This window comes from Oryza glaberrima, chromosome 8 (assembly GCF_000147395.1).
Source record: "Oryza glaberrima chromosome 8, OglaRS2, whole genome shotgun sequence".
NCBI lineage: Eukaryota > Viridiplantae > Streptophyta > Magnoliopsida > Poales > Poaceae > Oryza > Oryza glaberrima.
The window spans coordinates 1,900,921-2,029,250 of NC_068333.1; the positions used below are offsets into that span (position 1 = coordinate 1,900,921).

At 42.6% G+C, this 128,330-nt stretch overlaps 11 protein-coding genes and 2 pseudogenes across 12 annotated transcripts; 6 read left to right on the plus strand and 7 right to left on the minus strand.

The window, feature by feature from the left end:
- Positions 1–1,113: 1,113 nt before the first annotated feature.
- Positions 1,114–3,540, minus strand: LOC127782008 (uncharacterized; annotated as a pseudogene).
- A 5,527-nt stretch (positions 3,541–9,067) lies between these two features.
- On the plus strand, positions 9,068–13,399 carry LOC127781305 (uncharacterized). Its single transcript, XM_052308245.1, has 3 exons — positions 9,068–9,705; positions 11,474–11,697; positions 12,700–13,399. Exons 1-3 carry the CDS (start codon positions 9,219–9,221, stop codon positions 13,360–13,362), a joined length of 1,374 nt encoding a protein of 457 aa, XP_052164205.1. The 5' UTR covers positions 9,068–9,218; the 3' UTR covers positions 13,363–13,399.
- A 4,446-nt stretch (positions 13,400–17,845) lies between these two features.
- LOC127782859 (uncharacterized) lies at positions 17,846–22,320 on the plus strand. Of its 2 annotated transcripts, none has more exons than XM_052310133.1 (4): positions 17,846–18,382; positions 18,763–19,115; positions 19,682–19,904; positions 21,445–22,320. In XM_052310133.1, the coding sequence occupies exons 3-4, from the start codon at positions 19,695–19,697 to the stop codon at positions 22,093–22,095; spliced, it is 861 nt and encodes a 286-aa protein (XP_052166093.1). In that variant the 5' UTR covers positions 17,846–18,382; positions 18,763–19,115; positions 19,682–19,694; the 3' UTR covers positions 22,096–22,320. The 2 variants fall into 2 exon arrangements, with proteins under 2 accessions (XP_052166093.1, XP_052166094.1); XM_052310134.1 differs by having other exon boundaries at positions 18,874–19,115.
- A 3,124-nt stretch (positions 22,321–25,444) lies between these two features.
- Positions 25,445–31,178, plus strand: LOC127782009 (uncharacterized). Its single transcript, XM_052309080.1, has 2 exons — positions 25,445–25,549; positions 30,525–31,178. The coding sequence occupies exons 1-2, from the start codon at positions 25,445–25,447 to the stop codon at positions 31,176–31,178; spliced, it is 759 nt and encodes a 252-aa protein (XP_052165040.1).
- Positions 31,179–57,423: 26,245 nt separating this feature from the next.
- On the plus strand, positions 57,424–60,340 carry LOC127781895 (vesicle-associated protein 4-1-like). The gene is made up of 7 exons (XM_052308958.1): positions 57,424–57,946; positions 58,404–58,474; positions 58,972–59,053; positions 59,141–59,259; positions 59,529–59,606; positions 59,691–59,810; positions 59,920–60,340. Exons 1-7 carry the CDS (start codon positions 57,424–57,426, stop codon positions 59,977–59,979), a joined length of 1,053 nt encoding a protein of 350 aa, XP_052164918.1. The 3' UTR covers positions 59,980–60,340.
- A 1,593-nt stretch (positions 60,341–61,933) lies between these two features.
- On the minus strand, positions 61,934–67,115 carry LOC127781894 (external alternative NAD(P)H-ubiquinone oxidoreductase B2, mitochondrial-like). The gene is made up of 10 exons (XM_052308957.1): positions 66,845–67,115; positions 65,280–65,544; positions 64,712–64,918; positions 64,206–64,456; positions 63,829–64,045; positions 63,648–63,752; positions 63,018–63,290; positions 62,788–62,909; positions 62,418–62,537; positions 61,934–62,305 (listed from the first exon to the last, which is right to left on the minus strand). Exons 1-10 carry the CDS (start codon positions 66,937–66,939, stop codon positions 62,218–62,220), a joined length of 1,743 nt encoding a protein of 580 aa, XP_052164917.1. The 5' UTR covers positions 66,940–67,115; the 3' UTR covers positions 61,934–62,217.
- A 7,078-nt stretch (positions 67,116–74,193) lies between these two features.
- Positions 74,194–75,461, minus strand: LOC127782941 (uncharacterized). The gene has a single exon (XM_052310221.1). It carries the CDS (start codon positions 75,384–75,386, stop codon positions 74,814–74,816), a length of 573 nt encoding a protein of 190 aa, XP_052166181.1. The 5' UTR covers positions 75,387–75,461; the 3' UTR covers positions 74,194–74,813.
- Positions 75,462–91,948: 16,487 nt separating this feature from the next.
- Positions 91,949–92,613, minus strand: LOC127781084 (uncharacterized). The gene has a single exon (XM_052307990.1). It carries the CDS (start codon positions 92,611–92,613, stop codon positions 92,047–92,049), a length of 567 nt encoding a protein of 188 aa, XP_052163950.1. The 3' UTR covers positions 91,949–92,046.
- A 3,065-nt stretch (positions 92,614–95,678) lies between these two features.
- LOC127782012 (uncharacterized) lies at positions 95,679–96,253 on the minus strand (annotated as a pseudogene).
- Positions 96,254–98,006: 1,753 nt separating this feature from the next.
- Positions 98,007–98,663, minus strand: LOC127781101 (uncharacterized). The gene has a single exon (XM_052308007.1). It carries the CDS (start codon positions 98,661–98,663, stop codon positions 98,016–98,018), a length of 648 nt encoding a protein of 215 aa, XP_052163967.1. The 3' UTR covers positions 98,007–98,015.
- A 7,427-nt stretch (positions 98,664–106,090) lies between these two features.
- On the plus strand, positions 106,091–109,762 carry LOC127781675 (4-coumarate--CoA ligase-like 3). The gene is made up of 6 exons (XM_052308680.1): positions 106,091–107,613; positions 108,036–108,225; positions 108,459–108,598; positions 108,778–108,845; positions 108,968–109,070; positions 109,347–109,762. Exons 1-6 carry the CDS (start codon positions 106,477–106,479, stop codon positions 109,494–109,496), a joined length of 1,788 nt encoding a protein of 595 aa, XP_052164640.1. The 5' UTR covers positions 106,091–106,476; the 3' UTR covers positions 109,497–109,762.
- A 121-nt stretch (positions 109,763–109,883) lies between these two features.
- LOC127781674 (lysine-specific histone demethylase 1 homolog 2) lies at positions 109,884–113,594 on the minus strand. Its single transcript, XM_052308679.1, has 2 exons — positions 112,021–113,594; positions 109,884–111,003 (listed from the first exon to the last, which is right to left on the minus strand). The coding sequence occupies exons 1-2, from the start codon at positions 113,555–113,557 to the stop codon at positions 110,249–110,251; spliced, it is 2,292 nt and encodes a 763-aa protein (XP_052164639.1). The 5' UTR covers positions 113,558–113,594; the 3' UTR covers positions 109,884–110,248.
- A 469-nt stretch (positions 113,595–114,063) lies between these two features.
- On the plus strand, positions 114,064–117,459 carry LOC127781676 (beta-glucuronosyltransferase GlcAT14B-like). Its single transcript, XM_052308681.1, has 4 exons — positions 114,064–114,896; positions 115,431–115,506; positions 115,619–115,734; positions 116,634–117,459. Exons 1-4 carry the CDS (start codon positions 114,254–114,256, stop codon positions 117,197–117,199), a joined length of 1,401 nt encoding a protein of 466 aa, XP_052164641.1. The 5' UTR covers positions 114,064–114,253; the 3' UTR covers positions 117,200–117,459.
- The last annotated feature ends 10,871 nt before the right edge of the window (positions 117,460–128,330 follow it).

Consider the following 128,330-nt stretch of genomic DNA (forward strand, 5'->3'; position numbering starts at 1 on the left):
GTAGGTACGTAAAGTTGATTACTACTTACTCTCGAACTAATATATGGATTCAAGATTTTGTTTGAAAAAACAATTACATGAAACTGACTTGATACCATTGGCAACTGATTTTAATATAATTAAAATGTTTTTTTATTATACTACTTCTTTTAACATACCCAGATTCAACAACCGAATCTACCTTCCTTCTCCCGTCCTCTGATCAAACCATAGCCAAATTCACTATCGTGCAGCGATTGGGGAACCCAGCAAAGCTAATGACCGAGATCTTCGACCTTAATTAAGTTCACCTCCAAGTTGCTCAATGTGCGAGGAGGAGATCGAAGAGCACTCAAGGTGAAGAAGGCGATCGAGAAGGGAAACGAGTTAAATAATTTCTTTGGATTTAAATAATATAATTCGTTTGAATTAAATATTTTAAAAAAGTTTTCAGGTGGGGTCGACAGATAAAAACTCATATCCTTAATTCTCTCAACACATTCATTCTTTTAAGTTTTAACCTCATATATCTTCGGTCCTATATAGATCTCTACTCATCTGAGCTGCACGGTGAGCGGCGGCGTGAATGCCCACTTGTATCTCTACTCTAGCAACGAATTAAGCAGCAAAATATAAACCTTGCGATGAAGACGACCTCTCACGCAGACGGCATTCTATTTCCTTGACTTCTCTGCTCTGGCAATGGATTGATGTGATTTTTGTTCTTCCTTTTCTGGGATTATTGGTCAGTGTACTTCTGATACTTGTATAAGGCAGTGATGATTACCTGATTGGTTTTTTAATTGATATTTTATCTTTTTATTTGTCAGTTGTGCGCGATTAGGATTTTGGATCGATCTCCGATCTCTGAGGGCGCTGCTCGGTCAGACTTATGGACAAAAAAAATGAAAAGTTACTAAATTTTAAATAGTCATTAAGATAAGATAAGATAACATGCGGACTTGTATAAGGCAGGCAACATTAAGGCAGAGAATTACCAATCTGACTTGTATAATATCAGCCACAATCTTACAAAAGCTGCATCAACCATACTAACAATATATATATAGAACCAGTTCATGTGTTTCACAACGTTTGTTATGACCATCCGATGCCTGACATGCAAACTTTCTGCTACATTACCGAATCAGCATAAACAGGCTTCCTCGAAATGAGCGACCAAGCTACACTAACTCCAAGCTTACAGAAGCCCATGTCTAGCTCACCATTGCTTAAACCGGCTTTCAATGCTGTGAAAACCATCTCTGCTTCCACAACACTGTCATCAACTTTCCATGCCCTGACATGTACTTTCAGCTCGCCCTTATCTTCAACAGAAACAACACACCGTGAAAGCACAATCTTGCCATCATCACCAGTAACAACTACTTTCTGATCACCTCTAGAATCAAGCAGGAGAATTCTCTCATCATCAACACTGGCAATTTTCTTTTCACGGGCCAAATCCTTCCAACGAACACCAGTGGTAAAGGCAGCAAATTGACTATGAAAATCATCAGGCCATGACCCACAAATGACTCGCACGAATATTGTGGCCTCCACAGATGACACGATGTAGCCAAGTCTGAACTCCAGTGTGCTTAGCTTGCTTGTGTAAGAACCAGAATTAAGCAGCATACATGAATAACGCTTACCATGACATAAGAGTGGCACAGCTAGGAAGCTCAAGTGTTTGTCCTCAGATTCAGTTGTACCCTTCACCTTCAGTTCAACATCGACGATCACAGGTTCCGGCATTGACAACACAATAGCACGGGTGGGGCCTACCAGTAGTAAATTTCGTTCCTACATGCATGAAATTAATTAACACCACTAATGAATAATCATGAAACTGGAGTAAAAGAAGACATAAACATGAGCAGCATAATCCATACTACAGAAATCACATGAGCGTAAAGGCCATGGTAATATAATTTTCAGGAAACAATTATATCTGATCACCATGCATAACATCTTCATGATATATAGCTGTGTTAAGCAGCACAGAAGGAGGCAATTAAACAGATCAATGGAATGTTAAGTAAAAAAGAGGCCAGAAATTAACCTGTTCAGTGAGGGTTTGGCAGTTGTCTCTTGTGCGGTGGAAGAGAACATTGCGATTACGATCAACGCTGTCGCGCATGGAAACTATACCAAACACATCAAGCGGCCACTGTAAGCCCCCACTTGTCGCTGCAACCTTGACAGAGAAGATCTGTAGAGCATCCAAGGCACAGGCTTATGAGTGAAACGCATTGGGGGGATCCTTGCTGCATGTTCGAAGTTGTATCAGAATTGGAGTTAAAGATCAAATCCAATTGCAGCTGCAGCAGTAATAGCAGTAACAACACTAGTGAATATAACTAACAAGCAAGTCCATGTACTACTAGAAAACAAACAATTAATTAATACTCCATCCGTTTCTAAATATTTGATGTCGTTGATTTTTTTAAAACATGTTTGACCATTCATCTTATTAAAAAAAGTAATTAGTAATTCTTTTCCTATCATTTGATTCATTGTTAAATATGCTTTCATGTATACATTTAGTTTTACATACTTCACAAAATTTTTTTGAATGAGATAAACGGTCAAATATATGCTAAAAAGTCAACGGTGTCAAACATTTAGAAAAACGGACGGAGTAGTATTCTGGACAGACATTTGAATTTTATAATTTTATTTTGATGTTGATTTTGGTGGGTTTTCATCGTGGTTTACTTTTTAGAGCCAAAATTTGAATTTTATGGGTTTTCCATCGTGGTTTATTCTATAGTATTTGCTGGAGATAAGCCTATGCATAAGCGAAACAATGGACATGGAGAGAACACAATTCATGGTCTGGGTTATGAGTCTTGTAGTAGCAGCAATTGTATGGTGACACAAAATCTTACTCCCTCCATATTTTAATGTATGACGTCGTTGACTTTTCAAACAACGTTTAATCATTCGTCTTATTCAAAAATTTTGTGCAAATATAAAAATTTTATGCCATACTTAAAGAATATTTGATGGTAAATCAAGTGATAATAAAATATATGATAATTATATAATTTTTTTTGAATAAGACGAATAGTCAAACGTTGATTAAAAAGTCAACGGTGTCATACATTAATGAGACTGCTAGTTTACTTAGGAAGGAGGGAGGAGATGAATATTGATTAATGGAATGGAAAACAAATGAACTCACTCACTGGCGTCTTGGAATGAACCATGATGAGGGGAATGCACATCGTTCCAGAATTTGCGATACTGGACAGCCTCCCAGTTGGATTCATCCTCGTCCTGCGACCGCATCGTCTCTAGGTATGCCTTGTCCTGCTCCTCGATGTTCTTCCTCACTCTCGCCTCCCACTCCTCCGCGGTTTCTATCCTCCTGGGTCTCGACGCGAAGGCCGCCTTCGATGCGGCGTACTCCTCCGCGGTCTTGCCGATGAATCTCAGGAATCCCTCGCTCTTCTCGAAGTCGGCGCTGGTCCAAACCCTCTGCATCGACGCCGGCTTGCGCTCTTGTTTCTCCTCCTCCTCCTCCTCTAGGTCGGCCTGGGGCTTCATCTCCATCTCGCCGGCCACCGCAATGACCTCACCTGGGTGTCTGGGTGGTGCTCGCCGCCGGCGCCCTTCGAAAACCCTATATCTGCTCAGCCACGGTGCGAAGCCCAAAGGTGAACGTTGGGCCCAAAGCTGCTCACCGGATGTTGGGCCCACCGAGCAAATAAACCTCTGGAACAGAAAAAAGTTATTCCTAAGGGTAAATTTGATAACGCCATTATAAATTTGTCATGTAAAAAAAATCCCATCACTGTTCATTAAATCTGCTGAAACTCAAATCGTGCCATTGCCGTTAGGATTTCTGTCAACACCTCCGTCTGAGGAGGGAAAAATGAAAATATTGCACTTTCATTCCACATTATCTCCTTCCTCTCTCCTCCCTTATTATCAGAAGGAGACTTGGAGCATCTCCAACAACTAATCCAAATTTTATCCTCAATATGCCCATATGATGGTCAAACAAAAAAAAATAAGATTCATCCTTCATATCCCTTCCCATTTCAACTTATCATCCATACTATATTCTCCATATCACACCTTTATATATTTTAGTAATTTAGTAATATTCACCAATTACCGTAAACTTATATTATATTTGAAGGACTATATTTCATATTTTATCTCCTTTTCTCTCTTCTTCTATATCCTTCTATGCTCTTTTCTCAAATACGTATATGCAGAGCAGTCAGGGTGGCCCGTAGGAGTAGAGGTGCGCAGACAGCGACGGCGGATGCTAAAGCAGGCGGGCGGGGAAGCGGCGGCAGTGAGTATTGAGTTGTATGCATCGACCAGTTCAACCCAAAAGCTTAAGCTGATGAGAAAAGGCGGGCAATTCACTTTATATTCCAACACTCCCTTACGCGAGGCCCCCTCAAGCCTCTAGCGTGGAATAGAAGTGGGCTGCAATTTTTATTTAATTGTGCGCCAGTCAGGATTCGAACTCGATACCTCTGGCTCTGATATCATATTGAGTTGCATGCACCGACCAGTTCAACCCAAAAGCTTAAACTGATGAGAAAAGGCGGGCACGGGCAATTCACTTTATATTCCAACAGTGAGCGACGGGCGTGGGTGCTGCGCAGGAGACGACGGCGGATGCTGAGGTGGGCATGCGGCGCAGGTGGGTGGCAGGATCGGAAGCGGCGGCGACGGCGACAGTCGGTGGGCACGGCAGTGACGTCGGCGGCCAGTAGGTGACGATGACGATGGAGGGGAGGTTGATCCGGAACTTCGGATGGGGACGAGAGCGTGGACGTTGAAATATGGCATGAGGAGAGAGAATCACTTTATTTGGCCGAAGTAAGTGCCGAACACTTCAATTTGGTGCATCGTCTGTTTTTGAGGCCTCAATGCCGTATCTGCTGGAGCACCGTTTTCTCCTCCCGTGCGCTATATTTTGGATGGAGTACCGGATGAGGGATCCACTGGGGATGCTCTTAGAGCAGGTACAATAACAGGCTATAAGCCAGTTATAAACATATTTTAAAGAGATAAAGGAAGAGAGAGAAGAGCAGCAGACTACAGATCTGTAGCCAACTGCAGCACAGGCTCCAAGACGTAGTGTGTTATGACAGGTGGGACTAGTTATTAATAGCATAGTAAGCAACTATTGTATGAATTGGCTATTACATTAGGTATAGATGATTTGTAGCTAGTAGTTGGCTATACTATTAAACTTGCTCTTAGAGCAAGTTCAATAGTACAGCCAACTACTAGCTCCAATTCATCTATAGCCAATGTAATAGTTCATTCATACAATAGTTACATACTACACTATTAATACCTAGTCCCACCTGTCACAGACACACTGCGTCTTGGAGTCCGTGCTACAGCTGGCTACAAATCTGTAGCCCGCTGCTCTTCTCTCTCCTGATTTATCTTCTTAAAATATGTTTGCAGCTGGCTTATAGCCTGCTATTGTACCTGCTCTTAGTTGGCACACATGAGGGGGTGGCTTCAATCCAACTTTGAACTGGAAAGAAGAGCACCGACATACTGGGTGGTGACTCTTAGAATCCCTGTGTCAATCGTGCATGCTCGAATTCATCGCCGGCCACCTATGATAGCCTCGATGAGATGCTCCGCTCTCTACTCATCGAGAATGCCGAAGAAGATGACAATATGCTTCAGTGAGATCTGGATGGAACGGGTTTGGGAAGAAGATAACAAAAATTTTGGCGACAATGGTATGGTTATACAACTTTACAAAAAATTCTAGTAGCATGCAGTAGGTTTTACGAATAGTAATGATATTTTTTTTAATATGATAAATTTGTAATGGCATGGCCAAATTTGCCTAATTTTAAAGTAGCCAAAGTTATATTCCCTCAAAAAAATTTTAATCTCTGATGAGGATTTAGGAGTAAGCATTAAAACAATGTATTTCTATTGACGGGAAAGCAGTGATTTGAGAGAGATGGGATGGGGACCGACCGAGGATCGCTATAATTTTGAATCTATGTAGCGACCACTGCTGATCGGGCAACAATTAATAGTCGGCATATCTTATAAGTTTACTAATACTCCTTAAAATCTTAAAATTTTGAGAAATAATTATGTAACTGTCTAAGACTGAAGTATTATTATCTTGGATATAACGTGAGAATACTTTTACAGGAATAAGTCCACTCGCCATAAATATTACGTCAAATTTGTTTAATATCCCTCATCCCAAATATTAGAAAATCTTCTGCTCTAAAGTATATAGAATCGTACAACTTAGGTCCTGTGGTAGTATCAGCAGCTGGTTTAGCTGACATGACATCTAGTTAAAAAAAATGATGGGGCCTAATGTCAACACCGCGCACGCGAGGTCAACAGCTTGGTGGCGCGGGGTGGAGGTGGCGGCCTCAGATCCGCGAGGGGGCGTTGGCTCGTCATCTTGGTCAGAAACGGACGACAGCTCGTCGGCGATGATGCCGCTGTTGAGATTATAGGCATATAATGATTTAATCTATTCCATAAATAAATCATGACATTACAGATGTAAACTAGCATGAACGTATTATTAGATCTACACATGTAAACTACACAGTATAACATGAACAGATCAAATATGCGCAACATATTGAACACGTACCGAGGTAGTGGAAAGACCGGCTACTCGGCAGAAACTTTTCGCGATTGCAGGCGTCTACGAAGGCGCGCAGCACGCGAGCGAAGAGGAAGACGAGCCGTCGTGGACGAACAGGGAGCAGTCGCGCAAAGTGCTTCCAAAAACCTTATTGTCGCCTTCTCCCGGTACAGAACGTCGAAGGCAGAGGTTCCGGAGACCTGCTCCCCCGATAGCCGGTGCACGTCGGCGAGCGGGATGGAGTAGTCTACGAGCGACGGCGCAGCACAGAGTAGGAGGCAAACCCTAGATTGATTTCGCGTGTGTTGCATGAAGGCAGCAGCTCGGTTTATATAGAGAAGGGTCGCTTGATCAGGGCGCCCGCACGATCTCCACGGGATGGAGTAGTCTACGAGCGACGGCGCAGCACAGAGTAGGAGGCAAACCCTAGATTGATTTCGCGTGTGTTGCGTGAAGGCGGCGGCTCGGTTTATATAGAGAAGGGTCGCTTGATCAGGGCGCCCGCACGATCTCCATGGGATGGAGTAGTCTACGAGCGACGGCGCAGCACAGAGTAGGAGACAAACCCTAGATTGATTTCGCGTGTGTTGCGTGAAGGCGGCGGCTCGGTTTATATAGAGAAGGGTCGCTTGATCAGGGCGCCCGCACGATCTCCACTGCGCGTAACCGAACTGGATAAGTCGCGCGTAATTTATCCATACTCTACGCCGTTTGCACGCACCGGATTTTTCGGAACGTTTCCAAAACAAAAATGAACCCGAATTTGTAGCAAAACAAAATTGCAAAAGGAGGCTGCATCTGCGCAAGGTGAGGAACCAATTTTGGCGGACCATTCGACGCGTACGTCGTGCACGCGCGCCGCCTGCCCGGTGAGGCGAGCGAGCGCGCGCATGTGTTCCCCCTCTTCTCTCCACCACACATGCTTCAAGTGGCTAGGAGGGTATCCTCCCTTTTAAGGAGATCCCCCTCTCCTAGAATAAGCAATCCCATAAGGTGAGCTTTTGTGATTTTTCAAAGAATTAATCTTCGAGTGGGCTAAGACCCATCCATTAATTCCAACAGCCGCCACCACCCGAGTTCGACGCGGGGAACGGCATGCCAGTGCCGAGGCAGATGGAGTAGGAGGTTCTGGAGCTGGCGCTCGCTCTCCACTGGCTCTGACAACCATGACGCCATCAACCTCGGCGAGACGTTAGGCATGCATGCAGGTCGACGCCAGTCGCGGTCGTAGCCTCACCGTCCATCATCTTCATCTTCACCCTCGGACCAACTCGATGAGGCGAACTAAGAACATCAATTCCTGCATCACCAATCCACACAAGCTTTGCAGCTTCCTCGAGAGGGGAGGGAGATCTCCTCTCCTCTCTTCTTCTGTTTCTTGGATTGGTCCACAGTTTTTGGGTAGCAGTGCCATTGATCTGGTTTTGTGAGGAGAAGAATATGCGGAGGCTGGTCTTGTTGAGTTGTGATCCAAATTCATTTGCATTTAATAAACGCTAGCTTCTGCCGTAGTGGAGCGGAGGCCCATCGCCGAGAAGCTTGGGCCGATATACCTCTTGTAAGCCGCCGTGCGCCCGTGGTTTTTTCTCTCCTGCTTTGGGAGGGTTTTCCACGTTAAAATATCGTGTCTTCTATGATTGATGTATTGTTCTTTATCGTTTGTCTGTCTATCGTTTCCTAACAAGTCTCTTGATCTGATGATGGCGAGCATGACATCGATGACGACCGCGGTAAGCGGCGCGTGCATGAGGGTCACTACTTGCGGCCAGAGGCGGTCAAATGTGGTGTGGTGCGATGGCAGCGGGGGCGTTCGCCGCGCGCTTTCGCCGTGAACTCGGATGGGGTCGGTGGTGGCTGCATGTAGCCGTGCACAAGGCGTGGTTCCGTTTGCGAAAAAGAGAAGAGGAAGGCGTGGGCGCTGACATGTGGGTCCCACCATATATGATTTATTGTTTTTTATGTTAGCTGATTAGGATGCCACGTCAGCTAAACCAGTTATTGATAGGGTTCGACTTACCGTCGGTAACCGCGCGGTTACCGGCCTTACTGCGGGGGTACGGTAATAGAAATACCGCGGTAACCTCCTTAAATTTAAATAAATTTAAAAAATAATTTAAATTTTTGATAAATTTTGCACGGTTTTGTACGGTTTTTCACGGTTACCACGGTAACCGTGCTTACCGTAGGGGCACGGTAACCTCGGCCCCGGCGGTTTGGGAAACCCTGGTTATTGATACTTCCATGAGTCCTATGTTGCACGGTTGGTTCTGTATAGTTCATGGGTTGAACATTTGTGTGCTATTGGAATAAGAGATGTCAATTAAACAAACTTTACGTACAGTTGAGAGATGAAGAGTGGACTTGTTCCGACTTGTAGATGGCCACTCATGGTCCACCGACTTAAGTTGGTTGGGCCTTGGCACTGTTTTTTGGGCCTAACCGGACCGGGCACAGACTCATTGCTTATCTATCTACCCCTAATCATCCGACTCGCACCGGCGGCAGAAGAGGCGGAGCGGAGGGGATCTAGGGTTTCCGAGGGTCGCCGGCGGCGAGGACCACCACCGCCTAGGTGAGTCGAGTTTTGCGGTGGCCGTGCCCTCGCGAGACCGACATGGAGGCCGAGCGGTGGAGCGACCGCGAACGGGACGACGGTGGCTGGATGGCGGCGGGCTCGTCGTCGGGGGCGATGGTGCGGCGGGAGACGAGGAGGTCGGAGGTGGGGTTGGAGAAGTCATCGTCGTTGCCGCCGCCTTTGCCCAAGGAGGCAGTCAAGATTGACAAGAAGAAGACGAAGAAGAGGAGTGACTACAGTATCGAGGATATTCTGAAGATTCTTGATATGAGCGAGGAGGAGTTGGCTGTAGTGAAGGAGGAGTGGGCTGAAATGGAGGCGAAGGAAAAGGAAGAGGCACCAAAGGTGAAGGAAACCATGGTGGAGTGGGAGGCGAGGGTCAAGAAGAGGATTGAGGAGGAGAACAAGGCATATCGAGAGATGATGCGGTCGCAGGACGACGATGAATCCTCCTGGGACGCTATCCAGTATCGCAAATCCTGGAACGCTAGATGGTCCGGCACCCGTGGTTCCTTCGAGGACACCAGTGAGTTTGTTTTGTTTTCCATTCATCGATCCTCTGTTCCTCCTGCCTTTGTAGTATTAACCTAGCTTCAGATTGACCAAGCATTTTTGTAGCCATTGCTGTTGTCTGTTACTTCCTCAATTTCATATTATATAAATTGTTGCTTTGATTTTTTTTCCTAGTCAAATATTTCTAAGTTTGACCATATTTAGAGAAAAACATAGTGGTAATATCTCCAACACAAAACATACATATCATCAAAATATATTAAATGTTAGTTTTGACAAAACTAATTTAATGTTCTTGATTATGTAATTTTTTTTATAAATTTGGTCAAATTTAAAGAACTTTGACTAAAAGAAAAGTCAAAGCCTTATAATATAGTATGAAATGGAGGAGTACTTCCTAGTATCATGCAGGAATTGTTTGTTTTCTCCATCGACAATAGTTCTAATTGCTACTCCATATTTTGTTTTCTCCATTCACAACATGGTTGTTAAGGCTATAAGGCGTCCTAAGGCGACCCCGGACTGCCGTAGCGGTAAGGCGTAAGGCGAGGCGACGCCTTAGGCACTCCATACCAATTAGATGACAAATAAAATAATCTAATATGATAGCAAATCAAAGATGCATTTTAAGAGCAGTACAACACACACACACACACACACATATATATATAGATGGTTGTAATAATTACTTAACCAGATATCAATTTATTAACTAAAAGAGCACCATCTTATAAATACAGAGTGAGGGTGCATGGGGGAAGAGCAAACAGGGTAAATATGTGCTAAGTACTAACTACTAATAGGGAGTCAGGGATGTAGGGGAGGGGCAGGCAACAAAACAGAGCAGTAGAGGGAGGAGTATAGTATATGAGATGTAGAGGAGAGGGAGGAAAACCACAACATAGCAGCAAATGAGGAAGCAGAGTAGATAGGATGTAGAAGAGGGGGGAGGAAACACCAAAACAAGCAGCAGAGGAAGGATAAGAACAGGGTAGAGGAAGGAGCAAAGCAGGATCACGTAGAGCAGAGAAAGAAACAGAGGAAAGTAGAGGGTGGAGGAAAGAGGAGAAAGAAGAGCGTGCCTGCTTAGTTTTTGTGTCAATGGTGAGGACCAGGATCATCGCGCAGGTGCAGAGGACCAGGATGATGGTGCAGCCACAGGATAGCCGCAGGCAACAACTGGGATCGCCGCCAGGGATGGAGATGTCGCGAGGGATGGATCACCACAGCTTCAGACTCCAGCGACCCTCTTTCTGTTGTTTTCTCCTTGATTTGGTGGGATATGGCGCGTGGGGACCTTTTCACCCCAATAATTGGCGCTTCTGTTAGTTCTGTTTCGCGCCCAGGGCCCATGGCGCCAATTTTTTTGGGCCCTTCAACCAATCGCGGCAAAAACCATGCCCTCGACTTCCTGTGGCGTCGCCTTTAGCCATTGTAGCGCCTAAGGATGCAATATCGACACCGTAGCGACACCTTGGGCATAAAGCGGACGCCATAAGCAATATGGTAAGGCGGGCCAGACGCCCTGACTCCTGGCAGCGCCTTACCGCTATAGCGACGCTATGGCGACGCCTTGACAACCATGATTGACAATACTGACAATTGCTACTTTGTTAGTTGTTATGATTTTATAAACTGCAGTTATCTGCCTGAGGTGTGCAATAGCGCACTTGCTAGTTGTTTATTGTCACTGTTGTTGTTACTGCTTTTATTGCTACTGCTGCTGCAAAAATTGGGTTAGGTCTTTTAACTCATTTCCACCATTTTACAACTTTGTGCAGCGAGAATACCCCCCATGCGTTTCACCCACAAGCCTGCACTGGATTACAGTGCCGCTGGCACGCCTACTCTGCAGGTCTTCTTCGTCAAGGTTGCAGTGGCAAAGGGGGCCTTACAGTGGCCGCTTGATGTGTTTGGTATTGTTGCCATGCGCGATGTTCTTGACCGTAATCGCAACATTGTCTTCCATCGCACAAGGGACAACTGCCAGACCCTCACTGAAGAGGTATGTGTCCTTTTCTTTATGAAACATTCAGTGGCTTGCTTGTCTCCTGCTGTGCTGCCATATGCTCTTCCTAATTTTCATAACCGTGCAGGCATGAGTACTGTTAATTACCATGTAGTCTTTACACCTGTAGTTTAGTTTCTCCACAACCATTGAATTGTGTAACAACTTTATGGAAAAGAGCTCGTCAGGCTTGGTGATCAGATATCATTGCTTCCTGAAAATTACTATGGTTCACATGCTTTTAGATTTACATGCCTTTTGCATGCAGTGGAAATGTGGAATCATGTACATAGACAGCTCAACATATGTGTAAACAAGCAATGAGAAGGCATATGATAATGTCTGTGTTTCATCACAGAGAAATAGCCATTTCCTAGTACAACACAAGTCAGGCTAAAAAAACTAATAATTAATTCAAACTCTCGCACTTGTGTTTGAGTCAACTATTACTGAATCAGTACATTGAATGAAGTTTCTTAAATTAACTGTTACCTTCATAATATCATTTGGATAAAATATCTAGTATTAAGTGATCCTAGGGAAGATGGCTGGTTCTCTTTTCAACTGTCTCACACTGTCCCTACAAATTCTGGGTACTTTATCATGTACTTACCACAATGCATTGATATACCTCTTTAGTCCATAATGCTTATATTCTGCACTGTTGTTCTATAATGACTGTTTGATAGTTTTTGGTGCTTTATTGTTCTGAATTCAGCCCTAAGAATGTTTCAGCTTCGATTGCAAGGTGTTGTTCTGAGTAAAGCCACTTTATTGACTCTCGAATATTGATTGTTTGCACATAACAAACATCTTGTTCGTTTTGCCACTAGTACATTGTGCTAATATGTTTCTCTCAGATTTTGTGTTATGCATGCCACATTTATGCTATGTGGTTTTTGTTCGTTATACTGTGTTGTATGGATTATGCTCCTCATATATACCTCTTCTTTCACTCCAGTTTTCTGATTGTTCATTTGTGGTTTTGCGTTAATGCAGGACCGGAATTTGGTACTGGTAGGCCCTACCTGTGCTGTTGCGCTGTGGATGCCGGAACCTGTGATCATCGATGTGGAACTAAAAGTGAAGGGCACTACTGAATCTGAGGATAAAGGCTTGAGCAATCTAGCTGTGCCGCTCTTATGCGATGATACGAGTTATTCACGGTTGCTTCATTCTGGTTCGTACACTAGCAAGCTAAGCACACTGGAGTTTAGACTTGGCTATATTACGTCCTCTGTTGAGGCCACAATATTCATACGAGTCATTCAGGGGTCATGGCCTGATGGTTTGAGTGCTCAATTTGCTGCCTTTACCACTGGTTTCTATGGCAAGGGTATGGCCTGTCGAGACAGCAATATGAGTATTGATGATGAGAGAATTGTCCTGCTTGATTCTAGAGGTGAGAAAGTAGTTGTTACTAGTGATGGCAATATCAAGCTTTCACGGTGTGTTGTTTCTGTTGAGAGTAACGCAGAGCTGAAAGTTTCTGTCAAGGCATGGAAAGCTGACAACAATGTCGTCCAAAATGAGAATGTTTTCACAGCATTAGAAGCTGGTGTAAGCTATGCTACACTTGACATTGTCTTTTGTAAGCTGGAAATCAGTGTTGCTTGGTCACTCATTTCGCAGTATCCTGTTTCTGCCAACTCGGTACTGTAGCCACTGGTTCCGAAAGGTTCATTATAGATATTAGTAATATGCTTGTGCTAACGCTATGATAATATTTAGTAATACAACATATCTTTTACCAATCAAATATTAAATAAGATATATTTATGATTTAAAAGGTAGAGAGGTCTCCACCAACGTCGCACCAAGCTGACACGCACAAAGCTAACAAGATTACACCCAAACGGCACAACGTCACAGGTTGGATTCAATTCAACCAAACATACCTATGAAATTGGACTTGGATTTCTACCATGTTCGCCGGCTGCCTATGCCACCTGCGTGGTTCGGATGAGAGAGCGGATGGATAGGCAGATAGCGCGGGCTGGACCGTCGATTGGACACCTTCGGTCATCGATCTGTACAGAAAACTAATTACTACATCCGTTCCAAAATATAAGCATTTTTAGCTATGAATTTGAACAACTGTGTATCCAGATTTATAGCTAAAAGTTGTTATATTTTGGGACGGATATAGTATATGAAAATGAGATAGACTCAAATTTTTGACAAGTGCATATTTTATACATATGAAAAAAGCATTTCGTTAATACGGATGGAGTCATCCATATATACAGAGAACTAACTATATCTTGTTTCAACCAAGTAGAAGCTTTTTTTTAACAAGGATGTACTACTTTTTAATAATAGAAATGCTATCTAACATGATCCCGTCCCAACCGTGATGGACGGGATAGGGATAGGGCAGCAACCAACCAATCCATCGATTCTATCTCCTTCTACCGTATCCATTCTACCACATCTCTCTCAAAGCATGCTTACTGCTGCATGAGCTCCGGCGCGGCATGGGGTGTAGATGGCGGAGGACGCGGTCACTAGCGACAAGCTCTGGCGTGGCCGCCGACGTCGAGCTCCCGGCGTGGCATGGCTGTGGATGGAGGACGCAGCCTCCGACGACGAGCTCCGGCGTGGTGCAGTGCGTGGATAGCGGAGGACATGGCCGCCGGCGACGAGCCTGGTGAGGGGCGTGGCGGCGGAGGACGCGACCGCCAACAACAAGCCTGGTGTGGGGCGTGGCAGCGAAGGACAAGGCCATCGGCAACGAGCTCCGACGTGGGGCGTGGACGACGGAGGATGCAGCCGTCGGCGACGACCTCCGACATGAGGCGTGGACAACGAAGGACGCGGCTGCCGGCGATGACCCCCGACATAGGGCGTGGAGGGTGGGGCCACTGGCAATGACGCCTCGGTGCTCAGCTCCTGATACCTAGTAGGAATCACCTGATACCTGGTAGTTATCATCTGATACCTCATGAGTATCACCTAATACGTGGTAGGAATCGTCTGATACTTGATAGGTATCATTTGATACCGGTTAGGTTTCAGGACATGATACCTCAGAGAGGTATCAAAACATGATACCTAATCGGTATCATCACGTTCGAAAACAGGATTCCGTTGTATAGCAGCCCTCTTAAATAATCCATTGAAATGCTAAGTACTTCATCCGTCCCATAATATAATAACCTAGTAACCTCATGTACTAGGTTGTATATTATGGACGGAGGGTGCAGTAAAGATAAAGAAATTGCACTTTGGTCCATATTTCTTTACCCTTCTTTCAATTTGGACTAGGGTAAAGCAATCTTTTCATTTTGGACCACCTAAATTTATATGTTGTTTCACCTCCCAAGTTGTTGGGAGGTCAAGCTCAAGCTTGAGTTGGAGTATGACAAAAATGGAACTCGATGTAGGCTGAGCATGGCTCAAAGCTGAAGATTGTGCCTGCGGGAAGTTGATCAGGCTGAACGCGACATCGAGGCTAACAGCAATGTAGTGTGGCACCAACAGAGCTTGAGGTTGAAACGACAAAGGTTAAGGTCAAGCGTGGGCACTGGCTAGGCTCGAGGTCGAGGTTCTGTGCGGTGCCTGTGCCTGCGAGGTCCGAGGTTAGACATTACTTGGCTTTGGTGATATTGAGAAGGGATGGGGTGGAGAGAGAGAGAGAGGGAGCTAGAGGTGGAAGAAGAGACCCAAAAGGAAAAAACGTATAATTTATGTAGTACAAAGCGAGAAAAGGTTGTTCTAACTCCTGCCCCTAGTTTAAGTTGAAACTATGGTAAAAAAGATGGACCAATATGCAATATTTTTTCTTAAAAAACAAAATTCTTGTAGGCACTAAATGACACGAAGGCCAAGCAAAAAAGTCATATAGGAGAGGTACTTTGCACAGATTTGATAGTTGTGGAGAGGTACTCAATTTACATTGATTTTGATAGTTGCGGAGAGGTATTTAATTTGCACTGATTTACTCGGTTTGTGGTTGGGGGACACGTATAAAACTTGACCCATAGTTGAGGGACGCTAATGAACTTTACTAAAGGTAAGGTCCAATTTCTGTTTTGCGCTTCGCACGGTGAATTGGCCTATTTTATTTGGGCTGATTTTAGTTTAGAGAATTTTTACCCAAACCAGTCGCCACGTCTTCCTCCACCGCCGCCGCCGCCCGCATCTGCGGCCTAGCCGCCGCCACCCGCGTCTGCCGCCGCCGTCGCCGCATCTGCCTCTACCGCCGCCGCCCGTGTCTGCCGCTGCCATCGCCCACGTCTGTAGCCGAGCCGTCGCTGCCGCCTGCGTCTCCTCCCTTCCTCTGCCTTCCTTTGTCTGTGTCAAGAGGACGGAGAAGATACTTATGTAGATGACATGTGGGGTCCACTCGTAAGGGGAGAAGCTTTTTCAAAAGCCACTTGAGTGTAACCAAACAAGCTTTTGGCTTCTTCACAGCTACTTTTCCGAAGCTACTTTTAAAAAAGTCACAGCCCACAGCTGGTTTTTTAAAAGCCATAGCCCAACCAAACACACCCTAAGTTCACTTGGTGGCACTCAAAAGTGATTGAAATCTAATCCGTGACCTTAAACTATAAAACCGGAAATCTTGAACCCTCAACTCTTAAAACCGGTACAATTTGACTCTCTCAGCGGTTTTGGATGGCGGTCTTGCTGATGTGGTGTCCACATGGCATCCCAGTCATAGAAAAGTTAAAAAAATAAAGTGGGCCCACCTATCATCTTCCTCTCTCTACTAACCTATCTCACTTCTCATCCAGTCAACCCCCCTTCTCTCGCCCCCCTTTCTTCTCGGCGTGACATCCGCAGCGCCGGGATGATGATGGGCGGTGACGGGGCTCTCCTCACACCCCGGCTCTTTCCACCCCGTCACTGGTGGCGGAGTGGTCGGATATGCAGCTTCCTCGTCGGAAGTCGTTGATGGGCCGCGGCAGCAAAAGGGGGTTGAGGCGGGTGGATAGCTTGCCAAGGTCACCCATGGTGCTGGCGTCGAGGGCGTCGCTGGCCAAGACCAAGTCGGTAGTCGACACGCAGGAGCTTGGTGCTATGGACAGGATGTTGGCTACTCATCGCCGCTGCAAGGACGTCAGGATGAGGGGGCGGCGCAGGCGGCGTGCCCCGCGCGCGGAGGCGGTCCTCGAGGGGCCTCGAGCACGGCGCGGAGGCGAGCGGCCACGGCCGAGGCGACGGTCCATGTGGTGGGCCCGTGGCATGGCCGCCTCGCGCATCCTGATCCGGGGTGGCGGTGGTGCTCGGCAACGGCCCAGCCATCTGCTGCCGCACCTGCGTCGCCTAGGAGCGCGTTTGCACCCAGCCATCTGGGCTCCTGTCCTCCCGACTGCCACCGCCACCGCCGCCGCTCCGGCTCTTGCGCACCCGTCGCCGCTGCCGTTCCATCGCCCATCCTCTCCCGCGCGAACAACTCCTCCGCCTTGGTCCTCGTGATGGAGTTGAGTATCCGCAACGCCATGGCGTCGTCATCGCTGCCCTCCTCGTCGGCGCTGAACGGCGCAAGTGGACGGAACGATAGCCGAAGGTGGCCTCGACCCCGTTGGTGCAGTTGAAGGAGATGTGGTCCAGCGACTCGCAAGCCGTCGGAGACCACGCAGGTAACCGCGAGGGCGAGGATGACGAGCAGCAACGCGGGCCGCCGCCACCGTTCCCCTCATCCTCCCACTACCGCCAGCCTCTGTGGCCGAGCTGCCGACCGCCGCCCCCTATTCCGCTGTGCCTTGATGCCACCAACCGCCGCCGCTGCCAACAAAGAGAGAGAATATAGGAGGGTGTCAATGATAAGCGGGCCCCACTTTATTATTTTAATTTATTTGACGACTGGGATACTACGTAAGCATCACGTATCCGGTTTTGTGATTTAGCGTTACGGATTAGATTTCGATTTTGATTACTTTTAAAGATCACAAAGTGCACTTATTCCTACCACTAAAGAGCTGAGACTCCCGGAGAGAAGAGCGAGCGCAACACAAGAAGGGAGCAGATCTAGGATGTCTAGAGTCCGAAGGCCGCCGGCGGCGAGATGGAGATGGACACGGAGGCGGAGCGGCGGCGGAGTCGCAGGAAAGGAGGAGAAGGGGTGCTCGGGAAGCGGCGGGAGACGAGCGATCCCCAGGCCGCCGCCGCCGACGAGGAAGAAGCCGCGGAGCCGGAGTCGTCGCTGTTGCCTCCTTCGGTGGAGGATGGACTCAAGGCAGGGGCGGACGTGCCCATTAGGCGGCATGGGGCGGCCGGCCCAGCTACGGCCCGCGTCGCCCCACGCCCCCACCTCCCATACCACTACTTCGCCTTGTCGCTACCGCATCATTGCGCCGACGCTTCGTCTCCGCGAGGACCGCGACTCCGCACGCCGTCTTGCACTCTCGCTCGTTACCGCCGTCCCGCACTGCCACACCGGCCACCGGTGCACGCGACGGTGACGCCTAGCGACGGCCAACGACTGGCCCGATGCCGCTCGCAGCCGGCGCCCAGCAACTCGCTTCTCCTCGTCTCCTCCTCGCCTCCAGCCTCCTCCTGCTCTGTGCCAACGCAACGCCGTAACTGTCAGCCCGTCACCGTCGTCGCCTTACGTTTGGTCCGGCCGTCCCGCTCCCTGGCCTGGCCGGTAGTCCGCAGCACAGGCACAGCAGCAGCTAGCAGGCTGCAGGCTAGCGCCTAGACGCCTGGCGCCAACGAGTCAGCGACCTCAGGGGTAAGCCGGTAGGGGCAGCAGTAGCAGTTGGACCATTTTAATCAAATCATCCTCTTCCTTGGACCATTTTATTGTAGTCAAGTAACAAGCAAATTTGTTTGTTCCTCTTGCAAATGATCATGTTCTTGCTGTCTAGATCAGTTAATCATCTGTTTAGGTTAATGGAAATAGTAGGTACTCCTAGCTAACACTGTTCTACTGTGAAAATGGAAGGCATGCGCAGTTACTTGTATAATATTTACTTGTCCTACTGCATCTTTTGGTGTATGATGAATTATATATGATGCAAATATTATTTCTTTGTTATAAAATGGTTTTTTTTGCCTCAAATATATTTTTATGCGATTACGGTATAAATACGGTATTTTTTTTGCATCTAGGTGTCTTTATAAAGCGAACATTTTCGTCCCATCTTATTTTTAATCCTGCGTCCGCCACTGACTCAAGGTCTGGGGCAAGGCTCACATCGAGGTGGATGACGAATTTCTCAGGATCGCTGGGATGACCCTGGAGGAGTGGGCCGCGTTCAAGGCCAAGGAGGCCGCGAAGCCGAAGAGGAGGAAAGAAACCGCGGAGGAGTGGGAGGCGAGGGTGAGGAAGAGCATCGAGGGGCAGGATAGAGAGTATCTGGACAAGGTTGGGTCTGTGGACTATGAGGACTGGAGAGTTATCCAATATCGCCGTTTCTGGAACGATGTGTGGTCTCGCACCCATGGTTCATTCGAGGATACCAGTGAGTTCTCCATCAACCATCTCCTACAATTTTTGAGTAATTTGTATCACAACGCATTCATGAATGCTTTGTTATACTTCATTAAATCTTTGTATTTGTTGTCATTATTGTTTTTTTAGTGTTTTGCAGTATTTTGACCATAGCGAACCATGGCATAGCCATCCTTTTCACTTAACACCATATAAATTTTCATATGTTTGATCTTCTAAAATTATATTGTTATGGTCTTATGAGGTGCTAAGCAGCAAGTATAAGATAGAGAATACGAACTTATAGTGATTGAATTTGTTACATTGCATAGGTTTGAGTTGCCAATTTGGGGATTTGGTGCGATGTTGCTCGCCTTGGTACAATCTACAGGACTGCAACTCTATGTAGTATTAAGTGAAAAGGATAGATAAGTCCTAGTCCAATGCGAAAATACTGTCAAAATATCTAGCCCAATGTGCAATGAGGAAAATTTTGTGGTTATTGTTATTGGTATTACTGCTGCTGCTGCTGCAGCAGCAACAATTGGATTTGATCTTTTACTCATTTCAATCCAATCATTTTACAACTTTGTGCAGCGAGGATCCCCCAATGCGTTTCACCCATAAGCCTCCGCAGGATTGCACTGCCTACCCCTTGCCTACTCTACAGATCTTATCAGTCAAGGTTGCAGCAACAAAGGGGAGCTTGCAGTGGCCGCTTGATGTGTTTGGTATGACTGCCATGCGCGACAGTCTTGACCATAATCGCAATATTATCTTCCACCGTACAAGGGACAACTGCCAAAGCCTCACTGAAGAGGTTCGTGCCCTTTTCTATGAAACATTCATTGGTTTGTTTGTCTCCTGCTGTGCTGTCTAATAAATCTGTCATAATTATGTACTTGAAGTCCTTGACCATGCAGCCACCAGCCCAGTGGCGGAGGCAGCGCCTGGCCACCATGGGCAATTGCCCGGGCTCCATGCATGCATCAACACGTTACACCAATGCTTATGCAGCGTATTGCTTTAACTATGTACCTAATTACCTTGCTTAATAGGTTCTAATGAAGGTTAATTAGATGATCTGCTTGCAAACGAGCAAAGCAAGGGCCAAACTACCATGCTGTAGCCATAAAGGCCAAGGCAACACAACTCACTAGCACCCATTTTCAAGATAATACTACTCTTATAATCGAATTTATCGTCGATAATATTAAGCTTGCCCAGGCTCAAATAATTCCTGGATCAGCTACTGCACCAGCCGTCCGCTCTTCCTACTTTTCATAACCGTGCAGGCATGCGGGTAATTCATCAACATGTAGTCTTTGCACATATAGTTTTTTTACACGCCCATTTGAATTCATCGACATGTAGTACTCCCTCATTCCCTAAATGTTTGACACCGTTGATTTTTTTAAACATGTTTGACCGTTCGTCTTATTCAAAAATTTTTGTGAAATGTGTAAAACTATGTGTATACATAAAAGTATATTTAATAACAAATCAAATGATAGGAAAATAATTAATAATTACTTAAATTTTTTGAATAAGACGAACGGTCAAATATTTTTAGAAAAGTCAACGGTGTCAAACATTTTAGGACGGAGGGAACAATTGTTTATGTGCAGTAGAATCATGTAGACAGACGGCTCAGCCCAAGTGTAAACTAGCAATGAGAAGGCATATAATAAAAGACCAGTCATATGTCTATGTATTTGATCACAGAGAAATAACTGATTCCTTGCACTGCATAAATCATGCTCAGCTAAATTGTCTCAAGTTTTAATTCATACCAGTGCACTTGAACTCAACCTTTCCTTTTTAGCACATTGGCTGAAGTACTTTTTAACACATTGGATAAGAGAGCAGATCCATGCTATCGGATATGAGGGGATCTTTGGGAAGACCTGCTTGCATCAACTGTCTCACACTGTGCCCTTACGAACTCTGGATCCTTTTATGTGCTTGCCACAATGCATTGATATACCTCTTTTAGTCCACAATACATGTTCTGTTTAAAATTGTGCCATATAATGACTGCGCTTGATAGTTTATGGTTTTTTTATTGTTCTGAATTCGGGCATAATAGCGTTTCTACTTTGTTTGCGGGACATTGGCAGCCATATATTCAAATAAGGCACCTTTAGTGACTCCTGATTGTTTGCACATAATGAATACCTACTCTTTTTGCCACTAATGCATTGAGCTAATATGTCTCCCAGGTTTTGTGTTATGCACGCTAAATTTATGTGGTGCAGTTTCATTCATTATACTGTGTTGTATGGATTATGCTAATCATATTTACCTCCTCTTTCATTCCAGTTTCCTGATTATTAATTAATTGTATGACGTGCATGCAGGACCGGCATTTAGTACTGATAGGGCCTACCCGTGCTATTGCACTGTTGATGCCAGAACCTGTGATCATCGAGGTTGAACTGAAAGTGAAATGGACTATTGAATCTGAGGATAAGGACTTGAGCTTTCTAGCTGTGCCACTCTTATGCGATGATACATATTATTCACATGTTCTTAATTCTGGTTCGTACAGTAGCAAGCTAAGCACAGTGGAGTTCAAACTTGGCTATATTGCCGCCTCTGTGGAGGCCACAATATCTTTGCGAGTCATTCAGGGGTCATGGCCTGGTGGTTTTCGTGGTCAATTTGCTGCATGTACCACTTGCACCCATCGCAAGGATATGGCCGTAGCTAATGTCGGTAATGAGAGAATTGTTCTGCATGATTCTAGAGGTGAGAAAGTAGTTGTTAGTGGTGATGGCAAGATCGAGCTCTCAAGGTGCGTTGTTTCTGTCGAGAGTGAGGGAGAGCTGAAAGTTTCTGTCAAGGCATGGAAAGCTGATGACAATGTCTTGGAAACAGAGGTGTTTTTCACAGCATTGGAAGCCAGTTTAAGCGAAGGTATGGTTGACATTGGCTTTTGTAAGCTGGAAATCATTGTTGCCTGGTCGCTCATTTCGCAATATCCTGTTTTGGCTGGCTCGGTACTTTAGCTGTTGGTTGTGAATTGTAACTATGGTGGAAGGTGAAAGTTTTCTGTGAGGCGTCGGATGGTGATAACAATGTTGTGAAGGGTAATTGGATGAGCGGTTGCCAGGAATGGAGAGTAATGGTGGCGGAAGAGCTGTAGCGGATTGTTTGTTTTTTTTTTTTGGAAAGTAAGGCAAAAGCATTGCCTTATACTCCCTTAGTCCCTCTATCTCATAATATAAGACGCGGTTAAAGTTGGTACGGTCTCCAAAACTAATCTTTAATTTATTATTTCTCATATACTATAAGATTTGTAGCAACAAAATTATAACCATATGAAAGTAAATTTAAATGTCAGTCTAATTATATAATTTTTAACAAATAAAATTTATTTCATATTATACTAAGTGTTGGTCAAATGCTTAAAAGTTAGAATCTTGAAATGCGTGCACGCATTATATTATGGGATGGAGGAAGTATATTGACAGAGAAGAAATTTGGCACAGCGGCCTATATTTATTTATAGGGGTGATAGTTTTGGGTCATCCCGGACCAAAAGCATAGGGCCTAATCTCCTAGCGGAGGAACCTCAGAGAGATACTTCGATCCGGCGAAGAGCCATAGTCACGCTTTCTCCTTGATGCTTGCTAGGATGTTCGTTGGCGTGTTTGCGGTGTGTCTGAAAATTCTAGAGTTCCTCTCCTTTGAGACTTCCCAAGATATCAAGATGATGACGGATTTTAACGTTTTACTTAGGGAAATAAGTTCACTTTAGGTTCCTTCATTTGTCACCGGAGTTTAAAATTCATCCCTACACCGTAAAACCGGATACAACGCATCCTCTAACTTACAAAACCATGCAAATGAGGTCCCTCGGTAGTATTATCACCGGTTTTAGCTTATGTGGCGTCCGCGTGGTTCCTTTGACTAGGTCTTCATCACACGTGGCATTGACATGATGCTTATATGTCAATTCGATCAAGAAAAATAATAAAACGCATGGACCCACATGTTAGTTTCACACGCAAAATAATGAAAAATAGTGGGGCTCATGTGGCCCCACATATTATCCTCACTACTCCCCTCCTCGCTCTATCATGTCTACCCTCTTCTCTCTCTCTCCTCTCTCTTCGAGCTCCTTCACCTCCTTCCCACACACCAGACATGGCCGCAGTGACCTGGATTCAAACGCGCAACCATGATGCCCCGATTTGGTTCCCAACCATAGAGAAGAACCCGTCCATCCACTCCGCCACCATCTTCGATGACAACGTGCCCATGTCGATGAGGAGCGGGATGAGGTACGCGCCATCGATGAGCCCCACAGCACCGAACACCGCCTTCAGGAATGCTTTACTTAGCTCCTGCACCTTGTAAGCGAGCATGCTCGCTTTGTCCCAGTAATTGAGATTCCATAACATGGAGTTGAAGTAGGCGCGTGGCTCGACGGCGAGCCATGTAGACGGGCGTATCTTGGGGACGACGAGCCACCGAGAGGGGTTGGACCGATGGGGATAGGACGACCCCACCGCCGGAGAAAAGGTAGTCCAGGAAGAGCACCGGGTAGAGCTGTTGTTGAGCGTCCCCAACTCCCACTTGGAGAACCCTACGAGGAAGGTCGTGGTGGGGCCGAACGCCGCGGAGACCTAGGCGACGTAGCTGCTGGCGTTGGTTGAGGAGCTCAACGATGCTTCTTTGGGGGGCGCATAGTTCGCGCCCCCGACGCGCGTTTCAGCCTTTCGGGAGGTACAGTTAACTAATCAATTAATTAGTTCTAGATAATTAAAATTTAAGATAATTATAGTAGTTAGGATTTTCTTTTTTTCACGAGATTTTTTTAACTAACAAATTGAAAAGAAATCTATATACGAAGTCAAATTTTCAAAATTTTAAATCCAGATTTGAAAATTTTAACTCGAAATTTGAATTTTTTTAAGTCAAATTTTAAAAACTTTTAACTTTTTATCTCAAATTTGAAAAACTTTCAACTCAACTTTGAAAACTTTCAACTCGAGATTCGGAAACATTCAGGTCCAGATTTCAAAAATTTGAAAACTTTCAACTTGAGATTTAAAACCCAGATTTGAAAACTTTCAACTCGAGATTTGAAAACTTTCAGCTCAGATTTAAAAACTTTCAACTCCAAATTTGAAAACTTTCAATTCCAGATTTGAAAATTTTGAAAACTTTTAACTCGAGATTTGAAAACTTTCAATTCCAAATTTGAAAATTTTTAAGTTAAGATTTAAAAATTAGGATTTTTTTCTCCCGTGCGGCAGAAAAAAGAAAAAAAAGGGAAAAAAAAGAAATGGCGGTGCGCTAAAAGAAAAAGAGAAAAAAAAGAGAAAGAGGGGCGCGTGCGCGCGTGGGCCGTGTGGGCCGGAGTGCGTGCCGGCAATGCGCACGCGCGGATTAGCTTTTCCGGCTGCTTTGCGCCCTGAGGACGCGTAGCGAGGAGGTGCAGGAGCTCGAGCCTGCACCCTATGGCTCTGCGCGCCACACGTGGCAGCAAAGATGAGTGCAACACGGGGCTGCGGCGGTGGAGAGGAGGGGTGCCTCGCCGGCCTCCCGTCCTCTCTCTCTGCCATTCGGTCTGATGAAGAGATGAGGAAGAAGATAAGGTAGAGAGGGTGAGGTGGAGGAAGTGAGGCCCACTACAATGGCGGATCTAGGATTTAGGATATGGTGGTCCCATCCAAAACTTTTTTTAAACACAATAAATCTAATTATAATAATATATACAATGCAAGTATAGATAATAGAAGAGATCAAAAGTGTACCATGATATATTAATAAAGCATCTTATAACATATAGAATTAGTATTTAAATTAAATTTTGACTTAAAAGAAGCTTATATGGCTATAAAAGTTTAAAGAAGATTACCATACTACTTTTTCTTAAGTGTGCTCCTCTACCACAACCGGAGAAGAAAACGATTTAGAAGCATTCTTCTTTGCTGTGTGTTTTCGGAAAAAGATGCAATATCTCCATCTTTCTTCATGTTTCAACACTATAGTAGTACAAATTAATATCACAATGCACAAGACTTAAAAATTTTAAACTGGAAGTTGAGAAAGTCTCTTGTCAGGACACTTGCGACGCACAAGCTTTCTTTTTTTAGTAAAATTTACTACACATCTCCGAAAGATCGTGGTCTTAGTTACGGGATATCCAAAAAAGGGGAAATATGTTCCTGAACACCACAAAATCATGGTGTAAGACACTCGGCGTATTATTTTATTATATCTAGTAGAGATGAACAAAAAAAGAGGATGAAAAATACCAATTTACCCCTATGTTTATCAACTTGTAAGGCATCTCGGCCCGTGCGCAATGATGCGGCGAGGGGGGAGAAGAGGTAGGTGGAGGCGATGTGGCAGAGGATGCAACATTACTTGCCGCTGGGGGCAAAACCGATGGCGCGCGTGAACAGCAGCTCCCGCACAAGCCTTCAGTGGGCGGTTAGCGAATGCCAGGTGCTCAATCGAGCAGTAGCACCACCTTGACAGCGACATGCTAGCAGGGGTCTCCCTGACGGAGGACGCCGATGAGCTTCCTTATCCAAGCAGCACGGGCCATGGCGGCGTGGGAGGCCGCGAGATAGCACGAATACGTACGCTCCCAAGCACGGGGAGCGGGCCATGTGGGCCGGCGATGGGCGTCGCGCCGAGGCGGCCGCGACCGTGTGCCCATGCCAGCCTTGTCACACCCTAAAAATCCTAAATATATAAATTGTTGTTTAATTGGAATTATTAGAAATGATTTTAAAAGCCTAGAAGAGAAGATCTAATTTTAAATAATAAATTCCAATGTAAAATGGGGCCAAATAAAATTTCATTAAATACTTTGCTTGATTCTATAATTCCTAGATTTTTCTGGGATTTATTTGAGCCAAGGAAGTATTTTTAATAAATGGAATTGCATTTCATGAATAATTTAAATGGAAAAAGGTTTTTAAAAGTCTCTTTTGGCTTTGGGCCGAACGTCGGCCCAAAACCCTCTCTCTCTCTCTGGCCCAAGCCGTCCCAGTTCGCAGCCGCAGCCGTCGCTCGCGCGCGCGCATCCGCCCGCTGACAGGTGGGGCCCACCTGTCAGACTCGTCGTCTTCCTCGCGCCGCCACCGCCCGAAACCCTAGCGTCGCGCCGCCGTCGTCTCCTTCCAAATCCAGCCGCCCCTTTCCGTTTCCGGTGAAATCAATAGAGGGGAAATGATCTTCGGGACCTCCTCTACCTTTTCCCTTTTGGAACTTCGGCTAAAATCGTTTGGAAAGCGGAGGATTCGATCTCGAATCGGATTCGTCTCTCTCTCCTGAACCCTAACCTTTCCTTCGCGTCGCCGGTCGCCGTGGGCCTTCGCCGCCGCCTCCTTGCCCCTTTAAAAGGATCCCCGGTGTCTCCGCTACCCGTCGCCACCCTCGCCTTCGCCTCTCGTCGCCGGTAGAGCTCTAGCACCGTGTAGCTTAGCGCCGCCGTCGCCGCCGTCGCTCCAGCCGTGCGCCGCCGTCGCTCCGGTCGTCGCCGTCGCTCGGGAAGGCCGCCGTCGTGGTCGCCGTCGCGTCGCCGTCCTCGTCCGCCCCTCCGCCGTCGCTGTCGACCGCCGGAACATCGTCGCCGTCGTCAAGCCGGAGGTCGCCGCCGCTTCTTCTTCGCCGCTGTCGCCGTCCGTTGTTCTTCCGCCGCTTCTTTGGTCACCGGTGAGTTCGCCGTGCCGTCCTACCCGTAGGTGCTCTCCGTTCGCGCCGCCGCGCCGTCGTTCGCCGGCGAGCTCGTGCGGTTCGGTCGCCGCCGGAGATGACGTCATCGCCGACGTCATCGATGCCGTCCGCCGTGGTCTGGCTGTGGACCGATCGATCTCGGCCGTTCGTTTTGGATGGATCGATCTCGGCCGTCCGTTCCTGTGAACCGTCGCCGTGCACCCGGTCCACCGCAAACCCTAGCCGCTGACGCAATAAATCCTCTTTTCCTTTTCAAAAATAATTCATTATTGCGTCATAATTCAATTAAAATCCATATAAGTGTTTTAATCTGATTTAATCTTTAAAAATTCATAACTAATTCATCTTAGCTCGGATTTAGTTGGTTCAAGTCTCTAATTTTTTTTAAAATTGAGATCTACATGTTAAAAATATCCACATGTACTGTTCATGCTTGTTTATGTGCTGTTTTGGTGTTTGCTCTTTTCTGTTTAGATTCCGACGTTTCCGGAGAGTCCGTTTTCGTAGGAGAAGAATTTGAAGAGTTCCAAAGCCAGCAAGGCAAGTCACACAGATCCCAAATAACCCTTTGAACATGTTGATCCCGTTTAAAGCTATTGTTTCTATTCAACTATTGCATTTATTTTCGAATGTCATTGGGTGGAATTAACCTATTGTTTGTTATAGCCCTTTTGTTCTTGATTACTTTATTCCTTGGTACCTTGGGTTATTACAACTTGACTAGTTGAGCTTTATATATCGGTTTAGCTAGATATTAGATGTGATTGCTTAGCCATGCTTAGAAACATTAGCACACTATTGAGATAACTTATGACTCACTATTATTTAATGATGGCTTATTGATAACTCATGATGGTTAATCATGATTGGTTAATTAATTAATTTCCAACTAAAACCTGTTAATGGTGGGTTGTGAGCACATGGTTTTGATGGTCGTGCTCATGACAATTAAGGACCGGTTCACGAGTTTCGGTTGTGAAACATTAACCGTGCCAACCACAAGCCAGCGTGGGCAACGGCTTTACCTTTTGTATAGCATGGTTCATTGCGGGGCACCAGACTGAGAAGTGGCGGAGATAAGCCCACGGGGGTCGCTGGGAGTCCATGCCTTGTTTATAAGGGGGTGATTATGATCCAGGAACGGTGCGCTGTGGTGGATTGTGTTGTGCGAGGGGTACTGTCACAGCTCCTTTCTGAGGTACCGTGGTGGTATCAAGGCGCATGGTGACATGTCGTGGGGCTGTGTCTTGTGAGTACAGTGGTACACCTCTGGCCAGAGTAAAACTATTCGAATAGCCGTGCCCGCGGTTATGGGCGGGCCTAACAATGTCTTTCGTGATTAGTCTCACACCTCTCATCATAATAAAAGATACTATGACTGGCAATAATTTGATTAGCTCCTGGTTTGGAATGGTATATTCCTGGTTTGGAGATAGAACTGTGCAGCCGGGGTTGGTTGTTCAGAATGGTTGGGCCTATGCAACAGGGTATGTTGTATAGCGTTGGATTAATATTGTTTAATTATTACTCAACTGTTTTATTAAATTCTGAAACGTTTATTACATGCTGTTTATGCAAATGAAACCCTACTATGCCATCCTTTGTTATCCTGTGCACTTGCATATTTGCTGCGTGGCTTGCTGAGTATGTCATATACTCACCTTGCAATCATTCATCAGAGGAGGAGTTCTACAGTGAAAGTGATGCTGATGGTGTGGAGGATTAGGTGTAGCCCTGGTCAAGCTGCCTGTGGAGTGGAATCGTCTGCGCCGTTTATTTTTTTTTCCGCTGCTTAGATCTTTATTGGTTGAGAGGGACTATCTACCTCTGTAATGACATTTTATTCGCTTATTAATTAGAGTAATAATTGTACTCTATTATCAATTTGTTATTGTGTGCCTCGGCTGATTCGTGGACGAGGGTTCACACACATGTAAGCGTTTGGAATTTTGGATAGAAATTCCGGGCATGACAAGTTGGTATCAGAGCCTCCTTGACCCTAGATTATGCCCAATGGTTACCCATAGAAGCCCTCTAAAAATATTGGAAAAATTGAACTGTTCTCCTCTCTTTCTCTTTTAATTAAACCAAACAAATGGCACATGCAGTTTATAATTCCTTTAATTGTTCTCATTTAAAAATTTATTATTATTCCTGTGTTATTAGTACCGTACATCTATTACTGTACTAATGGCTCATTTACCAGCCAAAATTTTACAACATTGTTTTATTTAACCTTGTTACAATGAAATAAATTTAGCAGGTTGATTTTATAACTTTTCTTTTATTTTGAAACCTGTTGTTCAAAAGTGCAAAACTTTGTGATCTTGTTTCCAACTGTTTCAAATTATCTTGCAAGCTTGGTTTACTTACTTACTTTTTTTACCTGGATTTTCTAAATTTATTCAAATTAATCCAAAAACTTGTGCTATTAATTGGACAAATGTCTTAACTCCCTCCTTTCACTTGTCTTTAGATGCCGCGCTACAAGCCTGAGTACTTGTTTGGTGTTGAGGGATTTGTCCAGGAGTTGCGTACGATGTCCTTTGCCATAGGATTTGGGACTGCCCCTATGTATGCCCAGATTCCTCATGATCGGGATGAAGAGAAGTGTCGAGTCAAAGTCACCTTGAACAGTAATAGTGAAGATATCCCATCAGTGATGTTCGAAGCTGGAGGAGGAAATTACATTCATGCATGTCAGGAGGTGGCAAGGATCGCCATAGGAGAGCTACGCGATCGCTACAGTGATCAGTTGGCCGACACTGAGTATCGCTACCATCCTCGCCAACCCCAGGGAAGTGACCGTGGCAGCTACCTAGAGACTGAGGGGATTGAGAATGATGCTACCACAAGGCATTTGGTTGAGATGCTGTGGGCTATGGATGAGACCCGCGCGGAGGTTGTGCTAGCAGCTCAAGATCGTGAAGATCGGAATCGCGGTAAGATTTGCAAGCTAGAAGACAAGGTGGATTGTTTGGAGAAGGAACTAGCCACATTGAAGGGAGAAGCACCGCCGCAGAAGGCCAGGGTTCGTCTTACCGCAAGGAAGAGAGCTCTATTCATCCCTCGTTACCAATTGGCGCCAAAGGTCCGTGTGGTGGAGAAAGAAGTTACCCCAGCCCTAACAGACCCTCCGGTCGTCAATGTAAGTGATGATGAAGGAGACATCATGCCAACACCAAATATGAGTTCCATCTTCCAGAAGCCATTCTGAACTTAATTTCATCCATTTTCTGACATTTAGAATCCCTTTCTTGAAATGGGGCCCTGCATCAGGGTTGCATTGAAACATGTCTCCCTCCTGTGGGTATTTTCCTTCTCAACAACAAAATGCATTAACTCTTATCTTCTGACTCCACTTTTGTGATCCATTTAGCCAGCAAAGCAATGTTCAACTTCCTTGTTTCAGTGAAACCGATCCCTCCAAAATCCTTAGGGAAGGCCATATCAATCCATTTCACCATGTGATCCTGCCTTGTTTGTTGCTAGCCCAGTAGTATCTACCTCTAATCAAATCTTTGATGGACACCCTTAGGAGGCTGATAGAAACCCATTGCATAGGAAGTTATATAGATGTTTTTGTCAGTTATGCATTGAGCTAATATGTCTTGTTGCCTACAATTATTCCATGCAGTTTCTGTTCGTTATGCTGTGCTTATGGATTATGCTGCTATTTACCTAATTTTTCACTCCAGTTTCTTGATTATTCATTAATGGTATTGTGTGCATACAGGATCGGAATTTAGTACTGATAGGCCCTACCCGTGCTGTTGCGTTGTCGCCACCAGAACCTGTGACCATTGAGGTTGAACTGAAAGTTAAGGGCTCTACTGAATCTGAGGATAAAGACTTTAGCTTTTTAGCTGTGCCACTCATATGCCATAAGACGTATTATTCACGTGTGTTTCATTCCGGTTCTCACACTAGCAAGCTAAGCACATTGGCGTTTAGATTTGGCTATGTTGTGTGGTCTGTGGAGGCCACAATATTCGTACAAATCATCCATGGGTCATGGCCTGATGGTCTTCGTGGTGAATTTGCTGCCTTTACCACTGGTGTCCGTTGCAAGACTATGGCTAACACAGACAGAATTGATCATGAGAAAATTGTCCTGCTTGATTCTAGAGGTGAGAAAGTAGCTGTTACTGCTGATAGTAAGATCAAGCTTCCACGGTGTGTTGTTTCTGTTGAGAGTAACGCAGAGCTGAAAGTTTCTGTCAAGGCATGGAAAGCTGATAATAATGTTGTGGAAAAAGCGAAGGTTTTCACAGCATTAAAAGCTGGTGTAAGAAATACCACGCATGACATTGGATTCTGTAATATGGAAATCAGTGTTGCCTGGTCACTCATTTCGCAGTATCCTGTTTCTGCTAACTCGGTACTGTAGCCACTGTTCCGAAATGTACATTCTAGACATGGGGAAGCTGGTATTTTGCATGTAAGGCATCGGTTGGTGATAACAATGTTGTGAATGGTACCTATGTTCATATCTCTGCGAAAGACAATAGTACCTATGTTATGGTTCTTAGCTAGCCTGTTAAGTGGTAGTATTTTGTAAATTAATGGCCATACAAGGATCTGTGTTAACTGCCAACGCTGACATGTGCATTTTCAGGAATTATGAAACTACTCTGACTTTGATATGACTTAGCTTGGACGTTTTCATGTTATTCTTCTCTATTCTTCTTTTTTGTGAAACCAACTTTTTCATATATATTTTGTCTTATGTTCCTATCGCTTTTCTTCAGCATTGTACAGATAGTACATTATACAGACTGGTAATAGTAGATTACACAGATACCTTCGATTGGTGATGAAAACAATGAAACTTAAATACAAATCAGATCACCTTAATCAGAGTTTTTAGAGATGATCGAATTCCCTCCTTCAAATACCAGAAACATCATTAGGTAATCAACTGCAGATTTGGGCAGCGACAATGCGGCCATGAATCCTTTGCTCACATGTCCAAACTTTGGGCTATTTGCTTTTCAGTTTTTTCCCTGTTTCAAATTAGTTTTTATCTGCTGGTTTCGTTAAGTGGTAAACAATAGCAGAACAATGAATGAAATTTTGTTGTAATTAGTAAGAGCACACCTATCTACTACATATCTATCATATTCTCCAGCCTTAACATTGAGCTAGCAGATGAATAAAACATGCATATATCAGTTGAGCAGATCTATTTCAAATGTATCATCATCACATGTTCAAATGTATATCATCATCATCATCATCATCATCATCATCATCATCATCACACGTGAAATGCTATTCTCTATCTTTCATGCCTACAAAAAAAGGGAGTTCCAGGGGTCATCATGCACGACACAAGTTAGATAAGCATCCAAATTCATACAGTACAGCAAACATGCAGTACAGTGTTGTTATCCTTTGTCTGCATGCAACTCCCTCTCCCATACGACTGCAGTCTCTTTGCCGGACAGTCGTTGTCGTTCACGAAGCCGGTGGTGGTGGTGGTGGTGGTGGTGGCTGCGGCGGTGGTGGGAAACCGATATCCAATCGGTCAGCAGGACCATTGTTACGGCCTTTGGCTTTGTTACTGATCGCATCAATCTCTTCCTCACTTAGTCCATCCATTTTAGCCTTGTCGGCTCTAATCAACAGAACCATGCCATTCTTCCCGATCAGCTCCTCCATGTTGTTCACATTGTGAATCTTCGAACACCAATTGGGTAGCTGAAAACTAGAGTCGCCCCTGTTATGCCAATCCAGCGCCACCGCCCCCAACTGAGTCCAGGATCGCATTTCATTCATCAGTGATTCCGACAAAGTATAGCCTGACAAATTATACCTGAACCTATTGACTATCTCCTTAAGCATCGTCCTTAGACGACACGGCTCACATATCATAGTCATCACTCGGTAACATGCTCACTGTAAACTCTGACTCGGCACTGGATTGTCGTCAAATTTCCCCAGGGTAAGCAACATATCATGTAGATCGGTCAAGCTACCAGGTGTAAGAAGGTCACTGCAAAATTATTGTTAGCACACATTAATTACAATATTAATAAAAACAGACTACGCCAAACATCAACAATATTACAGAAGAGATAAACATAATAAATTTCTTACTTGTTATCGTAACCATTGGTGATGCCGCAGTACACAGCTTCCAGAAAATCAGGTACTCTCATGCCAACATCAGTTACCTTGAAGGAGTTCCAGGTGCCCCAACCAACTTTTTTCATGCTTTTCTGACTCTTATGCTTCTTTGACTTGGAAGAATTCTTGCCTTTTTATCTCCTCAGCTAAAGTCTCCTCTTCTAGGGTCAACACCAGTCGGCGACGGAAAGCCATAAAATACAAATCAATATCTCTGATCAGGCAATCAACACTGTACCGTGGATCCTCACTATTGACAATCCAAATGATAAAGTGGCTGCTAAACCCATTCTTTGGATTTTCAAGAGGAGTCACGGGTATCTGAAGATCTCTACCCCCAACAGTGAAAGGTGCTATATTTATCTGCCTACATTTCATCGCCTTGAGCATCTCCAAGTAAGATCTCAAGCCACCAGCAATATCCCACTCATGCACATGTATATCCTACAAAATTTAAAAACCATAATCGCTATGAGACCATATTAAGTGGCTTATGCGTGTATCGAGAAAATTTACAGTGAAAGCATACAATGGTTCATTTGTTATTTTTGACTAAGCACAAAAAAAACTATGTAATCATAACTATCACGGCATATGCCAATTTTACCCTTGATATAATTATTTAAACGTGGATAGGTATGCGGATGTGGAATTATTAATAACATGGGTAAAATGAGGATTCTTAAGACCTGTGTATTAAGAATTAGTTATATGCAACACTTGTGTTAAAAATGATAAATAAATGAGAACTATATTCATGCATGAATTTTAGAATGAGTAGAATTACCTGAATCCCATCCTGTCGAGGGCAAAATAATTTATCTATATTGAGACGCACAGGAGGGCCTTGAGGAGGGTCTGCTGCTGCCATCCTGTATACAAAATGAATTGTCATAAGTATTAAAAAAAGTAATGGGCTATCTCTAAAAGAAAATAGCCATCTCAGCTTTTTATTCATCCTATATGGTTTTAGGTGGAGTAACATTTCATGTGTAGCCCGATAGAATCTGTAAGACTATAACTAGCAAATAATTATATGCCAATACAGTAGATCTCTAAAGCTAAGTTTGTTTGAGTTTGGGGAAGGCAACTTCCACATTTTCCATTAGCACGTTTCCAAAATGCTAAACGGTGTATTTTTTTAAAAAAAAACTTTTTATATAGAAATGTATATAAAAAATCAAATAAACTTATTGTTTTACTTTGTAATAACTAATACTCAATTATCATAAACTAGTGGCTTGCCGCTTGCTTCTTTTACGTAGCGCGGAGTTGCCACAACCAACACCCCGTACCGAAATCAGCATAATACCCACCAAGTTATAATAAAAAAAGTCTTAGTCTCAATATGTTTCATGTGGTGACGTTGAATTGGATTGGGCGACATGTAAACAACAGTAACATTGTCGCAGTAGAGAATGGTCACAAAAGCCATGGAGATGTGTACTGTGACATCCTGCCCAAATTTGAATTTGGTCTATGTGGCCCGTGAGAGCTTTGTATGCATGTTTAGTATTATATTGCTAGCTCAGCATGGGTGGAACCAACTTATAAGAGCTTGTCCCTCCAACCATAACACTCATGGGTTAACCCTTTTACATGAAGTGAGGACGAAAGTGTAAGTGAGGTGATATATGTAAGTAGGCCCGTTTATTGGATGGGCTATGTTGTGCAATTATGGTCCTATACTAGGATTGTTCTTTATTGGACATGGGGAGTAGGTCTTATAAAGTTAGTGTTTTTATGGAGCGGAGGGAATAGGCCTTATAAAAGTTCGTGAAGCCAACAACACTCATCAAGTGCATGAGCAACAGTGGTGCTCAGCCTCCATGCTAGAGGATGATACAACACTCAACAAGCACATGAGCAACAGTGGTGCTTAGCCTCCACGCTAGAGGATGATACAATTATTTGTCGCTTGAAGGACCAAGAAACAAGGTTGTCGCTGAGTTAGATGCGGTAGCCGGAGATGGAGTGATGGACGAACATTAAAGCGCACTAAACAAGGTTGACAACATATCATCGCTACGAGAAGAAGAGGCCAGTAAAAAAACGTACAGCAAAGATGCCGAGGAAGAAGCGTCAGGTCTTATAAAAGTTAGTATTCTTTATGGGACGAAGGGAGTAGGTATTATAAAAGTTGGTGAAGCCAACATCACTCAGCAAGTGCATGAGGAATAGTGGTGCTCGGCCTCCATGCTAGAGGATGATAGAGTTGATTGTCGCTTGGAGGACCAGGAAACAAGGATGTTGCTGAGTTAGATGTGGTAGTCGGAGATGGAGTGATGGACAAACATTAAAGCGCACTAAAGAAGGTTGACAACATACCATCGCTACGAGAAGAAGAAGCTAGCAAAAAAGCGTGCAACGCAGATGCCGAGGAAGAAGTGCTAGCGCCCAACTCCATCATGGCAAACCCCTAGTGAAGATGTGAAATGAGTTGTTGTAGTGAACTGCTTGAAGAGATTGTAAGCATGATGTCATCAATATAGAGTAGCAAGTGTGCCATGTGGTCACCATCTTTGTAAACATACAAATAGGGATCTGTGAAAGGTGGAGGCGATGAAGCCTAGGCGATAGATCTACATGGTGAACCAGTGATACAATGCATAGGGCACATGCTTGAGGATATAGGACAACTTTTGAAGAAAACACACATGGTCGGGGTTGATGAGGCCTGATGGCTCCTAGCTATACACTGTTTCTACAAGGTTGCCATAGAGGAAACCATGCTTGACATGCAGATGGTGCATTATCAGCTGAGGGAATTGACAATGCTCAGGATAACGCAAATGATGGCCCACCCGAGTTGAATATCTCATCAAAATTGATGTCATGGTGCTGGGAATAGCCTCACACCTCCCAGTGAGCCTTGTGATGTGAAAATGTACCGTGTTATGCTTGAAAATCCACTTGCACATAACAGCATTGGCACTGAACAAGCATGGAACAAGACATCAAGTGCCATTCTCGAGTAATGCCTTTTACTCATCACCATGTCCGCATGTATATTGGGACCACGAGTGCAGTACGGTAGTTCCTCAAAATGGAAATAATAGAAGAGTGAGCAATATAAAGGTCACGGTAGTTAACAGGCATGATGATGCCTAGATCAGCCCAGATGGCTATCGAGTGTGGTCATCCAGGGCAAGATAGGGAACCAGGACACCGACATTGGCACCTGCCAATGTTGCTAGTGCAATTGGGGCCATGAGTGTGGCGTATGACATGAGCCGGAGGGATCGTGACTGGTATAGGAGGCACAACAGGCATAGCTGGTGTTGCCAAGGTCGTGGACACAGCCCTTTGCATTGTAGGTACCACAACTGGTGCTACAAATTGTGGCAGTTGACACGAGTGATGTTGGGGACCATGTGACATAGGCGCTCAATTGGAGATGTGGTGCAACAAGGAGGGCCAAGTGTTCTCAACATTGAGTTGTGATGGAGCATGCGCGATTAGAGGACACCATCGTTCGCCGACAAAGGGTGATGGAGTTGATGCGTGAGGTGGTGTCGTGGCTACACTGTGGTGCACTAGCACGACGTAGTCGCTAACAAGAAAATCCAACAAGGCAGTAGAGTTGGAGGGCAAGCCACGTCTAGCAAAGAGAAACATAGTTTTATCGAATATAGTATGATGGGAGATGATAATATGTTTTGTTGCAAAAACCATGTAGTTGTAACCCTTGTGTGAACTAGGGTAACCAAGAAAGACGCAGGCAATAGAACGAGGGACCCAAAGACTCATATGGAAAGGAGTTTGTGTGGGTGGTGGTGGGGGTTCTTGGATAGCAAAGAGAGCCAACAACTCATAGATGATCACAGAATGCTATGAGACATGAGGAACTAGGATGACGTGTGATTTACAAACTTATGCCATTGTTTGCCAAGATTTTTTAGAGGCAAACCAAATTGTCTGCAGCCATAGTTAAAAAAAACTAAGCATATCCAAGTAAAGGATTTATTTTTAAGAAAAGTCCAACAGAAATGGGTACAAACATCAAGAATGACCAAGTAACATAGATAACCTAAAGTACTAGCAAGGAAAAGTCCACATGTCACGGTGAACTAACTCAAACGGTGCTAAAGAGCGTAAACAAGGACTTGTTAAAGGTAAACACACAAGCTTACTAAGCCGATAGGAGTAGCTAAGTGTGTGAGCTATATTATTACAAGAAATAGAAGAAGATTTACTGAGTGTGTCAAGGGCAGCTGGATCAGGGAGGCCAAGTAATTGGTGCTAAAGAGGAGGCGAAGTGGACGTGCACGACAATGGTAGGGTTGGCTAGGGATAAGGTGTAGAGGTCGGAACACTATTGTAGAGTGCGATCATGCGCCATGTTAATAGGGGTGGCAATTTCCCCATTAGGACCGGGGACGGAGGGGGTAGGGGAATCTCCCCCCATGTGAGTGGGGGCGGGGCCCCGACTTCATGTGCCAAGTCTGCTTCTTTACCTGTGGGTCACTAGTAGGGGCCTCAGAATATTGAGGAAGATGTAATCCACTAGCTATCTAAAGCCCATCAGGGACAGCCCATACGTACTAGCCATCAAAAAGAGCATCAGGTGAGGAGCTTGTGCAGCCCATTTGGATGAGATATAAATATAACACAAAGAAAACCCTAGCCAATCCCCCACAAGGCCATAATACTGCACTTACAGTTGCCGCCGCTGGCAGCGACACAATCGTGCAAGGCTTTTGTTTTTAAAAAGTATGAGGTTGGGTAAGGGACGCACGTCGCACTGCCTATTGACTTCGCCCGCCGCTAGCACTCAACAAGGCTCCATGCTGCTCTGCATCGTCTCCCCTATCCCATCGGCCGCCGACTCCTCACGTTGTTCCCTTTCCTCTTGTGGCTATAGGTGTTGCACTACTGCAACTCCTCGCACCATTCCCCTTCCTCGTCCTCCAGTTGCAGCCGTGCAGTGCCACACAACGTTCTCTTCTACCTCTGGCCGCCGCAAGCACCAGGGCTGCGGGGCCTCAAAGGGGCCAGGGACTAATTTCACCATGTTCTTCAATCCATGGCTAGGGCCAGGTGAAACCGCAAGGGAGCAGGGGCCAGGGTGGGGCTGTTCTTGTCCATCCGACCCCATTGCCAACCCTACATGTGAGGAGTCCTCGGTGTCCATGATCAGCTGGTTCATGGTTGTAAGCCTGTAATGAGGCCTGCTTAGTCCCAAGACTGCACAACTGATGGAGACACCTAGGAATGGATGAAGACTATGCGCACCTACGAGTGTGGACCGAGAATGCCGAAAGATAGAGGGCACCACTATGATGCTCCTGGAGTGCCGCTCATGGACTGATGTAGATCCTTGTGCCAGTGGGGTAGGATGTTGTTGTCTATAGTATGGCCACAAGTGAGGAGGCACTGCCACTAATCTAATTGGTGCAACAGTTCTTGTCCCTTGTACCTACGAGGTTGTTGTGGCTATTGTTGTTGAAGGCAAAAGACACAAAGTTGCAGCGTCCGCCTGGATGGCAAGTTGAGGAGGAGGTGACAAGATAAATGCCAATAGAGACCTTGACCTTGTTCTCCAAATGTAGTATCTTGAGGGTGAGCAGGGGATTCCCCTGGCGAAGGAGGGGAATGGCATCAAGTTAGCAATGCCATCGATTATGTTGTAGTGGGAATTGAGACTACCTAGTACGTTGAGACTAAGTTGCGATTTAGAGACATTGCGGATTCCCCTATGACATTTCTCATTTTAAGGAGATGAAGGTCTTGTTTGGGGGAGCTTCTACCTGCTACAGCTTCTCTCAGAATTAGAAGCTCCCCCCAAACAGTTCAACTTTTGTTCCAGATTCTAAAAAGCTGTAGTTGTAGAATCCAGAAAATGAACTAGAAGCCAGAAGCTGAAAAACCTAGCTTTCCGAAATTCTCAGAAGTTGACTACCAACCAGCTATATGTGGCCAAAAGGCCCGCCCGGCACGGCCCAGCCTAGGCACAGCTGGGCACGGCCCACCAACCATCGGGCTGGCACGGCCCGATCGGCACTTCGTGCCGGGCCGTACCGTGCCGGCCCGAAGGTACGGGTGGTCCATCGGGCCTTTTTTAAAATAAGTCTAGTTTTCATCTCTCCTCTTTGGGCTATTACATATGTATAGCTAAATAAGTCTATTTTTCATCCCTCCTCTTTGGGCTGACATATGTATAGCTAAAATAAGTCTATTTTATGTCCCTCCTCTTTAGGCTGACATATGTATAGATAAAAAAAGTCTATTTTGCATCCCTATTCTTTCATCCATGGCATATAATATGTCTATTTTTACTCCCCTAGTTTTTTTGTATCGGGCCTGACTGCCGGCCCATCATGCCGGGCCGGCCCAACGTGCCGGTGGAGGGGCCCAGGCATGGCCCGGTGGTCGGGCCGGGCCGGCACGGGCCTGACCTCCGTTGGGCCGTGCCGTGCTTGGGCCGGGCCAAAATGCCGTGCCATGGGCCGGGCCATCGGGCCTCGGGCCTTTTGGCCATCTATACAACCAGCTACTTTTTAGAATCTTAGGCCCTGTTTAGATCCCCTAGCAAGTTTTTTCACCCTGTCACATCAAACGTTTGAACACCTACATGAAGGATTAAATATAGTCTAAAAAATAACTAATTGCGCAGAATGCAACTAATTTGCGAGACTAATCTTTTGAGCCTAATTGCTTCATGATTTGATAATGTGGTGCTACAGTAAATATTTGCTAATGACGGATTAATTAGGCTTAATAAATTTGTCTCACAGTTTACAGACGAATTCTATAATTTGTTTTATTATTAGACTACATTTAATACTTTAAATGTGTGTTCGTATATCCGATGTGACACGACAAAAATTTTCACCCGTCGATCTAAACACAGCATTAAGCTTCCACAAACAGGCCCGAAGAAACTCTTCAAGATGCAGTAATCTTGGAGCACTAAAATACTACCTAGGTATCGAGGTGACCTAGAGCTATGCCGGCATCGCCCTCAAGCAATCTGCCTATGCAAGCAATATCTTGGAGAAAATCAGGCTCCAAGATTGAAATCCCTGCCAAACTGCAATTGAAGTACGCCTTAAAATGAGCATGATATCTAATTCTCCCTTGGTGTACCTCTCCACCAACGTACGTAGTACAATATCAGCGCACTAAACTTAACAAGATCGACTTGCATTTGTTCGGGATAAAGTCACTCTCGACGTTGTACAAGTTTTCCATGTGCTGACATCTTGGTAGCACACCAACATCTTCACTAAGGGTGTTCCGAGCGCCATGTTTTGTGTTCATGTTTTATCTCTTGCCTCTACATGTACTCGTGTACGTGATCAATCTAATTTATCAGGTTAACTCGCTTTCATGGGTCCTATGTAAACATTTATGCGTAGAGATAGTAGTGCAGTGTTTTTTTTTTACCTTCGGGGGTGTCGCTTGTCGGAGAAGTGGTGCTGGCCGGAGTGTGCGCCGTTTCCGCGGCCGAGGTGGAGAACGACTGAACAAGGTCAGCCGTGGCGTCGCCGCGTCGGCGTGGTCTGGTTTGGCGAGTCAGCAGTGCCGCCGGCGCGTCCTCGCGGTCGGCGTGGTCCGGGGGCGGTCGACGAGGGCCAGTTGGTGGAGCGCCGGTGGGAGCAGTGCCGACGCCGTGGTCTGGATGGAGAAGCCGGCGGGTCCTCCTGGCACGGTCGACGAAGAGCGGGGGCCGGCAGTGCCACCGGCGCGTCGGCGTGGTTGGGGTGGAGAAACCGGCGGCGAGCGGGGCCGGTGGTCGCCGCCGGCGGTGGTGGCGGATGAGGCGACGCTGACGGCCCCGCCGGCCCCGCGCGGAGGGGTGGTGGACGACGACCAGCGGCGACGAGTGCAGCCGCAGTTGAACTGAACTGAGATTGTGCTCCGGGGAGGGGACGAGAAGCTTAAGGGTAGTTGGATTAGGGACAAAACTTTAGCTTCAGTATCTGTGACATCGGATATTTGATACTCCTAATTTTGAATATTAAACATAAACTACTTACAAAACTAATTATATAAATGAGAGCTAATTCACGAGATATTTTTTTAGCCTAATTAATCCATAATTAACACATGTTGACTGTAGCATCACATAGGCAAATCATGAATTAATTAGGTTTAATAGATTCGTCTCGCGAATTAATCCATAAATTTGAGTTTTCATTTACTTTTTTTTAGACAAGCTTGAAATTTGAATTTTCATTTACTTTTTCTTTAGACAAGCTTGAAATTTGAGTTATACAGACCTTGTTTAGATTAAAAAAGTTTGGCCAAAAACATCACATCAAATATTTTGACATATACATGGAACATTAAATGTGAGAAACAAAATCAATTATACAGTTTGCATATAAATTATGATACGAATTTTTTTAGCCTAATTACATCATGATTTGACAATGTGATGCTACAGTAAACATTTGCAAATGACGGATTAATTAGATTTAATAAATTAGTCTCATAGTTTATATGCAAAATCTGTAATTTATTTTATTATTAGTCTACGTTTAATAATTCATATGTCTGTATACTTTAAAAAAATTAAAAAAAACTAAACACACCCACATTACAGTGGTGCCATTCGGCCCGTTCCTCGAAAACAGCAGCAGGTGTCCGTCGTAGCTGACGTAACTCGTTCAACAAGCCAATAAAGGCTAGTCTATGGAGGATGCTACGCGTCGGACGTCCGATAGTTTGCAAATATCGGACGCCCAACCTCTCACTGCCGCGCGCCTACGCATACATGCATGCACAATCTCCATCGTTTCTACTCTAGTTGATTAGCACATACATGTAAAAAGTCTATAGGCTTGCGCATACATGACTGCATGGTTCAGCACTTATCTCAACCCTATTTTTTATTTTTTTAAATTAAATTTCTTTCTAAATTAATTATCCGATTTATGATTCGATTTCACCATTAAACTCCTTGCAATTGAATCTTCACAACAAGATCTTGCACGGTTATATTTTGATGAGAAAAATCGAATATTGTTTCACCACTTATAAAAAATGTTGCACCACTAGTCAACATGTTCTAACTCACTCTAAAAAATGTTTCAGAGAAATGCAACATTCAACTAATACTAAATGCAACACCAATAATATCGGTATGAAACATTGGCTCTCAATGAGTGAGACATAAAAATATTGCTCAAATGTTCCAACTCAGTCTATAAAAATATTTCAGAGAAATACAACATTCAAGAAATACTAACTGCAACACCGATAATCACAATTAAATCTTTACAACAAGATCTCACATGATTATTTTTATAATTTAATCACAAGGTATTAACTATTGAAACATCATATAATATTTGCTGAAACATATGAATGATACCATGTCCAACATTTTTAATTAACTAATGAATACTAATTGAAACACTCAATCAACATATATGCAACATTTACAAACAAACTAGTGAAACATAATAAACTACTTACTGAAACGTACAAATAACACCATGTGATACATTAAAGAAAGATATATAAATTGCGACAATAATTAAATATGTGCAACATAATAGACTTTCACTTGAAACATCTGATTCTCACATGTGAAACATTAAATTTAATTGGTTGAAACATATGTGTGTTTTTTATTATAATATAGTCATGTGAGATCTTGTTTGTAAAGATTTAATTGTAACGAATACAATGGTGTAAACAGATCGTAGATTGGATGAGTAATCTGGAAGAAAAATCATTTTCAAGTTTGCTAAAAGGTGTTATGTACATACAAATAATCTCGTGTCCTCTCTCCTTCATACATGCCAATGCTAAGTAAGGGAGCATATGTAACATGTGTGAAAAAAGAGAGTATATGATAAAAAGGATACAAGGCAGGCATACAGCAAAACAGCAAAACCACAGTAAGATGCGTCCGATTTTTTTTGTTGCGTCGAACGTCTGATCCTAAGCATTTTCACTAGTCTACGAGTGGCCGGGGACGTGACGCATTATTGACAATCGCCTAAAACTAGATTACCACATTATAAAAAAAAGAAAGAAATAAAGTAGATTATCACCGCATCTTAAACATCGGAACGAGAAGGATTAAGTAAGGTGCAATGGCGGAACATGATTCTTCTAAGCGGCTCAACTAATCTAATTTACATAGCTATTACCATTAATCATCTATTTTAGAAGTTTTAAAATACAATTCTACTATTCCCTTCGTTTAAAATTATAAGACATTTTAATTTTATCAAAACTAAACTGCTTCGAGTTTTACTAAGTTTATAGATAAATATAGTAATATTTATAATACTAAATTAGTTTCATCAAATTAATAATTAAATATATTTTTATAATAAATTTATCTTGATTTAAAAATATTACTACTTATTTTTACAAACTTGATCAGACTTAAAAAGTTTGACTTTAACCAAAGTCAAAACATCTTATAACTGAAAATGGAGAGAGTAGTACATATTTAGACTCAGGAGTAGAGCTGCAGCTCTAAGGTGGTATTCTTTTCTTCTGAAGATAAAGATAAAGATTAAGTTTTTTACACAAAACGAGGTGGTATTAACGTATGATTGATTGAGATTTAATTATTACAAACTTGAAAAATAGATTAATATGATATTTTGGAGCAACTTTCACATAGAAAGTTTTAGCACGAAACACACCGTACATTTAGCAGTTTGAAAAGCGTGCCACGAAAATTTTAATTTTCATTCAATTTTTATTGGAGAAAAGAACGGGACCTAATTGTTCTACCCGTGTCTCCGTCCCTGGTTAGGAGGGGTCTATACCGTCATTGATTTTTTTTTCTCTCTCAATCCATGTTGCCGTTGGAGGCCCTCTATGGCTCTATCCACGACCAAACAATAGTGATGACCCTCATTTTAAAGGTTGAGTTCATTTCTTCTTTTTCCAACTTTTACAGTTTTATCTCGTTTATGAATTCGAAGATGACTTTAGACCTGCAGCGATTTAATTTTCTTTCCTTGATGGTTCAATCTCCGTACTATGTAAAAGAGTTATATGGAAGCTTAGCTGATGTTCTCTGAAACTAGCGCTTAGCCAGTGATCCAGTTGTTCATTAGTATTACCTCCTTCCCTAAATGTTTAACACCGTTGACTTTTTTAAACATGTTTGACCGTTCGTCTTATTCAAAACTTTTGTAAAATATGTAAAACTATATATGTATATATAAGTATATTTAACAATAAATAAATAATAGAAAAAAAATTAATAATTACTTAAATTTTTTGAATAAGACGAACGGCCAAACATATTTAAAAAAGTCAATGGTGTCAAATATTTTGGGATGGAGGGAGTATTATTTACTATCTGACTATTATTTATGTCATTAAAATCCATGGGAGCTCCGCTACCTAGGAATGTCTCGGAGACGCGTGGGGTGAGCGGCCGGGGGGGTTGGGGGTGGGGACGAGGCCGTTGCCGATGGCATGCCAAACGACCGCGCCGTCGACTACGGCCGAGCGCTTGTCCACCATGGGCAAGCCCAATGGAGCTTGCTGCAAGTGAGTATAGGGACAAACCGAAAGAAGGGAAATGAAGATAAGAAAAAACTGTCATTTTATTTGATTTCTCTTTTATCAATTGAGTAGATATTATATTTTTAATGTGTTTAGTGGCCTGCAATAAATTACCATATTTTTAAGTGTCCTCGGATAAATTCACGTTTTTACGATATCCAACAGCTAATTACGTTTTTTTTTTTTGCCTTATAGCAAATTTTGCTTTGTACTCCCTCCGTCCCATAATATAAGGGATTTTGAGTTTTTGCTTGCACAGTTTGACCACTCGTCTTATTAAAAAAATTGGAATTATTATTTATTTTTTTTGACATACTTTATTATCCAAATTACTTTAAGCACAACTTTTCGTTTTTTATATTTGCGCAAATTTTTTGAATAAGACGAGTAGTCAAACAGAGTAAGAAAAACTCAAAATCCCTTATATTATAGGACGGAGGGAGTATCAATTAGGTTGGTGCCCCAGTTGACTTAGTTACAACATTAAAATGTTATATATTTTCTTATGTTCTAAAGTATAAGCATTTTTAAAGGCTTTCGAAAACATTGAAGTTGAGTAGAAAAAACTCTCGAAAATATTGAAGTTGAGTAGAAAAAACTGTGATGCCCTCCCATTTCATTAAAATGAGGTATAGTTAAAGGTTATGAGTAATGTGAGGAGAAAATTGAACGTGAATAATTAAGAAAAAAAATAGTGAACTTCCATGAGTTTCGTAGTCAAACTGAAATCATCACGCCCCTCCGAAGTGATGGTAGAATCGCTCCTATCATGTCGTACAGGCACAAAGATGCATTGGAACCAACAGAGGTGGTGTTCAGGAGCAACGTAGTGGCTGGATTTTTTACACTCAAGCCCTTTTAGAAAATATATTTTATAATAAACCCCTAGAAAACTTATTGCTGATTTGGATCACTACCTTTGGCGCCAAATACACGGATGCCGAACGTTTGGGTTTCGGAGCCAAGCCTGGCGCCAACCTCTCATATAGCACGATAGCACCTAGGTTTACTCCAATTCATATTGATTTGCTATTACCTCAAATTTTGGAACAACTTATATGTACCCTAATTCGTTCTTGCTAATTTAAAATTTCGTATTACCTTCATCCCGAAATGTCAAATCCTATTTCTAGGTGGTAATATTTTAGTACGGAGGTAATACTCCGGTAAGAGGATATGGGTTTGTTCCTCCTTGTATTGAAATCCTATTGATTTGCTATCAATTTTTAGGGATGAAATTTACATGATTAAATCATGTGTCATAATTTAATTTACCTACTCTTTTAAAAAACTTGGCAATAAATCAATAGGATTTATGGATGGAGATGAGAAAGGACTCTCAGATTAAGGTTTTACAAATAAAAGTATCGGAAATAAGTTAGGATACATTGATTTCTCAGCTTTTTCTAAAATTTGACAGCAATTCAATAGGATTTGAAGAAAAAAGAACTGATTTTAGGTGGGGGAAGATTGACACCAAAACACCCGGCGGTGTCAAGGTTCGGTGTTAGCACCCAACAAGTTTGGCGTTGAGGTAGAGGTCCATATCTAGGATAAAATTTCTAATTATATTTATAAAATAGGGGGGGTAAAATATCAGAAAACAGAACGTAGTGAAGAGATCCATAATATGACGTCCGTTTCAGATACAAGTACTTTTAGTATTTTAGTTCAGAGTAAATCTCACAAAACTACATGCACTTTACCCATATTATCTCAAAACTACATAATTAACATGATATATCACAAAACTATAGATTTAGTAACAAAGTTATCACAAAAATTACATGTTTTATATCAATTTAATCATAAAACTTGGACACTATAACTCAAATATAACATTAGTGTTGTTGTGCTAAGGATTTCAACCTCAAACTTTGTAGTTTTGTGATAATTTTATTATTAAATATGTGATTTTGCGATACCTAGCCTTAAACCTACAATCCTGTTATAATTTTATTGTTAATCTATAGTTTTGTGATACATAACCTTAAATATGTATAAATATGTAGTTTTACGATAATTTGACCAAAGTATATGTAGTTTTTTGAAATTTAATCTTAAGTTTATAACGCTATATATATAATCAAATGTTTAGGAGGTAATCCAAATAATTTAGAATTTAAAATTTAACTAACGATATGACTAAAAGAGATAATCTTTCCACTTAATTTTATTTTCACTACTAAAAAACCGTTTTTGCAAACGGGCTGGAGCGAATTTCGCATGCGGTTGACCCAACCGCATGCGCTAAATCGTCTGCGAAAATGCAAGTCTTTGCATGCGGCCAGGGCACCCGCATGCGAAAATCCGATTTTTGCATGCGGGCGCTTAAGCCGACCGCATGCAAAGAGAAAAAATCGCGAAAAAAAAATAAAATTCAAAAAATAAAAAAACGAAAAAAAACCTAGCGCCGCCGCCCACCCGAGCTCGTCGCAGCCGCCGCTTCCGCTCCCGTCGTCGCCGTCGCCGTGGCCAGCCGCCCGGGACCACCGCCGCCACCACCCAAGACCCCCGCCGCCGCCGCCTGAGACCACCGCCGCCGCGGCCACCGCCGCCCAAGACCGCCGCTGCCGCCGCCGCCGCCCGAGCTCGTCGCAGCCACCGCCACCACCGCCCGAGACCACCGCCGCCACCGCCGTCCCCAGATCCGCCGCCGAGCACCGAGCTCCACCGTAGGGCGGTGGATGCGGCCATCCCGTGGACGGCGCCGCCAGATCCACCGCCCCTAGATCCTCCGTCTCCGTTCGTCACCGTGCCCGCCGCCGAGCGCCGAGCTCCTCCTTAGGGCGGTGGATCCGGCCCTCCCATGGACGGCGCCGCCGGATCCGCCGCCCCCGATCCGCCGCCGCCGTCCGTCGCCGCCCCCGCCGCCGCCCGCCGCCGAGCGCCGAGCTCCTCCCTAGGGCGGCAGATCCGGCCCTCCCGTGGACGGCGCCGCCGGATCCACCGCCGCTGTTCGTCGCCATGCCCGCCGCCCACCGCCGAGCGCCGAGCTCCTCCCTAGGGCGGTAGATCCGGCCCTCCCGAGGACGGCACCGCTGGATCCGCCACCCTCGCCGCCCACCGACGCCATCGCCTTCCGCCCGCCTGCTGTCGGCGAGAAGAGAGGAGAGGAGAAAGAGAGAGGAGAGGAGAGGAAAGGAGAGGAGAAAAGGAGAGAGGGAGAGAGAGGAGATAAGAGAGAAATAAATGGGTAGTTGAAAAATTTTGAAACGGTGAGGAGGAAAAGACAGAGAGGACACTTAAAAAAAATGCGGGCATTTTTACATGCGGACCACATAACCGTCCGCATGTGAAATTAGATTTTTGCATGCGGCTATTTAAGAGGATCGTATGCAAAAATAATTATTAAAAATATTAATTTGGTATTAAATGAACTTCGAGTCGAATTTTAAGATGCTAAATGAACTCATGTGAAAAAGTTGTCAAAAACAAAGTTGTAGACCTCATTGAGATCTACCATTTTTCTTGTGGTCATTTCGCCATCCGAGTTTGATTATACTATATAAAATTTAAATTTTAAAATATAAGAAATTCAAATAATTTTTTGGGTAGTAAATGATTTGAAATGAAAAATATTGTCAAAAGCAAAGTTTTATAACTTATCAAGATCTACAACTTTCTTATTGGTCATTTTTCTATATGACTTTGTTTGAACAGTTTGAATATGAATTTCAAATTATGACAACTTCAAACAATATTTTCAAATACTAAATGATTTCAACTGAAAAAGTCATCAATAACAAAATTGTATAACTCATCAAGATCTATAACTTCTATTTTGGTCATTTCTTCATCCGACAAAGTGATTTGTAAGATTGTTCATAAAATGTACATCTCTTATATAATCTTGCAAAAACTATATAAGAGATGTACATTTGTGAACAATCTTGCAAATTACTTTGTCGGATGACGAAATGGCCAAAATGAAAGTTATAGATCTTGATGAGTTATACAACTTTGTTATTGATGACTTTTTCAAATGAAATCATTTACTGCTTCAAAATATTATTTGAAGATTTGAAATTCAAATTTTTAATTGATAAAACAAAGACACAAGAAAAAATAGCCAAAATAATACCAGTAAGAATACAATAACATGATAGAGCATGATTTTAGAAACATTTAGGAAAAAAAATCATCCAATTTAGAGTTCATATGTGTGAGATACACTAGTTTCAAATTTTTCAAACTTTATTTTCGCATACGGCTTCTTAAGTGGCCCGTATGGAAAAATCGATTTTTCCATGCGGGCGTTTAAGTGAGCCGCATGCAAAAATGAGCTCATTTTTGTATGCGGCCCTCTTAAGAGGCCCGTATGGGAAAATCGATTTTTCCATACGGGCCACTTAAGCAGCCGTATGCGAAAATGACCGTCGATTTTTGCAGAAGCCACTAGTTATGGTCCGTTTGCAAAAATCAAGGATCTCGTACAGAAAAATTAATTTTGTAGTAGTGTTTATTTCCTAAACAACCTAAAAATGATGCTTACATCTAGTACAAATGAAGGGAATATTTGATACCAATGACCTTTTCGGACTCATAAACCGCCACACAAGACGAAAATATAGATTCGTATTTAAAAATACACCATGTTCGGAGTAAGTTTCATGAAACACCAGATTTATTACCCTTTTTAATACTATATATATACACCATGTTCAGTACTAGTACTCTTTTTTTAAGAACTTGTTCAATACTCCATATTGTAAGACTTTTATATCAGTACTCCCTCCGTCTCTAAATATTTGACGTCGTTGACTTTTTAGCACATGTTTAACCATTCGTCTTATTAAAAACTTTTGTGAAATATGTAAAACTATATGTATACATAAAAGTATATTTAACAACAAATCAAATAATAGGAAAATAATTAATGATTACTAAAATTTTTTAAATAAGACAAACGGTTAAACATATTTAAGTCAAATATTTAGATACTAAGGGAGTATATGGGAATGGAGGGGGTACTGGAGATAGTAACCAGCCAAAAAGTTAGTATTCCATGTGTTACTTTTTGGCTGGTGTATAGTGCTGCAAAAGGTACTAAACCTGAAATTACAAACATTAATTTATCACGATGCAAGTATCCAATCTGGCAGGTTCTTCTACTCTCGATAGAAACAGATGCTCTAAATTTGTGCAGTCTATAGTTGTACCACTGACACGTGGGCCTCAATTTGGTATGGTCCATATGTCAGTGGCACAAACTGCACAAAGTCAGTGACTCTCATCCCCTCTGGATCTTCATATTGCTCGCACTTCGGGGTTACATCACGTCCTTGTCAACGTCCATGTTATCTATATATTTCCTCTGTTCTATTTTAAGTGCAGCTGCAGGTTTTCACGATATTCTGTTTTATTTGAAATTTCTTTGTGGTTAGTATTTTTGTTGTTATTAGATGATAAAATATGAATAGTACTTTATGTGTGACTTATATTTTTTAATATTTTATAATATTTTAAATAAGACGAACGGTCAAACGTTAGATAAAAAACTCACGACTACAGTTAAAATGAAACTGAGAGATTATATAGTTTCGAAGAGGGGGAATCAGTGTCATGAGCTTGACTTGGGCCTGGTGAAGGGCAGCCCGACCCGAGAGATGGGGAGAGAGGGCCGTCCGCTCATTAATTACTTTTTATTAATTATTTTTGTCTGACTAAGATGTTGATCCCATTGAGTTTTTTTTTAATAAAAAACTCTTCTAGTGCCATCCAAGCGCCACGTAGCCATTAAATGGGATGAAAACCAAGTTAACATATAATGTAGGATGCTTTGTACCTAATCCTATCTTACTATAAAGTTATCCCCCACTAACTTCTTAAGCTTAACATGTAAATATACCACAACATCATCCACCAACAAAATGCCACATTATCATCCACTAATTAACAAGATGACACATCATCATCCACTAACAATCATCACATTTAAATATCATATAAACAATATATTTATAGTTTTATAATTTAAGAGCTTTTCAAATACAAACATGTTAAATTATCATCCAACATAATTCACATAATGTTTCAATGTATATCTTTATTATGTTTTATGATATCCTATATATTTATATAGTTCATTCTCACTTAGTGCTTAAATGATTAATCTATGGTTCAAATTATCTTTCTCCTTTTTTCCTCTAATTAAGTCATATCACATCAATTGTTTTTAGCATTTAGATGATTAATCTACGGTCCAAACTATCTTCCTATTTTTTTCTTCCATAAAGTCATACCACCTTACTTTTTACGTTTGAATCACTATTCTACATACTATTTAAATTTAAATTATCATAAACCACATTAATTTACTTAATCTGATGTTATCTAGTTATCTTAAACGTTATTTTTTTATTGTTATCATACTAAATTCTCGCAGCAATACGCGGAGTTACACCTAGTAATAAATAGATGACGTGGCTTAACCACAACTCACAAAAATCCTAATAACCATATCAATTAAGTGGGAATCACTTTAGTATTATAGGATTACGGTTGAGTGATGCATGCGAATAAAACTCCCAACAATAGTTGAGCTGAGCGACCAAAGATGGACTTTTCTCGTTGCTAAAGGTGGGTCAAATTTTCTCTTTTGGGCTTCTCACCGTGGATGGGCCTAATCAGCTTGGGCCGGGTTTTAGTCATGCACTCGTTCACACCGGCCCTATTGGGATAATTTTTTTTCTTTAGGAAAAAGTCCACTTTGACTCCCTTAATTGTACGCCGAATCTAATTCGTACCCCTTAAATAGAAAACCGGATAGAATGGCTCCCCGAACTAATGAAACCAGTGCAATTTGACTCCCTCAGCGGTTTTGGAGGGTGGTTTTGCTGATGTGGCGCTAACGTGGCAGTGTTGACCCGGACTTCGTCCCATGTGGCACTGACGTGGCATTAGAATTGAAAAAAATTAATGGGACCCATTTGTCATTCACACAAAATATATTGTGGGACCCACTGACATGTGGGGCCCACATGTCATCCTTCTCCTTCCCTTCTTCCTCCTCCTTCTCTTTCCCTTCTCTCTCTTTTCTCTCCCCTTCCGGACGCACGCGGGGATCGACGGCGGCGGCAAGCGGGGGACGGAGTGGCGACAGCGGCGTACGTGCGGGACCAGAGATAGATCGGCGGCGTACGGGAGGCGAGCGCTGGAGCGTCCACCACCCTTCCAGCTCCGCCTCGCCATCTCCATGTCGTCATCGTCGTCCGCATCCCTTTCCCCTTCCGCTGCGCTGCCTCTCTCTTCTCCCATCTTAGACAGCGGTGGCGCTTCGGCAGGCGGTGGCGGAGGTAGAAGAGTAGCTCGATGGCGTGGAGGACGCTCCCGAGCTCGGCGGCGGAGGGTGGGCGAGATCTCCGTGGCGCCGCCTTTCCCCTTTCCCTTCTCCACCACCGGCGATAGCCTCGGAAAGTGGCGGCGCTTCGGTTGGCGGTGACGGAGGTAGAGGAGTAGCACAACGGCGCGGAGGGCACACACGAGCTCGGCGGCGTTGTGCTCCACCGACGCTGCCTCCCATGACCGCGCCATCTCCCCCAACGTCTCTGCGCTCCTCTGCCGCCACTAAGTTCAAGCTCCCCGTGCTCGTCTGGCGACGCCGTCGTGGGCGTGGTTCTAGCAACAACGCCGCCTGGATCCCCTGCCTCCTGCCCGCCCCCGCCGCTTTGGTCCTCGCCCGCATGCCGCCGTCGTCGCCGCTCTGGTCCTCGTCCGCATCAGCCGCATGCCGCTATCGCCACCGCTGTGGTCCTCGCTCGCATGCCGCCGTCGCCGCCGCTTTGGTCCTCGCCCGCATGCCGTCATCGCCATCGCCACTCCAACCAAGAGAGGGGGAGAGAAAGAGAAAGGGGAGAGAGGGAGGAGGGAAGGAGAGAGGATGATATGTGGACCCCACGTGTCAGTTGGTCCCACAGTATTTTTTGTGTGAATGACAGATGGGTCCCACTGTTTTTCTTTAAATTCTAATGCCACGTCAACACCACGTGGGACGAAGACCGGGTCAACACTGCCACGTCAGCGCCATGTCAGCAAAACCGCTCTCCAAAACCGCTGAGGGAGTCAAATTACACTGGTTTCATTAGTTCGGGGAGTCGTTCTATCCGGTTTTCTAGTTAAGGGATACGAATTAGATTCGGCGTACAATTAAGGGAGTCAAATTGGACTTTTTCCTTTTCTTTACTCAAATCGCACACGAAATTCTGCTCTCTACATCCGGGTGGAGTGCGACTGGATCTAAAAAAACTGCACGAAGTTTTTTTACGAAAAACATTCAGATTTAATTATAGTATAACTAATTACATTACATTGTAACTACTCTATAACTGTACTTGTATTTAACTGTGGTTTTGTTGTTTAGCAATAGGATATTATGCGTGACATGTGCGAAAATTTCTTTATAGTAATTTTTTCTCTTCGTGCACAAATCTCAAGGCAATCCTTTGGCTACAAATCTAAAAGTTTTGAGGACAAAAACTTGTGAAAGTTTTCTAGCAATTCCGTTTTGACAATTTTATGAAACCTCAACATTTTAGTAATTTTAATTATGAAAATTAAATACTATTTTTTAAAAAAATATAAACTACCTCCATTTTTTAATATTTGATGTTATTGACTTTTTAAGAAAGGTTTGATAATTCATCTTATTCAATTCTTTTTATAAATATAACATTTTACGATAAATCAAGTCCCAATAAAATAAATGATAATTACATAAATTTTTTTAATAAAACGAATGATTAAACGTATCTAAAAAAGTTTATGGTGTCATTCGTTAAAAAACGGAGTATATAATAACTTCGAGCAAGCACTGCATGTGACAAAAACAATAAACAAACTCTAAAAAAATACTGTAGTACTACTTAGTTAATATGTAGTACTACTTAGTTAATATGCCGGCGGTGAAAGTTAGGGTGCGTTTAGTTTACGCCAAAATTGAAAGTTTGGTTGAAATTGAAACGATGTGATGGAAAAGTTGAAAGTTTATGTGTGTAGAAAAGTTTTGATAATATAGAAAAGTTAGAAGTTTGAAGAAAAAGTTTGGAACTAAGCCTTAGTTGAGAGAACTACTCCGATTGTAATATGATGTTATGGATATGGATGCATCATTGAAACATTGATGTTGTAATATGATGAAACGACAGACTCTCGTGGAGCTGAAAAATTCGATGCGGTGATCTGAGTGAATGTCTGGCAACGCGTTCCCCGGGTCAATGGCCTCTTCCCTCTCTCAGATGCCTCATTTTCTTGTTATCTGTTCAATATTCTGCTCATGCTAGTGAGAGAAAGATAAAGAGATTATACTAGCAATAATACAGAGAGAGACATTGACTCGTAGCAGACTCATGCCCTCACTATCCTTTGTTTGCACCTCTGAATCTGAATGTTTTTCTGTTCCATGATTTTTGCACCATCTTCAAGTATTAGTAGTACTTATTTTCGTATGTTTGCAATTGCATGTGCCGTTCTTCGTAGACTGGGCCGAAATTTGTTTTACTTGTAATGCCAAGTTAATTAACCCTCCTCGTGGAACAATTCCTACTTGATATATTAAAACAGCTCAGTCATAAGCAAGGACATTACCATTGACCACAGAAAATCTTCCCTCAGAAACATTTTAATCCCATGAGTACCTTGTTATCTGAAGTTAGGAGACGACTTAGTTTCTCTCAACATTTTTAATTAGCAGAGTTCATCTGTTCCTCCGAGATTCTTGCCATTGCACATCTATTGTAATTGAAGGACAAACCATTTCAAGGTAGGAATTTACTGCTCAAAACAAAATCCAAGGTATGGAATTCGAACAGGACCATGCAGAGTGCTGAACATTTTAATTGCTTTGTTATCTGAAGTTAGCAGACGACTTATCTGAACATTTTTAATTAGCAGAGTTCATCTGTCCCTCCGACATTCCTGCCATTGCACCTGCTGTAATAACTTCAGGAGAAGCCATTTCAAGGTACAATTTATTGCTCAAAAAAATTCAGAGCAAGGAATTTGAGTAGGCCCTTGTTTAGGCCTGGTTTAGTTCCTAACTTTTTCTTTAAACTTCTAATTTTTTTTATCACATCAAAACTTTCCTACACACATAAACTTCTAATTTTTTCTTCAAATTTCCAACTTTTTCATCACATCGAAACTTTCCTACACACATAAACTTTCAATTTTTTTTTAAACTTTGAATTTTAGTCAAACTTTCAATTTTAGTGTGGAACTAAACACACCCTAGGAGTCCTGAAACTTGAGCTATCACGAGCAGACTCCATTTCTACATTCCATTTGAGGAGAAGCCATATCAATGTCTGTCTCACTACATTCCAGTAGAGAAGGCAGCCAAGCAGCCACGCCCGTGTTTAAAACTGATGAAGATGAATATTAAGTTGACTTATGTAAAAAAACTATTAGCACATTATTAATTAAGTTGTAATTCTTACAAACTTAACAAATGAATATATTTGATATTTTAAAGTAACTTTTATATATAAAGTTTTCGTACGAAACACACTGTTTAGTAATTAAAAAAAACATGTAACAGAAAAATCGAGATAAAATATGTATCTCAACGAGAAAAGAGCTGAGGGCCTGAGGCATCTTCTTGGCTCCGGGAAGAAGAACACGGCTCGTGACTCGTGATTGACCGGATCAGTGTCACCATGCTTGTCGCTAGCAACCTTAGCATAGAGACGATCAGTGATGATATATGTATGCGAAAATGCAAAGACAAAAGAGAGAAAAAGAATATTATCTATCACATCAGATGTTTAGATACTAATTATAAATATTAAACATAGACTATTAATAAAACCCATCCATAATCTTAAACTAATTCGCGAGACGAATTTATTGAGCCTAATTAATCCATGATTAGCCTATGTGATGCTACAGTAAATATTCTCTAATTATGAATTAATTAGGCTTAAAAAATTTGTCTCGTAAATTAACTTTTATTTATGTAATTAGTTTTTGTAAGTAGTCTATATTTAATACTCTAAATTAGTATCTAAATACAGAAACTAAAGTTAAGTGTCTGGATCCAAACACCACCTGAGCAGCAGCTGCCAAGAGCTCGCTCGAAATGTATGCGAAATTGTCCCTGTCGATCCGACGTGCCTCGCAAGCTCTGCCATTGACTTCTCCAGCGCTCTTGTTGCACACCACCACTGTACCCTGCCCCTTCTCCTGCAGCGTTTTGTTCCATCTTGATTATTGGATTCTACTGCCAGGCCCTACATATTTCCTCCTTAGAATCTTTTAAGATTTTTAAGATTTTTCTTCTTTGTAGAAAATTCCAGTGTTTGATTGGTTGGTCCACGGTCAATAAGCTCTATAATAATGATGAAGTAACCAAAACAAAATTGGTAGTAAAAATATGTATTCTTATATTATCATTAGCGGTTTAAAACTCAATGAAAAACAAACTAAGACAAACAAAAACCTAAATTTTAAAATAAGTTATTAAATATAAATGTTAGCTACGGTTGATAAGCAACAAGCTGATAGGGAGAGTGATGTTCCTCGGAGCTCAGTGGTGTTCACCTGGTTAGATTATCTAATCCTAACTTAATTTATACCATGTTAGTTGGTAGTCAGTCAACAATTAGATTATGTATTGAACTTATGGTAAATTTTGTTCTGGTTCGAACTTATGGGTTTTCTTTCTTCCATCCTACGAAACTCTGTACCTTACTACTCCGTGAATATTTTAGCAGTAGCCGTGAATGTTCTTACCATTATAATTAAATATATTATTATTGTAATTAGTACGTGACATTTAATTTAAGAGGTGGTTAATTAATGGATAATGAGCTTGATGGATGTCCAAAGATTAGTAAAGCACACTAGCACTCTGCTTAACCATTTCAACCAATATCCACTAAAAGTGACAGTACTTTGCCTAAGGCACTAACTTAAAATATTTGAGAATATTTTACTTTTAATTGAGATATCCTTTTTAAGTCAACAGAGTCAACTGCCTTGAAAAAGTCATTAGTAAAAGGCAAAAGCGCGTGTCCAAGTCAATCCATACATATCCATCATCTTTAATTTTGTGCTTAGTGTTAGACCATAGTTTTAGGCCATCGTTATAGCTCATATCAACCCTACCTAGGTAGCTAGTAATCCATTCTCCCATTAATTAATTTCTATGTGCAAAATTTATACCCAGAAGTAGTTATTGTTCCTAGAGTTTACTAAAGATAATGACCTCATTCATCTAATAATGATTATAAACCTTATTACCAATGAAAAAAATAATAATTTGTAAGTAAATCATATATGCTTGTGTCCTTAAAAATCCAAAATTCTGAAAATCAATTGTAAGAAATAAAGTTTGATGAAAAAATAAAATTAACTTTAAAATACAGTTTTAAAATGTAAATTTTGATGATGGTTTATAAGTTGTAGCCTTATAGGACGAATGATGGGAGTATAAATCATCAGGACAATCAACCATAGCATCCAACTAACTAAAACAACGGGAGGTACTACTACTAAACTAGCCACTAATAATGCAATCATGACAAACCAGCAAAGGAATAAACTTATTACTACCAGATTCATCAAACCAAACCTTGGACGAGTTTACCTTCATCCCATGATAAGCGGCAACCATGAGATTTGTTGTGGTTTCAAAACTAAAAAATTACCACACGTAATATATAACTGTAATAACCACACAATAATCACACGGTTTCGCAAATGAGTAAGTAGTCCCTTCATCTCAGTATATAAATGATTTGGATTAGATGAGATATATCCTAGTACTACAAATGGACAAAGTTAGTACTATAATTTATCACATACAACTAAAGTCATTTATATTTTGGCACGAAGAGTACCTGTATTAGGGTTTCTTCGGGAAGCTTAAAATTCTGAGAAGTTAGCTAGTGAGAAAGAAGCTGAAAAACTCAGCTTATAACTTGTAGTTCATTTTTCAGATTCCACAGTTACATATTCTCATAATCTAAATAAAAATCGAGCTTCCGTCAACTAGCGATTAAACAGGCCCTATGAAGATTAGCGAGGGAAGGAGTGTGGTGGGCCCCACCAAGCAGGAGAGGGGGGTGTGGGGCCCACCATGCAGGGCCACTCACTCCACCACCACCACCACAATAAGAGAAGACGAATTGACAATTCCACCGCCGCCCGCACTTTGCTTTGCTTCCGGTCTCCGGTCTCCTCCTCCAAACTCCGGTCGGTCTCCGGCGCGGCGCAGCCGAGCCCCCACCATACGACGCGGGGAGGCAGACGACGGGGCGCCGCTGCTGCTGCCCGGGGAGCCACCGCCGGTCGCCGCCGCAGCAGCAGCAGCAGCGTGTTCAGAGGAGAAGGGGGCAGCAGGTACCTTGGGGCTCTGCCGCATGCCGCTGTGGGGGACAGGCTCGTCCGCGCCGTCCGCGGCGGCGGAGGGCAGCGCGGCCGGAGGGGATGGGGCGGCCCGCTCGTCGTCCGGCGGCGCCGCGGTGATCCGGTCGCTGCTCCCCACCCGCCGCCGCCTCCGCCTCGACCCGCCATCCAAGCTCTTCTTCCCTTGTACGTTCTTCTTCTTCTTCTTCTTGCTCTGGTTTCATGGCGGTTGCTCTGTCCAAGGATTTGGTTAGTTTCAATCCTTTGTTACAGTTTTGGTTGGATTAATTGGAGAGTCTCCTTTGCTGCGCGACTGCAATTGTGTTCTTGATTTGCTTGGCTCGGACTTAGTCAGAGGCGCTGTGTCTTTGTTTCTCTTCGCATACTGATTTGTGGTTAAGAATAGTCTCTGCTTTGTGGCGACATAAAATTCTCACTTGTTCTTCTGTTTCCGCTAAGAAAATTGGCTTCTTGTTTTTTTTTTTTCTCTTTCAAAAACCTGCGAAACTCGAAAAAAAATTGAAACGAATTGCCTATGATTAGTATGTTGCTCGTAAACGGAATAGATTGAATCAGCACGGTTGATGGATACAGACTCTTTGCTTGTGTCTGATTTTGCCGGAATTGATACTGATTGGTACAGATGAGCCTGGGAAGCAAGTCCGGAGTGCTGTCAAGATCAAGAACATCAGCAAGTCTCATGTAGCATTTAAGGTAAATTAACACAACTCCTCTCTGATGGCTTCTTCATCAAACTAGATGCTATACCAGTGGTTTTGCAAATGATAGTAGTTACCAGTAACTCAGTAAGTAGTAGCCTAGCAGTCCAGCTGCTGTTAATTTTAAAGGTGCAGCTCAGATTAATGATGAAATCAATACTCTCAACAACTCATATTGAAGGTGAGCTATATTTTAGGATTTAATCAATACTCTCAACAACTCATATTGAAGGTGAGCTATATTTTAGGATTTAATCAATCCTCTCAACAACTCATATTAAAGGTGAGCTATATTTTAGGATGAAATCAATCCTCCCAACAACTCATATTAAAGGTGAACTATATTTTAGGATCATCTGTTAATTTAAAGATGCTCATATTTTTAACAGATGGCTATGTATTGATCTCCACCATAAAAATCTATTGGTTCAGTCCCCACTTACACAGTAGCTACTAATAAATCACTAATTTGATGCATTCCTTTTGTTCTAGTTCCAAACAACAGCACCGAAGAGTTGCTTCATGAGGCCTCCAGGTGGTATACTTGCTCCAGGAGAGAGCATCATAGCTACAGGTAATACAGAGTGGACGTTCACCTTTGATGTGCAATCCTGTTTTTTTTTTCCTTCGCCTTCCTCACTCCTTGCTTATGTAATGGTAGTGTTCAAGTTTGTGGAGCATCCTGAGAATAATGAGAAGCCATTAGATCAGAAGTGCAAGGTTAAGTTCAAGATTGTCAGTCTGAAGGTCAAAGGACCTATGGAGTATGTCCCAGAACTGGTATGTTTTCTTTTAATCTTTAGCTTGTTCAAAAGTTTTAATTTTGATGCTTAATGCGTTCTCGGTTTTGAAAGACAAGGACTTATAGAATTACATCCCACACCCTCACTAGTAATTCATTCATATTACCTGAAGTTTTAGTGACCTTGATATTAATATCAATTTTTTTCACCTGTAACACAAAATAATACAGTTCGTTTGTTATGAACCTCCACATATTTTGTCCATTTTAGCAGTGCATGGTCTAAAGTGTTACCCTTATGTTACAGTTTGATGAGCAGAAAGACCAGGTAGCAGTTGAGCAAATTCTGCGTGTTGTATTCTTGGACGCTGAGCGTCAAACCCCAGTAAGTTTCAGCAATTGCTTTTACTCTTAATGCAACACAGTTGTGAATAATAGAAAGTTTACCACAAATTTGCACTTTCTGCAGCAAATGGACAAGCTCAAGCGCCAGCTTGCTGAAGCAGAGGCAGCACTTGAAGCACGCAAGAAACCTCCAGAGGACACCGGCCCCCGCATCGTTGGTGAAGGCCTTGTAATTGATGAATGGGTAAGATCAGGGCACAGAATTCTTAATGACAGTTGTCTGGTCTTTTACTATTGTGTTAGTGGCTGTCTCATGTGACCATATAACATTTCCTTATTTCCCCTTATTTCAGAAGGAGCGAAGAGAGAGATACCTTGCTCGTCAGCAGATTGAAGGGGTTGATTCAGCGTAGACACGGCACCATGAACTGTAAACCATTGGTTGCTTGAACATATCGTTTTATCGTCGCCACACATCCTTCTGTCCATGGTTTTTTCAGTTTTTACAAAGGTTCTGCTTGGAACAAGAGTGAGGCTTTGTGTAATTAGGATTTGAGCTTCATGCCGCACTTCATTCCTGGGTCTACATGTAGATAGCCAGTCACTGCTTGATAATAATATTTTCTATGCTAGATCATGTACTTGGGGTTGTGGACTTAGACGTGTGGATGCGATACATTTCTTAGGTGATGTTCCCATCAATATTGAATGTAATGTTGTCTGAACGTGCTCTTCAAAGTGATAAAATGAAAGCTCTCCTATCATGTTACTCTATTTCTTAGATCTACATGCTTCTGTTGCACATATTGTAGCTAAGTTTCCTTCTAAATAATATATTAACTAGCCAGCCTAGTGCCAATTATCCAGGGAATTATCTATGAAAAGTTATTCAAGGGTAGTACCATCTTGGAATTTATTTTTTGTAATATTGTGTGTGAGTTATGTACTGACAGGTCTTTTGAGGAGATGAAACATTCTGGGCTCAGCATCTGGTTCTCATGTTCTTTTGTTCTTTTATTTGCCTGTGTGACCTGTACTGATATAATTGTTCTTGTTCCTTTGTTCATATGATCTGTACTAATAAAACTGTTGAGCTGGAAGAATTAGGTACAAATACACCTATACCTAACCAACCAAACCATTAGGGGAATAATAATGGAATATAGTTAATAGTTTAGTCCTTTGGGGTTTGGACAACCTGTTGCTTTCTTTGAATTCATACTTGATGATTTGTTAAGAATTTATTTCCATTTCATAGCCAGATAGATGCAATCAGACATGCTTGACTTTTAAAGCTGAAAAGGTGCAACTTGCACCTTCTTATCTTCTATTTAGGATTCTTTCATTGTCATTGAGACAAAGATGTATTCTCTAGAATATATATTTTTTATGTAATGTCACCCGGTCACCCCTTCCTTTTCTTCTTCTCACTTTTTCTTTCTTTCTTTATTTCTTCTTTTTTTTTTTTTCGTGAAGAGTGGTAATCCTTTGGCCTAACTCAAAAACTAAATATTTGGCCCTAGTAGATCCAGGTGATGATTCTATTTGGATTGCTCAATGTATTGTTTTACATTATGGAATGTCTGAAAATTCAGCTAGAGGTCGTATACCTTTCTATTCTTTTGGTCGAGTTGCTTTCAGATTCGATTATTACCTCATGAAAAATAAGCAGCACGAATTAACAATGTAGCAGATGGACATTATCAGCATTGTTTTTTTTTTCTTTAACATGGGATGTGAATTGTAAGTAAAGTGTATCCTCCCTGATTTTCTTCAACATGTTGCACCAAACTATATAAGGCCTGCATCTTCTTCCCTAACTTTGGATGCATCTCTTGAATTTGCCATAAAAACTGTACCTCTTGCCCTTAGTTTGAGGGAACTGTCTGCCCCACTATTGGTTCTTTATGTCTCAGCATGCCCAGAAACCCATCAATAAGGTAATGAATAGTGAGAACGACCTAAACGGCTGCACCTAAATTAGCATTTTCCAGGAAGATGTTTTGAACTCAGAGATTGTTCATGTTAAATTCAAGAACTATGAACTGCAAAGACAAACTATTGGTCTACATCTTAATTAGGCAACAATTTTTCCAAACTAACCATACATAACAGGGGTACAGACCACAAGCACATGCTACTGAAACATGTTCAATCATAGAACTACAGTTCTCCAAAAACAGAATGAGCATCAACTACAGCCAGCATAACTGTTTGGCATGTTGCCACTTAATGATGAATATTGGCAGTTCATGTACCATCATTTCAACATAAACCAAACGAGACATTTCAGATAATCCACTGGGCTGCTGCCATGGAAAGATAACAGAACTCATTTAAACAAGATTTGACAGTAACAAAAAGAGGTCAGGTCCAAAGTGGTTTTCTTTTGCTTATCTTTTAAGGTAAAGAAACTACTAAAGAATCTGCAGGTTTGCTCATGCCGCAAAAGTACAACACTCTTCAAAAGAAAGGTATAAAGGGAATTTTTCCTCCGTGGTGCACTATGTAAGAAAAAAAAAGGGTAACTTTTATTCTTTCCTAACCAAAAAGAATATATATTTGCAGAAACAAACTCGAGTGGGAGGCAGGCACTACTGCTGCACTTAGCTTCTGATGAATATGTCACAACAAAATATTTTCCTTCTTGACTATATGCAACTTGAGTCCCTACCGAAGATAAAGCGACGGCTCCAGTCAGAGATCACCAGTGCCCTCGTGCGCCAGCTTATTTGTTTACTGAATTCAGAGAAAAAAGAGCATTAGACACCAGCATAGATGAACCACAATGGGGGCACAGGAGTGATAGCAACATAACCTTTGTCACTCTGAAATGGAAGAGAACACTTACGTTGCGTAGACAGAATACCAGAGCCACTGTGTGCTGTGGCCAATGGAGATCCAATCACCAGGGAGCTGTGCAGCAGTCTGCTCACCTCCTAGTGGGGCAAATTGGCCTAAATGCCTGTACCTGGATGAATCAGCAAAGCTATCGTATCAGATGCCTGTGAAAAGGAACTTCTAGAATTATGCAGACATGGACAGATTAACGCGGAGCGCAATCTACTGCTACATACTTCTGTCTTTGGGTTTGGGAAGCTTACTGTTCAATGACACTTTTAGTTGGGTAATTATAACAGGCATTGTGTTTCATTCAACTGGTTTCTGGATAATGTCAAATGGTAATACTTCTAGCAGCATAATAAGCAGAGAATAGGAACCTGAAAGGGCGGAAACGATGGCGTCCTTCTCCCCTTATACGGATGGGGCCTTCAGGGTTTTCTTCAGCATCCTTCATCTTATTGAAGCACCTAGCCAAATATTGTCCCTGCTGCGAAGCAACCTGACAAAAAAAACAGACTAGTTAACACTTGGCAGTGATGCACTTCCATGAATGTTCGCTTTGAAACTGTCAAACCAGTGAAAATTCCAAGGAGGAATAGAAAGCGACCTGAGCAGTTGCAGGCAGATTTTTGACTTGCGAATCAACAAGAGAAAGAGCCTTCTTAAATTCTTCAATGTTCAGTTCTACAGATTCCTTTTCAGCATCACCTTTGGCAGTCCTTACTAAATCAGCGATTCCATTCATTTGCCTGCTCTTCAGATAGAGCTCTACCTGGGGATATCTCACGTAGATATCATCCAAGACATCTTGGATTTCTTTCACTGTCAAGGTTCCAGAGTTATCTTTATCTGCTACTCTGAATATTTCCGAGATATCATCCTGCATTACAGATCAAGAATATAAATCCATATATATTGACATAACAGAAACAAAATCTTTTACATTCATCGACTTATAGCTTGTATTGCAGGAACAAAGGATAGTTGAAACACCCCCTCACTCAAAGGTAATTTGTCAATGCAGGTATACTGCTTCCATTATATGCTAGTACAAGTCAAATGAGCTACCATTTCCACTACCACTTAATAAAATCCAGGAGCATTCCAAGTTAGCAAAGATAGATGACAGGAGTCTCAAGGAAGCTAAAAAACAATGTCAAGTATGCAAGAAGATGAACAGAAAAGAAGTCTTATCTTCATAGAAGAACGTACACAAAGATCAAGTCCCATTACTTACCATTACTCTCCGCTGGTTTATCGTAGCACAATCTCCTACAGCATAAACACCATCACATTCACGGACCCTTAGCCATTCATCAGTGGCTAGCACACGCCGTTTGCCCTGCAAATGTAGACAGAGAATTAGATGGATAACTCAGCTAGCTACAAAGAGTCGAGCTGAGTTTCTTGCTAGGTACCTGCCCAATTTGTTTCATGAACTCTGAAATGAAGGGCCGGGTACCAATACCAGTGGACCAAACAGCCATTCCATAAGGAACCGCGATATCTCCAGTGGCTGGATTTTGCATGGTAATTGCATCCTTAGCAACCTTCACAACTTTGTATCCAGTTTTCACATCAATGCCATCCCTTCCAAACTTATCTTCAGCAAATTCAGTAATCCTCTTGTCAAACCTATAGGAAGCACATGTAATCAAAGTTAAATTTACAAGGGAGGGTAAGCTTGCGTTGCCGCATCCTTCCATCATAGCTAATCATGGTAATGAGAAAAAGGTGAATCACTAGTCATAACTTCATATGAATCAAATGCAACAGAAATCCAGTATGGCCTTACATAGTCAGTATGTGATCTGCAGCTTCAATCAGTGATATCTTGACAAGGTGCTGAATAGAAGGATACAGCTTGGATAGATCTTCGGTAACAAAATCGTGCAACTCTGCGGCAAATTCCACGCCTGTAGGTCCACCACCTACAACAACAAAGTGAAGGTTCTTCTTCCTCTCTTCTTCATCCAGGTAAGGAAGACTTGCTCTCTCGAAGCAGTCCATCACATTCCTTCGGATCTTTTGGGCATCCTCTACTTCCTGTGATTCAGTAATGACAGTATGAACATAGAATGTATGATTATAGCACAGAAACAATGAAAATGTAGTATATGAATTTTTTATTTTAAAAAATAATATAAACTTTTCCGTTTGAAAATAAGTGCAAATTGTGTATATTACACAATGGAGCACTTATATGAGTCATATTCTATGTCAGATATCCGTACACCAATACTGGGTAGTGATGAATTTCATAGTACAAGTAAGTCATTTCATTTCATAGTGCAAGCTTACCTTCAAAAAGAAGCAATTCTCCTCAACACCTGGAGTGTTAAATGTATTAGACCTAGCTCCAACTGCTATCACAAGATAGTCGTAGTCAACCAAGAATTCGCCATTTCCATCAAGATTTGTCCCTATATTGGACCGGCAATGGATCTTCTTGTTTGATGAATCAATCTTAAAGCATTCTGCTTCCCAGAATTTGATATCTCCACCTTTCTGCAAGGGAATTCCAGAAAACAATGTTAATGCATTTTGCTCAGAATTAACCATCTAGTTGAGCTTCCCTACGAAATCAAAACTTAGTGCATGTAAGAAACTTAAGCTAGTTTTTTAGAGATCAAGAAATTCATTAAACCATTGAAAAACAGACCAGTCTGTTTCTCAGTGTATTAACAGGTTGTTAAAAATGTGAATAAACAAGTATTATATTGCTTTGATACGCAAAGCCATCAACTCTACATTAAGCCCAAATAACAAATAAGCTGTCCAAATTGCTCTGATAAAGACAAGGCGGTGACAGAAGTATAAATATAGAAAAAACAGAGCAATCTGTGGAAATTTCTGAGAGTCATCATACCTTCTCCAAAATCCTACGAATCGGCTCAACAACGCTCCTTGGCTCAACTGTCCCACAAGTGACACTTGGGAGCAGGGGCGTGAATGCGAAATAATTCCGAGGTGAAATGACCTGAACATCATATAGTCTGCTGTCAAGATTCCTCAGGAACGTGGTGCCACCCCAACCGGTGCCAAGAACAACGATTTTCTTCTTTGGAGGTCCCTGGGGCTTCCCAACAACATCATCTGAATTGGAATCCGCATATGCTACTAGTCCTCCACTACTGCAAATTTGATAAGCAACAGATGAGCAACATGCTTAGAAACATATGACAATGCAAAAATATTTAAGAGTTCACATAATTCTTCATTGTAAACTAGTCTGAATGCATCATATGGACGCATAGATCAGCTCAAGAACCTAATCATCCAACAGTGACGTTTCCAAACATTCACACGTCTCCTTCTACAAATAGCTTGGAATGTCCCTATTTACAAACCCCGTTAACATCAGTAGGCATAATTACTGCGATGGACTAGTCGGATCAGGAGTTGAATTTCTTCTTGCTCTCGCATCTTCTCAAATAGATAGGCATATTGCCTAACAAAATATATAAAGTTATTCAAGAATTTGATGAGAAAATGCAGTAACCAAATGTTACTGTCAAAACAGTTAGGCAAGAAAGGTCTAGGTGTGATTTGTGAAAGAAACGGAACTTCGCAAGTTCAGAAATGAATGGCAATTATGCACATGGCACCGACTTCTCACCTACCTTTGTACTAACCATCATGTGTTGTGTTCACGTTCTTGTTAGTAGTAGTATTAAATTAAACTTTTGAATATCATAAGTACAAGAGATCTCAAAGCACAGCTGGACTTTTTTTTAAAAAAAAAAAAGATGAGAAGAAAAATGCTTATAGAATGGAGAGATGGATGGAGGAGGAGAATTTTTCTTGTTGATCTCATGGACCACGAATATATGGTCGAATATTCATGTGTGGACACGTCGGCGCCAACGATGTGGCCATGTGGCGGAGGAGCAAATCTCTCGGGGGGTTCTTTTTTTCCCCTTCCCTTTTCCTTTTCTGTTCTCTTGTGACATCCGGAATTAATTTCACAATACAAGAAAACTAATCTTTTTTAAATAAATAAATAAAATGCTAAATATATACGGAGTGGAATGGAAAAAAAATAGTGAGGTAAAAAAAAATCCTTGCTCTAGATATGAAGAGTTAAAATCAGAGTTGATGTCGAGCAGATAAATTGGTAAGCTGAGAGGAGGAACGATGCGATCGTGTTCTCGTTAGGGAATGAGAGAAGTGACGCCCCCAATCGAGATCCATAGATCGGTGAAGACGAGGAATGGAAAATTCATTTTTAAAAAAAATATAAAAAAACTAAAATTAAACGAAAATGGATGATTTAGGAAAGGAACTCGTCGATCTCCGTAGAAACTACGAAAATCCATCTGAATACACGCGAGAGGCGAAGGTTCAGGTTGATGGAGGAGGAGGCAGCGGAGGTGGAGGCAACGGAGAGAGCGGCCGGCGAACTCGTTGGTCGGAATGGGGGGAAGTACGTACCTGGCGGCGCCGAGGACGAGGACGAGGTTGGTGAAGGTGGGGCGGTGGTTGAACGCCCTCGACGCGCCCTCCCACATGAACGCCGTCCACCTCATCGCCGGCGCGGCGCCCTGCTGCTGCTGCCTCTTCTCCGGTGATCTCGGAGGATATGCTCCTCCGCTCTAGGCTCTAGCTAGCTACGCTACGGCGAGAAGGTAGGAGGAGTAGAGAGAAGGTGGTGGAGGAGGAGACGGAATTGGTGTGCTTTTCGTCTGGTCGCCGTAGACCCAGGAAGAAGAAGGCCTATATAAAAGCTTTGCAAATGCAAACTATTGGTTCCACGACTAAATTACTTTAAATTAATAATTATGTATTTTAGGCCATGTTTGAACCTAATTATGTAAAGGACACGTTAAACGAGAGATTATTACTCCATCCGTTCTAAAATATAAGCATTTTTTGACTTTGGTACGGTCTCCGAAATACTACTTTGATCAATAATATCTATAAAAGTAAAATATTTTAAGTAAAAAGAGTTGTATATTATGATAGTTTGTTTAATTATAAATATAGTAACATCAATTCTACATGATTGATTTTTTTTTGTTATTTTGCTATTAATAGTTAAAAGTTAAAAATGCTTGACTTGTCACTATACTAAAATAGCATATATTTTAATATATTTTAGGATGAAGAGAGTAGTAGTTGAGATTTTAACTCTTACAAACTTAAAGAAATATTATTTGATATTTTAAAATAACATTTATATTGAATGTTTTAGTATGATTCTGGGGTATAAAATAGTACTAATTAGTACATGCTAATAGAAACTGAGACAGAATATGTATCTTTGCAAGGAATATAGAAACCTCATTTATATCTTTTGAGCTCTGGGAAAAAAATAAAGAAAACGGAGAACATGTACTATAGTGATTCTCATGAACAAGTTATGACTAATCGGAGACATGTGATTGACTCCCTCCACCTCGTAATATAAGGGATTTTGAGTTTTTCTTACTCTGTTTGACTACTCGTCTTATTAAAAAAATTTATACAAATATAAAAAATAAAAAATTGTGCTTAAAGTAATTTGGATAATAAAGTATGTCAAAAAAAAATAAATAATAATTCTAAATTTTTTTATTAAGATGAGTGGTCAAAACTGTGTAAACAAAAACTCAAAATCTCTTATATTATAAAAGAGAGAGGGTACTGAAATGGAGCACGTTATTTATTTTCTTTGATTTTGTAGGTTGGCGGCGTGGCGGTGGTGAGGCTGGTGAGTGGGGCCCCACTCCAGATCAAAGGCTCTCCCCGGTCAAAGGAGGCTGGCTGGCTGCTTTCTCGTTTGTTCCGGCGAAAGAGGAGAGGAGGAGGGTTTGGCGTTGGCACACGTGGTCAGCATGCTAATAAAGCGAAGGCACAGCTTAAAAATATTTTTAAAACTGATGAGAGTGGGTGGCGCCTGGCGGGCATGACTTGCTGCGCAAGAAGAAGAGCATTTGGCGGAGAGATCTAGAAGAAAGACCAACCGCCGAATCCTATGCACACAACGGATATCCTATCGTTTGCTTTAAGCTGTTACTTAAACTTGAGCCTTCAATTTTAATTTTTCAACTTGATTGCTTTTGAGTCGCTAACAACCTATACTAAAAGTTATATGAATAAATTACTTTTTATCTCAAGCCGTTACGCTTGTAATCAACACAGGTAACCGATAGGAACCATCAATTTTAACGTCCGCCGGCAGCAAACTAAGATCAGGCGCAAAGCACCATAACGAACAGTGGTCTCAAGCATTCACACTAGAGCCGAGCTTTCTTGGCAGTGGGGGACCAAGGCCACGTGACGCCTAGCCGTGCTTGCAGAGGTCGTAGTGGTCTCGATACCCTTTAGCTCAAGGATTGTGGTGCCACTGCTCGGAGCCACGCATTGGGCAAGTTTGGAGAGGAAACAATGGCTTCGATAAGAAAAGGTGGTCCGGGAGGGGGAAAAGAGAGTGGAAGAAGAAAAGGCGGGTGCACCTGGAAATCGACCACCGCCATGCGTTGTTGAGGAGCACATTCACCATGGTACTTGTCGCCTCTTCACCGCGCGAAGCTCATAACCGGCCAACCTGCTCCCTAAGGCCGTCACTGCTCCCCGCAATTGCAGATCCCGCGAGTTTGCAATCCAGATCCGCGCGATGAAGAAGAGCTCGTCGTCCTCACCGCTGCGGTGGCCCCTCTCATCGGTGGAGAAGGATCACTATCCTCACTCCCGTCATGGTCCCCTCTCGTCGGCGGAAAGGGAAACGGAGCTCACTCTGGATCCGCGGAGCTCGCGGTGAATCAGAGGAGAGGGATCTCATCGAGGAGGAGGCGTGGACGAACAACGGAGGTGTCGGTGGCAGCATGAAGAATTGGGGATTAGGAGAGAGGGGGGAAGGGGATCGAGGGGAAAATAAAAAAAGAGAGGGTGGTGGCTGACAGTAGGTTTGTGTTGTGCTTAGTGGCATATTTGTAATTCTTTTTGTTGCTTTAGGGTCCAATATAAGCTTGACAGTAAGATATACCGTAAGAGCATGTATATAAATAGTTAGGGGCTGAAACGTACAAATGTTTTGGAGTGGTTTGCACTGTGGGTAGTATGACATTTGTACGGTTCTTCCAATATGGCATGCTGAGACCACTGGTACCCGTGGTCTACATTGTACACACCCTAACTAGTTCTCCTTCTATCCCCAAATAAGTTTGTTTTCTTCATAATTTTTTTTATAAACTAGAATACCCCACTTTATTAGATCTAATATAATTATTTTTCACTTTATCAATTTTACACGTAATTAATTACTTTCTACTTTTTATGAACTTCGATGTAACTTTATTCCAGTAGGACACGGATGGTGTAGCTCTCTTGAGTTGCATTGCGTTACCCGGCGCCGGCCAGGGCGGACGGAGCTGACCTGATGACTTGACCAGCACCAGCAGCACCATCTTCCGCTCTTTCGTCGTGTGTCACATGGCAGAATATATGCCAGCACCAATGGATGTTACTTGTCGGTGCCACGTCCGGTCCTACACGTACGTACGCGTCTCGTACGCCGAGAAAACGACGAACAGACGAGTAAATTAAAGTGAATGGACGGACGGCTTTGCGGTTGGCATGGATGAGACAAGGGGAAGAGAGGAGAGAGAAAGTAGAGGAAGAAGGTGGGGTGGCCACTTATACGTGGGTCTCACCTGATTTTCTTTAATTTTTTGTTTGCTTATTAGGATGCCTAGTCAGCAAAACTAGCCATTTATACTGCAATGAGACCTAATTTAAATCGGTTTTGCAAGTTGGGGGTGAAGATTTTTGGTATTACGGGTTAGGGGCATGATTTAAACTACACGGAAAGATGAGGGACCTAAAGAGGACTTTATCCCTCATACATGGCCCTTTTTTGGGCCTTTTTGGGCCTCAATACCCAAATCCCAACCAGGAATAAGTTCACTTAAGGTCCCTTAACTTGTCACCGAATCTAAAATTCATCCCTAAACCGCAATACTAGATATAACACGTCCCTTAACTCTCAAGACCAGTGCAAGTAAGGTCCCAAGACGGTTTTGGATGGTGGTTTCGGCTGATGTGGCGTTGACGTGGTACTTAAAATAAAGAAAAACGTGAGACCCACTAGTCAGTGACTGTTAGGTTAAAATAAAATTGCAATGGGACCCACGTCAACTTTTCTTTTCTCTTTGGTGTGTGCCGTGGCCCATAAACCGGCGCCGACATGTTCCTCCACTTCCCTGAGGGCGCCGCCGTCCGCATAGAGGCACTAGTGGAGCACGACGGGGTGTTCTCCAGCTACAACGAAGTGCTGGGCGAGCTCGATCGGCGCGCTCGTCATCTACCTTTCCGTCGAGATGTACTCTGTACTACTGTGTGCAGTGGCAGATCTCGCCGTGGTGGGCTCGCTGCAAGGCCTTCAGAATCGTCTACTTCATCGTCGGCACGATTGCGTTAGTTCGTCGGCTCGGTGGAAGGCATCATCAGAAAGTATATGCAGAAAAAATGGTAAACATAAAATGTTTGTTATTACCAATAGTACTGCTTAGAATTTCTGAAATAGACGATTGTTTCTTCCCGGCCGGCCGGCCGTTGCCGCGGTCGACAGCAAGATCGTCGTCATCGATCGCCATGCATGGTGGATTGGTGGTCGCATGCTCTGCTTGATCTAGGAGGCTCCCGTCTTCGTGGACGCCGGCCCTCGCCCGTGATGCCGGTCATCACAGTACCCGTCGACGGCCGGCGGCTGTACGCGCTGGAGCTAGCCTCGCAGCAGGTCGAAGCACTCCCTCCAGGTGATGTCGTCGACGCCCCGTGACGACTCCGCGCGCGAGTCGTTCAGGCTGTCCGGGCGGGTGGCCCTGGGAGAGCGTCCCCTCGGACCCATCCCGCCGCTGTTCGCCGATCGATGGCCTCCACCCCATATTCGTCACCGCATACGCCGTGCACCTGGACGGCCGCACCATCTTCATGCTGGAGGCAGGCGCGGCGGTCGACGAGGAGAGGGGCGGCTGCCGCCCACGATAGGCCCGTGGGGGCGGGAGTAGAGGAGGCCGCGCCATCCTTATCTCCGCCGACGAGAGGAGAGAGATGAAGACGGGAGATGGGGGAGAGAGAGAAGGAAGAAGACGAAGGGATTGAGAATGACAGGTGGGCCCACCATCGATTATTATTGTGTGTGTGAGAAATTGACATGTGGTTTTCATGAAGTTTATTATTTTTCCGGATCGAATTGCCACGTAAGCGTTAAGTCAATACCATGTCAGGTGAAGACTGAGTCAAATTAGCTACGTAGGCGCCACGTCAGCTAAAACCGCCGAGGGACCTCATCTACACTGGTTTTAACAATTGAGGCACCCGTTGTATCTGGTTTTTTAGTTGAAAGGCGAAAATTGGATTCGTTGACAAGTTAAGGGACCTCAAATGAACTTATTCCATCCCAACCATTCATGTCTACCGAAAACTCCCTTGGCGCTCGTTGCTTAAGACCTTCAGTGCTTCATGCCTTTTTTCACCGCTGTTTTTAATTTGTCAGGTTTCACCTCAAATCTTGGGAAATTTAAGTCGAATTTACTGGTCTGAAATCGGCATATAGCGATTCATACTTCATTCTCTCCGGCAATGATGACAGTGGAAGTGCATGGAAGCGGCACATTCTAGGCAAGGAGGTAGATCGAATTCAAAAATATTTCAATTCAAAATATTTCATTTTTGGTTTTCAGTTCACTCTTAACAGTACACACTACGACATAGTCCCTTCTTTATAGTATTATTCTCCAAAAAGAAAAAAAATTATAGCAAACGACTGAAAACTAAAAAAGATAATCGTATATAGTTTCTTCCTCCTTGCAAACGACGACATTGCTACTATACTCCGTCATCATCACTTGCCGATGATGAGTCCGGTGAGCTCGTACGCGAGCGTGGCCTTGAGCTGGTCGTCGGCGTTCATGGCGTGCAGCGGCGACGCCGCGAACCTCGACAGCTCGCCGCCGCACGCCTCCACGTCCACCCTCGCGTCGATCAGCTCCTGCTTCGGCGACGCGTACGAGCACTCCAGCAGCTGGGTCTGCACCGCCATCACCCGCGCCTTCGCCGACGCGTACCGCGCCAAGCACGCCTCGTACGCCGCCCGCTCGCCGGCGGCGAGCGACGCGTTGTTATTCCCGAGCAGCCCCGCCGCCGCCCGCGAGGTCGCCTCGTACGCCCACTGGCCCACCTCGCCGAGATCACCGCGTACACCGTCACCTCCCCGCTCTCCGGCGCGTTCAGGAGCTCGCCGTGGCACAGCGCGAGCAGCGGCTGCGACGTCGACGCCTTCAGGCATGCGTCGTCCATGCTCATCGACGGCACGTTGTCGCAGCCGTCCACCACCACGGCGGCGACGGCTAAGGCCATCGCGACGGCGGCGAGGAAGCCGGTGGCTGATGCTCTTCATCTTCTTCTTCTTTTCTTTTTCTGCCTTTTTTTAAATTTTAATTTAATTTTGTTTCTAATGATGAATGGGCTTTAAATAGGATGGATTTTTTAATTTTTCTTCCGTTGATAAAGAATCAGCTGTTACGAAATCTGTAGTGGTATGTATCTATTATTTTATTTGCATGCTATTTAGTGATTCATAAATACTAGCATATCTTTAATTCTTTATGCACATTTATTGAGATTCTTTTTTTCTGTGCACATATATATAGAAATAAATGTTAATGGGAACTCCTTAATTAACTTTGGATGAATAATGAATTAATACTCCTTTAGAATGAACATTTAATATCTTCCATTACAATAAGGTTTATAGAATCCATTAAACGTCCAATATCCTGAAGGAATTTTCTGAACCAGATAAATACGCATAAATAATTCAATATACTACACGGGAATCTATTTCTTGCAACAAAAAATTCGTTGCAAAATATACCTTTGCAACGATATTGAATCCTAACCTTTACAATGAACTATGTGGTAATATGTTGACAGTGAACAACCTAAGTTGACATATGTACCGGTGTCCTACATTCTGGTACGCTAAATGATGGGAAAAACTGCATAGAAAGGAAGACATAGATTTGGGGGAGAAAAATAATTGAATTTGTTAAAATGATGCAAATTTGTAATGGGAAATGATTACCCTTCCGTTAACCATAGAAACCATACCCCAAGACGAGCTTTCCAAGATCAGACGCCATTGCCGCCACCCTAAGGTCATCGCCGGCGAGGCCGTACATCACTGACGTGATGATGTGGAGAGAAGAGAAGAGAGAGGAGCAGCCACCCCTTATGTAATGGGCAACCTCCACACAAGTTTCAAGAAATAGAAGAGAAAGAGAGAAGTGGATTGGTAGCAAGTGTATTGGGTGTAGTGTAAGTATATGCAATCTATTGTATGTATTACCTCTAAATTAATGTGTAGATGATTTGGACAAAATTAGATGTGACCACCTCCTCTATTATAAAACTTGCCCTGAGCTGTGAGAACGAGCATCTGGCCCATTCTTGTTCTGTCCACGGTTTCTTACTCCCCTCGTTCTCGAATAACTGAAATTAATGGTTGACTATATTTATCTTATGTTAATCATAAATTACTCTTGGATGATTTTATTACAATGAGAAATTTATATTGTTAAATTTATGATGCTGCACACTTCAACAATATACAATATATATATATATATTTCCAAATATTTACAGTTTTTTCAAGAAAAAGCAACAGGACAAAGTTGAAACTTAATATTCCCTTTGGGTTGAAACTAATTATCGTTTTAGACTTAGAATACGGTTTTCGAAAAATAATTTTTATCACTATTTTCTATTATCTCCACTATTATAAAAATAGAAGATGTTTTTGCCGGTTCTTTGGTACGTCATCTGTGTATGAGTCGGTTTTTAAATCCGTTTGTTTTTGGAAATACAGATCCGTATTTGAGTTGGGTTTTAAATTTTTTTCGCTTTTGGAAATGCAGAAGGAATCGTATAATTAAGAAATCTTTTTAAAAAAACTCACATGCTAACTTGACATTAATTTCTAGAAAAAAAATATCTAAGCGAATTCTCATAGTGAATCACATTGAACAACAATAAGATTAAAATAGCTTCACCTGTTGCAACACACGGGCATCTTTTCTAGTACAATATAATATATAAAAAACATCAACAAATATATTAAAATTTGGTCTATACATATGGTCTCAACGTTTCTAACGTAAGTATTTTAAAATTTATTCATAGCTAAAGTTTTTAAAGTTTGATATCAGCCATATTTAGGGTGTGTTTAGTTCCTAAAATAAGTTGGAAGTTTAAAGAAATGGGAGTTTGGAAAAAAAGTTAAAAGTTTATGAGTGTAGAAAATTTTTTGATGTGATGGAAAGTTGAGAATAGGAGGGAAACTAAACACGGCCTTAGAACGAGGAAGGACAAGGGAGGGCGACCAGCAATCCAATCGCACGATTGGTGATGCATGGCAGAACTAGCTGAGTTGCTGGCGCGGCACAACCAACGTAGCGAGGCGCAGAACGAGCACGGTCCAATCCCGATTGGTGATGGCCGTGGCGTACACCGACGTCGTGTTCCCGCTCTCCTCGAACATCTTCGTGGCGCACTCGTCGACGGCGGAGACGGCGGTGACGAGGTCGGGGAGGCTGTCGGCGCTCAGCTTGCAGCGCTTGGCGTCGTCGGCGGTGCTGGCGACGAGCATCGACGCATCGTCGTACTTGTTCGCGCACACGAGGCACGGCAGCCGCTCGCCGTCGGGCGCCAGCGGGTTGGAGAGCACCTTGCCGACGGCCTCCTTGCCGGCCTTGTACGACTCCGTTGCGGCGTTCGCGGCGGCCACCATGAAGTCCGTCGCCTCCTGCTCGTCCGCCGAGGTTCCCAGCGTCTCGGCGCACGTCCGCGACATGGCCGGGCCCACGCTCGCCTGCTTGCACGCCTCCACGGCCGACATCCTCGGCACGCCGTCGCAGGCGTCGACGACGACGACGACGACGCTGCCGGCGACGAGCAAGGTGAGCGCTACAAAGACGGTGGCTGATCTTTCCATGATTTGTCGTGTTAATTGTCTTGAGTGTTTGTTTATAGATTGAATTACATGGTAGAAATGGGCTTTATATATAGGTGTTTTGCAACTACGAGTGGATTTGAATTATTTGTTGATGTGATGCTATTTTTGACAGTGGTCTCAAAACCAATCAATACCTGCACCGACTGAGCATTATCAGATAAATGCTAACCGGTTGAATGGTCAAAAGTACTAACTTACTATAATATTTTTTTAAAAAAATACTATATTTTATATTTTATAACATAAGGAAATTAAAAAAATTCGACCAAGTGACTGGCTAGCATAAATTCATGCGTTTCTATGAGCTCTATAAATAGCTAGTGGCTTACACTTGTAACAATATAATGAGTCTTAATGAGTTATAACTTTTGATTCAAAGAAACAAGGAAAGCTATCTATGGATAATTAAAGAAATTAACTTTTGTGTTCTAATGCGCTCTGTCTCTCTTAAGACGACCGCCAGTGAAAATGTTTTTTCGCTGGCGAGTTACACTTTGTCAGCCGCCAGAGAAAATACTAACCAAGTTTTTTAAAAAAGACGGACCGTCGCCTCCGTCAACACTCCATCCACCCAAGCCTTAAGCATCACAAAAATCAACTCAACAAAAATTTGAATCATCACCGGCCGTAGTATGGCATCAACCACCCTAATCCATTCACACATCACAAATTCACCACAAATCTCATAATGCATTCAACAAATTCATTCACAAACATCCATTCACAAATCACAAATTAACACATCCATTCACAAATCACAATAAAAGTACAAAAAAAAATCCATGCACTGTCGCCGTTGCCGTCCTGTCGTCGTCACGCCCCCACGACAGCTCCTCCCGTCGCCGTGTCCCCCGTCACAGTCGCAGCCGCCGCCTCCCTTTGCCGCAGCCGGCCGCCGCCCCTTCCCCGCCGCTGCCGTCACCCTTTGCCGCAGCCGGCCGCCGCTGGGGAGAGGTGGGAGGGAGACGGAGAGCCCGCCGCCGGACCGTCGCCCGCCACCGCAGCCGGCCGTTATCCACCCAGCCACTGCCGTCGCCCTTTGTTGCAGCCAGCCGTCGCCCCTTCCCCGCCGCTCCCAAATCTGCCACAGCCGGCCGCCGCTAGGGAGAGGTAGGAGGGAGAAAGCCTGGGAGAGGCAGAGGAAGGAGGGAGAGGCAGCTGGAGAGGATAGCAAGGACACAGAGCATTGATTTTTAATAGCGAGGATAGCTAGGGCAGTGGAGCGTTGGGGGCAAACGGTTGATTTTTAATAGCGCTGAAACATATTTTTTGTAGAGGTTCTCTTCACGGTCGGCCACCTAAAATCGGATTTTCTGTGGCGGACACTTGAGAGGTCCGCCACGAAAAATAGAGTTTCTTTTATGGCGGACCTCTTAGCGTGTCCGTCAGCGAAAACCGGTTTTCACTAGTGGTCTGTAACCCCCCTCCCCTCGTTATATTTTTGCTGGCAGTTTTTACATATGGCCGCCAGCGAAAATTATAAGGTAACGTCATGAAAATCGTTTTTCTAGTAGTGATTCTTTCTTGTTGCAATATGCATACCGAGTGAGGAATTGGGTTTGCCATTTGCGCCTAGCCCACAGATTTGTTCAGGCGTGATTTGTCCAATCAATGAAACGATCAGTGTATTCAAAGAATGCAATTAAGTTGTAAAATCATGGCATTTAATTTCATAGAGAAACTACCATCTTAGTGTTAAGAAGAGAATATACAAGTTAGTTTTGCTTGAATGTTGGTCTTTATATATATTGATATCATGCCACAAACACGATATAATTCCTTCAAAAGGAAGAAGAAGAAAAAGGCACGGCTAATTGGTCGGGTCGGGTCGGCACGGGACAGACAACAGTTGGGTCATGCCGTGCCTAGGCCGGGCCAAATCTCCGTTATAGATGGCCATAAGGCCCCCTCGGCATGGCCCGGCCCAGGCACAGGCTAGGCATGGCCCATGACCGTCGGGCCGGCACGATACGGTCGGCACTTCGGACCGTGCCGTGCCGTGCCGGCCCACATGCCGCACCTCAGGCCCAGGCACGGCCCACCGGTTTTCGGGCCGTGCCGTGCTGGTCCGAAGGCACGGGTGGCCCATTGTGCCTTCTTTAAAATAAGTCTATTTCCCCTCCCTTTTCTTTGGGCTGTGACACGTATATAGCTAAAATAAGTCTATTTTATGCCCCTGCTCTTTGGGCCGTGCCATATAATAAGTCTATTTTGCCTCCCTATTATTTGTGACGTGCTTTACATATGGTTAAGAATAAGTCTGTTTCACATCTCTAAACTTCAGGCCGGGCCGTGCTAGCCCAGTGTTATGAGGAAGCAGCCCAAGCACAGCACGACTGTTGGGCCGGGCTGGCACGGGCACGACCGGAGTCGGGCTGGGCCGTGCCTGGGACGGGCCTTGGGCGGGCCATCAGGCCATATGGCCATCTATAATCTCCGTGTTATGGGCCGAGCCATCAGGCTGCGGTCCTTAAACCCAATATATGATCCAAAATTTGTAAAATTCCAAAGAGTCTTTTTTCAGTCAAATGATTTTTAAGCAGTCGTTTAGAAAAAAAAAAAAGGGAAAGCGGACCATCTTGGTGTTAAGAACAAAATAGACTAGTCACGAACATGATATAGTTTCTTCTTGAAAGGAAAAGAAGAACAAAACAGATAAGTCGCAAACACCTTTTTTTTTCTTATTTTGATTTGCTTTTATCTTTACATTTTCTTTTAACAAACTTATGGTTGTATGTCTTATGAAAAAAAGGGAGATGTAATCTATTTTCATTATCTTAAAAAAAACAGATAAGTCACAAACATGATATAGTTTCTTCTTGAAAGAGAAGAAGAATAATATTCATCTTGATATATAGTCCTACGATTTATTGGGCAGAAGCAAGATGGCGAGCTGGAGCAGGAGCACGGCCCGGTCCCGATCCAGCAACACCATGCGGCGCAACGGCGTCTTGTCGCCGGCGGCATTGAGGAGCAAGGTGGCGCAGTCGTCGATGCCCACGACGGCCGTGAGGAGGTCCTCGCGGGTCACCGGCTACATGTCGCAGCTGCGCAGGCGGTCGCCGCTGTAGACCATCTTCATCTTCGCGAGGTCGTACTTGCCCATGCAGGTCTCGCACGCCGCCGACAGCTGCTCCGACGACGCCGCGTCCTGCCGCACCTTGTCAGCGGCCTCGTAGGAGATCAAGAACTGGGCGATGTTGCTGTCCATGGCGGCGAACACGTAGCCGGTCACCTCCTTCGGCTCCGGCGAGGTGCCCAGCATCGCCGCGCACAGCTGCCGCATCACGTCCGCCGTGCTCGCCTGCTCGCACGCGTCGACGGCGGACATCCGCGGCGCGCCGTCGCAGGCGTCCACGCCGCCGGTGGCGAGCAAGGCGGCGGTCAGTGACAGCGTGAGAACTGAGATGACTCTGGCTTTCTCCATGGTTGTGGTGTGTGGAAGAGATGGACACGCTTAGCTTAATTAGTTTCTTCTGCGATTGAGCTGGGGAGCTGTTGGTATTTAATGCTGGATTTGGGCATATCTGGTATGTCCAATTAAAGAATTGAGACAATATTAAAGGATGCAATTAAGTTGTACAATCGTACTCCCTCTGTTCAAAAACAAAAGTCAAATTTTAACTATGTATCTAGACATAGTCTACACACAGATACATAGCTAGAAACTGTTTCGTTTACGAAGAAAGTAACATTTTAGTTTTAGACATATTGGGGATGTGGATTTTTATATCAATCTCTCTTGGAGATGCTCGTAAGGATAAAATATGTATATGTGTTCCATAAAGATATATAGGTCGGACAGTGGACGTTTTTATGTTTTTATTAGGAGTCGATGAGTGTGGAAGGCATGGGTGTACCCTGCCAAGGCTAAGGCAGCTTGTGCCGGGGCATGGCTGTGCCTCCGAATGCATGGTCTCGCATCCTCCTGTCCTGGGAGTGGTGGTGTGGGGGCTGTGATTGGGGAAGAGAGAACAAAAATCGCGGAGGAGGCGAGTAGTGATACTTATAAGTTCGACAGGGCACTCGGGCTGAGATGGCTTTGGTTTGAGTGAAAAGCACCGAATAGACCTTGGGCGGGAACCAAGGATGGATCCATGATGGGCTAACATGAGGTGCTGAACAAACTATACAAAACTATGGCTCCCTCTTCTAATGGATGTGTCATGAGATTCCCATGGTTATAACACCGGTAGCGGGAACACCAATACCATGTAACAGAATGGTGAGGGAGCACCAATGCCATGTAATGACGAGCTTCTGCCTTCTGGCATTTACCCTGGATTGAGGGTAAAGCACTAAAGAATATTGCACCTGCAATCTTCACGTACGGCCTCAAGGAAGAAGAACATAATGGTGCGGGAAGCAATGTTGTCCAATATTATCTCCGTCTTAAAATATAACAACTTTTGACTATGAATCTGGATACATAGTTGTCCAGATTCATAGCTAAAAATGCTTATATTTTGAAACGGAGGGAGTATATACATGGATCAAAGACATCAACCTTGTCCAGATCAATCGTGGTCGAGCACCTTCGTCGATACGCTTGAATTGTGGACTAGGCCGCTAGGGAGCCAAAGCGACAACATCACCAGGAAGATCACAACAACTAGGGAATACTCGGCAAATTAAAGTCAGCCTACTATCTACTGACCACAACAACCAATGTATCTAGATCCGTTCGTGTCAGTTTTCTTGCACCGTCGCCACATTTGTAGATCGAAATTGATGGTTAAAATTAAATAAAAATATCTAACTTTGAACAAAAGTGCAGTGATAATCATTTTGTAATTTTGTTTTTGGCCTCTCTTTAGCTAAAAATGATACAGTTGTTCCGAAAGGGAAAAGTAAAAAAAGATTGATGTGCTGCAGCTAATTAAGCTAAGCTAACGTCGATCCTGGGTGGTGGAGAAGAATACTAATGAGGCGTAGAGCGAGCACGCAGCGATCCCGGTCACCTATCACCCTGTTGTACAACGGCGAGAACCCGACGACGGGCAGGAGCGCGGTGGTGCAGTCGTCGACGGCGGCGATGGCCGCCGGGGCATCCGCGCTGAGCTCCACCAGCTGGCAGCCGTTCAGGTGCCCGACCGCGTCGGCGAGCCGCGCCATGGCCTCGCCGTACCTGCCGCCGCAGGCCCGGCCGGCCTCCCTCGCGCCCGGCGGCGTCGACGGGTCCCGCGCCATGTCGCGGACGGCGCGCGCGGTGGCGGCGCACGACCGGGCGGCGGCGCTCACGGCGGCGAACACGGAGTCGGTCACCTCCTGGTCCGGCGCCGTCGCGGTGCCCACCTCGTCGGCGCACATCTCGGACATGGCTCGCCCCGTGCTCGCCCTCTCGAACGCCACCGCCGCCGACATCATCGGCACGTCGTAGTCTTCGCAGGCGTCGGCACCACCGCCGCCGGCGAGAAGCAGTAGTGACAGCGAGAGCACTGCAAAGATGGTTTTCTCCATTGCTGTGTGAGATTTTATGATTATGATTACTTTGTGATGAAGAGATGATTAATTTCTTCTGCGATCGATCGAAGTTGAAATCGTTATAAGCTGTGTCACGGAAGTAGTAATTGAATAATAGGGGTAGCTATATTTATGGCGTTATATATCATTCACCAAACTGCATTTAATACTCCATTTATTATTTGAATCTTGTATATTTCAGAGCAATTAAATAGCAAAATCATCGCATTTATTTCATGCAGATTTGGAATATCTCCTTATAGCAAGTTTAATAATATAGCCAACTACTAGCTCCAAATCATATATAGCCAATATAATAGCCAATTTATACAATAGTTGATTACTATAGTATTAATACATGGTCCCACCTGTCATACACACATTACATCTTAGAGTCCGTGCTACAGCTGGCTACAGATCTATAGCCCACTGCTCTCCTCTCTCTCTTCTTTTATCTCTTGAAAATATGTTTATAGCTAGCTTATAGTCTGCTATTGTACCTGCTCTTATGATAGAATTTGCTAAATATATTAAATACATATATTTTGGACCTCCATAGATTTTTTTTCCATCAGTAAAACTTGTTGGGGGAATCTAGCTAGTTTTTAGCGGACTTTGCTTTTCCTATTCCTTCCATGGCAATCCTAAGATTTTTATCACACACATTTTTTTCTAGCAAAGTTTGCTATAAGACACTAAAACTTCACGGACTTCACAAGAGGACACTAAAATAAAGTGTATTTGCTGCAGTCCGTAGGACACCACGAGATACATGATAATTAGTTGCTGGACACCGGATAAATTATTTTATTTCTGATACAAATGAAGAGAAAAATAAGAACAAGCAAGTTTACTCATGGGGCATGTTTCTCTTTAACTTGACCAGATCTAGTTCGAGCTAGACCCATACAAGAGGAGTCACAATTGACCAAATTGAGGGAGTGAGAATGGTCTAGGTTTAGTTTGAACCAAGCACAATCACCTTACAAGCCGATGGACACCGGGGCAAGTATGTACTTTTCACACTATTTCTCTAGCCATTTATACCTGATATAATAAAACAATGTATCCGATGTCCAGTAGTTAATTTACCATGTTTTCATAAAGTTCTACAACAAATACGTGCTTTTCGGATATCCTACATGAAATGTTACGAACTTTTAAGTGTCGTATAGTAAATTTTACCTTTATAAAGATAATAAAAATAGCATCCCGCCTTTGTTTCGAAAGAAGCTATCGCCACTTATTATAAATATTTTTTTTTGCTAAACATCGAACTGGTAGGGATCAACTATGGTGAGACAATAAGTCTAACACTCCAAGACAAAATGTGGAATACATTTTATTTAACTATATTTGTAAATCTTCATCCGAAGTTAACGAATACCTGACCATGTGGACTTTGCTCCCACTACTACAAAACATCAAATAGGTGTCGCCACTATAGGTGCCGGTAGTGCTAAAACCGGCACCTATAGGCCTTTTTCCACCTCCGCGGGTTGAAATCGTAAAAAACCGGTACCTTTAAATAATTATATGTGTTGGTTCTAAATAAAAACTGACACCTATTACATTTGTGTCGGTTTTTTTAAAACCGGCACCTATAATATATTATAGGTATCGGTTAATTAAAAACTGACACCTATAATATATTAAAGATGCCAGTTTTTTTTAAAAACCGACACCCTACCAAACGAGCCGAGCTGAACCGATCGACCTCCAGCCCAACGATCTTATCCTCTCCTCTTCTCTCCTTATTCATTCCCCATCGGCTCTCTCTCTCTCTCTCTCTCTCTCTTTCTTCTTTCTCCCCCAAAACGGCGTGCGGTGGTGGGAGGGAATACTATGGCGGCGGCGGGTCGGAGGCGGCGGTGGTCCGACGGCCCGGCGGCAGTGCCCTCCCCTCTGCCAGATCTTGCGGGAGGGGTGGTGGCGGCGGCGGCCCAGCGGCAGAAGGGGACAGGGCAGCAGTGGGTCGGCGGTGTGAGAGGAGGCAGTGGTGGTCCGACGGCCCGGCCACAGCGCCCTCCCCTCCGCCAGATCTGGTAACAGGGAGGTGGCGGCGGCGGCCCAACAGCGAAAGGGGATACGGCGCGGTGGCGGCGGCGGCTCGGCGGTGGGAGTGGAGGTGGTGGCGACGGTGGTGCCGCGGCAGCGGCGCCCTCCTCTCCATCCAAAACAGCGGCGGCGATGGAGACGTCAGTGGCGCCCTCCTCTCCATCCGATTCTTGATGAGTATTCTTGATGAATGTTCCTCCTCTCCATCCGATTCTTGATGAGTATTTTTTATGAATGTGTTTGAATGTGATGTTGATGTGTTCTTGCTGAATGTGATGTTGATGAGTGTTCTTGATGAATGTAATTTCTGAGGATTTGAGGAAATTTTGGGATTTGGGTATTAAATGGGATCGGCTTGACGACTCAATGCATCGGCTCGATGCATTGAGCCGCTTTTTTTTGGCTCATGGGCGCCTCAAAGGTGTCGGTTTTGGAACCGGCACCCTTGACCCTCGGTAATCTGTGCCACCAACCGGATGCCGATTGGGAAACCCGACCATTTACATTTCTGTAGTAGTGTCTCACTATTAACTATTCAGACCAATATATATCTTATTTCATTTCCCATGCCTTGCTCAATATAGCTGATCGCCTACTTGTCAGGGCTATTTGTGAACATGATCTTGGGGCTGTCTTTGTGCACTAGTACGTATCTCTGGTTGCATAATTTTAGGTTGGTGGTTGTGCGATTGAAAGATTAGTGAATTGGTTGTGTCAAATTTGGGGATAAGGTGAGGTTTTCTCCTATCTTGCTGTCGTCACTCTTGCTACTCGATGTGAGATCTAGCTGGGTGATATAACTGATGTTATACTATGATAGCATTTCTGGTATAAACTGACTCCTACGATATTTTTTTTTTGATGTTGTGTTCGTCATAGCATTTATTTGAATGGATGCTTGTCAAAGATATTTGTTGGATTTTCTCGTGTGATTCCTGCCACGTAAAAGGTGATACCTGCGAGGTATCAGGTGATACTTGATAGGTAACACGCGATACCTATCAGGTGATACCTATCTAGTATCGCGCGATACCTGCCAGGTATCACCGCGATACCTGTCAGGTATCACGCAATGCATACCCGACGTCGACCGTCGACGACCATTACCGCCCTAGCGCCCCTTCCTCCCTAGCTTCGACCACCGCCGCCGCTCCCTCCTCTGGCTCCGGCCACCACCACCGCTGCCCCTCCCTCCCCTGGCTTCGGCCACCGTCGCTGCTCCCTCCCCCGGCTCTGGCCACCACCGTTGCTCTCTCCCTCGGCTCCGGCCACCGCCGCCGCCCCATCCCCCCGCTATCTGGCTCCAGCCACCAGCGCCTCGGCTCCGACCACCGCCGTCGCTCTCTCCCTCAGCTCAGCTCCGGCCACCACCGCCACCCCCTCCTCCGGCTCCGGTGCCGCACCACCGCCACCGCTCTCCCCCCGCTGCCGGCTCGGCCATTGTGCCTCGTGCTCTTGCAGCTGTGGAGGTGGAACGGAAGCTATCCCGTTGGGGCAACAGTATCCCGTTCCCTAGTATTCATATTTTTATAATAGTAGAGATATATTCATACATTTATTATTCCTAAGGCATAAAAAAAGCACCAAATTAATTAACCAGGTCACTGCTTGGCAATGACGAGCTCTCCAAGACCAGACGCCAGCGCCGCCACCATCAGGTCGGAGACGGCGAGGCCGTAGATCGCCGGCGACTGGAGCTTCGACTGCGCGTCCCGGCAGGCCTTGATGGCGTCCGCCGCGTTGGCGTACTCCCCGCCGAGCTGCCCGAGCGAGCACTCCGCCAGGAGGTTCATGGCGGCGACGGTGGAGCTCCGGGCCTGCGCGTAGTAGGTGTCCCTGCACGCGGCGCACGCCGCCCGCTCGTCGCCGGGGAGCGACGCGTTCTGCAGCGCCCGGAACGCGGCCTCCATGGTCGACTCGTACGACTCCTTGGCGTACTTGGTGGCGGCCACGGCGAACACGGTCGCCTCGCCGGCGTCCGGCGCTCTCTCCTGCAGCACGTACGGACACGCAGTACACGTGCATGGGCGGGATGCACGGCGGCGCGCCGCACGCGTCCGTCGGCGCCGCCGCCGTCCCGAACGCCTTTTGGCACGTGTCCTCCAGCGACATGGACGGGACGCCGTCGCAGGCGTCCACGACGATCACGACGACGGCCATGGCGAGGAGGAAGACGATGGCGTCGGCTCTCTTGTTCATCTTCTTGATTTCTTCTTCCCGGATGAGTCTTTTCTTTTTCCTTTTTTTTCCTTCTTTCTGTTTCTTTTGCTGTGGAGAATTTGCTGATGTTTGCACTGGGAAAATGGAAGTTTATATAGTACGATTGGTCCGTATATAAATCTGTGTCTACATTTATATTTTTTGAAAGGTAGTCTGTATCTACATTTATATATATTCAGATATCAACACATTAGTAGAGGTTTAATTGATTCATATATAATATATTTAATCTTTTCTGGTAGAAAGTCCTAAGTTTGATTTGATCATAACTGGCTTCCACATTAGTATTTTGATTTGTATAGATGTTTGCAGGAGCCACATGATTATTTTTGCACCTGTGAATATGGTCATCGTTGGTGGTGTCACGCGAGTGGATTTTGATGACGTCCCTCGTTTTTTTGAATGCCACTCAAATAATTACGAAATAATTTAAAAAAAATATGAAAAGATGTAATAAGATATGATATATCACTCTACAAACATGCAATTTCAAATTTAACTTATACATTTCACAACGAAAAAATAAATTAATACATCTTCTCTTAAATTTTTTATATAACCATTTGAGTGACATGCAAACAACGAGATGACACTCTCTCGAGGGATCAAAATAGTTTCCTGTGGTGGCACGGCAGATTTGGTGTGAAGTTGGGCTTTGTGTTGATACTAGTGTTATATCCGTGCTTTGCAATAGGATTAGAAGTGTTGGGTTTAGTCCCACATCGGTAATTGATGATAAGGGAGCATGACTTAAAAGGTGGGGACGGTCCTCACCCATCAGACTAGTCTTTTGGGTTGGGGCTCCGATTGGGCCTGTGGTGGAGCAGACCCAATGTGATCTGGGTAGCCCACGGTTGGTGGGCCGGGCTACACACTCTAACAAGTGGTATCAGAGCCCAGGTTTGAAACCCGGAACAATTTCCATGGGTCACATGGTGGGGAGGTCTGGACTAATGGTTTAATGTGTTGATTTTTATCAATTCGGTTTTTTAGTGTGTTAATTTTCGTGTAAAACACTTATTTTGTTAGTGAGTTTTTTTTTTCAAGGTGGTTTTCTTACATGGTTGGGAAAGTACGACTATGACGGTAGAGGAGGAGGAGGGATGACGACTCTGCTTTTATGGTACTTACTCTGTCTCAAAATATACTAGATTCATAGTACTAATCCAGTGTAGGTATAGGTAGTATATGCTGTCTCTATTTTGAGATTGAGGGAGATATATGAAGTCACAACATATTTGCATGTCAGCTGAGTAATCATAAAAAATATTTTCTTTTTTATAATATAGATTTATATGAGATATATCACTATGAAAATATGCAATATTAAACTCGACTTTTTTAAAATCGAATTTGAACTTGCATGTTTATAGAGTGATATATTTTATATTAATTTATATTGTCAACTTTTTTTTAAAACAAATATATATATTTAGATAACATGAAAAGCAAGCAATATCACCTCGAGAGATAAAAACAATTTCCCTGATATTTTTTTCCTAAAAGGAAACAGAAGAAAAATACTACTATGCAGCTAGCTATAGCTACTGATCCTAGACTTTGTTGGGCACAAGCAGAATGGCGAGCCTGACGGCGAGCACGGCGCGATCCCGATCCAGCAGCACCATTTGGTACAGCGTCGTGTGCTCGCCGCCGTTCTGGAGGAGCAAGGTGGCGCACTCGTCGACGGCGGCGGCGGCGGAGGCGAGGTCGACGCGGATGTCTGCCGTGATGTCGCACCCGGGGAGCCGGTCGATCCACCCGGTCATGAGCTCCTGCGCCGTGTCGTACTTCCCCTCGCAGTAGCCGCTCACCGTCGCAAGGCCCGCCGGCGACGTCGGGTCCACCCTCACCTTCTCGGCGGCGTCGTAGCTGACCCCGTACGCCTCCCGGTTGGCGCGCATGGCGGCGGCCACGAACCCGGTCACCTCCTCCGGCTCCGGCGAGGCGCCCAGCTCCCTCACGCACAGCTGCCACATCACGCCCGCCGTGCTCGCCTGCTTGCACGCGTCCACGGCGGACATCCGCGGCACGCCGTCGCAGCCGTCCGCGCCGCCGGCGAGGAGCGAGGCCGCCGTCAGTAGTAGTGACAGTGTAAGAGCTACGGACATGACTCCGGCTCTCTCCATGATGATTTGATTGTGTGGTGTTGATCTCTTCGATCGATCTGCGATTGAACTCGCGAAAATGTTGGTATTTATAAATGGAATTTACGCACGAGGATCTCTGCAATTATTAGTGGATTTGAAGGTGATCTGTGCAATCAATGAAATGAGTAGCTACTACTCCATTCCAAAATAATTTTAATCCTATTTCTAGCTATGAATCTAGACATATATTTATACATGTACATAGTCTTAGATAGGATAGGAATTTTTTTAGAAGGTTTAGTATTTAAGGATGTAATTAAGTTGTACTAATATATTTATACATGTACATAGTCATAGCTAGGATAGAAAATATTTTTATAGAAGGTTTAGTATTTAAGGATGCAATTAAGTAGATATCAATATGTCTACCTATGTTATAAAACCATCCACTACGTGGTGCGTACACGTGTGCTTACACCTACACGGCTTTCTATGATTCCTTTCGCTTATCTTTAGGTAGAGGTAAAGATAAGCTCATACTACCAAATATATATATACCACTCGATCTTGCTATTATATTTTTGTTGAGGTTAAAAGAGATAGATCATAGATATATCCACACATGAGAAAGTAAAAAAAAAATGATGCCTCTTTCTATATCGTTTCCATTGATCGCCGTTGTCTACTGTAGATCAACGATAGGCCACTAGTTATTTAACCCTTTCAAAGGTGTTTACAAGGGTAGGAAAAGGGGACAAAGCACATAGATGGAGAAGTTATATTGTAGAAGAGAGCAGGTAGAGGCGAGAAGAGAATAGGAACAACAATATTTCAAACATGTCAATTCCACGATTTTACACGTTTGAAATAATATTCTGCTACTGTGCTAATGTATTTTATTGTTCACTTAGACATTTGAAACCATCTCTCTCCACATTGAGTACTGCACAGGATCGGGATCCCCAGATTGATTTCTCCTGGTCAACCTCACAAACTTTAATTTCTGTAAAATCCTCAGTACACTTGGCTTGTCATCATGTGATTAAAATCAGGTGGATTAATTACTATAAATGCACAATAAAGACCACAATCAATCCAGACCATTTCATATTTTTATCCATTGTTCCAGATTCGTTGCTACAGGACACGTAAAGCAATAATTTTTGTAGTGAGTATAATATACATGTGCTACAGTGATACATTGATTTGTTGAGTTACACTAGCAACTACTCCGTACACCGGATCCCAATCCGTCGACTGTCGTCATGTGTTTAGCAATAATTCTTAACAAGGATCCCGCTGCAATGTGCAGGGTTGCATCTAATTACAATTCTATCTCCTTAAATATTTAACGCCGTTAACTTTTTTAAACATACTTGATCGTTCGTTTTATTAAAAAAATTTATGAATATTATTATAAAACTTGAGAAGTAGTATATTTAACAATGAATCAAATGATAGGAATAAGACGAACGGTCAAATATATTTTAAAAAATCAACGGCGGAAAATATTTAGGGACAGAGGGAATATATTTTTTTATTTGGGTAAATTGCATCCACGGTACAACTTAGTAGGTGGGTGCGATATAGTGCAAGAACTTAAGAATTGAACGTCCGAGTGCAACAACTTGATAAGTGGGTGCGTTCTAGTATAAGAATTTAATAATTTAGTATTTTGGTGCATCAACTTGGCTAAACATGTGCAATGCGAGTTTTTTTCACGATGTCAATATGCCATTACATAATAATCATATGGATATAACCTTATAATATTGAATTTAATCTTTAAGAATTATACTACACATAGTTGTACAATTTATATCCAATTACCTTTAAGATTTTTTTCTTCACCTTTTCAAATATCAATTGAAAACAATAATTTCTACATCTAGTTTAATTGGATTTCAGTTATTAGTTATTAGGATAAAAAATAAATATACTTATACAAATCCTTGCTAGTATATTGTCAAAATTAGTACTTAAAACTTAAATTTATATAAAAAATGCTCCAAATAATTAAGTTGTCACATAACATTTTAAGTTATTGTCTTATTGTATCAAAATCGTACCTAACTTACAAGTTATTGCATTTATATGATCACTTATAAAGTTCTCATACTAGATTGCACCTACCTGCTAAGTTGTTGCATTAGAGCGCTCATTTCTCAAGTTATTGTACCAAATTACACCCAACTGTCAAGTTGATGCTCCCTGGATACAATTTACTCTTTTTATTTCCTCTCTTTAGCTAAAACAAAACCCATGATACATTTATAATGAAAAAAAATAAATGAAAAACAAAATTGTGCAGCTTACAGTTAGCAAGCTAATTAATATTCGCTGGATGCTTCAGCATAATACCAGTGAGCCGGAGAGCGAGCATGCTCCGGTCCCGGTCACCTACCACCGTCCTGTACCACGCCGAGTTCACGCCGAACACCTGCAGCAGCGCGATGGCGCAGTCGTCGACGGCGACGACGCCGCCGGAACGTCCCTGACGAGCTCCGCCAGCTCGCAGCCGTTCAGGTGGCCCGCCGCGGCGCCCATCTGCTGCTGCGCGCGCGTCGCCGTACTTGTGCACGCAGGCCTGCGCCGCCGCCCTCGCCGCGCCCGGCGCCGACGGGTCCGTCGCCAGCGGCCAGAGGTAGCTACCCACGGTGGCCTCGTACGACCTCGCCCCGGCGTTCACGGCGGCGAGCACGAACACGGTCACCTCCTGCTCCGGCGCCGTCGCGGTGCCCCCCTCGTCGGCGCATATCTGGGATATGGTTCGCCCCGTGCTCGCCCTCTGGCACACCGCCGCCGCCGACATCGACGGCACGTCCCAGTCGCTGCAGGCGTCGGCTACTCCGCCGCCGCCGGCGAGAAGGAGGAGCAAGGTGGCGGTCGCTGACATGGAGAGCACTGCAAAGACGGCGGCGGGTTTCTCCATGGCTTAAAATTTCTTCTTCGATCGAAGTGGAAATCGCGTCGACGTTTATAGTTAAGCTGCGTCAGAAATTATTTTTTTCCTAGGATATCTGCATTTATTAGTGGATTTGTGTGTGTATCTCCATTTATTGAAATGAATCTTGCATTTAAGGATGCAATTTAATTATAAAATGGTGAATAGCCAATATGACCCTTGAAGTTTTCTGCTGAGTCAGTTTACTAGTTTAGTCCCTAATATTTTAAATAGTTCAAACGGGTTCTCAAAATTTATCATTTGGCTTACCATTGTCCTGTTACCCACCAAAAATATCATGTGGAGTTGCCATGGCATTTTTGCACGCAAGAGAATCAGTTGAATAACCATTCAACCCTTACATATACCCTAAATAATAATATTTTCTCTTTTCTATGGTATATATGTATGGGTGATCGTAGAATGGTAACTTAATCGCTGCCCTTGCACATGCGAGGATGACGTGGTATTTTCGGTGAGCTATGTTAAGCTAGATGATAATTTTTAAAGATTTGTACGAACAATTTAAAACTTTAGAGACTAACCTATTCATGATTGAAACTTAAGGGACTGTATTGGCTATTCACCCATATAAATCATGGTATTAGTTTGAGCCGATTAAGTTGGAAGATATCCTTGAGATGGAATCTTGTCAGAGTTTTTTTACACTTCTGAGATTTGTTTTAAGTAAATTCACTTTGGATCATCTTTTATTATCGATGTTTCATTTTGGATCACCCTTTAAACATTGTTTTCATATTGTACCGGGTAATATTACATTTGTTGTACTTTGGACCACCTCAACTCCCTTATCAAGAATTTGAATGATCTCAAGTACGCCGCCTTTTATACGTTAATGGATTCTCACAGCTATATATAGACCATTTATTTGACATATGACAAATTGGATGTTTTTTTTAAGATAATATGACAAGTTGGATGTAGATGGATAAAAGAGTTAAGTGCGGTGCAAAGTATCACAAAGGTAAATTTTCCTAGTTCAAAAGTGAAAATATTGGTTAAAAGGTGACCTAAAGCGAAACATCGGTAATAAAAGGTTACCCAAAGTGAAATTTACTTTTTTCAAATATCAATTGAGAATAAATTTTATCTCAAATTCGTTGAACTTTAAAGATATCTCATCACGATTTTTCCACAAAATGGAATAGTGAACCATTTTTCTGGTGCGTTTTGAGAATTAGGTAGAGGTGTTAATGAGGAGATATATTGGGAGCAATAATACTTGTGAGAGGTAGTATACTGTTGCATTTTTGTGGTGCATTTCTAGCACTCGTGCGCCGAATAGGAATCCTGGAAAATCAGTGAATCTCCCGTTGGTTCACTAGAGATAGTATGTTTTATTCGCTTCATTTATATGATTATGAATAATCTGTCTGTCTACAACAATACAATGTTCATGTCAATTCTCAATTGTAGAGATAGTACATAAATATGGCTCGCATTAAGCTGATGAAATCGAAGCATACTAGTTCAGTGATTTCTACGCTTGGAATTATTTAAATTGAGTAAAAAAAATATTGAAATTGAGACTCCAAGGGAGAAAATGTCATGTGTAATTGGAAATGACTGCTTTCCAATTATAAAAAATCATTTGAATCATGGGGCATACTTTCAGCCAACCATTGACTTAAAGATGGGAATTGAAGCAATTCAAAATTCAAAATTTGACTGATGAGGTGACTGAAAGAAAATCTTTCCCTATACAAACAAGAAATGAGATTATTACATTTGAGATAATGAAAAACCATCGTTGTGACATGTGAGTCAGATCACTGGATAATATTAATTCATTTGATATTTGACTTTAGCCACACATTGGTTTAATTAAGCAATTTTGTTATCATCATATCCCCAAGAGTTTCCCCAGGAAGAGAGCCATCCCGGCCTTGTTCCGGTCGACGAGCACCATGGCGTACAGCGGCGACGCCGGCAGCTTGAGCACGCGGTCCCTGCAGTTCTCGACGTCGATGAGCCCGTTCAAGTAGTCGCCGGCGAGGCCGTCGAAGCTGCAGCCGTCGAGCTTGTCCACGACGCTGCCCATGGCGTGCAGCGCCGTCGAGTAGTCCACCGCGCACTCCATGTACGCGTCCCTCTCGTCGCCGGGGAGCGACCTGTTGTTCCTGACCTCGTCGATGGCGGCGCCCATGGTGGCCTCCGCCGACGCCGCCGCGCCGTGCGCCGCCGCGAGCGCGTAGATGGTCACGTCGTGGTCGCTCAACGGGTCCGCCACGCCGGCGAGCGCGTCCCTGCACGTGTCGTACATCGCCTGCGTGCCGCTCACGTTGCGGCACGCCGACTCCACCGTCATCGTCGGCGCGCCGGGGCACGTCTTCTCGTCGTCTCCGGCGACGCCGGCGACGGTGAGGGAGACGGCGACGAGTAGCCTGAGAGGAAGGGGAATAGTGTTCATGGTGTTCACGACGAAGTACTCCTAGAGAAATATACTGAAAAGAAGAAGAAATGGTGTACTGAATAAACTTGGATTTTTTTTCCAACTCTATTTAAGGTGTCCACAGCAATACACCTCATTAGAGAAGATAATAAATACATAAAATATATGTATTAATTACTTCGTCCATTTATGAATAATATATCTGTGTAGAGAGTGAATTAATAAATTTGGCAACCAATTAATGTGAAAATCGAATCATCATAATGGTTACAGAAGAGTCCAGTACTGATTTCTACTTTTGAAATTATTCAAATTGAGAAAATATCCAAATGGCATATATAGCTGGGAAACATGTCATGTGTATTATCTCTGCTATTACTAATTTCCCATTTTGAATTATATAAATTACTACTTCCTCCATTTCATATTATAAGACTTTATATATATATATATATATATATATATATATATGAATGTGGGCAATGCTAGAAAGTCTTATAACCTGAAACGGAGGTAGTAATTGGGAATGCCCGTGAGCGTGTCCTTGCACATGTCGTAGATCGCCCGTGTGCCGCTCACCTTGTGGCACGCCGATTCCATGGTCATGGATGGCGTGTTGGGGCACGTCTTCTCAACTCCGATGACGCCGGTAATGGTGAGGGAGACGGCGCCAACAAAAAGAAAGAAAGGGCTCCTCTGACTTAAACTAAGAGGACATTGGTCCCTGACAGGTGGAGCCCGCCCCACGGGCCCATATGTCAGCGACACATATCCCTCTCACTTAAGTTAGAGGAGCCTCATCCCAACGAAGAGGGGTGGCGAATGGTGTTCATGGTGATCTCCGGTAGTCTGGTCTCGATGAACTCTTATATATATAATATTATATTGAAAAGAAGAAATGGAGTACTCAAATAAACTCATATTTCCACCTCGTTTTAAGGTATCAAAGGTGTACACAGCACTATGATACACCTCACTAGAGAACAAAAATGGAGTATAAATATGTATTTTAATTACTTCCTCCATTTATGGATAATATGTCTGTGCAGAAAGGAGTGAATATAGCTGGCAACCAATAAATCAAATCGAATCATAGTGGTTACAGAAGATGATTTCCATTTTCGGAATTATTTAAATGGAGAAAATAGTAATATTGGGATTAATTCCAAGGGCGAGCATGCATGTCATGGATAACCTGGCAATTACTAATGTCCAATTCTGAATTATTTAAGATAACACAATACTAAAGTTGAAACAGAAATAGCTAAACACCATGTTGGTAACTTTTCTAAAAAAAAGTTTTTAGCTTTATATCGGGTAGATATCATCCTTATTTGCAGGTAATCTAAATAGTTATCAAAATTGTTGTTTTTATTACAATTTATAAAAGTTAAATTTTAACTTACATGTATGTGGAGTGATATATTTCATATTAATCTATCTTGCCAAATTTTTTTAAATTTTTTATAACTATTTAAGTGCCACACGAAATGATGGGATATCCCCTCGAGAGATGAAATCACTTTCCCCTATCTACGCACGATGTGTTGGTCCTCCTTAATGTAGAAGCGGCGGACTGGCGGAGGCAGTGGGCACCTGCCATGTGCTCTTGGCGTCGTCCACTCGCACGAGGGGGCATAAGGGAGAGGGCATCACCCACAGTTACCGTTCTGTGGCCCTACCTGTTGGGATCTATGTGGAGTCTTCGATTAAAAGACGGAAGGGTATGTCTTGTCTTCCATACCGCACGTCTCTTTTTTTTTAAGATACAATCAGGACGCACACGAAAGCACACCACACCAAGCCGTATGTCTCGGTAGGAAGGTACTCCCTCCGTTCTAAAATAAGGCAAACCGTAGGTTTCCGTATCCAATTTTTACTGTCCGTCTTATATGAATTTTTTTATAATTCGTATTTTTATTGTTGTTAGATAATAAAACATGATTAATATTTTATGCGTGACTTGTCTTTTTAATTTTTTTCATATTTTTATTAAATAAAACGGACAGTCAAACATTAGGCACGGAAACTAGGGTTTGTTTTTTTTGTTTTTTTTTTTGAGATCGGAGGGAGTATATGTTATGTTGCCCTTCATTGAAAAGGCATGGGAAGGACGAGGCGGGGTGCAGCAATGTTTGGGCCCTAAACACGGCGTGGAACGCGGATGCTCTTGGGCTTCCTGCTTGGGGCTGGCCCACTGGTTAAAGCTTCGTTTCTTCTTGAGCCCAAGGGAATGTGTGGTTCTCTAGACAGATTCGCGCCATCCCTAGAGCTCGAGAAACATGTAACGTGGCGCGAGGCTGCCTACTGTCGCCGTGTGGGGAACCAGACATTGTCTTAAGTCAGATCACATTCACTGGACAACATTCATTTGATGTTTGTGACAGTCATGCAGTTCTCAGTCACTATTTAGATTCCAACTTTTTTTCTTCAAAATTTTAACTTTTCCATCACATCAAACTTTCCTACATACACAAACTTCCAACTTTTCCGTTACATCGTTCCAATTTCTTTAAACTTTCAATTTTAGAGTGGAACTAAACACACCCTCAATCACATACATATTACTCCCTCCATTCCCAATTAATTATCGTATAATCCTTTTAAGGTTATTCTCCATCATATATATTAATATTCATACCATAAATCTATCTTTGTATGGGAGTAAATGGACATCGACAGGGGTGCCGAAGCTAGAGTGAGATGGAGGGGGTGTCACTTGTTTAATTTAAGCTGCTTTATATCAAGTTTAAGCTAATACGAGTGTCTAAATTTGTATTAGGAGGTGCATACATAGTGAAAATATGTCAGATATAGCTACAAATTTTTTTTAACCGGGTTCCTGGGCACCCCATCAATACTCTAGCTCCGCCCGTGGACATCGATGCATCATCTATACTCACAACCCTATACAACCATCATGCAACGTTATTTGGCTAGAAAATAATGAAAATGGTGCATGTATCGAGTTTGTTATATATCAGAGTAATTATAGTAATTGTAAATTGAGAGAGTTATTGGTCTTTTTGGTTTTGGTGTAGCCATGTAAAAAGTTGATCAATTGGGAACGGAGGGAGTATTAATCAAGTCATATGCCAATTACCGAGGAACAACGCTAGCCCCACCTTGTTGCGGTCAACGAGAACCATGGCTTACAACGGCGACGCCGGCAGCTTGATCACGCGGTCCCTGCAGCTCTCGACGGCGAGGAGGCCGCTCACGTAGTCGTCGGCGAGGCCGCCGCCGAAGCTGCAGGCGCCGAGCTTGTTCAGGACGGCGCCCATGGCGTATGCTCGGCCGCCGCGTACGCCTCCACGCACCCCTCGTACGCGCCCTTCTCCTCGCCGGAGAGCGACCCGTTGTACGTGACCTGCTCGTTGGCGGCCACCACGGTGGCGTCCGCCGACGCCATCGCGCCGCGCACCGCGGCGAGCGCGTAGACGGTGGCGTCGTGGTCGCTCATCGGGTTCGGGACGCCGGCGAGCGCGCCCTTGCACGCGTCGTACATCGCCTGCGTGTGGCTCACGTTGCGGCACGCCGACTCCACCGTCATCGACGGCGCGCCGGGGCACGTCGTCGTCTCGTCTCCGGCACCGGCGCCGGCGACGATCAGGGAGACGGCGACGAGGAGTGGGCTGAGAAAAGGAATGGTGTTCATGGCGATCTCAGATACTACTTGGATTTTTCTCGCTCTATTTAAGGTATCCAAGGTGTCCAGAACACTACACTAGAGAACAAGAATACATAAATACTACTCCATTTATGGAATCTGTGTAGAAGTTGAGAATAAATCTTGCAATCAATTAATATGAAATCGAATCATACATAAGGTCATGTACAAGTACAACAACAATTAATAGGGGCTCTTCATAATGTAAGTTCATATATAAAGTTGTTAGCAAGATAAGTTTGCTGACATGTATGATAAATAGGAAAGAAGAGACAAAAATGATTTGTTAAGCTAATTAACAAGGCTTAACATCGACTAAAAGGAAAAAAATGTAATACAATTTTTTTTGGTGCATTATTAATTGTTAGATTCTTTATCGTCTCAACTTAAGATAGTCTATACTGGGCTCTGACTTTGAACCCAGTACGGATTTCTAGTTTTGAAATTATTTGAATGAAGAAAATAGTAAAATAGGGATTAATTCAAAGGAAGGGGGGGGGGGGGGGGGATGTCATGGATAACCTAGCAATTACTATTCACTAGCTAGTTTCCAGTTTGGATTATTTAGATTAACACAATATTGAAGTTGAAACAGAAAGAGCAGAATAAGTTTGGTATCTGTAATTTTTTAAAAAAATTAGCTCGAGAAACCAATACGCCCAAATACAAATATTTTTACTAGTTAAGCTATTGAATTATATAATAAAAAACTGATTTCCTCTCGTATGAAACGGCCAAGTTCCCTAGTTGTCAGAGGAGATTCGGTCACATTAGTTGGATAAAACTATCGACAATAATATCTTTGGTAGATCGGGTCAAAACTAACAAACTTAAACCGTTTAATTTTATTAAATACGAAAATGGGAATAATTACTCTTATTTACTTAGAAAACTAGGACATCATTTTGTGGACGACTACTGGCAACATCTAATATTTGGGATAATCTATACTACGCTAAAAATAGAGAGTTTTATCGGTTCGTCCACACTTCCTGATCGCACGTGAATTTATGCTCCCTACCCACATAAAAAAATCCTTCAAAAAAGTGGAAACGTGCAAAAACTATAAAAGGCTCACGTCCCTCCAGATTCCGTTGCAACATAAAAGGTCAAAAACCAAAAGGTTCGTATTTCCCAAGATTCCATTGTAACACACGGACGCCTCATTATTAATAAGTTTAAAACTATATTTTAATACATCCATTTTTATTGCTTCTAACAGGAGATAAATGGTGAGTGATGACAATATTCACGTACATTCCCCACTTCGGTTTGAGTGCTTCCCTCTGTTCTATTTAACTTATTGTTTACGACACAAATACGATCTCCAATACATATATTTGATCTACGAATTTTTTTCAACATAGACACAAAAAAGTTTGACAATGATCAAATTCAATCATTTTGGTTGCCTCCCATGATTTCACGGCTTTATATGGTAACGCCAACTGATCAGTTTTCAGTTGCAACAAAAAGATGTAATTTGCGTGTGCGTGTTGCTAATCTTACTTGTCACATGTGCCGCAAACATCACCCTCTTTTTATCTTTTTGTTTTTGAACGCATTGCTGCCACCAATTGATCATCTACGACGAATTTTGACAAGATTAATGCGAAATTTCGACGAACATTAGCAAGCCAAAGTGCAAAACATGTATAGATCCAGTAAATTTGACCGTGCATTCGATTAGATCGATGCAAGAGCCATCGCATCTTTAGACCAAGCAAAATGTGAGCAACAATGGCGTCGTCTAGGTCTCCGGCGACGCTGACGGCGACGGCGACGGCGATGGCGTCGGCGTCGGCACGAGGTTCGAGAGCAAGCCGACGAGCATGGTCTTGTTCCGGTCGGCGAGGTTCCGGCCGTACAGCGGCGACGCCGGGTAGCCGAACAGCTTCCTCCTGCACGCGTCCATGCCGGCGAGGCTGCCGTCGCAGTCGTCCCTCAGGCGCGCCGCCGCCGTCTCGCAGCTCACCAGGTCGCCGGCGACGCGGCCCATGAAGCGCACGGCGAGGTCGTAGCCGGCCATGCACCGCTCGTGCGCCGTCCTCTCGTCGGCGGGCAGCGCGGTGCTGTACTGCATCCCCCGCTTCGCCGCCGCCGTGGCGGCGTACGCGTCGAGCGCGCCGCGCGCGGCCGCGCCGACGTAGCGCGTGACGGCGTCGTCCCGACGGCGCCGGTGCTCGCCGCCGCCGCGGCGCGCGCGCGGCTGGAGCGTGCGGAGGCAGAGCTTGAGCATGTGCGCCGTGCCGCACACCGCGTCGCACGCCTGCTCGACGGTCATCGACGGGACGGGAGCGCACCACCGGGCGTCGCCGCCGGTGCAGGAGACGAGGCACAGGGCGGCGAGGAGCGGGACGACGGCGGCGATGGCGAGAGAGCCGATGGGTTTGGCCATGGTGTTCTTGATTGGGTTTGCTTTGCTCACGGCGAAGGCGAAGCGTCGAACACCTACGAGGAGTCCGCTGCTTTAAAGCGTCTCTTTGGGAAATCTGAAAGCAAAGTAATTCCTCAAATTATATAATTTCTCAAATTTATATATAACACGTGAAGAATGTGTGTTGCAAAATGGTATTGAAGGTGTCACTTACATGTGGGGTCTGGGCCCACATGTAAGTGACACGTTGCAGTTTAAGCTTGTTTTTTACTACTACTAAGTGTTAAGAGACAGTTTCCTTAATATACTTATTTGGTATAGGTGTTTGTGTAGGAAAGGGAATTTAATTGCACATTTAAGGGCAGTACCACAATACCTAAATTATTACTCTGGGATAACTATATACTTTGACCGTAGTTTTTTTTTTCCTTTAGGAATTGTACTCCCGTACAAGCACCGGAAAAAAAAACCAAACCGGAGATGATAAGGATCAGATGTATTATCTCCAGTTTATTTGAAAAATTGAAAGAACTAAAGTCTAAATTTAACAACAGGAAGTAAATAACCGCTCACGAATATAAACTACTATAAAATGTATAATAACAAACATGTGTTCGAAGAGTCGACGAAGAAGATGACGGTGCAAACGGGACATTATCACATTAGACTTTAAAGCGTGACCATCAGTTTTTTTTTTTAAAAAAAAAAATGACACCCTTCACGTTGCTCAGAGAACATTGGCATGTAAATGGCAAATGACAAGCATGGTGCGCATGCCAATTGTCAGCAGCTTAAACAATAACCAGCCTTTCAACTAACAAAAAGAAATGGTAGAGGTCCAAATTTATATCTAGTTGAATCAGGCTGGGCTTTTAAACTGGGCCAGCATGAGCTGAATTCCAGCCTCAAAAGCAGCCCATCTTCCCACTTCTCCTTCAGACCAGAGACTAGAGGTCTCATCTTTTCGCTTATACTTATAATTATCAGCCAAAATTTAAATTTTCAACCTAAAATTTGAAGATGGTTTTAGGAGGTTTTTTCATCGAAGTTTATTTTTCAATCTTTACTTTTAAATCGCTAAAAACACGTATATAAAAGTTTTATTCATAAATTACTTTCTGTTTGCAAATATACAGTTTGGCTTATCCCACGAATAAGCCAAACGATGGGGCCGCAGAGCTTTTTTACTTACTACTGATTTTCCACATTTTTGTGCAATAACAAGTCAGCAGAGAGCTCTCAGACTGCTGTAGGGCTTTATACTACTATTGTATTTTATTTGAAAACTGTTGCATTTTAACCATATACTCCATATATTCCATGGAGAATAATTGGTCTACCCTCTATTTTATGTGCACTACTTGAGAAACACTCTTCTCTCCCGGTTTGTAACCCCCTTTACTCCCGAGTAGCGACGTGTGTTTTCTATGGTGCCACTCACAATGTATAATGATATTTATAGACTACACTTCCAGAGATATGTCGTATATGTTTCGCAAACTTTTGAACCATATCTTTTTTTTTCTCAAAAATGCAGGAGAGCTTTGTCCTCTCAACTCGAGGTTGTAGCATACATGAAATTTACATATGTTTCTAGGCCCAAATGAAAGTCAAAAGACCTCTAGCTCATAGTTCGATTAGACATGTAGGTTATATTTGTACTGGTTTCTTATGTGGAACCATAGAAGGAATAATTCAACCACATTCGCTAGTGGGAGCACTTGAGGAAGACTAAAGCTTGAAAGGGGCTTCACTTCTGGCTATACATTCCATTTCATTAAGAAAAAACAAAGGTATATACAAGAAAAAAGGAGGAAAATAAACACCTCTCACAAAGAGGAAAGGCTTGACCCACCGCTAGACCTAATTAGGCGTCTAGTGTTAACGACTTACAAAAGAACTTGTGGAGTGCACGTACGAGAGGCTGCTACAAACTACTCTCCGTGGACATTGATGTCAAAACCACTACAAGAGAGGACTTTGGAACCATAGTACCAAGCATGATTAGACATAAAAAAAATTTGTAACTCTATAATGTAATAGTCTCTATGTGTGTGAGTCATTTGTCATAATCATATCGTATATGAGATTAATTTAACGTGGGTGAAGATTGTCTTTTTTTTCTTGCTCATGGATGTGGTAGTAACATTAATGCATACTAGCACACCATCACATGCAAAGCCGCCACGGTCTGTAAGACTGACGACAGGGTCGACCCTGACTTTCCTGAACCTCCAATGCGATTAATTATGCATGCATATATATATATATATGTACACGTTATTTGCTTTTATGAAGTCATCAAATTCATAGGGTAGTCTTGGAGATGGAGGAGACTAATTAAAATTGTGTATTCAGGTTTTCTCAGAGAATATATCCAAACATAATTAAAGATGGAAACCATCGATATATACCCAATTACAAAGGAGTAGCATATAGTTGTTCATTTATATGATCGACAAATAATCATCCAAGCACAGCATATTTCAGGTGTCATATATATTTGCAAGTTTCATGCCTCAGGCCCCAAGTTCAAATTAAGTTCCAGCTTTTAATTTTTGAGGTCTAGAAATTTCCAAGTAGGTTTGGGAAATAGGGTGTGTTTAGTTCACGCTAAAATTGAAAGTCTGGTTAAAATTGGAACGAGATGTGATGGAAAAGTTAGAAGTTTTGTGTGTGTAGGAAAGTTTTGATGTGATAGAAAAGTTGCAAGTTTGAAGAAAAAATTTGGAACTAAACAAGGGCATAGTTGTACTTTTTGAATCTTTTATTATTATTTACATAAACATTAATTTTAAGAGGCTAAAGGTTGCTAGCTTCATTCCTATCTTTTTCTGATATTATACAGGGTTTGAATTTTCAATATCTGCGCAAAAAAAAAAGAATTTTCAATATGCATGGTCAGCCAAGCATGTTCACAATTAAACTCTATATACAAGTCGTGTTTTTAATATCGGACAGAGATAGAATGCATACGTGGTAGCGTTTGAGATAAATTAAGATGTAGATGAAGTCAGCGTGTGCAAAAAAAATAATCATTAGTGTATGATTAATTGAGTTTTATTATTATAATCTTCAAAGGTAAATTTATTTGATACTTTAAAGTAAAGTTTTCACTTATATACATCGTTTAGTAGTTTAAAAAACATGCTAAAAAAACCGATCTAAAATATGTAAATTGGGAAGTTTACATCATGTGATGGTTCCATATTTAAAATTTGTCTCTATCAAATGTGAAATTATTATCATGATTAATATTTGTGATGAACAATTGGCTTTACAAATGATTTAATCAATGAATTGGTTTGAGAAAGTGTGTGGATGTTGATGTGAGTGCGTGTGATTAATGTGGGTCAGGTTGTGATATATGTGTTAGAATTGAAACAGTTGTTTTTTCTGATTATGTGCAGATGACTTGAGATCAGCCTTGATCAATGGTAAGGACCGGGACTATACTCATGGAGGAGCAGAAGTCTAGTACGATCGGGATACCATATGAGAAGGTGACTAGAGTCATGATTCTTGGAGGTCACCTTCGATCAACGGTGGGGATGGGGATTAGACTAAAGGAGGAGTTGAAGTCCAAACGATTAACGATACCGGGTGATGAAGTTGGATACGAGATGACACACGGTAGATGGACACCATGTGGGAGAGATCTTCGTAACAGGCTTCACGAGGTGTGTGTGCAAGCGTCGGTGTTCGCGAAGGAAAACTGGAAGAAAAATGGAGCGGAGTTGCTACAATAATACTCGTGGTACTGTAACATGGCATGCATATGTCTGTACTGTGTCGTGCAGTATGCATGTGTGATGGATATATACATGCATGTGTGGCATGTGGTGACTGGTGACTTTGGCTTTGACGGCTTTGCGTGGTCAAGCAGCAGCAGCAGCAGCGATGGATGATGATCGGGAGGCATGCATGTTGACTATGCATGGTCGGACCGGCGGCGGCACTGTCGTTAGATCGGAGTTGATGGTCAGACTGAGCACGTCAATTTCTCCATCAATTTTAGATAACTTTTATTTCCGTAAAAGTTTTTGGGTTTTTGGTTTTCCCTCCCATTTACCCCTCTCGGATAGGTATAAGTGAAATGGGCCATTTATATATCTCAGAGGTATAAACCTCTCGGTTGACTTTCATTCAGAAGTAGTACGTGCTAGATCAACAGTGAGTGTACTATTCACGATTGATCCTTTCCTTGTTAGGATGAGATCTCCAGAGAATACTGCAAAAGTCAATAAACCAATCTCATAATTCAAAATTATGCACAGAAGATGCAAGAGAGTACTTGCTACTACAGTGATAGTGTGGTACTATATGGCATAGAGTAGAACATTTTTTGTGGTAATTCAGCTATCTATGTGCACAGTTAGGATCCTTATATTTGTGGACTGAGGTAGTACCATGTAGGTTGTAAATCGGAAATTAGTGATCCTCATTTATCAATTTTTTGAGTCGTGGCAAGAATGAATTAATAAATAAACAGTATTTGTTATTGATTAATGTGGTTACAGTTACTGCTAGAAATATTTGAGACAATTAAAGGTGCTAATTAGGAATAAAAGCAAATAAACAAAGGTGATCAAGCATCGTGGGAGAAAATTATTCGCACAACATTATACTACAGATGCAGCTGATTGCGGAAAACATATTCGCTCTATTTCAATTTACTTATCATTCTAGCAAATCTTATATTAAATTTGAAGGTAGTTGCCACTCTAATTAATTAATTACATCATAATTATTTCTTACGATGCATATACAACTTTTTTTCGAAGAAATACTATAATTACCCTTGTAATTTCTTAATTACTATAAAAAAAGAATATATCATCCCCGTTGTAAAAAAAGAATGAAGATACCATGTTGACGGTGTGTTCTACTTCTACACCTTCCGTTTGAAAATAATAATATGAGGATTTGAGGGCGACGATGTGTGAAAAATCTAATACGTGTGTATGTGCTAGAAGCGGAGTGTTGCATGCATCAATGAACGTGCCCGTATGTGTGGGTTGTTTGCTGCCGTGAAAATCGGAATTATAACTATTTTTGTGATTTTGACGATTCACGTAATTAGTCGTATGGTTAGCACATTGCAGTTTTTACGGATGGTTTTTTTTTTTGCTTTGTGACATTTAGAACTTGCAATTTTAATTTAAAAACTCATGTCAAAATTTCAAAACTTTTTAACTCAAATTTCAAAATTCAAAACTTTCCACTCAAATTCAAAAAAAAAACTTTCAACTCCAAATTGAATTACTTCTCAAATTTCAAAATTTTCATATCAAAATGTAAAACATTCAACTCAAATTTAAAAACTTTCAAACTTAAATTTTAAAACTTTTAACTCAAGTTTTAAAAACTTTTCAAGTCAAATCAAGATTTGAAACTTTTAACTTACATTTTAAAACTTTCAATCAAGATATATTCAATTTTGAATTTTGTAGTTGAAAGTTTTAAAATTTAAGTTTTGAGTTTTGAGTCTTGAGATGAAAATTTTGAAATTTGAGTCCAAATTCGAGTTGAAAGTTTTTAACATAATATTTTAAAATTTGAGGTGAAAAATTCAAATTCTAAATACATTAAAAATAAAAAAAATCACGAAAAAAGGCACGCAAGAAAAATAGTTGCAAAAAACACAAAAAAATCGTGAAGAAAAGCGCATGTGTGGATAGGCGCGTCTGTGTCAATTAGCAACACTCGACGACATGTTCTATTTCCGCACCTTCCATTTCAAATGGTTATGTGTGGTTGCTAGTTTGCTACTGTTCTCATAGAAGAATCCACACCTTCGACTTTTCTAAAGTTTTATCATCATTAGTATATTTAAGACTATATTGGCTATAACTTTGTGAAGTTTACACGCCTCCTTTGGGAAAAGAATTCGTGAACAAATTTTGTGGGATTTTAGGGAATTTTTCTTCTAGGCCATTAGAACTAAGAATTGGAGCAATCAAAATTCTATAAAATTCCTTTATAATGTTTCAATGTATCAAGATTTCAGAGAAAAGCTAACACGATGTCCAACCTCTTATAAAGTTATATTTAAATCAAAATTTCCAATCTAACGCGGATATTTCTGATTAACATATTACAACCCTAGTATATGTATATAGATAGATATGGAAGCAATCACGTAATAGAAAAAAATACTAACTAGTACGTTAGATACTAATAGTTAGTATTTATTTAATCATTCGCTAACAATATGTCACGTTTTTCATACCACAATTATAGCTCATGCCCCAACATCATGATTGAACGCTGCCTTAAAAAATTGAACCATATGCTTCTGTACTTCCTGAACGATCGTTCTGTTATATGCTTGCTTGGTGCGGCATCTCCTGGCGATGTCGACGATATCGTACCGTATTGAACAGACTTGTTCGGCTTCATAAACGATTTCGAAATCTATTATTAACTGAGATTTGGTGTACTCTTATATAGGATTTATTGATTTGGAAATCGTTTCTCAGCTATGCTACACCAAATCTCTCAGTTAATGAGGTTACTCTTATATAGGATTTATAGATTTGGAAATCGTTTCTGAACCATTAGATGACAGAGTAAATGCGATATGAACCGCTCGATGAAATTTGAGCATTGAATGCTTTTATATGATTTCTGGCCTAAGTTTATTATCCCAATTAAAATGATATAATATAGATAGAGAGATATGGATCAACATCACCTAATAGGAAAAAAATACTAATATAGGATAAATACTACAATAAATACCAATAACTATATAGAGCTGTATAGGATAGGATTACTACATATAGGATAAATATGGTACGGAGTATATATTTACCACTATTAATTTTGTAAAAATAAAAAAAAAATCAGTAGTTCTTTTCAAAACTGGAACCGTTGTTGCATCATCTCACCCACCTGCGTGTTCTTGCATTGCTCCACTCACCAAGACTGAAATTCTAGTGCACACGAATACGACGCATATGTAAGTGGATTTTCAACCGGGATGTTATCAATATGCAATGAGATCAGGAATATACCATTGGTTTCCATCTCTTAGAGCATCTATTAGAGGACACATTCGTGTGGATGTGACTGTGGTGTTGCGTGTGTAGTGATGTATGTCTGCCGTGTAATTGAAAAAAAGAAAAGATAAAATCTTTAGATTTTTCTTTTTTAAAATCTTATTTATAAAATAAACTAATTCATATCAAATCTCTGTAATTAATATTTGTATGTTAGAGCGCAGCGTATCAACGGGATATAAAATTACTAGTGTGTCAACTGGCACACTTTTTTTAGATAATAAACTGATAGATAAAACGAGATAGAAAATACTAATAACTCCACCAAATGTAGAGTTATTATAAACTTGAAAAATATATTTATTTAAATTTTTAGACAACTTCTATATAAGAATCTTTTTTAAAATAATAACGTATTATTTAGTAGCTTGAAAAACGTGATAACGGAAAATGAGAAGGTTCAAGTTTGGAGTTAAAAAATAGAAATGGACCTAAGACTCATGATGGTACAACCAATCTAGATAGAAGCTCTATCCAGATTCGTTGAAATGTATTTATCAATTTACAATGAAGGAAGTAATACACAGTTAAAAGTTAATCTACTTTGAAATAGAGGTAGCGGGTGATATATTTGGTAGGGAGTACTAAAATATTACCATTATTAACTTTTTTTATGAAAAAGGAAAAAGAAAAACAAAATCCGAAGTCGTCTTTAAAAACCGTAACCGCGCGCCCTCTTCTTCCTCCCGCCGCCGCCGTCGCCGCACTCCGCTTTCCGCTCACACGCCCCCACCACCGCCCTCGCCCTCGCCTCACTCTCCTCTCCGGCAATGCAGCGCGACGCGATCGCCGCCGCCCGGAACGCAGGCTGCTCGAGCGGCCGCATCTCGCAGCCGCCGCCGCCGCCGCCGCCGTTCTACTCCGCCGCCACCGGAATCTACAGCAGCATCCACCCTCCCGTGGCGCTCCCCACCGACCCCTCCCTCACCCTCGTCGCCCACCTCTTCGCCCGCCTCCCCCTCGCCGACCCGGGCGCCCCCTCCCTCGTCGACGCCGCCACCGCGTCCGCGGTGTCCCGCGCCGACCTCCGCCGCCTCGTCGCCTCCCTCGCCGCGGGGCTCCGCCGCCGCCATGGCGTTCGGAAGGGGTCCGTTGTGCTTCTGCTCCTCCCGAACTCCGTCGCGTTCCCCGTCTCGTTCCTCGCCGTGCTCGCCGCCGGCGCCGTCGCCACCACCATGAACCCCTCCAGCTCCCCCGCCGAGATTGCCGCCCAGGCGCGGGCCACCGGCGCATGCCTCGTCCTCGCCTCGCGCGACGGCGCCGCGAGGCTCCCGCCTCTCGCTGCCCCCGTCGTCCTCGTGCCCGAAATCCTGGACCATTCCGCCGCGGCCGACGACGGCGACGACGACCAACGCGTGTTCGCCGCGTTCCGCGCCATGCTCGACGGCGGCGGCGGCGACGGCGACGCCACCGAGACGGCGGTCCCGGTGGTGGGCCAGGACGACGCGGCGGCCATCCTCTACTCGTCGGGGACGTCGGGGAGGAGCAAGGGGGTGGTGCTGACGCACCGCAACCTGATCGCCATGACGGAGCTGTTCGTCCGGTTCGAGGCGTCGCAGTACCACGCGCGAGGTGCTCGCGAAAATGTCTACATGGCGGCGCTGCCCATGTCCCACGTGTACGGCCTCTCCCTCTTCGCCGTCGGCCTCCTCTCGCTCGGCGCCACGGTGGTGGTGATGAGGAGATTCGACGCCGGCGACGCCGTCGCCGCCATCGGGAGGTACAAGGTGACGCACATGCCGCTCGTGCCGCCCATCATGGCGGCCATGGTCAGGGCCGCCGTGGCCGGCGGCGTGCCGCCGTCGCAGGTGGCCTCGCTGGTGCAGGTCTCGTGCGGCGCGGCTCCGATCACCGCCGCGCTCATCCACGAATTCCTTCAGGCTTTCCCCCACGTCGACTTCATTCAGGTCATGAGCTCACTATTTCATTTTGATTTTGTTAGTTTTGCTAGTAATCAGTTCGTCTGAAATTTGTGTTCAACTATTTTTCTCTTCAGATTTCTTGAGTAATTTGATTCCAGCTATTTTCCTTTTATGCTATTTAAGTAAAATTTATTTTGTGGCTGGAATAGGTTTATGTAGAGGCCGGAATTATTTTCATTATTATTGAATATTACCCACATTCCCAAAAAGACTTCACTTTTGCCTATAAACCTAGACAGGCCTTCGTCCAGATTCATAATGTTTCTTTTTACGTAGGTGGTATGTAGGATTTATTTCGATTATTTAAAAGTAGAATTTATTTCCATTCATGATTGATAGATAAGATAGAATCAATCACCTGATGAATAGAATCAACACACTAACTAATTTTGAAATGTACACTGCAGGGTTATGGCATGACAGAATCTACTGCCGTAGGAACTCGCGGATTTAACACTAGCAAGCACAAAAAGTATACCTCGGTAGGCCTTTTGGCCCCCAACATGCACGCCAAGATTGTTCATCTTGAGAGTAGTTCATGTTTGCCTCCAGGCTTCTCAGGGGAGCTATGGCTCCATGGCCCAGGAATCATGAAAGGTAGTATTGCACTACCATTTCATGGATGCATGGCTTTCAGATTTACATAATCCTTCAGCTCTTTTTACCTGTCATTGTTAATTTGGTTGTCCTGTGGTTTAGCTTAATTTCGTTTCTTTTGACCTTGCTGTAGTGTTGTTGCTTTGTGAGTACTTCATGTTGTTAATGCCATACTTTTCTTCTATGTTCATTTGTATATATATTTGAGTCAACAAAAATTTGCTTCTTGACAGGTTACTTGAGTGATGATGATGATGCCTGCACGAGAAAGGATGGCTGGTTGCGTACCGGAGACATTGCCTACTTTGATCTGGATGGCTACCTATACATTGTAGGCCGCTTGAAGGACACAATCAAGTACAAAGGATTTCAGGTATGGCCTCCTGTTGCCACCTTTGAAATTTAGCCGACTTATTTACCGCTGGTCCGGCGAAAAAAAATGAGAAGAAAAACCCAGTTGTTGTTCTTGTTCTTTGTGTTAATTTTGAAGAAGAGAGTTCGTATATAATGCAAGAAAGTCTTGATCTGGTCGTTTTCCTTGGTTATCACCAGATAGCTCCGGGGGACTTGGAAGAAGTTTTGATCCACCACCCTGAAATTCTTGATGTTGCTGTGACATCGTAAGTGTTTTTTTTTTCTTTTTTTGGTTCCTTTCTGAAAGACTGAAACAGTATGGTCTATAATATTTGTCACCATGTTCTTCAGCTTGCTTCTTTTAATTCTCCTGTTTTGTTATACATAGTGCTGAGGATGAAGAAGCTGGAGAGATACCAGTAGCTTTTGTGGTGAGGAGATCTGGAAGCAACCTTTCTTGTAAGCAAGTGATGGAGTATGTGGCCAAGCAGGTATGAACAATCTACTACACATCAAAGAAGCAGTGTTTTTGTTTTCTTTCTTCCAAATGTTTTAAACCTCAACAAGTCTTTAGTTACATATACTTCTATATTGCAAACTCATTAACAATATTGAGCATTTGCGCTTCCATTATACAATTTCATTCCTCATCTGTTTGAACAATTATATTCCTCAAACCCAAGAGTCCTCAGATGTAAACCTTATGATCTTACATGTATGAAGGTTGCTAAGATGAAGTAAGTGAAATGTAACATGTTATGATGCAGGTTGCTCCATATAAGAGAGTGAGGAAGGTGGTATTTGTGGAGGCAATTCCCAAGTCACCTGCTGGAAAAGTTTTGAGGAGGCTTCTCAGGAACTCGCATGACACTGCTGCTGCTGCTACCTCTTCTTGCAGTATCAGCTCCAAGCTCTGACCGTCACTTCACTTCAAAAAAAATTCTCAGAGGTTTATAGTCTTACACTCCCTCCATCCCAAAAGGTAGCGTCCAGATTTATAGCCGGAAATAGCTACATTTTGGGACGGAGGGAGGAGTTGATAATATGAAGCTGTACTTCAAACTCCCCGGGTTGTGTTGCATATCTCTGAAAATATTTAATGTCTGTAATGCTTATTGCAAATACAGGTGCAAACATCCCAAAAAAAAAAAGAATCTCAAGTGAGAAGCAATGCGTTTATATTACGAAACGCCAACCAGCTTAACTGTGGTATCTAACAAAGGAAATAGGATGGTTCCAGGGAGAAAACAAAGAATAATGGGGGCAAAAGGCAACCAAACTCAATTTAATGAAGCCAAACAAACTGGTCCAGAAGTGAGCTTATCCACCATTTCAGCAACACATAAACTGCCAGATACCAATATAGGAACAACATCTAGAAAAAAAAGGGGGAAGATGAAAACAATAGTAGCCTCCCTAAAAGAATCCAATAGTACCTGCAACCAAACTATTCATTGAAATTTATCAGTGCATCTAAGTTCTAATCTACTGAGGGAGGCCACATGACTGATGACTGCCATGTTACAAATGGCAGGGAGGATCTTGGTTTTCCTGCCCCACGTCTAAAGTTTGCACACTAGAGAACAATCTATGAGCCAGTTTTTGGCCCAAACCAAAAGAGAAAATATGGGGTTCTTTTCTACAAACAAGAGTAAAGTAGCGGTACAGATCAAAGTCCGGTTTTCAAGCTCTTCGGTCCCTGCAACCTTTTCCTGGCTTTCTGAGCTCTCGAGATGCTAGAAATCAGATGACTACATACATCGTATGTACTGTCATAACCCATTAGTTTAACACCAAGATCTTTGCATAGAACTGCTATCCTACTTTTATCATCGTCACATTCCATTAGTTCAGTTGCCTGCTCTTGCGAGACGGTGGCGTATAAATAAAACACCTCTTGGTCTATCTTCTCAGCCACAGGGTCCTGATCCTTCTGATTACCCTTTACTTTGCGTTTCTTGGAAGGCAGAAGCAAAGGCTTCTCAAGTGTAATCCTAGCCAATCCCGGAGCCTGTTCCTCCTCAGGCGTAATATAGGAGAACACGAACGAGAATCTTCCACATTCTAGATCTGGCTCCATGAAAAGGTCGTCCAGTACATTATTTATAAGTCTGATGCTTTTCTGCAGGGCATACTTCTTATAATCAGAATTCAATCTACTTTCCGAAGCATGGAGAATCTTGGAAGCTTCCCTTAGTCCACTCAATAAAGCTCCATGCATTGTTGCAGGGTATGCACGATTTGTTGCTTCTCCAGCAAAGAATAACCGGTCATTGACGCTCTCAGCGAGAATATCATAGTCAGTGCCAGAAGACCCAACTCTGATGTGAGAGTATGAACCTGAGCAAAGAGGATCACTACCCCATCTTGTGCAACATGATTGAATGGGATCAGGCACTGTAACACCTTTGGGGCCATAGATACCTGGAAAAAGTCACAAAAGTGAGTTCATTGGTTATTGAAATAGAAAAACAAAAAAAAAATTATATAATGAGATATTGGAAACTAAGCACATTTCTCCTAGTTGTTTTTTTACCCTTTCCATTACAAACCACAAATTCATATTACAAGATAATAATGGAAATAATTCACATTCTCCAAATCATGTTTCACTCTGTCTGATGTTTCATTATTTGCAAACCATTCCATATTCATCACACAGTTTATTTGCCCCCACTACCAATAGACTTCCAATATGCACATTGGTGCACACTGCACATCAAACTAGTATGATATAGTGCAAAAGAATAGCATATTCTTTATTTATTTAAACTCTAAAGTAAATGAAAAATGTACTAGTCATTGCATTTGTAACAGAATCTTTAAAATATCTCATTATATAATTTCCTTCCCTTCCATTCCTTCTTTCCATCTGTATACTCTTAATCTAAAAGGAGCACTTCAGTGTTCAAACACCATCCAAGTTCCAATCCATATTAATAACTCTATAATAAAATTTACTGGTTAGTTGAGGATTGTAGATGGTAAGACAGTACACAGATAGTGTACACAATCCAGAGTTAATTTTTACAGAGCTGTTGACTTGTATTATTAGTATAAACACTTCAAGTTAAATCAACACAACATGGCACTCCAATAAATTATGGAATCGGCATGACTCTACTAGGTTCCAAATATACCCTTGATGGTTCTAATGCAACCATCCAATGCATATGGCAGGGACTACTTGAATTAATACAACACATCCGATTGTCATAGCAAAATTTAAATCTAATCTTAAATCAACACATGACACATTGTTCTTTTTCTTTAATTTATGTGACACCTTGTTATGCCATTCCATAATTCATTCCCCCATTTTCTAATATGCAAGGAGTTCATACTTCATACTTAAAGCTTATCCATACTCCATCCTTGTTAGAAGACTTCAAAAAATTATGGTCTTATGGAGATACATTGGAATGTAAGTTCAGTGATTACCTTTAAGAATACCAAGGACCCTATGAAGTGCTACAGCAGGATCAACCTTTTCAAACTCCAAAGCAGCTTCTCCCGCAACAAGTGCGATAAGTACCGCACCACCAGAGACAGTGTGGTAGCTGTAGAAGAGAAAGAACTCGCCACGCTTGCTCCTCTCCTTATTCAAACACCCAAATGTGTCAATCTCCTCATCCCAAAATACATGGGGAAACACCATGGCGACTTTGTTCAACAACCCAAACCCCAACCTCTGGATTGCCTCAAGCTTCCTCTCTGGCAACTCTGGTTCAAAAATGATGCTCCTGCTCTTGAGCACTCCAAGTGGAGCAGTGCAGAGTGCCATGTCAGCCTTGAAAACCTGGCCTCCTTCCACGGTGATGCTCACCCCATCCTCCCCATGCTCAATCCGCTTCACCGTCTTCTCATACAACACTGGCACACCATCGCACAATGCGTGTACCAGCCTCGCATTCCCTCCGGCTAGGAAGCAATGGTCTCCCCCCATCTCATACTGGTCATCCTGGTCCCAGTGTGCGAGCGAGAGCTCCGATAGGCAGCCGGCATTGGAGAATTCCAGGTTAGCCAAATGCCAGTCCAGAACCTCCCTCTCCTCGACGCTTTTCGCCACCTTGTAAAAGCGTCTCAGCCTCTCTATCCCTTCCCCTAGCGAGATCCCCTCGGCCGCCTTCTTGAGATACTCTCGCAGCCGGGTGGCGTGTTCTAGAAGCGTGTTGAACACCAGATCCATGCTCCTGTCCAGCTTCATGTCCACGGTGCGGCCGTCGTGGTGGTAGAGCGGGCAACTGTCTCGCACCTTGTGGAGTGGAATCCCGAGCTGCCTGGCGAGCACGCCGAGCGGGTTGGCGTGGATGCCGGTGATGACGCTGCCGCCGAGCTCAACGGCGGCCTGGTCCCCGCCGAGATGAGTGGTGTAGACGCGGCCGCCGGGGCGGGCGCGGCCCTCGAGGACGAGCACGCGGAGGCCGAATCGGAGCAGCTGGCGCGCGGCGGCGAGGCCGGCGAGACCGGCGCCGACGACGAGCACGGATGCGGCGAGGCGCTGCGGCGCATCGGGTGGTGGGGAGGCGGGGAACGCGGCGGAGACGCCGAAGTTGATGTGGCCCTCCCGGGCGAGGAACCCGTGCGCCACGGCGACGAGGTTGTCGTAGCTGGCGGCGACGGTCTCCTGCACGCGCGAGCGCGGGAGCGGCACCCGCGGGTCGGCGCGCCACGAGGCGAGGATGTGGTTGCGGACGACGATGTAGTCGTTGGGGGCGGCGGCGACGGGGGCCGGCAGGAGGGGCCGCTCGGCGGGGAGCAGCTCGTCGATGGGGAAGCCCAGCGAGAGCGCTATGAGCGCCTCCGTCTCCGTCTCCCGCTGCCGCTCGTCGGCGGAGAGGCGGCGCAGCCGGCTGATCCGCCGCGACCTGGCGTTCCCGAGGTAGGACTCCAGCTCGGCGTCCACCAGCGACTCGTCGTACGACGACCTCGCCGTCAACGCCGCCCTCCTCGCCGGCCGCCGCGACGACGACGACATCGCCGCCGACGAGGTTGGGGTTTCTCTCGCTTCGCGGAGGCGAGGGGAGAAGAGAAGAGGTGGGTGAGGTGGGGTTTCGACTTTAATGGGGGGGGAGGCTGACTGGTGGGCCCGCAGTCGTCAGCTCTGGACTGTGGTTTGTACCCATCTCGTGGGTCCCACTTGTCAGTGTGAGGGTAAGACGAGTCGGCGGTGCTAAGCGGTGTTGACTTCTTACCAGGACGTGTTCCCATGTCTCAATGGCAGGTGGGCTCCATCAAGCGTGGGCCCACATGTCTGCCACCTGGGTGTGGATGAGATCGTCATGAGAAAAATGGCAGTCAGGTTTTCCAGCCAAGCGGCACGCGTGCGGATCCTGCCACGTAGCCATGGGGCCCACTCGTCATGGGCAGATTTTTGGGCCGTTCTTTATTGGGCCTAGTAGGCCGACTCATTTACTGGAGAGGAGTTCCACTTCTTCCTCCTCGGGATAAGTTGAGGGAGGCATTATGGACTTCTCTCTCCTCCTAGCTTCACTCTCTCCGCTGCTGCTGCTGCGTTCGGTAGCTAAGCTTAGCTTAGCTTGCGAGCTGCGTCGCCTAGCTCCGATTGGATCTCGCTCTCGAGCTCGAGCTCGAGCTCGGATTCCATGGCGAATTGGTGACTCGGTGGCAAGGTCCCGTCTCCTGGTGTCTGGAATTGGGCGGCGGCGGCGGGATGAGGAAGAGCTGGGGGCTCGGGCGGCCGTCGGGTGACCGGCGGTGGCTGCTCCCCTTCGCCGCGAGCCTCCTCGTCTCGGCGGCCCTCTTCCTCGCCGCGGCATGCGGCCTCTTCTCCCCGCCCTCTCTCGCCGACGGCGACGACGACTCCATCCTCATCGACGTCGCCACCTGGGACACCGCCTCCGCCGCAGAATCCGAGATCAAGAACCGCCTCCTCGACTCCAACTCCGACTCCGACGACGGCGACAACCCGGACGACGCGGCGGTGAACTCGGACGCCTCCTCCGCGGATCCCCCGCGGATCGCCTACCTCCTGGAGGGAACCAAGGGGGACGGGGCGCGGATGAGGCGGGCGCTGCAGGCGATCTACCACCCGCGGAACCAGTACATCCTCCACCTCGATCTGGAGGCGCCGCCGCGGGAGCGGATCGACCTGGCCATGTACGTCAAGGGGGACGCCATGTTCAGCGAGGTCGGGAACGTGAGGGTCATCGCCAAGGGCAACCTGGTCACCTACAAGGGGCCAACCATGGTGGCCTGCACGCTGCACGCCGTCTCCATCCTCCTCAAGGAGGGTCTGGAGTGGGACTGGTTCATCAACCTCAGCGCCTCCGATTACCCCCTCGTCACGCAGGATGGTCAGTGCTCTGATTACTCTGCTGAATGAATTTTAGCTTACTTTGTGTGTTGTGCTTGTTCTAGAATGTAGAGATGTTTTGTTAATTAGCTATGAAATGCCACCGAATTTGCCTCTAGGATTGTCTACTTGATGACAAAGGATGGTCAGTGTTCTTCAGGTCAGCTGAATTTCAATTACATATTGTTGTGTTTGTTCTAGGATGTGGAGATATTTTCTTAGCTATGGAGTGCCACTGAAAAGATTGGAATTTAGGATTTGCCTCTAGGGTAGCATTGTTGAAGGGCAGCAATTAGCATCTGTGTAACTGTAATGGTTAAATTCGTTGTGTATGCTATAGCCTATCTGATAGCTCAACTAGATTTCTTTGCATTGGCATCAGTTATGTAGAGCTTGCTAGCTACTATTAGCAAGCTTCAGATTCAGGAAAATGAAAGTGTGCTGTAATGAAAGCTTTAATCCTCATTGAGGATATTGCAACATTCAATGGCATTGTATAAGTATTTGCATGGCTAAACGTTATTTTTCTCTGCAGATATACTTCATGTGTTCTCTTCCTTGCCGAGAAATCTTAATTTTATAGAACACATGCAACTATCTGGTTGGAAAGTGTAAGTTTCCTTCTAGTCTTCAGTATTTTCAATTTTTTTCACGTTATCTAGTTCTCTCTACTTTTGATTATCCAGATTACTTGTTCTGATGCTTTATGTGGTTTTCTCACAGGATTTCAAGAGCAAAACCTATTGTTGTGGACCCAGGGCTCTATCTATCAAAAAAGTTCGATCTTACCATGACTACTGAGCGGCGAGAATTGCCAACATCTTTCAAGTTATATACTGGTGAGCATGTTTCTGATTTCTATATGTCTTACTTGGCATATTAGAAAGCTATTATGATTCTGCCCACAAGTTAACGATGCATTCATGCAGCGATTGGCATGGGTATGGAATCTAAATATTTATGATACTATTATTCCAAACTGACCTTTGAATAGTGCTGGTTTGTAAGTAATTACTTCATGGTAGCAGACAGTAGCGTTGAATACTTGATTGACCAATATTGATTGCAATAGACCATTTCTTATTGTTAGCATTAGTGTGTGTCCTCTTGCTTTTCACTATGTCCACATGCCCTCTTATGTTTGCGAAAATAAATAAGTAGACATTATTTGCAAAAATAAATAAGTAGAGGGAGAGAGAGAGAACAGAGGATTTTTGTTGTTGTTGTTTTGAGTTAAAACAGAGGATGTTGGATTGAAGTATCAATCTTGACATCGGAGTTATCAATAATTTTCAAAGCAAGCCCTTACAGTTTAGAATGCACCAAGATGTTTTGAAATGAGCTACTTTTCCTGTTGACCACAATATGGCTTCATTTCCTGCTTGCTTCCTTCCTGTCATCATTTTTTGTTTGACTAGATCTGGTATTCCGATGAAATGGCAGATCAAATCTTCCATTAGCACTGACAAAATTAGAAGTTTGATCTCTCTGTTCAAAACGCCTAGGGGTGATGCAGAATAAACAAATGCTCTATGTGAAGTGTAAGGGCGTTATGCAGTTTTTAGCAAACATATTTCTATTTCGGTTGTGAAATCAAAATATTGTTTTTATTAATTACCTGTTTATACGAGAGGCACATCAGCATCATTCTATCTTGTACGCGTTACATGTTTCCTGATACAAAACACACAAGACTCTTAAATGTATCTTAACATCAGAGTCGTCTTTTTATCGACAGGTTCTGCTTGGATAATGCTCACAAAAACCTTCCTCGAGTACTGCATATGGGGATGGGACAATCTCCCACGGACACTCCTTATGTACTATGTTAACTTCATCTCCTCTCCAGAAGGTTATTTCCACACCGTCATCTGCAACTCGGACGAGTTTCGGGGCACTGCGGTTGGCCATGACCTGCACTACATTGCTTGGGACTACCCTCCAAAGCAACATCCAAATATGCTCTCCATGAAGGACTTCAACAAGATGGTCAAGAGCGGCGCGCCGTTTGCACGGAAGTTTCCCAAGGATGACAAGGTCCTGGACAAAATCGACCGTGAGCTGCTGCACCGCTCCGAAGGCCAGTTCACCCCCGGAGCATGGTGCGATGGGAGCTCTGAAGGAGGAGCTGATCCATGTTCCTCAAGGGGTGAAGATTCGGTATTCGAGCCTAGTCCCGGTGCCGAGAGGTTGCGAGGCCTCATGAAGAAGGTGCTTTCATGGGATTACCGCAATGGCAGCTGCTCGTCGCTCGGTTACGATCAGACAAAACGAGATTGGTATGTTCCAAAAGGTAGAGGATAATTCATGTTGTCCTGGTACCTTTTCTTGTAAATTCAGATAGCTGAACTTGACCCCTTCCATTGAAATGAACAAAGCTGATGAATCCAACATTCTGACCAAGAAAAAAGATGTTGAAATTGCAATGTCCGTACATATCTGGAGTACCATTTAAAAAAAAACGGTCATATTACGATAACTAAAAACGATGGACTGACTTTTAATGTTCTATCTTCATCCAAACTATTTGGTGCTGAAATTCTGAGAGAGTTTGGTCAGCTTCATTCATGGACTTGACTTTGTACGGCTGTTGCTGCGTACACACAAATTTCCGTCAAATTTCTGTCGGCGACCTTAATTTGATCTGCAAAATCTGCCACTCGCTCACTTTCCCAAACAAAATCTCTCCAGTTCACCAAGACCTAACACTGACGACCTGAAAAACAATACACAAGTAATTAAATTTGCAGCTAAATTTATTTAAATTTTTCTCATTGGCTTTGACATCATTCAGTACAGCCGCTCCTTTTCAGCTTGATCACACTTTGGCTGTAGCAGCAGTGCAGCACGAGGCCAACATGTGAAAAATGAACAAAATTGAGAGCTGCGCTGCGTACGCGGCGCGTCGATATGGACATGGATTGGTTGTTAAATTCAGACGCGAGGATCATGCATAATAAGCTGGCTGGAGGTAGCTTTCAGAGTTTCAGAGAGTACGTGTTCTTCACAGTGGAGGTGTCAAAGGTCAGTTTTTGGGGATCTCGACAGTCACTGTTGGCTCGGCTCTTAGATTGGCCTACCTACTTGACTTGTGATTTATCAACCTCCATGCAAGCTCAAGAGGATCTCTCGATTCACCGATAGACATAGGCATACGTTTGGTTTGGGGACAACTATGACCGGCTCTATATTTTCGAGGGCCTGAAGATATAATCGTTATTATGGTTTCTCTCGGTTGAATATTGTTTTAATTTACTTTTAAAGTATACAACTCCCTCCATCCCATAATATATCAACTTAGAACCAGATGTGATACTTTATGGTACAACGAATCTGGACAGGAAACATATCCAGATTTGTCGTACTATGAAGTGTCTCGTCCGGTACTAGGTTACTATATTATAGAATGGAGGAAGTACTTTATAAACCATTCATTCTCCAAAATGACAAAAATAAACACCACTAACATAATTAATACGTTAAGTAGGAACTCTTAAGAGTTAACTTGTAAATAATATTACACTACAGTTGAAAAACTAAAATGCAGAACATGAAAAACCAAACTACTGCTAACTAATAGATTACCATCATCCATAATATAAAATGAGTGACAACGTAATTTTTGGACAGTTGATACAAAATCAACACTTATGAACAGTTGAACACAAGCATATAGGTGGACCCCCTTCCAGCTCGGGCCTTAGGTGGTCACATCTTTCACCTAACCCTCATCCAAATATAAGATGGGATGATCCTTCATTGCTTATTACTAACTCCATCCCAAAATAAGTGCAGTCATGAGTTTTCGCGTTCAACTTTGATCGTCCATCTTATTTAAATTTTTTTCATAATTAGCATTTTTTTGTTATAAGATGATAAAACATGAATAGTACTTTACTCGTGACTTATGTTTTTAATTTTTTTCAAAAAATTTTCAAATAAGATGAATGGTTAAAGTTGAACGCGGAAAACCATGGCTGCACTTATTTTGAGACGGAGAGAGTAGATAGTACAAGATACATGGATGATAAAATAAGGCACCTACAAGTGGGACCCACATGTCTGTCTTGGGAATAGGAGTGACGAGTTAAGTCAATTTGTAGAGACCAACTCAATTAGAGATATTCCTATCAGAAAATAATTCCATCCCAGACGTTTCTAAACCAAAGATTCTAGAAAACAAGTTTACTCTCGACCCATCTCATAGTATCCCAAAAACCAAACACACCCTACGAGATAATTGATCATGAGTATTTTATGTATACTCATTTATAAACACATACTATATATATAATGAATATACATATACGTTAATATAACATGTACGAGCTTCTAACTTTCGCATACCTTAATTAAGACGAGCTTTGAAAGGTGGATGTTAGATGAGCTTTTTATTCCTTTAACCTTTTTTGTCGGGTACTCAGTTGTAACTTCACAAGCTGTTGTGTACATCCATGATCCGGAGGATCCATAATTCAGGCATGTAACCATCCTCTTGTCTTAAAAAAAATTATCTACAAAAAAATGATGTTGGCTTTAATTCGTCTGAATAGTCCACTTACTGGCAAAGTAATTAACTTAATTTAATTTTAAGATTCTAAAACCGGTGGAGATCAAACAACAGACCGAGGGCCTTGACTACAAGCTAATTCGTTTCCATTGACAAATCTACCGCACGAGCAGAGCTTGATCTGTGTCGCTTTTATTTAATTTGTCAGCAACTTTTCTGTACTTGCAACGAAAAATCAACACCTACCTCTCTAACTTTAGCGTTTTAAGCAAAAACGAAATTCAGCATTAGCAAAGTGTAATTCTTTTTGTCTGCTCATCTGTTGTAATTAAGCTTTTGAAAAGGTAAACCCTCTGCTTTTTTTCCAAGGTGATCTGACTGTCAAACTGTGGCTTAGGTATTGATAAGTGACGTGTCAAACAGAGCACTGCTTCAAGGAATTCATAGCACCGTTCGGTTGAAAATGAGTTTTTCTGAGATTTGTATCAATTGATTTTCTGTTTCTTGATTCTCAATTAATTTGTTAAGATCATGGTTTGACTACAAGATTTTCTGTGAGAAAAAAACATAGTATATATATAGGAGTGAAAGAGAAAGGTAGGTGGATAATGGTTTATATTGTGGAGCAAATCTCTTTTTGTTTTTTTGCAGAAAGTAAACGATAGTAAATCCCAATGCTCAATCTTGGAGGAATTAAATCACAGTGCTCGGAAATTTCTCTTGCCCACTCAAATTCTGATTATGTTTTGCTTCACTTGAAGTTAGTACTGTTTACTTTTCATTGTGCCGTACTATACTTTCGCTAGGACTTGGGCAACTTGTATCAAATAAATATTTAAATAAAGTTTTTTAGGTGAAGTTTGTATAGCCTTTTGTGGAAAAGTTTTAGAAAAACTCAGAAATATGGCATAATATAGGTGTTATATTATACACATTTTCCTATGAAAAATAAAATGTACCTAATTCAAACTGTGGTAAATTGTAGCTATTAACTCGGCAGCCATATATATATACGGCCGCAACAATATTGCACACAAATTTGTCAACTTTCACAAAATTTACAAGTAGGAGTTGCACGCAGCAAACCCAAATCCAAACATTGTGACATACGGTAGCATCAATCCAAACAGGCCAAAATTTGTCAAATTTCACATAATTTACAAGTAACAGTTGCACGTAGCAAACCCAAATCCACCTCATGTTGACCTTGGAAATTAAAAATGTGTTCCTTTTTTTGGTTTAGGTAGAAAAGAGTTCAGCTGTGTGTTGGCAGATCGTGTGCACGTTGCCTTTTAGGCAGCATTTCGATTTTCATTAGCCATCAAAATCTCAACTTTTTTTGTGAGTTGATCTAAACTTTCGAGTCAAAGCTCAAAACAATCTTAAAAAGATTCCATTTTCACTTTAATTTGCGGAAAGGTACAAAGATACGTGCGCATGCATCCTGTGAGACTTTCGTGTCCAGTTTGGCTCCTAACCACGGAATTTAATTGAACCATAATTCAAAGCTTGTCTTTTCTTTTTTTGCACTCAAGGAGAAAAATGGTAAATAATTTCACATTTTCAACCGGCATCCTGTTTGCCTTTGATATTTTTTTTAAACTTTTCGAAGAAAAGTTCGCAGTGTTTTGCTTTTGGATTTCTCTTCTCCAAAAATTAAGGGGGAAATTTCTCTCTAAAGATTCTCCAAAAAATAAGGGGACATTTTTTTTTCTCTCTAAAGAAAATTTTGTATAGGAAATTTCTTACAACCTTCAGTTCGAACTACCAAGTTGACTCACTAGCCGACCTGCTAAGCTTGTCCATGTCAGCACTTTATACCTTACAACTGAGCAGATTAATGCCTCTGACTTCTTTTACTACTAACTATCTCAATTAATTAAATCTCCTCTTTACCTATTTCTGTTCAACTCCGTGTCTCAATTTTGGATTCAACCATGACAGAGCACTCTGTACAGCTAACAATTGAAAACAAAGGTAGCCGGTAGTACATTTGAAATCAAAGCAAATAAAGAAAAGATGAAAAACTCGAAATTATCACCGCACTAGAGATAAAACACATTTCCAAAGGGAGGTCGACCATCCGTCTCTAACAGGTTAAAACGATGTGGAAATGGGACCATCTACAAATGCAGGTAAAATGTTGTCTGCGAAAACCATTTCCCTTAATTTAACCACATTTTTATGTTCTGCTAGCTAATTATTACAAAACAAAACATTTCGGTTTTTTTATCATTTCTGTTGATATATTGGTAATTTATTGAAGAATTAGTTTCCATTGCCTGCCATTATGTGGAGGTGCTGATCCGTTGTTGACATAATGCCGGGAAGAAATTAAGACAAAGTTTTGATAATAAGGCTCAGATTTGTTGGAGTAAGCTGCCATGCACCTTCCTTTGATATGAAAAGTTTGGAAACGTCTGTTTCTGCCTCCTATAATGTTGAAGAGTAAATATTTTTATCTCAGTGTTTAGTTAGGCATGTATAGTCTATTCTCAATTGGAACTTTCTTCCTAGTGATATACAGCAAATCGCCAAGTCATTGTGCTTTATATAAGCGAGGGATTCTGTAATAATTCCCATGTTTTTATAGTCCGATTTTGTTGTATTCGTGTGGATCAAATTTAACTTTACGGAGAGACATTGTGATGACAACATATTTTTTTGAAAAGAAAAGATATTAACTTTTTTTTAGGAAATTATCTATTTAAAACAACATACAAGAATGAGAGCACATATTCTCGATGGCTTCAAATAGATCATATAGCAAACAATCCATCACCACCAACACCTGTGTTAGTGGCATAATTTGATTTGTAGTTAGTTTTATATGGTAGATCGACCAAATTATCTGAAATAGCTGCTTTTATGTCATAAAAGAGATTAAATTAAGAGACATAACCAAGTCCGACTATATATATAGCTTAAACATCATTCAATATTGATAGATTAGGTATTCCAAGGGTTTGGGTTCCCCAACTAACCCCGCAAAACCAACTAAATTAGAACCAAAGGTTGGTAGTACCACTGCTTCCTCAGTTTTAAATAATTACTTGTTGGTCCAGATTTGTTTTAAGTCAAATATTTTAGTCTTTAATCATCAATTTCTACAAACTCATATAGTTTAGCATCACAAGATTTATATTTTCTTTTTTTATAACGATTTGCACCAAACAGATGATTCATTGAATAGAGAAGGAAAAAATTATAAGGCTAGTGTCCTGAAAAGCTGTAGCCAGGAAAGAAAGAAAAAAAAATCCACCATTACGCAACGATAGCACATACAAGTAGCCAAGGAGAAGGCTTAGTACTAGATCGATCGCCACTAAGCGTGACTGGTCGCTGTTAGGCCAACAAAAAAGCTACAGCTGGACCACCCAAAACCAATCCCTAACAAGATTTATATTTTCATATTCACCATAAGAAATACTTTTATAATATATAATTAACATGTTGTTAAGACTTCAAAAAAATTAATGGTCAAAAGAAATATATGTTTGATTTAGAACAACAAGAAACTTTTGAAAGTGAGTTATGCGCTGTTTAAATACCACCCCAAAATTTTTCACCCTGTCGCATCAAACGTTTGAACACTTGCATGAAGTATTAAATATAGGCTAAAAAAAACTAATTGCACAGATTGTGACTAATTTGCGAGATGAATCTTTTAAGCCTAATTGCTCCATGATTTGATAATGTGGTGCTACAGTAAACATTTACTAATGACGGATTAATTAGGCTTAATAAATTCGTCTCGTGTTTTACAGGCGGATTCCGTAATTTGTTTTGTTATTAGACTACGTTTAATACTTCAAATGTATGTCCGTATATCCGATATGACACGCCAAAACTTTACACCCCTAGATATAAACATTCCCCTTAGAGCAGGTACAATAGCATGCTATAAGCTATCTATAAATATATTTTAAAAAGATAAACAAAGAGAAAGAAGAGCAGCGGGTTATACAGTTTAGTAGCTTCTTGGAGGTGCTTGGATTTTAAGCATGTGACATTTTCTATTTTTCTAATTTCCCCTTTAACGCATGCAAAGGACTACTCACAGACTCACAGTAGCACGCTTTCCAAGGCAATTTGGTCTGCAGGTATACAAAATTATTCTCAACTAACCAGTCTCTGATTCGCGGACAGGTGCTGTTCTCTTCCAGAAGCCCTAGCTAATACTACTACTAGCATATTTGCAAATTCCAAATGGCAGATTATACAATTAATATGCTCGAGTTTGGCAAATCTTTCCAAAACATTGTTTTCTTTAAGGGAATTGATCCCCCCAAACTTTAAGACTGTAAGACTATACATTGACTTGGGAGAGCAAGATGAGCAAAATTAATATTGACAACGCTATATGACTGTACAATGAGCAAGATGGGCGAAATTAATATTGACTAGAGCAAGATGACTGTACAATGTGTCACAAATAAATACTGACACCAGCATTATACAACTTTTAAGTTTTGAAGTAAAAGGACACAGCAACAAAATTGTCTCATTTGTTTAAGAAAAAACTCAAGATAAATTAACATTAGAGCAGGCAACATGCATATATAAATATGAGCACTCAATCTTTTGTTAGAGAAAATACTAAATAACTATGATTTGTCTGTACATAAATCTATCCATACAACATGAAAAGGATCTTTTGTACTAGATATTATAAATAATTTAGACATGTGTTCCATCCATAAAACGTGAATGTTTCATAAAGGGAAGATGTATAACATGAGAAGGATTGCAGAAGGACACAACTATACTATCCTCTTACATGAAAGACAAGCGCGTGCACTGCTATATCCACAAGATTTACGGAATTCCTAATATATATAAAGCATATATTGCGTGTGAAATATAATTCTTTGGGCACCAGGTTTTGAACCATGTAATTATGCACCAACATCTGCACACAACTGCACTGCACTAGTAAAAAAAATATTTTTCCTTTGAACCGCCTCAACTAAGGGCACATAGAAATTGAGGTTTTGTACATGCAGATTCAACATCCGCAAATTAAAATCAACTAGGGCTTGTGATGAATGTTTAGGCTTCTAAAAGATCTCTAATGAAAAACAAATTCAACTAGAAAAGTTGTAGATCTCATTAAGAGCTATTTCGTATTTTAAGGGTGGTTTTACTTAATAATACCGCCTGAAAAAAATCAACTTTGACATACAATCACTTTATTTTTATAGTCGGTTTTCTTAATTAAGAAACCTTCGATAAAAATTATGATTTTCGTGCATGGTTCCTTAGAGGATTTTTTTTTCGCAAAAATAGACATAATTTCCACATGAGGTTTTCTTAAGGACCCTTCGTAAAAATATGTTCTAGCAGGCAGTTTATGAACCTAAGATAGCCTCAACCATTTTCACATACGGTTTTACTTTTGGGGCACCTATGAAAAGAAAAGGCTGATGTCTGTACAAATGATATTTTAGTAGTGCTGTTTTCAAATGTAATTCGATCAGTGTATATATAGGCTTTCAAATTTGTTAATAGACCACGCAAGACGTACACTACAGCTAGATATTAAGACTCTTGAGTCTTGACTAAGCTCGGATCCCACCGAATTGTGAAGCCAGTTACACTTAGGCTGTCAAAATTTAATCTGCTAATAGTCTGTCAAACTTGCCCACAGATAATAACAAGCCATTTACCTGTCAAACTTTGCTAATAGGCTGTCAAAATTTAATCACCGACCAACACTGACACAAAGCATCCCTAATAACGCAACAATTTACGGCATTATTTAGTAAACCTGTGGATATCCATGACAGCATGCATGACGAAAAGCCAAGGTACATACGTAACTAGGGTCATAGTCAAGTTCTCTCTGTCTCTATATTAATAGACGTTTTGAATAAATTTAAGATCAAACTTTTATAACTTTGACCATCAATAACTTTAAAAATATTTAGTTTAAAAAAAACTAAAACAACATATATAAATTTGTCTTTCAAAGCATTATAATAAAAGTAAACATGTATTTATTTATTGTATGTATTATAATAGAAAAATAAGGTCAAAGATATATCTTGTAGACAGTGTCATTATGCAAAACATCAATTAAAATAAAACGAGAGGGAGTACATGCTGGTAGAATTAATTGACCTAGAATTTTGTCTTTCTTTTCTAATTGAACAAATTTAAATTTGCTTATCAAATTCGTCTCTTAAAATCATAGCCGGCATGCATGCACTTAGACATTAATTCCTAATAAATACGTATAACTCTATGATTAAACGATGGCGGCTATGTTTGGTTGATCTTGAACCGGAGATGCAAAAATGAATATGCATGGTAGGTGTTTGATTGCTGAAGACTTTATGTTTGCATAATAGTCACAATTAAGCCCTTGATTTGTTAATCACTTGACCAGGCCATTCGTTGCTTAAGTGGACTGGTTTACATACTTTATTACTAGTCAAGTTATAAGATTAGTATTTTTGTTTCGTTTTGATCGATCGGTGGGTTGACATTGACAAGATCAAGTAATATTATATCAGTTTTGTGTAGGACCAAATGACCAAATCCATATGAACAGTCCTTTAGACCAGTGTGAAACCCCACAAATTCTATAAAAAGATTATGTGAAGTTGACAAAGGCTAGCTTCTACCGACCAGCATCATGATTAATTAAGGACTTAATTAAGGAGACAAGTTCTTAATTACCAAAAGTTTGTCGTAATTGTCTCGGTGATCAAAAGCTGTAATAATGCTAGCTTACGGTGAATCTGTGATACATATCCATCGAATCACGCCAATCTCTCTGCTGGTTTACACTCAATTGAAAATGACATTGCTTTCGGTGTTAATTATTAACTTTGCAATGCAAAACCAGGGAAAATTTTCTTATGTCTAAACTTTCTGCGAGGAACATATATATTAGAGGATTGAATAATTGATATAATTAAATGTTGTTTAGATATTCGTTAGAACATGTTTACTTTCGGTGATGATTCTCGTTAGAATTGAAACATTGTTGTTTAGCGAGAATATGCTGTAAATAATAATTCCAATATATAGAAACAATAAAAAATTTAAAACGTCTGTGGAGATTATATATATCAGTATTACTCCATCTGTTTCATATTTTAAGACGTTTTAACTTTTTTTCATAGTTAAACTTTCATAACTAATTTAACCAAGTTTGAAACACATATAGTAGCAACATAGTTAACAAATATAGTACCAAAATATATTCAATGTAAGATTTAATAAAACTAATTTGGTGTTGTACATATTGCTACGTTTTTCTATAAATATGGTTAAACATGAAAATAGTAACTTAGAAAAAAAAAATATCAGAACGTCTTACTGTATGAAACAGGGAGTAGCAATAATTTGAGTAATTAAAGCTCTCCTCTTGTACTTTGATCTAGCTAGAAAAGTAAAACCAAGCAAGATCATGCATATATGTCGTCTCAGATTAGCTGGAAAGGCAAATGTTGCCATGGACGTGTAAGCAAAAAATTCTTGGAGACAAGGACTGATGAAAATTAATAGTACTATGTGACGAAATCATGTAAGAACAGGGATACTTGCAATCCAAGTTGTTCTACACTTACCTCGGCACGATCGGTCGTTTGAAAAGTATAGGTGAATGGCACAATTTGACCACAGAATGAATCTCTGTCTCCTGTCAATAGCTCAAGTTAACATCGCATAATAAAGTAATTAGCTGTCACCAAGTAAATGTTCCATTTTGTCAGTAATTTAGTACTCCCTCCGTTTTAAAATGTTTGACACCGTTGACTTTTTAGTATGGGTTTGACCATTCATCTTATTCAAAAAATTTAAGTAATTATTTATTCTTTTTATATCATTTGATTCATTGTTAAATATAATTTCATGTGCACATATAGTTTTACATATTTTACAAATTTTTTTAAATAAGACGAACGGTCAAACATGTGCTAAAAAATCAACGGTGTCAAACATTTTGAAACGGAGGGAGTAGTCCAGAAGGAACAACTACTGCTGTTTACCGAATCTACGATTCTAACGTAAGATCAGTAAAGTTGCTGTTCAAGATTCAACATGAACAATTGTAACTTATTCGATCTCTCTTCTCACGAAAAATAGAATTTTGTGACACTTGAAGAGGTATAGAAGGCAGGGGACAGAACCAAAAATAATCATAAGCCTATGACTCAACTAATATGCTATTGGTTTTATCTAAAAATTACATGGTGGTTTAAGCATGGTTGTATAGACAAGCCTAGGACAACTTAAGGAGGCATCAAAAGGTGTCAAACATACTAAAATTTTATATATGGGTATATCAAAATTTATATGATAAATTATATGGTGCTTTTCAGTACTTCTTAAAAACCGTACAATCACTTATATTTGTATGTTTTTTTGAGATTAGGTTCAACGTTAAGAAATTTGAACATCAGTATCTTTAAATATATTAAAACAAAAGCATGCGTAATTTTGCTTTAAATATTTTGTAATGGTAATGAGCGGTGATATTTTTAATTGGCAACGTGACAAACGTCAATGTGCAAAGCCATATATTTATCAGATATGGATTATAAAACCTATTTTATCTGTTTAGCAACAGAAAATCGGGCAGATGATCATATCCAAAAATTTAATGCATATGCACTAATCATATCCTAGCAGCCTCAGAAGTTATTGTTGAGGCCTTGTTTAGTTGGGGAAAATTTTTGAGTTTAGTTGTCACATCGGATATACGGACATACATTTGAAGTATTTAATGCCCCATGCCTTGTTTAGATCTAAAAAATTTTTGGCCAAAAACGTCACATCAAATGTTTGGACATATGTATGGGGTATTAAATGTAGAAAAAAACCAATTGTACAGTTTGCATGTAAAAGTTGCGAAACAAATCTTGTGAGCCTAATTACGCCATTATTTGACAATGTAATGCTACAGTAAACATT

What these genes read in the sequence shown, in the direction of transcription:
- LOC127781305 (XM_052308245.1), top strand. Translation starts at nt 9,219, where the DNA reads ATGGAGGCCGAGCGGTGGAGCGACCGCGAACGGGACGACGGTGGCTGG. An exon ending in TGGTTCCTTCGAGGACACCA is followed by an intron (nt 9,706 to 11,473) that starts GTGAGTTTGTTT and finishes AACTTTGTGCAG; the next exon opens with CGAGAATACCCCCCATGCGT. An exon ending in GCCAGACCCTCACTGAAGAG is followed by an intron (nt 11,698 to 12,699) that starts GTATGTGTCCTT and finishes GCGTTAATGCAG; the next exon opens with GACCGGAATTTGGTACTGGT.
- LOC127782859 (XM_052310133.1), top strand. Translation starts at nt 19,695, where the DNA reads ATGCGTTTCACCCATAAGCCTCCGCAGGATTGCACTGCCTACCCCTTG. An exon ending in GCCAAAGCCTCACTGAAGAG is followed by an intron (nt 19,905 to 21,444) that starts GTTCGTGCCCTT and finishes ACGTGCATGCAG; the next exon opens with GACCGGCATTTAGTACTGAT.
- LOC127782009 (XM_052309080.1), top strand. Translation starts at nt 25,445, where the DNA reads ATGTGGCAGAGGATGCAACATTACTTGCCGCTGGGGGCAAAACCGATG. An exon ending in GGGCGGTTAGCGAATGCCAG is followed by an intron (nt 25,550 to 30,524) that starts GTGCTCAATCGA and finishes GTGTGCATACAG; the next exon opens with GATCGGAATTTAGTACTGAT.
- LOC127781895 (XM_052308958.1), top strand. Translation starts at nt 57,424, where the DNA reads ATGAAGATTAGCGAGGGAAGGAGTGTGGTGGGCCCCACCAAGCAGGAG. An exon ending in AGTCTCATGTAGCATTTAAG is followed by an intron (nt 58,475 to 58,971) that starts GTAAATTAACAC and finishes CTTTTGTTCTAG; the next exon opens with TTCCAAACAACAGCACCGAA. An exon ending in ACGCTGAGCGTCAAACCCCA is followed by an intron (nt 59,607 to 59,690) that starts GTAAGTTTCAGC and finishes CACTTTCTGCAG; the next exon opens with CAAATGGACAAGCTCAAGCG.
- LOC127781894 (XM_052308957.1), bottom strand. Translation starts at nt 66,939, where the DNA reads ATGAGGTGGACGGCGTTCATGTGGGAGGGCGCGTCGAGGGCGTTCAAC. An exon ending in GCAGATCACATACTGACTAT is followed by an intron (nt 64,046 to 64,205) that starts GTAAGGCCATAC and finishes TGCTTCCTATAG; the next exon opens with GTTTGACAAGAGGATTACTG. An exon ending in TCATGAAACAAATTGGGCAG is followed by an intron (nt 63,753 to 63,828) that starts GTACCTAGCAAG and finishes CTACATTTGCAG; the next exon opens with GGCAAACGGCGTGTGCTAGC.
- LOC127782941 (XM_052310221.1), bottom strand. Translation starts at nt 75,386, where the DNA reads ATGGAAAGATCAGCCACCGTCTTTGTAGCGCTCACCTTGCTCGTCGCC.
- LOC127781084 (XM_052307990.1), bottom strand. Translation starts at nt 92,613, where the DNA reads ATGAACACTATTCCCCTTCCTCTCAGGCTACTCGTCGCCGTCTCCCTC.
- LOC127781101 (XM_052308007.1), bottom strand. Translation starts at nt 98,663, where the DNA reads ATGGCCAAACCCATCGGCTCTCTCGCCATCGCCGCCGTCGTCCCGCTC.
- LOC127781675 (XM_052308680.1), top strand. Translation starts at nt 106,477, where the DNA reads ATGCAGCGCGACGCGATCGCCGCCGCCCGGAACGCAGGCTGCTCGAGC. An exon ending in TGGCCCAGGAATCATGAAAG is followed by an intron (nt 108,226 to 108,458) that starts GTAGTATTGCAC and finishes GCTTCTTGACAG; the next exon opens with GTTACTTGAGTGATGATGAT. An exon ending in CTTGATGTTGCTGTGACATC is followed by an intron (nt 108,846 to 108,967) that starts GTAAGTGTTTTT and finishes TGTTATACATAG; the next exon opens with TGCTGAGGATGAAGAAGCTG.
- LOC127781674 (XM_052308679.1), bottom strand. Translation starts at nt 113,557, where the DNA reads ATGTCGTCGTCGTCGCGGCGGCCGGCGAGGAGGGCGGCGTTGACGGCG. An exon ending in GGTCCTTGGTATTCTTAAAG is followed by an intron (nt 111,004 to 112,020) that starts GTAATCACTGAA and finishes GACTTTTTCCAG; the next exon opens with GTATCTATGGCCCCAAAGGT.
- LOC127781676 (XM_052308681.1), top strand. Translation starts at nt 114,254, where the DNA reads ATGAGGAAGAGCTGGGGGCTCGGGCGGCCGTCGGGTGACCGGCGGTGG. An exon ending in CCCCCTCGTCACGCAGGATG is followed by an intron (nt 114,897 to 115,430) that starts GTCAGTGCTCTG and finishes TTTTCTCTGCAG; the next exon opens with ATATACTTCATGTGTTCTCT. An exon ending in ATCTTTCAAGTTATATACTG is followed by an intron (nt 115,735 to 116,633) that starts GTGAGCATGTTT and finishes TTTTATCGACAG; the next exon opens with GTTCTGCTTGGATAATGCTC.